Consider the following 144179-nt stretch of genomic DNA (forward strand, 5'->3'; position numbering starts at 1 on the left):
ACTACATTACATGCTTTACTCTAATTACATGAACATTTTAATTACACCAACATGACATAAAATGGATTAAAATACGAAATATCCTTTACTGTCATTCTATATGCAACATGTATTTTCAAATCAAAAATTATTTTACATATGATATAGACAGTAGGTTTTTTTAAACAAACACCCTAGATTTTAAGAAGCACATGCACTCCATTTCAACTGAAAAATAAAGTGTTCTACCAGTTCCAGCCTTTTTCCATTAAGATAAATTGTATTTGTAAATGCAAGCTGTATATGCACAACAAATACAGAATGTGGACCAGCTCCTTCTGGCATCTCAAGAATTTAAATGCCCAAATCATTTTAAATAGATGATACTCCTCATGATACTCCTGAACTAGGGAAAAAAGAATAACCAAAAAACCCCAAACAAACAAACAAACAAAAACCCAAACAAAAAACCCAGCACCACCACCAAAACAACCCACCACCCCACCCAGACCAGGAGGGATGCACGAAACACATTTTCAAGCACAACTATGATGTCCTGACAGGGACATGCCCTGCACATGCCTACCAGAAATTCTAGTGTTTTTTTTCATTGTATATGTGATGCTCCACTTCAGATGTTTTCTGGAACATTTTTCTCTTACAGAGCTGTTTTATTACAAAGTCCCCTAAGGATCACAAAATGAATTAAGCAAGGCAGTGCCGAGTATAAGTACTTCAGATGCAAGATGAGAACTTACATTTTTAAGTTGCAAGTTGGTTGAACATAACCAGTACCAAACATCTGAAAGGAAATCTCACACCCCAAAGAGCAATGAAGCTATAATGCCTATAACATCAGAAGCAAAGACAGTATAACCTGAATGTCCAAATGTATCCTTTAAACTTCCCATTTCCATATGCTTTTCATTTTGCAAATTTGAACTGTTTGAGATAAAACTTTTCCTGTGATGTGCTCTGCCCAAGCTCTTTGGGGGCAACACAGGGAAGCCCATTGTTTGCAGGTCTCAACACTATCTTCCTACTGATCAAACAGGTAGGAAGTTTTTAGGAAGACATTCATCTCCCTCTACTAGCAGCTCAGTGGAGGAGATAACACACATAACTTTCCATCAGTTTGCTGGGATGGTAGCAGATGACTGTGGATTTAAAGATCATAGCCCCTGCAACAACTTTTGTACATATATATATATATATTTGGGGGGCAGCAGTACGACGAACGGGTCTGTCTTGCCCTGTCGTTAAGGACATAACGAAGCAGTAACACTAAACCGTGCCAGAAGGGCTGCCAACAATTACGGCAGCACTGCAAATTGAACTCTGCAAACCTAATAGTAATTGAATGTCAGGTTCCCAATGGAACTTCGCCTCCTCTGTGCATAGGGCGGACTGTGCCCATGCTCCCTCACTTCCCGAGCCCCAGTTATCACAAGGAGGTCAGCTCACTCGTGCTGCATCCACCACTCCCCAGGCACCCAACCTGGGGCTCTCCAATGTCCACGTTATAAAAACATGAAGCAGACAGCAGCAGTGGAAACCAGTGACCACTTCCATCTATACAATGCCACACCAGAACATGACTATGCTTACTGAGGCAGAAGTGGCATAGACTTGGATTTGGGAGAAGGCAATTACCAGTGGGCTCTCTTCATTCAACTTCACGTAACACCATAGCTAGAGAGGGCTTTGAAAGCAGCTGAAGATTAAGTATGTAAACAGTGACTGTGTGGGTATGTGCCCCATGTCCAGAAAACTGGACTAAAATGAAGATAACTAGCCATGTGGTTTGCAGATTCCCTCAAACCACAAAAGCCTCTACCAGCCAGGATACAGCAAACACCACACTCACTTATCAAACTGACTTGAAAGAGTACCAGTACTGATCAACTCAGGAGGTGCTTAAAAGAAGGAGGTGAAATAAAAACCTTGAATATTGAAAACTAGGAACTGGGAAGGGGAGGATCAGTGTTAGTAACACATGAAATACAAGATACAGCTTTAGGGTTTGTCTTGTGGGTGATTCTTCCAGAGCACTGTGGACTGTGGTTTTAAAGTGGATATGTCAGAAGAAAGCCTACAAGCCAAGGTGAGGTTTCTTTCAAGATGCACAAAGTACTTTTGATATATCTGTGTAAAAGCAAATTAATGCACCTGTGGATCACACAGACAGCTGTAAAAATCTCTCTAGTGTGAGCCTGAGGAGCCTTACAGCGACATGCACCTTAAAGCTGCGAGCTGATCACACTGAAAGAAACAGTGCAGTCTTCCTATAGTCATCTGTCCTCCAGTTTTGAAACCATACAACATTTATCATCTATGGAAAATGATTTATTGTAAAGCATAATGAAGTGGGCGGGACAAAACTATCATTTGCAAAGACTGCAGAAGCTCAGAAGGAAGTGGAACTACTGAATTTCAGCTGGCCGAAACCTGAGAGAACGATCTTAACCACACTACTGACAGGCAATAAAACTGCCAAAATCTACATCTCAGTACTACTGAAGGTGATGCTATTGCATCTCAGTATACCCGAAATACAGGAATAAGCAAACATAATTTTTACAAAGATTTACAGGATGCCACAAAGACAAATGTATTATATATGAAATAAAATGTGTTGTCCTTATGCATATTCCCATTGTTCTTGCCACAGAATGAACAAGGCTTCCACTGTCCCTAAGTCATCTCTTTTACTACACCAGGAGTATTGGGAAGGCATTTTACCAATGCAGATATCATTCAGCTCGTGAGTCTAATACATAAAATTAGGAAAATACACAAAAATTGTGATACATACCTGATCTACTAATCCTGTCAATTCTGTCCATGCTAGAAGAAGAGATTTTAATACGAGGGCTACTCTGATTAGAGGATTCAGAGCCTCCATCAGCAAATGAGTCTTCAAATGCAAAAAGTATTTCTTTCACACATTTGTGACAGACATTGTGCTGGCAAGGAAGGATAAGTGGATGAGTAAATAACTCCTTGCATGCTGGACAGATGAGCTCCCTTTCAATACCCTTAATGGCAACCTTAATGAAAGAAAGAAGGAAAAACAAGCGTAAGCACAGAAAACATGAGCCAGCGAGACTTATTGCACAGCTGTATGTCACCAAACCCCACCTCTGTAGAATACTCTATTGCACACAGTGCTAGCTGGTTAGAGACACTCCTCTCCATAACACTGCAAACAAATCTCAATTAACATTTATGAAAGCACTGACAACATTCATTTCAGCTGAACTTAACACTGCCACTAGGCAAACTCAGTTCATCTTTAGGTCATGTCTGCATTGCAGGGGAGGAGAGGTGGGGAGTAGTCTTAATTCCACTTAAGGACCTAGTGAAATGAAAGCAACCATACTTGTCAACGATAGGAATCCATGCATTTAACTTCCATACGTTTAATTCACCTTGCTCTCTCGCTTTTCAAGAAGGGAGATTAAAATATTATTAATAATTTTAAAAAAAAATATATATATATAAAGAAATTAAGTGTCAGGCTGTTTAAACAACAGGCTTTCGAGCTGTGTAATTCACATTTAGGGACTGAAGCTGCCTTGACTTCATTACCCTAACAGTTCGAGTCAGGAACATTATTTATTTATCTGTTTGTTTGCTACACAAAGAGCAGCCCGTGGATCCATGCAGCCCTTGAGTAATTTAATGACTCCACAGCCATCTGGCACCGCGCTCCGAAGCCGGACTACGGGCCGGGCCAGCCTTCCGCAAGCGAAACCCCAGCGTAGCATCAAGTTGCGAGCGCAGACACCGGCTGCCCAGCGCCCGCGCGTTCCCTTCGGGGTTTGCAGCGTTCAGCTCGCCACGGGATCACACCCTCCCCGTTCATGCGCCTCCAGGACCGTCTCCCCAGGGGCATCGAGCCCCGTCTACGGGTCAAGCCTCATCTACGGATCAAGCCCCGTGCGAGCCCTGCCCACCGTGCCAGCACCGCAGCGCTGCCGCCGGTGCCGCTCCCAGCCCGGCAGCGACGAGGCTGCCCGCATGTACCGGGCGGGGCCAGAGCAGACACCCCGAACCCAGCCGTGTCCCCCGCAGCACAAGGCGCAACAGCGGAGCGAACGGCAAACCCCGACCCGGCGGTGCGTCCCCCGGCTCCCCCCGCGCTCACCGGGGTCTCCAGCCGATCGCCCTCCATCCCCGCGGCCCCTCCACCCGCAGGCTCCGCGGGAGCAGCTGCCAGCCCGGCGTGGCGACCCGGAGCCGGCGGGGCGGGAGTGCGGCATAACCGCATTGTGCCGCACGATGGCGAACGGGCGCGGCACCGGGCTCCGCCCCTCGGGCGGGACCATCCCAGCGCCAGGGGCGGCCGCTGCGGTCCGCACGGGAAATCGGCGTTTTTAAAAAATGTGGGGGTTTTTGTTTGGTTATTTTTCTTTCTTTTTTTTTTTTTTCCTTTCGCCAAGCGGCACTGCGTATGTCGCCCATTCCAGTGACGGAGGGTATCTAGTACTTCCCCACTCAAGGCCCTTCCTTTAATAGCCTCCTCTGGGAACGGAGATGTCACACAGGTGTGTGTCTGTCCGTGGGGACAAAAACATGACGATACGCCGGGCGTGGGAAGGCGAGCAGGGCCGGGACATTCTAAGGGCGCAGCAGGCAAGTGCCAGGCTGCTTTCGTGGCAGCTAGGATGAAAAAAGAAGTGGTGGAGTGGTTATGCTTGTCTGCATCTCCTACCCTCCCCTTACAGCATGTTTCCATTGGAAAAGGTGCAGCAAATACCCTTTCACCACCAGCTTCTTCATTTTTTGGCAAGGGTGCAGATATAGCCATTGCAGATGCATTAGGCTAAAGGAGAAAAATCAGTCTTTAAGAAACTCAGAGTAAAAAACACACAATGTCCTTACACTACACAATGGAAGGAGGTTTGGTTAATTGAAACAGATGGAGCCTGGACTATGTGAGAGATGAAATGCTGGCAGTTCAACAAACCCTAAATTTGAACTACTTGCATATTTAAAAACCTAGTATCAGGACAAGGAGATCTTTTTTCCCCTCAGAATCACCCTTTACATGAGTCAGTAAAACAAACATGCTTGAAATGTCTTATTTGAGTTTTGGTCTTTATTTACATCTGGGCTTCCAGTGGCCTACACATTAATGGAAAATTACACTCAGAATTCATGAAGGCAGAGGTTATGTTTTTGCATGTCTGGGATTACAAAGAAGAACTTTGTAGAAAAGAGGTTTAAAGATGTTATTTTGCATTTACTTTAGAAACCACTCTCATAGAAATACACACTGCTGTGCTTGAAATGCCAGCAATGCACAGTATGTATATTCCAACTGAAACATTTCACTTAGAGCTGAAGGGAGAACGGGTTGGTAAGAACACGAGACTTCCAACTATGTTTTGAGTAATGATTTGCAAACTTCTGAATAACTATATTATCCCTTAACCACCTCTACTACCCCCAAATTTCCTAATGTCACAGGCAGGCTTTAAATGATGTAGCTCTTAAGAAGCCCTTGTCTACAATAGCACATTACCCGTTGCTGGCAGTGAATGTGGCTCATTTGGGGCCAAATGTACAATCAGCCATAGACAAAAACCAAGCCCCTTTGGCTATGCTGCCACCTTTAAAACAGTGTGAAGAAATTTCATCTTCAAAAGTACAGCAAGGCAAACGATTCTGCTCTTTGTGCCAGACGTGTAGGTGCCAGCGGAGGTGGATGTTGCTAGCATGGACAAACCTGGCGCATGTATTTTTGTCCTGTCCTCCCACAGCCTTCAGATGCAACAGAGTGCCAACTACTGTTATGGCCGGGACTTGTGGGTGACTCTTTGTTCAATCCCTTAATAGATCATTAAAGTATTAGCTTGTTTGTGTGTCTGTTTGCTCTGGCTTCAAGGTACTTTAGAGCAGGATTTTCATTACTACCTCCTCCTCCTCCACCACATGAAGATGTTACATGGATGACAAGGTCCTCAAAGATCTCCAAAAGGCAAAACTCTACTCATACTCTTTTACTAGCTCTTTGTTCCATCCTCAGCCCAGGACAACTGCATTTGTGTTGCCAGAATCCACAGTAGCTTTAAGGTACTGGGACAAAAAAAAAAAAAATGCAACAGTTAGGAATCACTGGTGCACTAAAAAGATAAGTGTGCAAACCACTGTTAGAAGCAGCTGATGATGTAAGCTTCTGCAGAAGGGGTCCGTAAAAACAGTGTGGCCACAGAAGTCAGAACAACTACTGTTCTGCTTCATTTGCAGACACACGCATTCATCAATTGGACACCTTTTCTGTTAATGAGGGACTCCTTTTACATCAAGTAATGCCTGGAAAGTGTCAAGATAGTTCAACACATCCTTCGTAATTCAGTCCTGCCCCCTCAGCAGGAGGGGTCTGTTGGGGCTTGACTGGCATGCCTTGCATTCCCAAAACAGCAGCACAAGACAGAAACTGGGGAGGCAGATGGGGATTTGTCATCCTATTTTACCTCCTACCTCAGGTTAGATGTGCTTGTTAATTTAATCAGTGGTATGCAGCAGTCTCTCGGGTGCTCATTTGCATTAAGTATCACTACAATTCAAAGAAGGATGCAGCACTGATTTTCAACAAGCCATAAACATCCTACACTTGGTTTTCAGAGTGATTGGGTTCCCACTGCATGAAGCAACACAGCCCTGCCCCAAAATGCCCAGGGCAGTCTGGCAACACCTGCCCTGCCTTCATGAATCAAATCCTCAGACCAAAGCTTTCTGAGACATTTTTTTTAATGCTGTTTTGGCAGCCGTGGCTTGATCCTGAGCCAGTTCCCACTCATCCGCACTCCACTGTCTGAACTGCTGCTACCTGCCCTGCACTGGGCTTGTGTCAGAGCAGAGCCAATGCAGAGATGTGGAGCATGAAGAGTGAGATTTGCTCCTCTGCTGACGTGACAGTCCTGGGCATGAGTTCCTAGAGAGATACTTTGCTCCCTGTGCAACTGAAGTATTTTCTATCAGGATGGATCCAGTGGGCTTTTAGCCTGCATCGCACTCTCTGTAAATTGTCAATGATACAATCTGCTTCTCTATTTAGTCCTTAAAATCTGAACCTTGAGGATCACTGTTTTCCCCAGGATTTTATCAGTCATGCAGGCTGAAAGTTCTGTCATTCACTTAGCAGTCAGGTAGGAATTTATGCTGCTTGAGAGAAATGTGCCTGTTTTGGTTCAGGAATACAGGCTCACCTTTGTTTTCTTGATGGTGACACTTCAGTTGGGTTACACTAAATAGCAGCAAGGGCCTATAGACTTTGGGTGTTTCAGAATGAAAATAACAGTGACTTGAGGATTTTTTGACATAAAACAAAAATATCAAGCCCTAATCTTGTTAATCTGGTTGTTTATCTGCTATGCAGAGATGTGCTCCAGGCCCATAACCCCCACAGCTGGATGGGTTTCCTAACAGATCCCATAACCTGATCAGCTGAACCCAACAAGTTTCGAACATCACACAAGCCACTGGTATGCACAGGAGCCAATAAAACCATGCTAATCGAACTGCCATATCAGCTTTGGGTAGGATTTATAGCTAGCACATCTCAAAGTGTGTTAAGTTGGCTCAGTATATCTTTATTTTTCCACTTACTGGCATGTGGACAGTACTCTTCTTCATGCCAGGACACTTGGAAAGCAGCAGTTGCAGGAGATCCAAAGAGCAGCTACAGACACACGAGCAAGAAATATGTAAAGCTTTATCTTCTGAAATATGAGAAGCAGAACTGCAGTTCAGCTGAGTCAGGCAGCCCAGAGCAATGCACCAGCCTCTAAAGCCACTAGTAAACTTTGAGCTATTTCCAGTTCCTCATGCAAATGGTTTTTTGTATCCCTATGCAGCTCTATCCCTTACCCTCACCTGGCGAAAAGCTGAACCTCCGTCACTATATGAAAGCAGGCAGAAGAGAGGGAAAGAAATCAGTGTCACCTGCAGGCTCCAGGTAGAGAGCATGCAGAATTTAAAATGCTCTTAAAATTATTTCTATTAATTTCTCATATTCACATCCTGTGGAGTTTGGGGCTTGATTTTAGTCAAATCTATTTCTCTAAATCTATTTCTGCTTTTTTTTTTTTTGCCTTTTTTTTTTTTTTTCAGGAGAAATGCTTGTCCAGCTGTTCCTTATGAATCACAAACTGTCAGTTTCTGCAAACCATGTGAAGGGTAGGAATAGATAGTAAAACAAGGCAAATGAGTGAGGGAAAACATAGAGAGGACTAAGGATTTGATTAAAAAAAATGAAGTATGCCAAGATCCATATTTCAACAAAATCAACAGTTAGTGCAGAAGGACAGTGTCGGTGTTGCTAGCCTTTCTCTGAAATTCACACTGGTTTATATTGCTTTATTGATTTTATTCACTTACAGGAAAATGCGCAAAAAGGTTCTACAAAATGGATTATAAGTATTGGTATCAGTTACCCCAACAGACACAAATATTTCTTAAGAGAATTTTCTAAAAATTCTTTGAAGCTAGTACTACAAGAGAAGCAGATGCATTCCAATGAAGAAAACATAGATATATGCAAGTAAAACAACTTTTGAATAGAGTGAGCGTGAATAATTGTAGTGATATTCATGTGTTTGACACCGCAAAAGGAAACCTACAGACAGTGAAGAAGAGAGAGGGAAAAAAAAAATGCCCAAAACCATTTCTGGAATATTATGTCATTTTGACACAGTTGAGTGTCTGTCTTTGCTGTGATTTTAACTGGAATTTCAGGGTCCTGAAAGAAGTTTGTACAATTCCCTTCTGACTCAGTGCCTCTGCCACAAAATGCAGTTAATTGTTGATCTGTATCACAGGGATATTTTGGAGTGCTCAGATGCTGCCGTGATGCTTGTGACAGGTGCTTCAGAGGCCCAGAATATCTCAGAGTATTGTAGTGAGCCTAAACAGATGTTATGGATATATGGATTACACAAGGGCTGTCTTACTGGGCCTAAAAGCGTTACATGCCTCTTTCTGCTGCAGGTACAATGTGCAAGTTGTGTGTCTGAAACAGAGTCACAGGGGAATAATTAATACAAATCATTAAAAGAGATAACGGGTTTTTGAAGTGACATTCCCTCAGGGAAAAGCAATATATAATGATTTGCCCTGTTTGTGAGGCCTGGCAGAGACTGCAAACTAAGTGGATTAACAGCATGAGTGCCAAAAGAGGCCACGTGCCCAGGGTCTAAGAGCTGATGTATCGTACCTGTTGGGACCCCACACAGCGGAGAGGTGAGTATGCAACTCTGAAGTATTGTTATTAGGTCCTGTTGCTCTAATAGTTCTTTGTTCGGTGAAAGCTAGATGCTTAGCAGTTAATTCAGAGCATGTTAATGCTCTCAGGCTCTGTTGCAAAAGCTTTATTGATGGGGGAGAGCAGGAGAGGGAAAACTGGAGTGCTGGGACCTCTAAGCACTAATACCCTGCCCTTGAGCAAATACAGTTTACCATGCAGAAGAGTCCTTCTGCTGGCATGATTTATGTCACCCGAGAAAGCAGCTTAATTATCCCAGCGGGATGCCTCCAAGCTCCTGGATAACATCAATAAATTACAAAGGGTCTGCAACCTAAAGTCCCTGTGCAGAGGTAAAGAAATGCAAAAGGAAAATGTGGAGAATGAGCGGTCTCAGGGCTGGCCCTTGGAGAGCTTCAAGCAGTGACTGTCCCTATGGAAAGTCTATGAACATCACACAACTGCTACTGCTCCTCTTTAGGTGCATCAAGTATCTCTGAAGGTGGGATTTGGCAGTGTGATGCTCTGTGTGTAAAGAACAGCACTGTTTGTCATAAACATGCATATTTCACACTAAAGTGCTAGCTCAGCTGTCTGCCACAGCATATGCTCTTCCAGAGGCTGTCTGGTTGAAGCTACCAGCACAGACTGTGACAGAAGGGGTAGCCATATCACCCTCTTACAGGGAAATCACAGGCAAAAGGAGTTTCTTGCCTGAAACCCTTTCTGAATTTGTGCATTGTGTAAGATGGACAGGAACAAGGCTTGGCCAACTGAATTTTCCTCTGGAGCCCCAGATGTGGTTACTCCTGTCTGAGCTGAAGCAGAAAATCACCCAGAAAACTCCTTTTTCCCACACTCTGAAAGGTTATCCACAACATTTAGAAGAAGGACTGGGAGAGAGGGAGGTGGAGGAAGCGTGGGCACAAAAAACAAGATGCCAAGGCAGCTTCTGGAGATGAACTTCAAGGTCTTCATGATGCATTTGGAATAAACAGCCTTTCAAATAAGCCCTTCGTTTACCATACTTATTTTTATGTTTAAAAATACAGGGACTACTTCATTTTTTTGTTAAACTGGACACAGCAGAGCTTGTGGGGGGGGAGAGAAGAAGTGCTCCCTGTTTTTTTTTTACGTAAATCAGCAGCTCACCAATACAAGAAGACTGATTCCTCCCCACCTCTGCCTGTTTAGACGAAAGGCACATGCTAGTTTCCCTCAAAGTATTTGCAAACTCTGAATCATTTCCTGGCGGTGACACTTCTCACTCCAGTATTGCCCGCAGCCGGTTCAGCTACGGAAAACAGAAAAAGCCCCTGGTACCAGCCTGCCATGGGCGCAGCCTGTGTTAGGGCACCGCATCCATCGACTAGCAGAAGGGCAAACTGCTACGCACAGAGCAGAAGGCTGCAAAAAGGCCAGATGCCCAGCTCTGCCTAACCGGGCTGAGTGACACTTCGCATGTAATTTTTAACTTTTTCATCCGACAGCCTGGGAGGTGTGCGGCAAAGACCAGGCGAGCCTCTCGAGCACACCAGCTCTAAAGACGAGCCAAGTTCCGCCCTCACCAAAATTCGGTGAGGGAACCGACCCTCCCCTCGAGGCGCCGCCCCGGCGGCCGCTGCCGTCCGGAGCTGCGCGGGGGGTGCCTGAGCGCATCCCACCGACACGCTGCTGCCGGGGACCCCCGCCGGCCACCCCTGCGTCCCCACACGGGCTGGTCCACGGCCGCGCCGCCCCTACCTTGTCCCGCTTCAGCAGGTCCAAGAGGTAGCCGAAGCGGCTGCAGGTCGAGGTCAGCGCCATGGCCCCGCTCCGCCGCTCTCGCAGCCCCGGAGCCTGCGGTGATCTCCTCTGGGCGCCTCTGATCTCCTCGCCTCCGCTCCCGCCCCCGCGGAGGGTGCTCGCGAGAGCGTGGACGCCCGTGGAAACCTCCCACCCAGCAGCACTGACGAACCGTCAGGGCATGTTGAGATGCTCAGAAATACCATCTCTTCTACTCAGATGCTGCAGCCACGAGACCCAGGTTAAAGCTGACGAGGCTGTACCCACCTGTGGTCTCACCAGATCTGAGTCTCACTGTATAAAGTACTGCGGGTCCTTGCTGAGCCCGTGGCACGGGGCTGATGCCGTGCCCAGGTCTGCCCAGGGCAGCACTCAAGGTAGGGTATGGCTCTTCTCAAAGACACTTAAAAGCACAGCTTGAAGCGGGATGCGTGCTGAGGCATAGCATGATGCATTTGTCCCCAGGCTCCATCTGGTTTTCTTAAATTCCAAACTTTTATTTAGATGAAAAATTGTATCTAAAAATATCTACAGTGAAGAGCACCTTCTAATGTAATGTACATAATTGTGTGCACGGTCTGTTTCATGTGTTTGTATGTGGCCAGTGGCATGCCTGTGCGGTAACTCAGGAAGAAAACTTTTCTTATCTGTTTTTCTGCAGCCTACGCCTGATGCTGCCACTCAAGATGAGGCAGATACAATATGCCTGTATACAACTGTGGCAGAAAAACTGGTAACAGCAATTCAAGTACCCTGTGCTGCTTGAGGAACCCTGGCAACCCTCAGGGCCCACCAAAACGTTCGCACCAGAAAAGAGGTCCAGGTACCAGGAGAGAGCCTGCAAAACTCCACTCAGAAACAGTGGGCAGTGAGGCTGGGGAATGGTGTCCGAAATGTTACGGACATCGCCCCCCTGCTCTGTGCCTGTCTCCACACCACCGCAACAGCTTCTGCTGGAGGTACCACGAGTCACTTCAGCCAGCAGCGGGTTCATTTCTTCCTCCTCTGGTCTCAGGTTGCCCCAAAGCCAAAGGTCCCAGCCACCCCTAGGACTGGGGGAGTGGGAGAGGTTAGTGGCCAATCGACTGCCCTCTTACCATCTCCCTCCCAAACTGAGGGGTGGAAGGGGACAAGCTACCCTTCCGCTGCAGCTATCAGGTAGCCCATGGAGCACATCACCCCTGTGTGGTGAAAACATATCAAAGGGTGTTTTATGACAGTATAGTGTGTCCCCTCAGAGGCTGTATTTCCTAAGCATACTGATACAGTAGTAATGTTATCCCAGTTTCTCTCCGCAGGTTACTCACCGAAACAATATACCATTTCTTTCTCAGGAAATGGAACTCATGAATAGCTACCAGACTTTTCTGTTACTAAATACTGTACAATTATATATATCAGATGACTCATTAATCAAATAGCTTGTTATTGGGATATAGACAGGCTTTCAGTGTTCCACATATTGCTTTAAGGCAAACAATGGGCAGTGGCACAGAGGACAGTCAGCTGTCATTACTCACGCATCTGAGAGGTTCTTGATACATAATTTAACTCAATGTGAGATGTTTTGCTTCTCTGATCTAATCCCAGCTCACCAAATGGCACTCATGAAGGAAATACTTGCTACTGTCATTTCTTTGGGTTAGTATTGAGTGCTGTCAGAGAGCAGGGCTGGCCAAGGCTGGCACAAGGGACAGCCTGAAGGAGCTCCTTGGTTCTCCCAAGCTGCTCAAGTCCAGTAGTCAACTGTAGGACATGGTGCTGGTGGTGGCCTCAGCAACAGCAGTGCTCCCATGTCAAGGAAGCTCATACCACAATATCACTGTGAATCTCCAAATGAATAACCAGTGCCAAGCAGCAAACATATGTTTGACCTTACTGCTCAGTAATGACAGGCTGTGTGAAAAGCCAAGGAACTTAAAACCCTTTCTGTTCCACAGCGTAAGAAGACAACATGCAGTGGTTTACTTCACTAGCACCCTTTCAGCTGGAGGCATGTCTGTACTTGAATCCCACTGCATTTTGTTACGTTCATGTTAAATGGCCTCCAACAACTATCTCCCACAGCCTGTGAGACAAGGGTCTCCTCTGGTCCATGCACCATGTGCCTGCTCTGAAGAGGCACTTTTATCTTGCATTCTTTGGCCATGAGACCCACCGGTATTTTGAACTGCATGCTCTGAATTTCTGGCTGCCATCTTATGAATTTTTGCTGCACCGATGTGATTTTGTATTTCCATTTCTGCTACATGCTGTAGGTTATGGCCAGCCTGGGCTGAAATTTGAGGACTTGGGACAGAAAGGATGATTCTTGATTCCACTCCCTTAATCTCCTCATGTCCTGCTTCCATAAATTGACTGACACCCCAGTCACAGCTGACTTGCGTTGTCCGCCAGAGGAGGGAGTGCTGTTGTTCTCATTAGGGTGCTCTGTTTATGTAAAGAAATGTAAATGTAGCTCAAGTCAGGAAGTCAGCCAGGGCAAGAAGGATAACGGAGAAGACAGAAGAAGCTCATGGTTCTTTCATGCTCTTTTCTCAGAGCAGACTTGTTTCAGCTTTAGCTCTGTTAGCACTCCAGGTTTGGGCGGCTGCCAGTGACAGGCAAGCAGGATGATGCCACAAAACATTTTCACATTGATTTCACAGCTTCAGCAATGGCATCCTCCCAGGCAGCTCTTGCTGGGATGATCCTGGCCCCTGTATGCCAGTGCTGTCTGGGATCAGCCCTGCAGAACAGTTTATTTCTGCAGAGTCCTGCAAGGCTGGGCAGAGCGTTGCAGATGGTTCAGTATCACTAACACGAGCTGTCTCCGTGATCCAGACTAGCCAGGAATTTGGGACTATTCTCTGCAGTGTGTATCGATTCCTGTAGCCATTCTGAGGGATCCTGTTGACATTTCCGTGCATGGAAGAAAGTTTGTGCTAGCCTTTGTCTTGAGTGGCTGCAGGCTGACAGGGGAATGTGCACTTGGAAGGCCAGAGACAGATGGAGAAGCTTCGTGTTGCAGCTGGTGGCCCAGGGACTTTGACCCTTCGCGGTAGCCCATTGCTGTGTTTTACACAACCTTTACCGAGGTAGGCTGCATCTCACAAATAGCTGGGAGCTCCTCACCTGTTCCACATCAGTCGCAGATATGAATTTGCTTTTCATGTTTTTCATCATTTTGTCTTTCAGGTTGGTTCCTTTCTTTGGAACTGGGATGTCTCAAAATGAATTAAAACCTTCAGTTGTTATGAAATTATCAGTATCAGAGCATGTCATATTATGTTAAAATGTATCATGAGAAGGATTTAATTTGCTTTTTATAACTTCAAGTACACCTTCAAAAATGCAAGGATCCTGGGTTAGATTATCCACTGATATAAACTCACTTATATAATTTTATACCAGTGGAAAATCTGGCCCTGTATTGCAAATCTTGAAATGTCACACAACACAGGGCTCTGTCTTGGCACATCACTATAGAAATTAAAATATACACAAAATTCATGTTTCCTGACCTGTGAATTATGTTGATTCTCCCAGGACAGCAGTGACAGCTCTAGATTTTCTGGTTGATCTCCTTCTCTGCCTTAGTTTCTACTTCTGAACTAAATCTGAGCAGTGGAGCCTTCTCAGATGTTCTTTTTTTTCTGGTCCCCTAGGATGGTAAGGTGTTTTCCCATTTCCATTACACAGGGAATCCACTCAGGCATGCACCCTTGGCAGCTCTTTAGCATCCTGAGTGCAGCTCCCCTGTCTTTTCCCAGTGTGCACCTGTATACCATGCTTGAATGTGTTGGTCATCGCTACCTGACGAAGTCCACTTAAAGAGTGTTTGAAACCAGCTGCAGGTGGCATACAGGAAGGGCTAGCACAAATAATTCAGCGCGGAGGAGAGAAGGTGTGCTTCCATTTTACAGTATGCATGGGGAAATGGATCTTGTGTACTGTGTACTTCCATCTCAGAGGACTCCGATGTCACTAACAACTGCAATGCCAGAGCAATGGCGATGGCAAGAAAGGTGGTGGAAAACTGTGCCAGTATTCAGTACAAACTCCTTTATTGTTAAATTGTACATTTGAACAAATGCTTGAAACCATGAAAAAACCTGCCACTTGAATGCACACCCATGGGTGCATGCCTCTGGTAAGGACTGTGACCTGCTTTTATTCTTCTAGCAGTGTTCAGAGGCCTGCATCCAATTTAAGCAATTCTAAAGAGAATTCGTGTAAATAGTTTATGAATTTTATATAAACTGCTTCTTTCTGCTGGGAGTGATGTAAATTGGAACTGTCACTAGCAGAAAAACAAAGATTACCGTGAAATAGATGAGACCTTCTGATGCCTGTAAAGGTTTTACAACCAGGACAAATGATACCAAACCATATTTCAAAGCTCACAGTAGCTGCAAGGCAGATCTAAACCTCTCCTTGCAATAAACCCCATTCCTTCTAGTTCTTTAGGCACCATAGGGAGATTTAATTTTTTTTTAATTTCCCAGTCCCATCGGTGCAGCTCTGGGGAAGAAAATGGAGCACAACTATCTGGAGTCTTTTGGTGAGTGGTCAGGGAACCCTATGCTTCTGTGTCTATTCCACGTTCAGCTGAGATTCCACCAAGACCATCTCAAGCAGACAAACTTCCACACCTCCTCCCTGACACTTGTGTTAATAAATCCCACTCAGGATTCAGATTTAGCCTGTGATTCCCTGGGATCCCCAGATGTCCTTCAGTAATGCAGCTGCCAATTCACATCCTCACTTTCTTTTGGAGAATTTGATTTTTACTTCCTAGATGTCTCTAGTCTTCCTTGGAGACAAAATTTTTATGCCCCGTCACCACAGACTGAAGCAGGTTTTATTTATTTTTTTAATACTTTGTTCTAATAAATACTGGCAAAACCAAAAAGGTCACTAAACCTGTAACACTAAATATGGCAAACAGCCAGCAATCCACACGAGATACTGAAGCATTTGTGCCGCTGCTTTGTAGCTAAGTCAACATCATCCACTGGTGATGTCCAGAAGAAAGAGTCCCACCCGTAGCCTGTACCTCACATTTCCTTTATTCCTGGCTCTAGGCCCTTGGGCAAAGGCAAATGTAGTAAAATTAAAAGGGGAATTTCAATGCTACTATATTTTGGAGCCACGCTTTTGTACTAGTATGTGCAGACCTTTTTGACACGAGAGATACCTACCTCTATGCTTTTCGTCTTGCTTCATTTAAAGACATCTGTCCAAATACTGTAAACATATCCATGCAGTATTTGGGAGGCACAAGCACACAAAATAAACTACAGAGTGAAAACTGCAACTGTGCTGTGTAAAACATTCTTTATGTATGATTTCCTGCTATCCTGTCCCATGTGATATTAATACAATATCACATGCCCCTGGGAACAAGCTCATTTAAGAAATATGGGTTAAGTAGGTAGACTACTATAAATATTTAATATATTGAGTATGTTATTAGATATTTATAAGGAATCAGCTAAAGTACATAATGATGCATATCATTAATATATAATGTAATTGCCATTTTTTGCTACAATTACAGTTAATCAAGTTTGACAATATAAAGAGAAATTTGGGTGTCCAGAGTTGTAACAAATATTAATTGAGCAAAACACAGCAGGCTTGAGTCTCTTAATTTACTGATTAAATTCATTTGCTTAAAAGAATGTGTCTAATGAAGAAATCAGAGACATGCAAATGAGGGAAAGATAAGGGAAAGCTGAGTGCTACTGAGATCTGCATGCAACTGCAGTGATGCATGTTTTAGTGATTTTGTGTGTTTTGCAGATGAGCTATGTCTGTGACAGTGAGGACTCTGAAGAAGATGGCATAGACCTGAAAGCTTTTCAGGCTCAGCTGGCCTTCCAAGAGTATTATGCCTCTCTACAAAGCTTGTCTAATTTAGGTCTTCAAGGTTTAAATGCATCAGCTGGGCTCCTGCACTTTTCTTTCAGCTTAACCACACCAGGATTAGGTTTGAGTTAACTTTCCTTTTTCAAAATGGCATGCCCCATGGTCCTGCAGTGCAATTCTTCCCTGGCATTTACCCACGGGTTAATACAGTTCTTAATCCCCACTGAAAGTGGATTAAGCTCCCTGCAGATTGAGTTTGCAGAGAGCGGAGGTCTCTGCGCGAGCCGGGCCGCTGTCGCTCCCCTGGCCTCACACCGCACCAGGGTGAGCCTGCCCTGTCCCTGTGCTCCCTCTGGCTGCCTGAGACTCTCCAGACCCCAACACCAGGGACCTGCCTCTCACACCAGCGTCTGGTTGGGATCAGCACATAGGCAGGGGTCGCGCTGTTGGGGTACTGGCAGCACCGGGTTGATGATGGGGGGGCTCCTGTGTCGCCTTCCCTCCCTGAAGGCTGACAAAGGTGCTGGTGACCCCTCACAGAACCAGTGGCTTAAACAAAGTTGGCTTATGTAGATAAAGGGATGTGCAGTGCAGAGCAAAAGGCCAAAAATGTCACTTAGGTGAGCTTATTTGAAGTCATAATAAAGCTAATTGCTACTTGTACTGTTAAAAAGCTGAAGTATGGTGACACTCATGCTCCTGATCCCATTGTGTGGAACATGGATAGGACCTGGGACAGCAATTTGTCCTGGATATCAGATAGATGCCAAGGTTTGCCAGGGATCTGGGGAGGAGCGAGAGCACTGTTTGGGGCCACCCCCTCAAATCATGGTTCTGGCTGGTTCCTCGAATCTGTTGCAATGCCAAGTGAAGCTGAGCACTACAAGGTGCAGTCAGCCGCAGGGTGATCTGTAAGAGACCTGCATCCCCGAGTGCTTGGCTGTTGCTCTGGGAGACGTTCCTGTCCCACACATGCTGCAGTGCAGAGTGAGCTCATACAAACCTTGCTGCATGAACCTGGTCACTTTTATCACACAGCGGATATGCAGAAGCACGTTCCCTGATGATGGGAGTCCAGGACTTAACATGGGCAGACAAGCACTTATGCACTGTTGTGGAGTTTCTAGGAAAGGAAATCTTCCTTGTTTTCCATGCAAGTTTCTTTTCCTTCCTTTGACTTCTACAGGTCTCTTGGGAGCTTCAGCAGTTCTCCTCAGCACTTAGAACAGGCTGCCTGATGCAGCAGTCTGAGTGGAATGCATTTCCCTCTGATTCAGCTATAACACACCAGCTTCATGGATGCATGCTTGCTCTGCCCTGCTGGGAAGGAGGGGAAAGTCAAACGCATGCTGGTCTGTCAATGGTGGCTCCTCCCACAGTCCTCCCCAAATAACTTGCTAGCCAAGGGTTTCAAGCTGGTTAAAGACAAGACAAACCTTCCCCCTACTATGTAGGAATATTGCATTATTTATTACCTTTTTATTGTTTTCATGTAGAGCTGGGGTGGCTGAAATAAACTATATTGGCAAAACAACATTTTAGCCTGGTTTGATTTTATTTATTTATTTTAAAGCAATCAAGAACAACCTGTTCCTGACTGACACTAGCAGATGACTAGAAGTGTGCAGGCTAGAGCTGTCTGAGACCACAAGGCAAAGCACATCTGAAGTGTCTGACTCTTCCGTTGTCAGGGTTTGTAGTGCACAGACCTTCACTGCAGTGACTGATATCCAAGCACTTATTTTTGAAAGGCCAAAAAAAAAAGACTTTCTTCAACATTCTTTTCTGTTCCAAATCTCACTAGCATCAACAAGCACCAGAAGGCTCAGCTTATTCTGATGGCAGAAGTTGTCTATGTGTAGCTGGAATAGCCTGGGCAGCCAGCAAGGGGTTGGGAGGGAGATCCAGTCCAGACTGGCTATCAGATCAACAGCTGCTGCAGACTTTAACTGCCTTTTATAGAAGGGAGATCGTGGGAACTGATCTTCATAGCCTGTGGAGTCCTCAGCTTAAAAAACTGCCCTCGCTGCGGGTCAGACACTGCGTAACATCTCAAATGCTGGCCTGCACATTTGCTCAGGTTTCTGCTGCTGCCAAAGGCAGTGTGGTCGCCTTTGCCTTGTGCAGGGACCTGTGAAGCCTCCCTGTTCTGTGGCTCCTGGACCATGACTTGGAGTCACGGGAGATGAGAAAGCCTGCAGCAGCCGAGAGGGATTATGGGTGGGTGGTAAGAGAGATGCAGAGTTAGGGGCACCTGGGAACAGGAGGAGAACTGTGTTTGGAAGCTACCTCCTGCTATGCACGGGGCTCTGCAAGGCCCACCTGGATCCTGTGCCAAGGGCCACTGAGCACAGGAGCGCCCTGCAGCTGCTACAGCAGCTTTCCCACCCATTCCCCACCATTCCCAAGTTGTTCTCAGAGCCAGGAACACTCCTCAGTGGGAAGGGGTGTGGATCTCAGGCAGAGCAGGATACAACACAGGCCTCTGCTGTTCCCTTGTATCTGGGTTTAATAAAAAGGAGGGTAAGCCTGGGGCAGCAGAGGGGAAGGGGACAGGCTTTGGCATGTGGCTGGGGAAGCTCAAATCACTACCACAGCTTACACCTTTTCTTTAGAAGTCCACCATTGCAGTCCTCACTCGTACCAGCTGCTCCTCATTTTGCAAGAAGAAGTTGCTTGAAGCTGGAGTTTATTTACCCTGAGAACAAATGTTAGAGGCAAGGAGCCATCAGAGAAGTTTGGAGGTAGTAGCTGTTTCCATGGTCTGTGTTGGAAGCTATCTATAGCAACTGGGAAGCCACAGAGGGCACATGTTATCACCACTCTGCAGAACACACTCTGTCTGGCCATATATAGGGAGTTATATATAGAACCATATACAAAAATACCAAAGAGCCCTGTGGCTGTATGGGAAAGTCTCATCCAGACACATCTCTAGCAGAATTCTGTCCTTGGCCCCATCAGAGAACTGTGTATTTCAGAAGGGTGCTGGGCAGCCAGCACTGCCTTCCCTGCGGTAGCTGATCTATAAAGTATGAGCATACAGGCCAGAGTGCAAATATGTCCAATCCTTCTAGGATTTCTGATTTCCTCTAGCATACTTGTGTTCTAGAGACATCCCAACCTCCTCACCATTCCCATTTATGTACCTTGCAGATCAGCACTACGTTAAAACAGTCCTGCCAACAGAACTCTCCTTAATTTAAGAATTTACAGGCTTTGGGGGAGATTAAAAAAAATTAGAATTTTAAAGTAGAACTGAAGAACTGTAAAAAATAGTCCAAGAGGGTCCTTAAGAGCCCATCAAACTGCCCCAAGGCAGGATAGGCAGGATCGACTGCCCCCACATCATTGCCGACACACACACACACACAAAACCCACTGCCATCTATCTGATCAGTCTAGACTTCATCAGTCTCACCTGCTGTGAAAGAAGACGTCTGACTAAAGCTCCACAGACAACAGGTTTACACAGATGCCTTTTGGTGTGATGCTCCTCTGTGGGTCCAAAGTTAAAGGAGACTTTAATGGTCTAAGCAGCTGAGAAAACTTTTAATGGTACAAACAGTACAAAGGCTGGGTCCAAGATTAAAATATAATTTTGTAAAGTGAGCCTATTTAAGTAAGACATAGTCGTAATTTAAAGGAAGTTGCTAAATGAAAACTCCTGGACAGCATAACAGCAAATAACTATAGCTCTGTGCTTAGGGAAAACCTTAAAATTATCCAAAGGCAGCATGCAATTTCAGCAGCAGCCCTACATATTTAGCTTTCTAGGAAGCATAAGCACCACTCCTTTGCCACAAACACTCAGGAAGGGTGAATAACAGAAAGCTGCGCCTTGACTTCTCTTCTGTTGTTTGCACATCATATTGTTCTTTTGCAGATCTCCTATAAAAGGATAAGGTGGAACCTCCCTCACACGGTGAGGCAGGGCGTCTGTTCCTTGTGCTGTAGCAAAGGGGACATGGTACGGTTCTTGCAGAAATATCTGCATGAGGGGCTCCATACTCTCTGAGTGTAAACATGTGAAGGGGCAGGCTTAACTGGTGCACAGGGTGTCTCCTGGTCCTCGTACCACAGCTGGGCTATCATCACTGTTACGAGTTAACACAGAAGCTACCTCCACATGCACACATGACTAAAACTGTCTAAACACAGGCTTACACACACACACTTTCCTCCTTTCATTTTCGTAACAACCTAATCTGGCAAGTTGAAAGCTCTTTCCTTACCACAATTATTTCCCCTCCCAAGGACATTTTTAAGTTCTCGAAGTGAGAGGCTGCAGGTTGTTCTCACACAGATTCTCTCCTTCTCTGTGACATTGCCCTTTTTATTCAGGTGGGACTGTTTCCTTACTCAGGATCCTGCTCATTCTCCAGTGGTAACAGACACTTCTGTCCAGTCCATTCCCAAGGACAGAGCCTGGAGCTACAGGTGGACATCTTCAAGGATGTTCTCACACTGCAGTTATCAAACAAGGCACTGAGAGGACGCTGTATGGGCAGTTCTTCACCCAGAACATCTGACTGGCTTGCAAAAATACCCACCTCATGAGAGCTACAGCTCACAAGGAACAGCAGATTTCTCTCTGCTTCCCAAAGCAACAGTTAATTGACTTTCATTAAGTTCAGAAATTAATCGGGCAAACAGAGACCAGGAAGACAAAAGCTTTCAAATGGTGGGCTGAAAGGGTAAATCTGTCACATACTGTAACCACTCCGTGGAGTAATTTAATAGTCATTTAGTATAAAGATGATGAAATCATCTTCTCTTTCACCCAGTCCTTGTATAAAGTGAGGAAAACCTAATAAGTGGTTGCAACTTGCAATTACAAAACAAGAGCTTTTCAGAACAACCACAGTATCTAACATCAACCTAAACAGACCAATATTCTCACGCAACTGATGAATGTCAGAACCATTTCACATTGTCGTTGCAGCAATAGGATCTGCTTACCTGGGGGCATCTCCCTCCTGCTTATGTCCTGATAACATGTCTTCAGCCTTGCAGGGGTGCCAGCAGCAGGGTTCTTCCAAAATGCAAGATGGGCTGTCTACAAAGGCTCCAACTTTGGAAATCATTGCTCCTTCCCCACTATAGAAAGTAACACCAAATTGAATGGCTGAGGACTTGCTACAAAGGTGACAGGTACTGGTCTGGGAACACTATTGTTTCTAAGGGATGTTCCATTTTTGATACTGGCTTGCATGGAGAACAGTACATTTGATGCAGCTGAAGAAGCTCCTCTTAGATTGTCTTTGACTTTGTTATGGGGCATCTGAGCATGGAGCAAGGTAGACTTGATATGTGCTTCAACAGACATATTTCACATATTCATCCAATGCCCAATTTACTTGTTTGTTTGTTTTTTCCAGAGCTGATGATTGCTCCATTTAGAACAAAATTTCTCAATAAGTTCACAAATACAAACCTATGTAGCAACAGTCTTCCAAAATGCTGTTACCATATCTGCCAGCAGCTATGTACAAAGCAAGTTGCTGTGAACGCCCTAAAGACAACGTCTAAAACCTCAGTCCTCAGACCCTATTGAAAGGATACGTTTAAGTTCCCTTGTTCAGCAAGCCAGTTTAAAGCTGTTTTTCTGGAAAAGGAGGCAGAACCACAGACAGTTTGTGAGCCTTTCAGATAAGGCAGGGGCATCGAGCTGGCATGCATTTGTCAGCCCAAGCCAACATCAGCAAGCTCTGAGTGCTGCTGAGGACTACGTCAGGCATTAATTTTATAAATACATTCTTGATAAACAGAAAGAACAAAGGAGGGGGTCTGTTGTACACCAACATTGCTGGAACACCAAAAGGTTGTGGCAAAGTAGCTGTTCTGCATAGTACAAGCTCATAGCCAAGATGTTTCTGACGTCCTCAAGCAGATGGTAAAGTCATTTAATTTAATTTCTTTTTTAGGTTCAGCCTCAGCAATGTAAAGCTGTGGTTAACAAAAAATTTTTACAGGTGGATAGCGATGGCATAGTTTGCTTTCTCTAGCTATATTTAAGCTTCACAGTTCACATTTACATTTTAGCTGCATTTGGACGTCTCTGTTTTAAAAGAGATTTTAGGTTATGGACTTCTTATCTATGAAATTGTTGTCCATCAATTTATGATCTAAAATTTTTCTAGTCAGAAGACATGTAACCACAAAAATGGGAGAAGCACCGCAATCTAGCATTAACTACACGGTCAAAATCAAAATGTCTGCTACACAACAATATTCGATGTTCACCATTTGTTTGCTTGACATCAGTTGTGATGTTAAGAATGGCAAATCATCCATACAGAGTTGGTTATTAGCACAGATTTTTGTCAACCTAAAAAGATTAAAGATTTCAAATCAATTAAAGTAATTACATTCTCAGTGTGGGTGAAGGCCTACACATTTTGCCAGCTCCAGAAGAAACCATAGTAATTAATGAGAAACAAATACACCTCCAGCAACCTTTAGAAAAGGATACCTTTGCTGACAACATTCATCCTGAAAAGATACTGTTATTTAGCCAGAGGTGGGGGCAAGCTGTAGAATAACTGGGGCCCAAAGTGATGTGAAACGTAAAATCTGTATAAACAACCCAAGGTAGCTTACAGATACAGAAAACAAAGCAAGAAATATCAGATGCCTTTTGAAGCAGAACATTGTTAAATTACTTGCCGTGAGAAATTAACTAGCTATTCACAGAATATGATTTTTCACTGTTGTCCCTTTACTTCTGCTTCTCTACTGTGATGTCTCTCACAGAAGAGAATTTGGTCACAGGGAAACTTATGAGCCATAGGTTAGGATTTTCCAAGTACAGAGTTGCCCCAAGATAATTAAATACATCATTGCTCATGAAGCCAAGTAAGCAAGTATCAATATTTGGGCTGTTCCAAACAGAGACTCAGAGTACCTTATTAAACTCTTCTGAAATTCAAAGCTACTTACTCGAAAAGGGAATATACTGAACACTAAAAAACTGGTAGATAGTTCTCCAGCAAGGCAGACAGGCACAAGCAGAGATGGGTAGCTACAATTACATCACATTTTCATTGCAACTTCACCACGTTCCAAAAATCCACCCCACTCTACCATGGGTCAATTTCTGGCCACCATCCAAGAGCAAATACTGTGCTATTTTGAATGACTTCTACCCCAAGGTTTTGTTTTCAATGGGTTCTCAGCTAGGTAGATCCCCATGACCTGACAGTCTTCTGTTCAGGGAAGCTGGCCAATATCCCATTAAGCCTCTCTATGAAAATGGACTCCTACGGGAACTGCTGTTATACAGCCCCAGCCTGGAAGATCTTCTCTTTTATGGATCTCTACTATTTCTTTTATTTGCAGCCGAATTTCACATAATCTCAGGATGTGGCAACTAAAATTCCCAAGCCCTATCCTCCTTACTTCATTCCCTCATATTCATACCTCCCTCTTGCTCTTGCCCCCCCATCTACGTACTTACCCAAAGCAGCTCAGATCCTTTCCACCATTTTAGTTCCACTCCTACTCCATACTCCCTTTCCTATCTTTACCTTGCCTCCACCCTCTGTATCTCTGAGTTTTCATATTCTCTTACTTTGTACCAGTACTACTCAGGCACCTCATTCTTCCTCCCCAATTCTAGCCCTACAGTCCTCTTGCTTCCACCACTCCAGACTTGTGCAGTTCTTCCAGCTATGTAGCCTCTCCTCCTGCAAGGAAACTATCTACTGGGACATGCCTAGATCATGTCTTACTTCCAGGTCCTGCCCCATGCTCCTTCTCTGATTTTTCAAGCAGACCACCACCACCACTGGTGATATTCCTAATAATGCCAGGGAAATTAATCTGCTTATAGAAATAAAAACAATTTCTTTAAGCAGGAAGGCTGCTACAGGTTTGGACACCAGGATTGTCCTGGTAGCCAGAAGATGCCCATTGGATCTCTCTGATGTGAGATAGGGGTACAACTACTCTGCCCTTTCCACTTGCACTGCATTGCAAAATCAGAACCACGGTTACTCCCAAAGCTCTTTTTGCTGACTGAAAAGGTCTACATCCTGTCTCTTCGGGCTCAGTGGTGCCAAATGGTGTCCTTAATCTAGCTTGAGAGATCTTCATTGATCTGTGTTTGGAAATCCTTTAGAAAAAAAGAATGTGCCTTAGTGACTGGCAAATAGGAAGACATTCTGGTGTCTACCGCATGCCCGAAATGCAAAAAGTGACCTGTCACAAACACCAACAGCTGCAAAGTTATTTCCTTTCTGAGCAGCATTTTAAGCACAGGAAGTAAGCACAACTACTAAATAAGCTGAGAATGTACATCATTGCTCTAACAATGAAACTCTGCTACTTAAACTCCAATGTTTCATTCTTTACACAGAATGGCTAAAAATCTCAAAATTATTTCACACTAAAAGGAAAGCGTATAAAAATTAATCAGAGTGAAGTTGTACAATTTTAATGTACTGCAATGTCTAGACTTCGAAAATAGGTTCTAATGCTACTCTCACACAGAGCTATTCTTCAAGAAGACTGTGTTGAATATCTCCTATTGACACACATCAATATGCGACACTCTCATTGAATTCCACACAAACAGAATATTTCTGATGAAAACGCTTTGTCTGGGTAATGATCCAATGCATCTGTGTAGAAGCAACACATAAGAATTATGAAATCCATTTAGTAAGGTCACACAACTTTAGAAATCAAATATATTGAATAAAATAATTTTATTTGTATTTACTTCCTTTTTTTTTTTTAACAAAGCTTATGGAACCTGAAAGTAGACGATAAAAGGTAACTTTTAACTGAGACTTACTAAAATATGTCAAACATTAAGATCATAAAGAACTCCAAGGATCTGTGCTATACTGTATGATATGTAAACAGACTTTGAAAGTATTTCCCCATTATATATTTTGACACAGTATGCACAAATTTTAAAATATAAAATAAAAATGAAGTTTATATGCCTCAAGGGATTTTGTAGAAGTAAAGCCATTTGAAGAGCCATTTACAGTCTGTGGTGACAAGCTTCTATATAATCAAAATATTTCCCCATTTCACAATGCAGAATAAACTGCTGAAGGCAACTCCTATCAAAGTGAAGCCAGCAACACAGATCTGATTGTATGACTCCAGCACTTAAAAGAGCACATTGGTTACACATGGCTTTTAACCTTGGGCTACAATTATGCTACCAGAACTAAAATCAAGTCTAAATCAGTCATGTAGAGAGGTGTGTGTCTTCTGAACACTATTTAGAGTCCTTGTTTTCCAGATCTGATGAAGGTGGTGAAGGCGCTCTGAGGTTCTTGTGCTTACATTCAAGGCAGGATGAACTTTGCAAATACCAGATTCTCCAATTAATGACAAACCACAGATCCCAAAGTAGGCATGTAGAGCATCTGAAAGAAGGACGGAAAAGGAAAAAGAAAATTATGTCAGGCTGTAACAGCCAAATGTTTCTGGTTTCTAACCTCCCTGAATTATTAAAGCCAAGGGAAACAAACAGGTGTTACATTTTAAACTTGAATTCTGATCAGAAAAAATCAATTTCTACCCAAAGCCACCAGTGTGAACTGACAGTCTGCAGTCTCTAAAACTAGAGTCTGGTTTTGTTTTATAACGAATCTTGCCAACTACTTTATTCCTTCCGAATGCTCAGGTCAAAGAACAAAGGAGATTGAAGAGATGGAAATAATTTCTGTCCACAAAGCAGATTTTTTTCCAAAGCATGAAAGAATTTTTAGTTAATTACTTGATGAACAGATGATTACTGAAACCAAAATTAGTGCCAATAACTGCCAAACAGCAAGATTTAGAAGTATGAAAAAAATCATTACCTAGCTTCTCCCCCTCCTGAGGGAATACCCTAAGTATAGGAATTCATGAGTTGGCTTCATCAGCCATAACAGATGACTGCCACCAAAAAGGGATGCTCTGATTCCCCTGTCCCACACTACTCCTGCTGCACACCTTATACCAGCACTACAGCTCGCTGAACACCCTTTAGCAGTGTGGGACAGGGTGACATCATGCTCAGTATTATAAGCAAGGGGAAAGCTGGCTGGTGGCTGCTGCTCAGAAACTGGCTGGGCACCAGTGGGAGGTGAGCAATTGCATTGGGCATCACTTAATTTGTCTTTATCTCAATCCACAACTTTCACTTTTTTCCCCATTCTCTCCCCAATCCCACTGTGGAGGCAAGTGAGCAAACTGCTGTGTGGTGTTCAGGTACTTGCTGGGTTAAACAACAACAGTGCTTTTTGGTGCCCAATGTGGGGCACAAAGGGTTGAGATAATGACAGATCTGACCAGAGCGTGGTAAAGCAAATTTGTGATAAGCATTCATTACAGTAATTTGATAGTTGCTGGTCACAATGTCGATTTATTTGTTCTCAGAGCTGTTGTGCTCGTTCTCAGAGTTGTGGTATGTAACACCTTACTGGCTGCATACGTTCCCTGTTGCACTGTTTACCACCTCTGGGAGCTGGACCAAGGTTATAATTCTGTTGTGTCAGGTAACACTGGATTATGAGGGGGTTGTGAGACCAACCTGGCATTTGTACTCAGCATTGCCATCACCTCTCTACTTCAGGAGTAATCTCTTGGAAACTATTAATAATTACACTCTCTACCTTTTCTCCTTGGAGAGTCAGTCTATGGAGAAGACAAAAGGGGAACACTTTCCCTTGCTCCTTCACCTTCCCCTTCTCCTCCAGGCGAGTTACAACAGGTCTTGAGAATTTTGAATACCCTTGGGATGTTCAAACTAGGATCTTCCTATTGCTAAATCTCCTGAATGTGTTTCAAGTCTTGTTTAAAGTTAAACAACCAATTAAGAATACCACCCAGAGATCTGCCCCGAAGCTGGATAGTTATGAGTGGCATGGTGTGTGAGATAGCATGGGCAAATGCCTAGGATAGTGCACACCACCAGTGTTTTGGAACTTCATCACTGTACAATTGCAGAATCCTGAAAAACTAGTGAAAAATTGGGAAGAAGTATGCTGTCATCCTGGCAGTTCTGAGAAGACACAAATCACTGCAACATGCAGGGGCTTGCTGCATGGCTACTGAGACCTGTTTAGAAGTGACAGCTTGGGCTTTAGAAGTGATTGGAACTGGAGCACAGCTCCTCCTGGCACCCTGACTGCCGGTGCCCTTAAGGGGAAGAGATGGCCTCTGGTCTGATGACAAAGTGACAGGTACTGCAGGTACTGTAGCCCCTGTGACAGGCAACGCAGCTGAACTAGAGAACCCACCTGTTGCACTATCAGTTGCCCCTATACACAAAAAGGAAATATTAGAAGCAAAAGTCAGCACACTTAGTAAGGGATTTCAGGGGTGAAGAACCAGGGTCATCATGAGGAGGAGGACTAGGAACTCATTAATGAGATGGTAACCACCTGGTCCCTATCCTTGAGCGAGCTGCAAGAAACACAAAAAGATTTCAGCTGTCATTTGGGCAAGCACATTCAAAGAATCACAGAATGGCTGGGAGTGCAAGAGACCTCTGGAGATCGTCTACTCCAGGGAAATCAAATGCTATTTTAACCGGGGGCCCCATCAGGCTCGCGGTTGCCTTCAAAGAGCCAACTGTAATTTTAGGACTGCATAAACGTAGAAGTAGTTACCTTTATACAGTCCTAAAATTACAGTCGGCCCTTTGAAGGCAACCTCCAGTAATTCCTTGTCCTTTAACTGAGGAGCCCAGAATTGGACACAGTACTTCAGATGCAGCCTCACCAGGGCAGAGTGGAAGGGGAGAACCTCCCTCGACCTGCTGGGCACACTCTTCCTAATGCACCCCAGGATACCGTTCGCTGCCTTGGCCACAAGGACACATGGTTGACTCATGGTCAACTTGTCATTCACCAGAACTCCCAAGTCCTTCTCTGCAATACTGCTTTCCAGTAGGTCCACCCCTAACCTGTACTGGTGCCTGGGGTTATTCCTCCCCAGGTGCAGGACCCTACACTTGCCCTTGTTGAACTTCATCAGGTTCTTCTCTGCCCAGTCCTCCAGCCTGTCCAGATCTGGCTGCTGGATCTTGCTGGCTGCTCCAACACTGGGCTAGCAGGGCCAGTAGCCTGGAATTAGAGGGTAAGGAAGCCAAGCAGCTGGGATGCCTGTCTAGGGAAAGAAGCACTGACAAAGTAATTGGAAAGGGGCACAAGTCCTCAGTCCCTGGAGGCAACTCCTATTAGATGTGAAGAAAAGATGTCCCTTCAAGGAAGATGTTACATGTCACCGAGGCAAGTAGACCACCATTGAAAAAGCTAACCAGTACCTGAGGGAATCAGCCATGCTGGAGGTGATTTATGATGACTTGGACAACAAGCAGTTATCCAAAGATCCAGATGAAGTCAAGTGTACATGGCCTATGTGGCAGAAGTTTCTATAGTGTGCACCATTGTCGTACACCGACTCATTGGCAGTAACGTCCTGGAAAGACGGAGAGGGATCAGCAGTGTGTAGATGAATCGGCTGTCCAACTCTGGCAATACAAAGAAAGTTTCTCTTCCTCCTTCATCTCAGCTGTGGAGAAACTGTCCTGGGAAGTCCACCAACTCAAAGAAGATATGTCCCACTTCCCACCTGTCTGAAGCATTATCTCAGTAATTAGCAGTAAGCATCACTCTGCTCAAAGAGATGATATAGAGGGTACACATCACAGGCCACCCTGTGGTTTTACCTGTGTGACTACAGAGAGGACATGAGGAAGGGGTCCTAAGCAACAACAAAGCTTTGAACAAATTAAAAAGGCTTTTGGAGTTGGGGATACAGAGGATCTGAGGCCCACTATACTCCAATTGAAAAAGAGATACTAGCAGCATACGAAGGGTTTTGAGATGCTTCAGAAGTGACTGGAACTGAAGCACAGCTCCTCCTGGCACCTTGACTGCCAGTGCTGGGCTGGATGTTCAAAGGGAGGGTCCCCTCTATGCATGATGCAACTTATGCTACGTGCAGTAAGCAGGTCGCACTGATGACACCATGAGCTTGACTGGGAAACCCCAGTCGCTCAGGGATCTTTGAAGTGACCACGGGCTGGCCAGAAGGCAAAGATTTCAGAACATCACCAGAACAGAAAGTGACATGGGCTGAAGAGACCTCACTGTATAATAAACAATCGGAAAATGAGAAGGAACATGGCCTGTTCACTGATGGATCCTGTCGTATTGTGTGAAAGCATCAGAGGTGGAAAGCTGCTATATGGAGTCTTATATGACAAGTCACAGAAACTGCTGAAGGAGAAGGTGAAATTGAGTCAGTGACAGAGGTGAAAGATATCTAGCTGTCTTTAGACATTGCTGAATAAGAAAAATGGCTGTTGCTTTATCTCTACAATGACTCATGGATGGTGGCAAACGCCCTGTGGGGGTAGTGACAGCAATGGAACCTCCTGGGGCATGCAGCAGTACATCCACTTGATTTAAAACAAAATTTTGTTTAAATCTAGTCACGACTTATGGACAAGCCTGAACAAAAAAAACCCAATAGCTTAGATATGTATTCAACAAAACGTGGAATAACCCTGACAGAGAGCTAAGCACTGCACAGCTGTTAACTCACTTGCCCCCCCTACCCCTAATGCGAGAAGAAGGAAGAGAAAAAGCAAGAAAACTCGTAGCTCACAATAATGACACTTTATAGGAAAAGCAAAAGCCACTGGCAGAAGCAAAGCAAAATAAGAAATTCATTAATTATGTCCCAACGGGAGACAAGCGTTTAGCTACTTCAGGAAAGCAGGGCTTTATCACACATAGTAGTTAGTTGGGAAGACAAACGCTGTAACTCCAAAAGTCCTTCCCTTCCTCCTTCTTCCCCATCTTTTACTGCTGAGCACAATGACATGTGGTCTGGGGTACCCCTGTGGTCAGTGGGGTCAGCTGCCCTGGCTGTGCCCGTCCCAACCTCCTGCGAACCCTTAGTGTGCTTGCTAGCAGGGCAGCATGAGAAACCCAAAAGGCCTTAACAGTGTATAAACACCGCTCCACAACAGCTGAAACATGCCTGCGTTATCAACACTGTTTTGGTAATGAGTCCAAAACACAGCACCACGAGGGCTGCTAGGGAAAAAAACTGAACTCCATTAAACCGTAACAGTGTGGTTTAATGTTTGTAACAAGTAGTACTAACACAAAGTAGCAGATCAAACTGCTCAACATGAAAGTCTTGGGGAAAAAAACCAACAAACTATCAGTCACTTGTAACCAAAGAACAGAACAATCAGAGTAGGAGTTCAGTTCTGTTTTCAAGTATGAATCTCCCTACTAAGCTGCTGTCCATGCCTGCTTTATGAAACAGTAATATTACTACTATGGTATTTAGAAGATTTTTCAGAGGAAAACCCACAGACCACACTGTATATCACTATAAACAAAACAACAGTCATGTCCTGAATCACTTCGTTATGCTCATGTTTCCAGAGGATACTAGCACTTGAAGAGTCTTTTGACTTTTTACATTTCTTTTCAAAGGCAAGTAGGTTTTCAAGTTCATTACTCAATAAGCACACTGGTCTAAACACTACTTTAAATCAAGAATAATTGTTAAATAATGCTACTGGCCTCCAGAACCAACAATGTATTGATGTCTTAGCATTGGAACAATAGGACTACAAAATAATATTTCCCTGAATCACCAGTTGTGAAAAGATGCTTGCAACTTTAGAATTCCATGTAATATACAGATTATCACAAGCAGTTGACTGTTTTCTGAAATTTCTTTTAGTCTTCTTCCTAAAAACATCACTGCACATCAAAGACAGGTTTACTATTCAAATTTAAATAGTTTTTATGAAGTAGGAGCTAAAGAAATTCAAATTCTGAGTCTATCTTAGAAAGCATATTTGAAAAAATTGCATATTCTTACTTTGCAAACTTTCCCTAGAATATTCTGTCACATCTGAGCTTTTCATCAAAATCAAATTCTTATCAGCTTTACAAATGCTAAATGCTCAAGGAATAATTTCTGTCCATATTGAGCCCCAATAGAACAATTAACTCATTTGCAAGGTGATCTACAGCATTCTTATTACCTTCACATTTTGCATTTACACTGAAGTCAGAAGACTCTACATTTAACCAAAAGCAGGCTTTTGAGAACAGTCGAGCTGCACAGATGCTTTATGTTAGTAAAGTGTGAAATCTTCATTGTGGAGACATACAACGATCAAAAGACAGCTTGCCTTTCCGATACCAGATTGAGTTTGTAGTAAGCTCAGCTGTGTATGTACAGCAATGAAATCTCAGTTCTACAGCAACAATCTTTGCAATGCTTCATTTATAGTCATTCTTCACGTTTGAACTGCATTAACTTTTTCCTCCAAAATATGAACACAGACTTATGTCACAAACTGCCTGAGGAAAGTGCCGCAACAAGCCCATCTACCACAAGAAACCAAAAGAGACAGTAAAAAGCTTGCTTTATAGGAACCACTAGGGCTCAGACTGGAACACCACACAAATCAAAGTAAAATAGCCTTATTATAAGCCTCGCTTTTCTCAATTTTTATCTCAAACACTCACAGCTATGCTAAAGGACACATTAAGGAACTTCACATGATTGGAGTTTTAAACAGATTTTTTCATTTCCAGCTCACTAAGTAAATAATTCATAAAGATATATAAGGAATATTTCCTCCAAGTGATACTGACTGATCTACATGAAGTACAGTAAATACAGCTAAGTCCTCAAGAATCCTAAGCTGGTTTTCAGGGAAACAGGGAGAGCACATCTACCACAAGCACTGTGTTTTCGGTGTGGGTCTGCCTTGAAAAACTCTCATTTGTTGTTCAAAATGAAGGGATGAAATATCAGGGCAGAGATTCTGAAGAGACTCTTCTTTTATTATGACTAAATTTTATCTTATTTTGTCAGTTTACAGACTGTTTATCTTTTCTGTAAAAAAATGCCACTGTGCAATGCTAATGGCACGAGGCTTATTGTTCTAAGTTTCCTATATTTTCATTGAATTCTACCATACTTCAAAATTATTTCAAATTAAAGTTTTTAGCATATTTTCAATTTTTTCACTACTTTAAATTATCCATTTCTGAATGGATAATAATTAACTTATATACTACATATAATTGCTATGTATAACTACAATCTATAAATAATACGTAACTATGTAAACTTTGGATGTTTTTAAATACATAAATGATTTCTAAATAAGCTTAAAGAATTCCTTTAAAGAAAGAAATGTTTTGAAATATTTTACTCAGGCCATTTACAAAGATGCCCACTGGACAATATTCCCTTTAATGAGAGCACTTAAACACACAGAAAAGCTTACCCAGCTCTAAACAGACAGTGATTTTCTTTCAGTGATAGTTTAAACAATAGCTCATTTACACTATGGCTATAAAAGCGAAAACTATATTGTATTCCTCATCTTTCCTTTTAAATTATGAAAACCTCATTGGATTTCATGGGTTTTTCACATTTTTTGAGGAAGATAGAGGAAAATCTTCCTTTACTTCTCTCAGATGTCTAACTGCTGGAATGCATTTCTAGCTTAGAACACACTCACCATAATTTTGAAAAGTAAATCTACCTGGATGGCTATCTGGCCACTTGGCAAATCCACCAACAAGACGATCTTGAGTTGACAGGATATAATTGCGGTTTTTCTCAAAATCTGTATATTGGAATATGTTCAAGAGCTGAAAAGAAAACAGACTGTTACAGTTATATACTAAATATTATGACACTGTTAATACTAAAATATAATAACCTATTTATGAGATAAGTAGTGATAGCAGAGATAGCACTAATCTGGCAAACCTACATATCCTGCATTTTTGCAAGATGAAAGACCTCCATAATGATCTGTGCATATTCAGGCACTTGTGCCAAATATGTAACTGTTCCAAACAAAGAAAAGATATGATGCTTAAAGAAATCAAACAAGTCAGGAACTATCCTGTAGCTGTTCTGTACACTACCTTCAATGTTGCTCCCACCCAAAAGGAGTAGCAAGTGTCTACAGGTTTGTTGGGTCGTCCATGGTAGCCATTCTGTTGTCTCATTATACACCACCTTCTTATTCTGTTCAATTCTTTTTCTGAAAAAACTTCCTCCAGTTTACCCATCAAACACAGCGATGCAATGCCACAGAATGTAGAGCCACCTGTGAAGAGACAGTCGTTCTTGCGATGTTTTGATATCCAGTTTTTCACTGAAGCACATATGATCTCAATTAGGCCTTCTAACTAAGGTAGTAACAATTAAATAACACTTCCATACTGTTAAAAATCCATTTAAGTCCAAAAGCCAGATAAATAAGCCCACTATAGTTTAGCATGTATGTCAAAGGCAGAAAAAACCCAACCAAACTCTTGCACAAATAAATCTTAACTCATTTTCTTAAAGCTGGATTGCCTCTCAATGCTGTACAATTTACATTACAGAGTAGTCCAGAAATAAGTAAATTCCAGTGCAACGGAAAACATTTCTTCTCATGTAACTTTAAAAAGAAAACTATTGGGATGCCAGCAATCAAACTGAGGCAGAGATACCAAAGACAGTCTCAGACACAGTTCCCCAGAGGTTATAAATAACCAGAAGTGAAAAAAGTAGCAGACAGTACCAAAAAAAAAAAAAAAAAAAAAAAAAAAGACATGGTTAATACTATGAAAATATTGGTGGATTCTCACAGTTGTAATAAACACAAATTACACTTCTACACGTCTAAGGATTTTTTTTGTTGTCAAGGAAGCTACAAACTACAAATAAAATTTGGAATCAGAAGAACTCATGCTCTTTGTTTATCATGGCCATCACTTTTTAAAGCCCATCAAAACTCATTCTGAGACTATCACCTGATACGATAAAATTAAAGCCTGGGAAAGACTAAGCCAGCTTGATCAAAGACGTGGGGCCCAAACTCCCTTACGCTATCCTGGTGCTAGAAGACCGCAGAAACTCTGAGGTTGTTTTCATTCTGATGCCGAAATGCAGAAGGATGCTGAAGTAATGCTATCTGTTATCACTAGTAATCTACTGTAACTTATTTGATTTTTAAAATACGTAATGGTATAAATTTAAGTTTTTCAACTTTATCCATCCTGCAGGAAGAAAAATGATGGAATACTATCAAAGCTCAATACTAAGGATAGAGCTAGCAAACATTTGATAGGCGTAGTATCAGCCACACAGAAGTCAACAGGTTCTCCCTCATGAGCAGACCACTACTTCATGGCACAGGAAAATATTTGGCTTAAAAATATCAGTCCCCTGGGAATTCCTATCTTCACTACTACCAACTGTTTACAAAAATTAACTGCTGCTTCAAGATTTGAGCCCCAGTGGATGCTGGGGAATGTTTCTATGGAATCAGAGGAAATGTTTCTACGTTTTCCTACTAGTTGCTGAAACTGGAGATTATCAGGTGCATCACACAAAATCTCTTGCAGATAAATCCAGAGTAGCAATGCTACATGTGGAAAAGTTTGCTCTGTCAGCAAGAGATGAGAACAACTGCCAACACCTTTCAATAAAACATTCATAAGGTAAGATTAATGGCGTTAATATATTAAGAGCCCATTTGGTCTGAGATTAAAGCTGGAACTCAGGGAAGAAGGCAGATAATATTCTGAGGCATGTTCTGCATTTGCTTCTTATCCCACTTCCTTAAAATCAGAAAAGAAGGAAAGGCATGACATAGACAGCATCTCTTCCAGCATTTCCAATCCCAATCTTAAAAAAAGGCATAGAACATTTTAACATCCTTACCATGAGATTCGAGTCCAGGTCCTTGCGCTAGGCCGTTATCATAAGACTGAAGAAAAAAACCCCATAAATCAGTTACTTTAGAACAAAGTCATTTCCATAGATATTGCAATTCCTCAGTCTACTAGCAAAATTACCATCAGACCATAATCACCATTTAACCTGATTAAATTCTGAACCTAAACCTCAAAAAGCTCTTGGCACAAAACAGTTAACAAATCAGCCTTGTTCCAATGCAGGCAGCTTTTATGACTTACACGGAGTTCATTTTAGTTGTGGCATATATTAAAAGTCTGAAAATGCATAAATATGTCTCTGCCAAAAAGGGAAAGCATGTGATACAGATAACCACTACAGGAAAAAAAAAAAAAAAGTATTTAAAAGAGAGAGCAAATGGATACAAAACTCTGAACAAAATTAAATGGATAAACTAAATCTGTCTCTAACACGAAAGCCGGTTAACACACATAAAGGCAAAATGCAAGTACTACTGTGTGTATAATACCCAAGTACACAAAATGCTTTAGTAAGGAGCAAGAAAGTTAGGCTTAAAAAAAATGAAGATTGGGCCTGGGGTGGGGAGGGGGAGAACTGGGGAAACACATGAACCAGAAGTGACAACATAATAAAGCATGCTATTGGGCTAAGCTTAACTTGCCCTATAAAATGCTACTATTAAAAATATCTTAACAATGCAGAAAAATTACTTCCTTAAGTAAGAGAAAAAGGAGAAACTTGAGCCTGATGAATAAAGCACCAAGAATATTACAGTACAGGTCTGTTATAGGCAGTCTAGGAGGAGGTGATAGAGCAGGTGATATTGTATATGTAATAACAACAATCTTTCTTCCATAAAAAATTATTAAATGATTTTGTATGATCAGAAACAAGAGAACAGAGTAAGTTATTCACAAAATGGAAAACATTTATTTTACAAGAGTTCATAGAACACTTACTTAGTTATCACTGGACAAATATCAACCTGTTTAGTAGGAACAAAAAATGACTCAACCTTTTAACTTTCAAAGTTAAATTGCAGACACTTATCTCTCTACATCAGCTGCTCAATTAAGTATTGGTTCAATATCTGGTCAGACAGTTAGAAAGCAATTTACCCTTCCCCTCCACCAGGTGCTGACTATGAATTTCTCATGTTTTCTACAAAACACTTAACAGTGGTTAGTAGATGAAAGACAACTTGACAGACTACTCATGACTCCCATAGTTCTAACCAAAGAATTACTACAAGAGCTAGCATGTCTTTAGGAATAACCTACGGATTATTTTTTAGATCTGTTTTTAAAGCTGACATTGAGAACAAAAAAGGGAAACAGAAGCAGATACAGAAGCTACATTTAGACTGTATTTCCCAGTTTTTGAGTTGTTTCTGCAAGTTGGAGCAACTAAACCCAGTAACATCTTTTACACTTCATGCTGCAGCTTGACCTTCTGAATTTTGAACCAGTCAATTTTAAGTAATTCCTATGAACATCTGAATATTAAAATCACACACTGTAAACTCTGTGTACTGCGTTTTGAGAATGCAATCCAAATGTGGTACCACACTCCACAGGCCCATTAATTGCTAAGCAAAGCAAAGCTGATTAGCAAAGCTATGCTGGCAAAGCTAATTAACTCTACAAACAGAAACTGTAAGAGGAGGTGGTTTGCTTTATGTATGACAAAATAATTAGCTCTGGAGAAAGGCTATTAAGTGTGCATCCCAGACAGTGTACTATGCTGGGCTGTACAATTAGCTTGAAACTTAAATAGACAATAGCTGACCTTTGGCTGACTGATGCCTATTTATTAACACACAGCAGCTGCTCTTTGGAGACCTGTGTGCATTAAAAAACTGGGGAAATATTTTATTTTCTTTGTCCTTTTGAAAAGGCCTAGGAAATTATATGGGAAAGAGGCTCTAGGCTACTGCAACATGAAAACTGCATACTTAAATATTGTCCTCAGAAATGTGTAAATCCATCTGGGATTTAAAAGTTGCATAACCAGCTTAATTATATCAACAGGCTCATATGGCTGCATTTCAAGAGGACTCCATGATACAAGAATAAACAGATGCGATACTTAAAACTTCTAGGAATATTTCTACCTAAAAATCAAGTTTGCAGTAAAAAAAGCAATGTTGCAAGAAGTAGTACTTTGGAGTCTGTCTTTGCTTAAGTCATTCCAAATTTCATAATCTTAGTGTCTGTTGCTTTTGATTAGTGATGCATTTGACTTTTAAATGAGAAAACCAAAAATCAGCCCAGGCTGATAAAAACTGTGTGATTGGAACCTGACTATCCTACTGACAATAAATCTGATCCAGAACTATTTTTGTGATCAGTGGCGTATAAACACTTTTTAGTCAAGTGGTGAATGGCCAACTAACTAGTCTTTATGAAGATTAAATTATTTTTAACACAGCTACTTGTTTGCATAAAGCAACACCATTGTTTCATGTTCCAAACTTCTGCTGTTGTTAACAAGCCTAACTACATAAACCCCTTCCCAACTTCAGCTGTACTGAATTATATCTGCAACAATTCTGATACTGCACCATTACAGAGAACAAATTCCAAAGAATATGCTTAAAATCCAGGAGCTTATTACAGAGATTACTGTTTTTAACCACTTATGTTACTCTTCATCCAGGTTAGTTGCAGTTCTCATGTATGCTGATTTGAGTAACTGAACAAGAAAGTTTGTTACCTCTCACTCACTTCATCTATGGGCAAATGAGGACTTATGGTAGTCAAGCAAAACCACATCTTTCTGTCACAGATGTTTACTATTTGTAACAATCTGTTTTGTTTTATAATTAATGGAAGGACTAGAATGAGGTAACATTGTAGCAAAACAGAAATAAGCATTTGCAAGAAAGTCTATAGCAATATTCATTGTATAGTTAGTTATACAAGGAGTAACAAATGAAATAATCTAAAAGAGAATTTACTTTGAACATAATATACATGTTATTTTTAGCACCATCTACAAAATCTTAACAAGAGAAACCAAGCTAATATTCTTGGATACCACATTTCACATTAATTGCATTTGTTTAAGAAATACACATTAATACTTGGTTCTTATGACAGGTAACTGAACTGGAATACATCTCAAGGATAGTCATGGAAAGAGACAAATGAGAGGAAGGAACAACCACCACTCTCAAATTATTTTCACAACGGGCTTCTCTCTAAGCGTTTGAAACTTCTCCAAACACATCTTCAACAATACAATGTGACCCAGCAGGATTCATGTATTTGCCTAGAAGTACCAGACACCTTGCAAGTGAGTGACCACACTGAAATGCTGGTCTGGCCAAGCAGTGCACACACAGAAAATCTGGACACAACTAGTGTATCAGTGTGTACCAACTCTGCAGGGCATTCATTCACAGCAAACCAACACTTTCCAGGAAGATGTCCTACTTAACACAGTGTGTAGTCATTCTACAAATTCACAGTAAACGTGCACAAAAATATAGTATTTCTTGTTACACCTTAGCATGTCCTAAGGAGACTGCTGTCTACAGAACACTGCTTACAGGATCTCTGTGAGTTACTGTCTGAGCTAGCTGAGAAAAGACCCAGTCTTTGTGATAAGTCACAGTACCTTCTGGATTCTGACCGTGTCCAGACTCCAGTATCATTTCACTGGTCAGCTGAAGTATTACTACGGGCTCTTCCAAGAGGTCTTGCTCTGTTCAGGCTTCATTTTTTTTTTTCAGTGGTGTCAATTTTCACAGTAGGAACATAACATTTGGAATTTGCAGGTACAAGGACTAATGCTAAGGCTTTAGAAGCAAACTATGAATTAGGTTCAATATCACTGTAGACAGTAAACCTCCAGTGCCATTTCAAAGCTCCAAACATTCAAAAAAAAAAAAAAAATCCACTTGCCTGCGCTATCAATGTCCTCATATGATGCTCTCTAGTTCCTGTTCTAGAGAGAAACAATTGTTTCATGCTCACTTCACCTTTTCAGTGCTACTTACTACCTTACTTACTTACTACTTACTACTTTACCTCTGTCACACTCTGCTTAACCATCTCATTGCCAGTATGAAGAGCCCTACTATATTAAATACTCCATTTACACAAGGGGTCTGAGTACCAACTGGAGTAAGATGACGAAGCTCATGGGCCCGTAGGCTGACCTCCCAGAAATGGGGGAGACATGGGCTCTAGGGGACAGCTGTTAGATGGACTATCAGCAAAAAGCACAGCATCAAGGCTTTCTCTTTTCTTCCACTTCACCACCCCTCAGCAAGAAGGCTGGGGGTCAAGAAGAGGCTGGGAGGGGACACTGTCAGAATAACTGAACCTAACTGGCCAAAGGGATATTCCATATGTTTTAACCTCATGCTCAGCAATAAAACTGGGATAGCAGAAGAAGGGGTGGGGAGGAGCAAGGTATCTTCTAAGGCAGCTGATGCTTGGAGACTGGCTGGGCATTGGTGTGACTGTGGGAGGTGGTGAAAGCCTGATGGCCTTTTCATCACTTGTTTTTAAGTCTTTTGTTCACTTAGCTAACTGTCTTTACCTTGATCCATGAGTTCTCTTGCTTTTGCTCTTCCTACTCTCTCCCTTGTCTTGCTGAGGGGTGTTGGGGGAATAAGCAGAGAAGAAACATATTAAAAGGCATTAAAAGCAATGTAGGTGTGATAGTATAAAGTTTTGTTCATACTCTGAATTCCAGGCTGCAGGCTAATGTAATGAATGTGCCAACTATGAATTAGATTATTTTAATTTTTTTTGAAAAGAACATGAATAAAATTATGTGCCTAATCAGTCTATTGCACTGTGCTAGAAAGCTTCTTGTGATGTACCTACCTACCTCCTTAAGAAATAAACAAAAAATAACCCCCATTTTGGTCTGAAGCAGGAGATTAAGTCTTTTTTACTTGTTTCTCACTTGAATTTTACAATCTCACTGTTGGCAGCAACTACTAAAATGTGCTGGTTTACATGAGAAGTTGTATGTCATCATAAATTTGGTTCTTTTTTGTGGATCTGAAGAGTTTACTATGTATGTTTGCTTCATTCAGGAAACTGTAGTTTTCAAGCTTACTCAGCTTCTCTGAAAAACATTTTTTTTAATATTGGAAAATGAAACAACTAAATTAACGAAAACATCATGAAAAAAACCTGAAAACTCTTTTCTTCAACCAAATATGAAGACAACTTGGCACAGACACAGAGAAAAACGTGTACATACTAATATCTTCCTTCATTCCAAATACCTAATTAATAAATAATGAAGTGTATGACTGGAAACATTTAATCAGCTTGAGCTGATGTCAATAATTATTTTTTTCTTTGTTTCTGTATCTAATTTAAAAATCAGAACTACAGTTCATTGACATGTGAGGATTTTATTGATGTGGTGCTTTATGTATACACTTTTTCTAAGTTATAGGAATATCAGGCTCCAGTTTGCAAGAACTTGCTCTCAATTTTGAGTTTTAATAGAAAAAAACCTCAAATTTAACATATACGCCAAATAAAATTACCTTCCTAGTACACACATTACAATGAAAATACAAATACAAAAGACAATGTACTTTTTCATTTCAACTTGCTAAAGGAGGAACAGAAAAGAGATTACTACAATACTTCAATTTGGATGGAGGCCTTTTAGTTATAGTTAAGAAATAAAGCTAGTAACTTTAAAATTGAGCAGGAAATGCCACTTTGTGAGTACTTACCATACTTCTTCTAATGTAGTCTATCGCTTTTTTCATATCCATGCCTGACCAGTTATCGAGCATGTAGCAGATGCAGGAAGCACAATACACAAACCTCATGTCATTCTCACTTCCTTCCAGCACCGCACAGAAACTGAAAGAAACATTTCTGTTATTATGCACGGTATAGCCTATTATATCAGAAAATATGAAAAACAGTTTGAGGACTGTGTAATTTTTCCTTCAAAAATTAGTTACTTCTATTTACAGTATTCACATAAATATAACCTAAAGCAACACTAGATTTTCTTTTTAGATGATGTGATTCTAACTAAGTCGAGCAAAATGAATAGAACTATTAACATTTAGGAGCCTGAATGACTTTATTCCCAGCAATGTAATGACACCGATATTTATTTGTTCAAAGATGTTAACGCGTAAATTCACCGATCACAGTATACACTGATGGATGAATTATTATTTTAAGATTTACTGTTTGGGGCAGAATTCTTTGCCTTTCTAGAAATCTTAATAGCTCACAAGGCCTTCTTTCCTGGCTGCGACTCCAAGATCAGTTTCTCGTATATGCATAAATATAATTATTATTATTACCTTTTCTAATACAAATGGTAAAAATTATCCTCAATCCAGTTTTTGATTTCCTATGGCTATATTCTTTCCAAACTCTACCAAGATTTGAAACTTGTTGTAGCTAGGTTAGGTAGATACAATCCTGTGCTCTTTCAGAGACCCTTAAAATGAAGACTTGATTTGCTGCCTGACAAGCCTCCACTTGGTTCAAAAAGCTACTCAGTATATTCTGATCACTCAACTATTTGCAAAAAGCCAGCACAACAGAACATTGATAAGTCCTCCTGACAGATCTCTTCTAAAAGAAGAAAAATAGGTACTTCTGACTTTAAAGAGAGTCTTTTAAGCATGACTATCATCAACACGATGCTTCCTCCCTGACCCTGTAATTCAAGTATGTAACCCATTATCTTCCTGCATAGCAAAGCCCTCAACATTCACTGGGAGATATTTTCACCTCCCCTAACTGCAAAGGTGCCAGGCCTTGCTCTCTGCAGCGCAGATAGGGATGAATTCCATTGCTCTCTGGACATGGCACAGGACATTCTGTGAAACCAAGACACTTCTTAAGATGTGTGAGTACTGTGGTTTACAATCTTGCCCCATTCTCAGGTGACAACTGCTCTGTTATTCAAACGCTTCAAATCACATTCAGCTAAAATAAGGTAGAAATTGAAATACACACATTTATTCGTAATGAAAAAAGACATAATACAATTTCAATTTCTTTTCCTCGTTTCTTTTTATTCACACCTGTCCTTTATTAACTAGAAACCAGCATACTTATACAAGGGTGACACCAGAAAAATGTCTCTTTCCTTCAGTGAGCGTATCCATCTGGCCAAGATGTTAGCTCAAGCTCTGGCCTTCAAATGTCCTATCCCTTTGGGACAGTAAAAGCGGTTTTCCTAGGTATAAAAATGTCTGTCACACTAGAAATTGACTTCTGCCCAAGTAACAATTCTATACCAGAGACATACAAAGCACTCCCCTGTAGGGGCTAGCTGGCACTCTTCAACAGAGAATACAAAACTTGGGATCACCCATAAGAATTCTCAGTCTGTACACTAAAACCACACTTGATACAAACATGTAGAAGAGGTTAATTGCATGTAACTTATTAGTGTAATCAGGTAAGGTGGCAAGTAACCATTTGAAGATGCTAGTGGCTAGGAAGCAACTCCTCCCTTTCCGATATACTTTAAAAACAAAAATAGCCCAACATATAATAGAAATGCTTTAAGCCATGGAACAGGCACCTCCATGTGCTTGAAGAAACAGCAAACTACAGAAGATCAACAATACATGTATATATATCTGTATACATACTTCAGGAGCTGGCCCATTAAGCACACTCTGCTGTTATTTATAACAAAAAGCTACATATCATACAGTTCATATTCACCACTTACATTCTGGAGTTTGTGTTTGGTTTTGTTTTTTTTTTTCTTTCTAAAAACACACCCAACACTGCATTTTAACAGTTGTGTTGCTCCCGCAAAAAAAAGTTTTAATTATAGAACATGTCTAAGTGACACAAAGCCATTCGACCAAAACAAAACCTTGCTTAACTCACAAAGGGTGACAGCAATTTCATTGTGAACTGAAAGATAATTCCTTCAGAAACAATATTTGGATAATTCTGCATTTCTTAAAGTACTATTTAAAAAATGGCAGTCAGTAAAACTTAACAACACAGACAGATCATGAGCCCTAGTAGAAGTTCTCATTAGCTACCAGTTTCAGCCTGCTTTAAAACAAGCAAACAAACCCACCAACAGAAGTAGATCGAGGAGTATATACCATCTATAAAAAATGTACACAAAAAGGACAGATCTCACAATGAAGTTGAGTAATATTATCTCCTATTTCAAAAAATGTACAAGGTAATTCATCCTGTATATTGTTATTCTGGATCACTCAAAACTAAATAAAGCCCATCCTCCCACAAAGCAGAACAAATATCGTTACAGTGTTCCGGGGCACTGCAAAAAATGGAGAATATGAACACAGAAAACCACACTTATCTGAAGGACAGAGCAGAAAAACTACTATCCCCAGGACAAAAACCAATCAATTAACTTTCCAGTAGTAAGTATCTAATCTTGCAAGCAAGTATCCTCATTCTCCAAAAGCAAAAGCAAATCTATACACAAAGTGCACTGGGTCCTTTAAACTGGCACATGTTCTACGACTGGTATTGATTACCCACCAAAGAATTTTCTAATAGAAAGAAAAGATTATATAGCTACTTTGTAAAAAACATGTTTCTTATGTTTCATTCCATATATGGGTTTTCTATTAACCTTCCAGAGTTACAGAATACAAAATTGTCTCTTACCTTCCATCCTCCAGCTGCAGAGCTCTCAGTCCTGCCAATATGGCATCTTTATTTATTCGACTTAAATCATCTCCAAGAATAACCAGACATGACAGACCTGTGTAAGTCATTGCTATGTGCCCACTATCATAGGGATGCGACATACCTGGGCCCTAGAAAAAAAAGAGGGAAAAGACAAAAATACTGAAACATCGTAAGACCTTATATTACAGTCAAGCATTCATTAAAAAACAAACAAACCCCACTAAGAGGTAAATGAAGTTCTGTTCCTTTCACTCATTATGGTTAAACTGAAGGCATCTAACCCAACTTTTATAATCAAATAGGCTACTGCACAGCTCTGCTGCTCTTGTAAACAGTTGGTCAGTTGGAAAAAATCTTTGCCAGGAGTAATATTTATGTAAGAGTTCAGCAAAAAGATGGAATGTGCTTAACTGTACCTAAGTTTATCCTGATGCATCACCAGGCATCAGCTTCCTGGCAGCTGGCTAAGCACTGTTAAACTGCCAAATCTCTGGAGGTCCTTTGCACAAAGACTTTACAAACTAATGATTGACAAGTAGAAAGCAGTGTGAGGGATGACTAGCAATCTGTGAATTGAAGCAATATCAAATTAGCTTCTCATCTACTTTAATCTCTACTCTAAAATAATCAGAATTTAAACACAGTATTTACACAGTAAATGATGTCAGCTGAGAAGCTAAAATGAGAGTAAAATACTGACTAGTCACGTGACACAAATTACAATAATGGGCAGGGATTGATACAGCTGTACTAAATTATTATTTTTCCTTTTAATATTTTATAGGTACATCCTGGACTCTACCATTTAATGAAAACAGAAGCCACATGCAACAAGATAACTTCAGATACTTGAGACAGAGCAACTGGAAGACAACGATTTAAAACAGGATAAAAGCTATTTCAATACTGAGCAACACAGACAACTAAGTTTTAAAATCACATTTTACTAGCATTATTGCCTAGTCGCCATTTTATTTTGCAATTCATGGTAAAAACATATGCAAAAAACAAATTAAGTAAGACTATGCTATGTGTAATTGGTATTTTTCAGCCAACTTACGCTTCTTTTCAAAGCCAAAAAGCTTTGCTTCTAATAAGAAACTGCAATAAAAAATACTTATTACCCACTAGACAGCAAGAGACTATTCTCACCCTAGGGAATCAAACACAGTTGGGAAAGAGAGGCAGAAAACAAGGTGAAAGTGGCTGCAGAAGCATTGAAAAAACTCTAGCTATGCAACAGAAAAAGGGAAAAAGGAAGTGAGTGCTGAGAGCTGCAACTCCTCTGCTCCATTTCCAGCCCTGGACTCCCTGTTGAGAAGAGGGCTCAAATCTCAACAGCTCCCAGACCTACCCCTGAGCTGCCAGTGCCCCCATCTGTCTCTTGCTCTCCACATCTCCCAGTCACACACAAACGTAGAGAGGCAAGGGCTGGCAGAGACCTCTGGATGTCATCTGGTCCAACCTCCTGCTCAAGCAGGGTCACCTAGATTTGGGTGCCGAGGACCAAGTCCAGATGGCTTTTGAGTATCTCCAAGGATGGAGACTACACCATCTCCCGTGCCAGTGCTTGGCCACCCTCACAGTGAAAAAGTGTTCCCTGATGTTCAGAGGGAATCTCCTGTGTATCAAGCCTGTTCTCACTGCCTCTGGTCCTGTCACTGGGTATCACCTGAAAGAGCCTGGTTCTGCCATCTTTGCACCCCCCCTGCAGTTTATGTATTTATGTTGATGAGATCCTCCTGAACCTTCTCCAGGATGAACAGTCCCAGCTCACCTAGCCTTTCCTCATGCGAGAGATGTTCCAGTCCTAGAGGCTGACTTCCCCATGGAGCACACCACAGATGAAGGACAGCTGTGCCCTCAAACAGCTTAGAAAAAGCTACTGCAGTCATGAAACATGTTCTAATTTGAGTGGATGACAGGGTTTAATCCCAGAAAGAATAACATGGCCTATTATACCAGTTATAGGCATTTTAAATCTAGCAGAACCAAAGATATTCTTCTCAGAATACCTTTCCCTTAAAAGTTTTATTATCAACAACTTAACTCTTCTGACTCATCGATTTATTTCAAATATAAAATCCTGCTCCAAAAATCCAGACATATAGGGTGATACAAATCTGCCTTGACACAAAGAAGCATTCAGTTTAAAATAACTGATCAATTTATTTTACAATTTACTTACAGCAGGTCTCTATTCTAGAAGGCGAAAACTGAACCAGTTCTTGCCCTAAAAGGATTCTCAATGTCCAAGACACAATGAAAAATGCCAATGAAAAATATCTGGAAATGTTCTCTGATATTAGGACCAACTGTTTACAAAATGTCCCAGCAGTTACAAGGAGCAACAACAAAGAAAATTAGGCTTCCAAACATCCATGTAATTGAAGTTAAACTGGAATGAGAGGAACACTTAATTTCTCCCTACCTGGCATAAACTAGAGGCAGAAGTTGCCCCTGCTCATTTCACACAAATACACTGAAAATGCCGCAGTCTGTGAGTTCACCACTGCTCTGTTTACACACTTCTATAGGCAGTCCATCTCCAAATTAATGCTGTCATCAGGAATACTGAACAGTAATAGATATAGTGAAATGGTTCATCTTTACTTTCCAAAGTATTTCCAGAGGAAGACTACATACACTAAGCAAAGAAGGTTTACTCTAAGGATATTCAGATTTGCTTTTTAAAACCATTTTAATGAAAATCCAAACGTTTTAACTGCTACAAACATACCTGGATATTCAGGAAATTTTCTAAGACATCTATAATTCTTCAAGTGACAATTTCTCACACAGTGTCAACATAAAGTAACTGAAAACTCCTGCTTTACAAGATTCTTTTAAATTGTAATTTTCTATACCCATGCTAATTCCACACTGCCCGTAAAGCTTTGGTAGCCTACAAACATGTCTAAATAACTGGGCCCTTATTTTTAGTGAATACAGGTCTTTGTTACACCATCACTCTCTGCAGTAGAAACATGCTGCAGACAAAGTGTTTTAAGCAGATATACTCTATGTTTATGAAACTAAATAACACCATCCTTATCAAACAAATATTATCACTCACTACAGTACCTGGACAATGTATAAATTCTATCTGTACTTCTTTTTCTATGCAGAAATTTCAACAAGTAGCAGGAGCACACTGCTTGTTCAAACGCAGGGTTTCAGCAACACTAGAGCTGTATAAAATTTTGCAAGTTGATAGCTTTAGTAAAGAGCACAAACTATACTTGTATGATGCATATAAACCAAACAGTTGTGTCTGCTGCCTTTACATACAACCATGAAGTTCATAGCTAAATTAGCACTGCCATCTACTTCTGTCCTTGAACATCAAACAAATATTTAGGTACAAGTAATGCAGAAAAGACTGTTAGCATACATGGTTTTGAAACATCATTATGTGGGGACCTGGGGAGATGGTCTCAGCATTCAAAAACAGCTGCTTGTAGGTCACACAACTACCTTTACTACTAATAGTTTTCTTTCACCACAGGGTTATCGTGTGGCAAGTAATTAAATTCTTTTATGATAAGCTGATATACTGCTAGACATCTTGATATGTAATTATTAAAAAGCCAGTAAAAGCAAGAGAGGGTCCAACATACTGGTATGCAGCCAATATCCTGATAACATTTGATTTAGAGCCAAAAATCCCAACAGATACAGCCAATATTTCAATAAAACTAAATTAAACACAGAAGTATCAGAATCAAACACGAGATCATACAGGAATTACTACAAAGTTTACTCACAAAGGCCAAAATTATGTTTCATATAGGTAATTACTGTGGGATTTTGGAAGCTTTTGAGAGCCTAACAGATCTTTGTTCATCACATGTGACTTAAAAAAGAATAAAGAAAATAGATATTCACCAGAAAATACAAGAATAATATATTCTGTACGCTAATCATAATTGTTCAAATCTGAAGTGTACTAGAATTAACTTTATCTTCTAAGCTCCACGTAAGTATTTCAAGCTAACTGTGATAGTACTTAACAAAATTTACACACACTAATATATACTACATAGACTAATGGAATAAAACACCTGAACCCAAGTAACAGGATTTCTTTGAGGGGACAACAATCAGAATAACTGGACACTTCAGATAAAACAAAACAAACACAAACCACAAATGAAAACGAAACAATTAAAACAAACAAAACCCCACCCAACACCCACAGAAACAATACTTTTTTTGCAGAAAATTGAGAATTAATGACATTTGTAAAAAATGGTCATGTGGTAATTTCATATCACAAAGCAGGACTGGAATGGCTTCTCCAAAGGCAAAAAATTACAGCACGTCTCAGAAGTTTCATGAGATAATTGCTAATATGTCTAAAATTTGCATGGCTGGAGGAAGTGTGGCTCGACTGCCTCTGTCTTGAAGGACAAAGTAAGTCAGTCATCGTGTAGAAGTCTATCCCAAATTTATCAAAGACACTGTAGTCAAAGCACCTGGTTTTTAACTGGCAACCTCAGGCTTGGTAAAAAGAAACTACTTTTAAAGTTCTGTATTATGAACAAAGCCTACTTTTAGTGAAATAAAACTGTTTCTGCCTCACAGACGCTGCAGACTAAAGCAACAGCAGCAACTAAGGAAACTGTCAGTTTAAGCACAAAAAACCCACTATTGCCATCACCTCAAACTGTAAGCTTCATGTGCAAAGGACACAAAGATTAACAGAATGAAGTTATTTTGAGAATGGCAGGAGTTCCATTTCAAAAGCTAGCGACATGAAAGCTGTTAAACTATGGATGGATTGTTAAACACTTAAGACTAAACAATCAGAAGAAATACACTTAATCCTGTAAAGCTGTCTCCATAAAGGAGTAAGGCAAAAGGAGAGGGTCTGGAGGAAAGAACAGTGGGTCCTGCAGAACCAGTGCCACACTGGTGCATTTCACAATTTGTGCAAGCTGCAGTGTGGCCCCATGGACTAATGGCCCAATAATGCGGAAGTTCATTCAGAGTGCAACTTCTGGTTCAATTTCATTCAAAAGGAGTCCAGTCTGTATGCCACGCTCTTTTGGAGCAAGCACATTACTGGCCTGAACTAATACAGTGGTACAGACATACCCTGAGAAGACAACAGTGGGGATACGGCCAGGTCCTGTTCTCTCTACACACTTCACCTTTTGTGAAACAGAAAACAGATTCACTTGGCTCTCAGCAATGGAGTAAAACACTTCTGCTCTATGGCTGCTACCATCATTGTATGGACCATCTGAGACTTCCTTAGAAGAATTAACACTTGAAGATGAAAGGTGAGGGGAAGCTTTCAAACATTAAAACCTGGTTCAGTGACACGATAATGTTCCCTATCACATTATCCAGAACAGCTACTTAAACATAACTCATGGTCACTGACAACTCCTCCTGATGACTGCAGAGAGGGCTGAGAACTCTCTGCTGGAAAGCACAGGCAATATCTCTTGAACATTAATAAAGAATGCTACTAAACATACTCCTACGAAGGCAGGCAAGAGTCCCACTTTCAAAAAAATCTTCTCACATCTGACCAGTGTTACAAACATGGATTGTCTCAGTCTTGAGAAGGTACAATATTGTGTCAGGAAGACAAAACAGATCCTTTTTTAACCAAGTGAAAGCATATGTTATTTACCTCTATCTTACATTAAAGTTCCAGGTATTGGCTTGTTAAATCTAGCACCTAAAACTGATACGTAACACTTTCAAGGGGTTTAAAAGACCTAGGTTAATCTGAAATTCTAAGGAGACTGTTCACCCTAATTTAAAAGGCTAATTTAAACTCAAATAACACCAAACCAGAGAGACTGAAGAAGCTTGAGCCATTTACAAAAAATAATTATATAATTTTAAATGTTCACGTTTAAATGCAGTGATAGAAGCAGCACTCTTAGCCTTTGCTTATGGTTAAGACTGTTGAGGCTTGTTAAGGCTCCGTGTGGTGAGCTGGTCAAGTGGAAAGGGTTTTGCTTCACTTTTGCTACAGGCCCAAGTGCTGCACAGACACTACCATCAAACACTGGAAGGGTTAACAGCTAAGAAAACCAAACCCCAAACCAAAAACAAATGGGCTATCCTGATAACATTTAGTAAAGTTGGAAATTAACATATCACTTGCTTTATTCTATTATTTTGAAGGGTCCCTAGTGACAGAAGAGATTTGGCTACTTCCAGTATTGCACTTTCTTGGAGTTCAACAATGAAATAATCGTATTGTCATGTAATAAATAGTAACTGTCAAAGCAAATCCAAAACATTTACAAGCTTTTTCAAAAGTTATCAAGACATACATTTAGTAGAACAATATAAAACGATGAATAAAGAAAACTGGAAAGAACTTACACATAATTCAAAGTCATCGCAGTGGATTTCCAGTCTTTTTTTCTGAGTTATTTCAGAACAGTTTAGGGCAATAGTGCTGGAAATACTTTAAACCTTTGTATGCCAATTAAACAAGCCGACCTGATCCCTCTAATGCAGATGCGCTGAAAAAAGTACTGCAATGCTTGAATGGAAAGCACATCCATGTGCAAACAGTTTTCTACAGAAAATGATCTGTAACTGATTTACACAGGTTACATGATTCCACTCCTTCGCCCTTTCTGCAGATTGGCTAACACATTATGAGGCCAAGATGAGCCACAACACATTTCCTGAAAAGAGAATTTTAAGTATGAAGCATGCACTATTGGAATTTGAAAGTTAAATTAAAACACTAGCAAGGACTATGAAGGAACAATGATGCTTTGCCAATCTTAACAGACTTCTTTTCTTTAGGGGCCTTTACAAGATTTCAGAACTATATCCAGAACTCATTCATCATGCTTTGTACACTGGGAAGGATTTGAAAAAGGTTCTAAAAAGTATGCGCTAATTTAATGTACTATACCACATGGCAGTGACCCAAGCCTGTCAGGAAACACAACTGCTGCATTTTTACTATCTTAATTTGGTAAAATTAATGTCTTCATTCATTTTATAATACTGTCAATGCCACAATAACAGCATGACAACCTCAACCACTTTAGGTGACTTAGCAAAGACAACCATCTTCCTTATGAGTAAAACCAACCTTTGCCTATACAACTGTACTGAAATTATTGTATACTGTTTTGTTTTAAAACATTATTTTTAACAAACTATCCCAGTAATTCACCACTAGATATCCCAAATTGTTTTAGGTTTTAAGCGAAGTTTTCCTTTTTTCCTTCATGCTCAGCGGGTGGTTGGATTGCCACTGAGGTTAATTCCAATTAAAACAGCTGATGAATTCATCTTGCTACTACAGTTCAAGCTCTCTGCAGACACCATCTGTAGCGTGAAACAGAATACCAAAAAAGCCAAGAGACAAATTACCTTTCCTGTCACATGCTGCTGTAGCACCCTGTGCAGAGATATAAAAAAACCCTCTTCACTGTTATTTTTCACTTGTTAGAAAGTGCAACCTCTGAATACTACTGCTATGAGTACTTGGTTGACTTGCTATGCAAAAGGCTTATGCAGTTATTACTCCAATGTAGATTAACATTCCCACAAGTTATTCAGAAGCATGAAGTTAAGCTGTTAAGAGTAAACAAAACTAAGCACAAATTAGGCTGCTGTACTCTCCTTGTACTCAAGTTAGTTCAAGCATTTTTACACTCAACTACAGTCATGATTGTTTCAGATGTCCCTCCTTGCTTTCAGTTTCGGACTCCAAGATTAATTAATTCATTTATATTTAAAAACTTGTTTATCTGTCCACTACAAAAATCAAATACTTGGTGATGATTTAGAGCTCCTCTGGATTTTTCACCCATCAAACATAGAACTACTGTACCTCTTTCACAGTCCTTCCTGCAACCTGGTCTCTGCTTCCCTCTTCCAACCACATCAATCCTTCCATACCATCTTTAGAAGCCTCTGCGAACCTCCCGTCTCTCTTGTACTATGGACACTCTATTTTTGTATACAGATATAACTCTCTTGAACATCAGTTTCATGGGCTTCAAAGCATCCTCTGTTATGGTCATGACTGGTGGGGGTGAGTAGAGTCTTGCCTTTGTTTGCGTGGGTACCAAATGCAACCAAATACACATTTCATCACAGGAAGAGGAATACTGAAGAAGAGCATGTTCTGCACCACTTAATACAGAGCTACTCCAACCTTCTCTACCAGGTTACAGTTCTTGTGTTAGAGAAATTTACCTACTTCAGTTACATCAGGGAAGTGGGAGAGTGTACTGAGACAAGCCACAATTTGTATGGCAATTTCTTCACTGCCCTGGAAACCCAGGCAATACCATTTTAGCAAGTTTCTTACATGTTTCTAGAAGTTCCGCAAAGGTTTCAGTCTACTAGCAGTGCAAAAATCTTTGTTTTTCAGACATTCCATAATTATGCAGTTAATATTATACAAAAGACACAAGATCCTTTATTGCCTAATTGCAAATATTTCCCCCTCACACACACACAGTTAACTGACCTTGGAGGGATTGAATGGCATCCCTAAATATGAAGAGCCTCTGAAGCCACAGCGATTCAAGTTTGATCCTGGAAAGATAAAAAAAAATAAAGACTCAACTAACTTGCTTTGCTGAAACACGCATTATAAACCATAATTCTCTAGTCCAGATCAAGACTTGCTAGTTCAACAGTATTACTAGAGTTTGCATGTGTCTTTCACTATGTTCCTAACCTCAGTTTCTAATCAATCTGATTATTAAAAAAAAAAAAAAAAAGCACATGCAAACTTGATCCTGCAGTAATAACAAAGCAACAGATTTTTGTTATTTGGTGGAAATACAATGTTCACATCGGCACAGAATTGTCTTCCATGCTTAGCAAAACAAAAAAAACAAAACCAAAAAAAAGATTGCTCCCCTGAAAAAGTGCCTAGAGTTAACAGATTTTTTTCCTCTCTGGATTCCTGCCTGGGAATGCCGTCTGCTCCCAAGCAGAATTGTTTTAAGACACTTTGCAACATGTACAAGGACAAACAAACTGTCTGCAATTTTAAGCTAGCACCAGTCTAACTCAATACTGTCAGAGTGAAATAGCTGAAATGGAGTGAAAGGTAAAGTTTTAATTTGAGACATTTTTCTCTCACTCAAAACAGAGGTACATGAACATCATAGCTATCAAACATTTCTGTTAGAGATTCAGTATTATATGTGTCACCGTGCCTCAGCACACAGCACACAGACGTGTGCACCAGACACTGTCTAGAGCTCAGTACAGGTCTGCAGCGCTCACATCTGCTTCTGCAGGTCAAAAACTCAATTACTTCACTCAGTCTCTGAAAGTGAATGGCCTAATGAGCGCTGAGTACCACCCTGAACTTAAACAGCACTTGAGTGTTCTTAAATTCTTTTTTTTTTTTTAATTTTTAAACTCTTCAGCCTTCAATCTAAAAATCTTTGTGAGATTAGGGAAAATTACACCAGACTAGCCAAAGAAGAATAGCTATAAAACTGAAAGTCCTAAAAAAACCCACTTTGCAATGTGGTCTACCAGGTCTGGTGTCATTTATCAGCACATTAGCTTGTAATTTTAAATACACTCTGCATGTATGCAACATTGAAACTAGAAGCTTTCATCAGTCTTAAGTACTTCAATGTGCTTAAAGTATGCAAGTTTCTCTAACAGACAAGTCTTTGGATTTAATTTACGCAGAATGAATTATTTAACAGAAAAAAATCTGCAATTCTCAACTTCCTCCATCTACCAATCAGAAATACTTTTTGATAATACTGCAAATGTAATGAAGTTCATTTCAACCTGCACTAAAAACTACTATGTATAGTCATATTCACAAGGAGGAAACAGAAAAAGCATGTGGATTTGTAGACAAAAAAGTGCATAACTTATTTTTTTTTATAATATAAATCTCAGCGGAGAACACTAGCTCCTGGAGTCAAAGACTTGTATTTCATGTTGCAACACGTTCTGGAAAGCACAACAAATATTAGTCTTATGGACTAATCTAAAGTCCTGAAGGACACTGCCCAAAAAGCATCATGATTTGAAAAATGACACAATGTGAACAAATCAGTACAAGGAGGAACAGATTTCCTAAGTGACATTGTGGAAAAATCATCATTCACTTGGCCCATTTTCAGTAAAAATGAATCTGTGTTTTAAAGTGCTCAAGTGAACTAAAAAATTCACTTTGAAATGGCACTAAGGTGGAAAACCTTCATCCAGAAAACATTTGCTAGCCTACTAGCACACAACTGTTCTGGCTGGCTGCAAATGAAAAAGTGACACAATAAGGACAGCTCTGCAGTCAAACAGAACTCATCTGCTAGTTGCTAGATGGAGATATTGATCCCAGAAAGACTGATCCTCATCACAGCCTTTTAGACTGCAGTTTATAATTCATTACCAAGGTAGAAATAACAGTATGAAACCCAAGTGCAGTGTGCTCTTAGGCGGTCACTTCAACTGGCTTCTGAGTTGACAGCTACTATTAAAAAGAAAGATTTAAAATAAAGTACATGAATAAAATCAGGACTGATTATTCCCTTTAGCTGTTCAATTTTCATGTAATATTTTTAAACTTTTCTTGTACTATTAAACTGCTACCAAATAAAAACAAATTAATAATTTTAAAATGTTGGTTTTTTAACTGTATTGCTATCAGTGACTCAAAATTTATTTTGATGCTTTATGTCAGTGACTTTCCTAGACTTTACGCAGAGGCTCCTAGGAAAAACAGAAGAACAGCACAGCTCCTCAATGTCCTTACTACTGCAAAATCGTTGAAGATAATTTTATTCCCTCCTCCAAACAAAAAAACTGTGTCATTAATGTGCATATAACAGATGCTTCCTAGACCTGCAGTACTACAAGTGAAATGCTAAATTTCTAGTTACAGTTCTTGAACTGAAAAACAGACTGCTGAGCTGATAGAGGAAGTGTTAAAACAGGAAGTGAAAACAGCTCATTTCTAATCAGATGGCTGGCACACTGACGTCATGTCTCAATTTTTTTTTTAGCTTCTTGTGAACATACAACTTCAAAACTAAATGGGAATTAAAGGGGAATTGGAAAAAAACAACACTGTTTTTCAGTTTATGCACATCACCTCACCTTCTGTGAAGTTGGTTTTACTATTTTGTTGCAAAGTATTCATGCTTGTCTTACATAATAGCTTAGGAGAGATAATCAAACTCTTGCCTACTTTCCTGAACCACAAACAGCACACAGAATCAAAAACAGAATTAAAAATTAAACCCACCCTAATTAAAACGCTATGATCATAGTTTATACCCCTTGTAAAAAACGGCTGGAGTGACCAGTTCAGCTCCAGCAAAGTCCCTTGAAGCACGAAGTACAACTGCAGCTATGAAATGGTACCACCTAGTGTTCACTTTCATAGTTCAGTATATTAAACACTTTCTCAAAGACCTTAAGACAGAGCAAAACCAAATAAATGTTTCATCAATCGCTGCGTGACCATTACAACCTGAACAAAACACACCCCGAAAAGCTTTTCACAAGTTTTCAAAACTCTGACAACAGAAGTTGGTGAAGGGTTTGGAGGGGAAGCTGTAAGAGGCTAATGTGACTGGGTTTGTTCAGCTTGGAGGAGACTGAGGGGCGCAGTCTACAGCTTCCTCACAAGGGGAGGAGGAGGGGCAGGCACTGATCTCTCTTTAGTGACCAAAGACAGAACCTGAGGGAATGGCAGGAAGTGCCAGGGGAGGTTCAGGTTGGACATCAGGAAAAGGTTCTTCCCCCAGAGGGTGGAGGAGCACTGGAACAGGCTCCCCAGGGAGGTATCACAGCCCCAAGCCTGACAGTGTTCAAGAACAGACTGGACAAGCACTCAGACACACGGTGTGAACTGTGGGGTTGTCATATGCAGGGACAGGAGTTGGACTTGATGGTCTTTGTGGGTCCCTCCCAACTAACGACATTCTATGATAAAGAAAACTGACCCTTTCCCCAAACAAAAAGACTCCACACTTAAGAGCTTAGAGTTTCCTGTGAAGAAAACCATGTTACTTACTTGTACGTAAGCCAGAAAGTCCCTAAGACATGTAACAGAGCTCCAAGCGATGACCACAGACGGCTCATCCTTGGAGCTCATTTATTACAAACAGACATGCTTATTATTTATCTTGACTTCCATGGGATGACTGATAACTTTTACAACTAATTCTTCCCATTCAGGTTTTCCTATGCATTCCTCTGGTTCCCAGGCTTTTCTCATTTTGCCAAGTACAAAAGGAAGTTTACATATAGCATTAAAATTCTACTACAAAAAAAAAAAAAATCACAGCTTTAACATAGGCTGACACAGCCAATACATCTAGAAAAAGTAAGCATAAGCAATTCTTACTGAACTAGTGCTAAAAAATAATACTTATAAATCAAAGCATTAGAATATGTCATAAAATGCAAAGTTGCATTCTCTAAAACAGAAGTCCTTTATACATCCAGATAAATACATCAAAATTAGCCATTAAAGAAGGTCATGTTGGAGAAAAATTTGTATTTCTGCTGAAGAAACTTGTGATCAGGAAGCTCACATGTAACCATGACCTCAAAACAGTCAATCACGTTTTATGCTTTTTTTTTCAGTACTGATACACAAGTAAAGAAGAAAGAAGCATTACTACAAATCTAAGCTTAGACTTTGACAGAAGAAAGTTTTAGGTCCCTGATGTAGTACAATGATATTCAGCCTGCTATGCACAGGCCCTTTAAGTTCAGACCCACAAATGAAATCTGTCTCAGCTCTCCTTTTGTTGACATTTCTTAATACAGCAAAGCCAGTGAGGCATCCCCCTGTCAGTAAGTACAACCTTCTTCCCTCTCCCTTGCCGGGATGGCACCAGTGCTCCCAGCCAGAACAATTCACCCACGCAACACAAAGCTAACGTTAGATAAACAGATGTGTGCTTTAAATGAATGCATGCTTTTCTGCCACTTAAACAAGCTAAACCAACTCTCAAGCAGGGTCAAATAAGTGCCAGAGTTGCTACAGGGGCAGATGGTGAATGAATATGGCCAAGGACGAATATGGCCAAGAAGTGTGCCTGTGCTGTTTGTAATTAGCATTACTTGTGTACAGAGCTCTGGATTCACTGTCTTTCAAAAGCACTGAACTGTTTCTAAACATCAGCTGCAAGAAACTGAGATACATCTTTCTCACATTACTAAGAGCTGCACTTTACAACAGTTGAAATAAACTTGAAATTCCGTCTAGGAGCTAGTTTATTAGAGGAAAAACTGCAAAGCTTTAACATGGCAAGAATCATAAGAGCAAGCAGTTAAAACAGGGTCTTCTGTCAACCTTTTTCCAGTTTCACTGACACTTTAAAAAGCAGGTCTCAGCCTAAATACATACAGTTTCTGATACGGCTTCTAAAAGAGCAATATTCTCCTCAAAATAAAAAAAAGGTTTTTCTTTTCAAGATTTCAACTTTTTTCTAAAGGAAATCAGCAAGGTCTTTCTGCAGTGAACACACAAACAAAACAGATGTATTAGTCACGCACCTAAGCAGAGTATTTACTAGAAGTGAAGGAAAAGTAATAATGGCTAAAATCAATGGAATATAAAGCCACACTATTGAGTTAAGAGAATACAGGGGCCCTCCAAAAAAGCAGAATACAGCAAGATGTATGTGAGGGTCAGCAAGTGAGGGTCAGCTTGCAGTGCGTGAGACGCCATTCCCTAATTAGAATTCGTGTGCAATCAGTCTCTAAAACACTTGAGCTGTAATTATGGTACTTAAAGGACATTATTTGAATCACAACTACAATAAACCCACAGAAGAACACAGCCTGTCCTGACAGATCTTAATCTTTAGTTTCCTTCAGTGCATTTCAATTTGACTCACAGAGTATATATTGGCTTTCTTGCTCAGCAAGATCAAAATATCACTGCTTTGCATTCATGAGCTTTCTTTAGTTTCGCACAAAAACGTCACAGGTCACAAACCTCTGAATTGAAGCTTTGATTAGCCATCAGACATGTTACATACCAGTAAATACAAACACGTTACCTAAAACTATCCTAATATACTGTAAGATTCTAAGAAGAATTCTAAACCATTACATTCTCAATTTTCTACCAAGTTCTGTAACATCCTGCTGAGGTGGGCTCACCCCGACCAGCAGCTATGTAGCCACACAGCCACCCATTCACTTCCCGCTTCTGTGGGAAGGTGAGAAGACTCATGGATCGAGACAGCAACAGTTTGATAGGAGAAGCAAAAGCTGCAGGCACAAGCAAAGCGAGGCACGAATTTGAATTCATTCACTTTGAATTCATTCACTACTTCCCACTGGCCAGGCAGGTGGTATTCAGCCATGTCCCAGAAAGCATGCCTAAGGGTTACTCAGGAAGACAAATGCCACTGCCATAAATATCATCCCCTTTCTCCTACTTTCCTCAAGCTTTTACTGATGAACATGGTGTCAGATGGTATGGAGCATCCCGAGTCAGCTGTCCTGGCTGCATCTGCAGAAGAAGAAAGGGTGCACAGGGGTAAAAAGAGACACCCCTGATGTTGCGCAGGCACAGCTAAAACGCTGGTGGGTTACCAACACTGTTTTAGTCATGAACCCAAAACACAGCAGCATATGAGCTATTAGAGAAAAAAAAAATTCTGTCCCAGACAGTACCTCTCTATTAACAGTTATTGATAAAAATAAACAGATATTAACATTGACTGTTCTGTCTCCCATCTACTGGAAAAAAAAAAAAAATTACTGTAAAGTAGTAGTAGTTCTCAAAATAATTTGAATTTGCCATCTTAAAAAAAAAGTCTTTATATAAAAATCAAATTAAATGCTATAGATATGGAAGCTTTGGAGGGACAAAAATGAACAGCAGAGGAACTTACTTTTCTGATAAGAATTCAACCAGTGATGCAATCAAAAACAAAGAACCAAGATTCTGTAACATTATATTCCAATTTAAAATATAAGCTTTAAATAGATTTTCAGTCCCAGAGCCAAAAGTAATGAAGACTTATATCAAGTACAATACAGTTACTTAGGGCAAGATTATAGGAATTCAACATTCCAGAACCTACATAATAAAACAGTGTTATAATATAAAAGTTTGAAAATAAATTTTCCCTGGAAATAGTAGTTTATCAGAAGCATGTCAAAGAAGTTGCAATGGAATGCTTCTTTGAAAGCAGAGTAAAGACAGACAGACAGATAGATAGATAAACAGATAGATAATTTTTTAACATGGAAAGATTCTGATGCATCAAGCTATCAATCTTTTAACTAGAGATCCACAAACATTTTGAAACTAAAAGCTTCACTGCTACAGCCTACCAGAGTTCAGCTACTTCTTCAAACAGGCCAAAAGAGGGAGTCAGAGCTCTACTGCTCGGAGGCTGTCCATTAACAAATACTACACACGCTCAGGATTGAAAAGCCACAAAGTCATAAAACCATTTCAGTTGGAAGAGACCCTCAGGATCATCGAGTCCAACCATAACCTAGGTCTAGCACTAAACCATGTCCCTAAGAACCTCATCTAAATGCCTTTTGAACACCTCCAGGGATGGTGACTACACCACTTCCCTGGGCAGCCTTTTCCAATGCCTGACAACCCTTTCCGTGATACCAAATCTAAACCTCCCTTTCCTAATATCCAATCTAAACCTTCCCTGGTGCAGCTTGAGGCCATTTCCTCTTGTCCTATTACTTGCTACTTGGAAGAAGAGACCAACCCCCTCCATGCTACAACCTCCTTTCAGGTAGTTGTAGACAGCGATAAGGTCTCCCCTCAGCCTCCTTTTCTCCAGGCTAAACAGCCCCAGTTCCCTCAGCTGCTGCTCATCAGACTTGTGCTCCAGGCCCCTCACCAGCTTTGTCACCTCCTCTGCACTCTCTCTAGTACCTCAATGTCTTTCTTATGATGAGGGGCCCAACACTGAACACAGTACTCGAGGTGCAGCCTCACCAGCGCCAAGTACAGTGGCACAATCACTTATTTAGTCCTGCTAGCCACACTATTTCTGATACATGACAGGATGCTGTTGGCCTTTTTGGCCACCTGGGCACACTGCTGACTCATATTCACCCAGCTGTCAATCAACACCCCCAGATCTTTTCCCACCAGGCAGCTTTCCAGCCACTCTTTCCCTAGCCTGTAGCACTGCCTGGGGTTTTATTGCAAGTAGACATTACTGAGACGTATATATTCCCTTCTGAACATTTAGTTATCCAGTATTCAACTTGCTGCTGTTGCTATAATTTACATCTTGCATTATCTGCTGTCCATTAGATGAAGTAAAAATGGAATAAAAATAATGCTGAAGTTTTAGAGGTTAAATGACCAGACAGCATAGTGTTATTACCAAAAGCAAGACAACTTAGGATGAACAGAGTTTTTACAATGCAATACAATAATACAGTATTGGATGGAAGTTTGTTCTTTTGGTAAAAAGGAGAAATTTATTATTTAAAAGCACAGAATACACTGCCAAAAGTACCCTCTGCAAAACTATTGTCCTGTAATCTTCTGATGGAATGATAGCTAGATAAGAAGCAGCACATCTGAGCTGTGCTCTGTTCTGTTAGCCTCCACATCTGGATAGTGAGATTTACAAAGCCCTCCCTAGGAGGCTTGTGACAATGGGACTCTTCCAAACACTGGATAGGTATAAAAAAAATCTCACTGAGAATGAGTGCATACTATCAAAGAAACAAAAAAATGTCTATTGTAATCTCTCTTCTTGCAAATTTCACTTTTACGGCAAACATCAAGCATCAACAATCTTGACTTTCATATATTTATTTCATAAAACTGCTTTTATTTCCCTAATACTGTTTGTAGGGAAGAGACTTAAGTTGTAGTACATAATAGACTAGACATTACGAGGAAATGCACAATTTTCTGTCTACAATTATCTAGCATACAAAGGATATGTTAGTGATTTTATGGATGGGTACCTGGAACTACCTCTTCTCTAGAGACCAGTCTAGAGCTATCCCCACACACATGCACTTAACACGCCAGCACCTCCTGTCACAAAACAGCAGTGCCTTGCCCACATGTCCCTCCCTTCCATCCCCCCCACTGCTATTAGCCATTCACCTGCCCTGCCACAGAAAAAAATAGCCAATTCCACCTAGCCCACAGAAACTGCACCTCCCTGACGTCTGCAAAGTCACCAGGAAAGGGACACTTGTGTGCTCCCTCCCCAGGCTGGATCTGCTATGTACCTTCCCATCTTACGGCAGCTAGGATGCAGTAACTGTTTCTAAAAATCTCATGCAAATTCAACCTTCACGGATCCAAGGAAAGATCTTTCATTGTAAAGCAGGAACTGTGTTTATCCCTTTTTCATCTTACACTCACACCTCCCATCTTCCAAAAGCATGAAATTTATCTACTTGTGCTCAGAGCTCCTGGCAAAGCTACAATTAGTGGAAGTCAAGATGATCACTATCAGACTTTTAACACTTATGTAACATATGCATTTATTTTAGAACCAGGTGACACATTCCTCTGAAATGCTTGAAGGTACAACTTCATTACTATTCTATATGGTCTTCAAATTAATCTCATGGCTTCAACCTGTATGCACAAAAAGGCAAACTAATCAGTTTTTCTAGCTTTATTACTTTAGAAGGATCTATTTCTACAATTTGCATTATATTACTACTTGAAATTATCAGGACAGCACTTTAGGAAGGTCAACTTTGTATTTTATAAAAACCAAGAGCCATCCCAGTACTCCCCAGGTGAAAAGCAAAAGTAAAGATGTTAATATCAATTAAAAAAAAAACTAAAAACTCACTCACTGTCTTCTGTGGGAAGGACCTGCAGGGAATAAATCCATTCTATTATATCATCTTTGTTCACCACATCTAAGGAATCCAACATATCCAGACCAGAGAGCGCGAAAAATGCAATTGTCAACCTAAAAGAAAAAGATAAGACTTACACTTCCCACCGTAAATATCATGGGGAAATTAACAAACTGTTGCAGAAACAGAAATATCTACGAATTCTCAGGCTTTGACAGTGGTGCAACACATAGAGCCTAACTCAGAAAGCATGAAATTTATCTACTGGACATAATTATGTTCTTTGTACTGTAAACACTTCTCTTTCTCAACAAGTCTTTTCATATAAGCCACACCTCCTTTTATATAGGAATGATATGTTGATTCAGATGTTAACCTAAGGGCCTGCTTGTCTGAAAAAAACAAACACACACCACTATAAGCTAGGTTATTAACATACGGAACACAAGTTCTCTGTGATGAACTCTTATATGAACAATTCCCTAAATATGCACTACGTGCAAGGTAACTGTGAACTGCAGTAAACTGTCTCTCATTGTCTCCCAAACCCAGTCTCAGACGCTTAGTAGTTAGGTGTTGAACAGCAAGGCTTCCTTTGTAACCAATCCATGTATAAATAGTTACACAGGATTAATTATCTTCTAGACGTACTTATTTCTTGTCCTTTGGTATAAAGGAGCCTAGATGACTAACTCAGTTAAACATCTAAAATTCATCATGTCAAATCCAAGTATCGAATACAGGAGTAGAGTAGCTAGCATGCGGAATGTCTTTCTTGCCCAAAGCTCGTTTCCTTCCATAAACGTGTGCTACTATACCTGTTAACCAACACCTTCTTTGAGGGTTATTTGTTACCCCAATCCACAAAAAGGGCTGCAAAGCTGACCCTGGCAACTGCAGGCCTGTCAGCCTGACCTCGGTGCCTGGCAGGGTTATGGAGCAGATCATCCTGAATGAAATCACACAGCACCTTCAGGACGGACAAGGGATCAGATCCAGCAGCATGGGTTTAGGAGGGGCAGGTCCTGTCTGACCAACCTGATCTCCTTTTATGATCAGGTGACCCACCTAGTGGATGAGGGGAAAGCTCTAGATGTGGTCTATCTAGACTTCAGCAAAACCTTTGACACTGTCTCCCATAATATACTCCTGCAAAAGCTGGTAGCCCATAGCTTGGACAAGTGCACTCTCTGCTGGATTAAGAACTGTCTGGAGGACTGGGCCCAGAGAGTGCTGGTGAATGGGGCTGCATCCAGCTAGCGGCCAGTCACTAGTGGTGTCCCCAGGGGTCAGTGCTGGGTCCAGTCCTGTTTAACACCTTTACTGATTATTTAGATGAGGGGACTGAGAGCATCATCAGCAAATTTGCAGATGATACCAAGTTGGGAGGGAGTGTTGACCTGCTGGAAGGCAGGAGGGCTCTGCAGAGGGATCTGGATAGACTGGAAAAATTGGCTGATTCCAATGGGATGAAGCTCAACAAGGCCAAGTGCGGGATGCTGCACTTTGGTCACAACAACCCGCTGCAGCGCTACAAGTTGGGCACAGAGTGGCTGGAGAGCAGTGAGACAGAAAGGGACCTGGGGGTATTAATTGACAGGAAGCTCAACATGAGCCATCAGTGTGCCCAGGTGGCCAAGAAGGCCAATGGAATCCTGTCCTGTATCAAAAATAGCGTGGTCAGCAGGACAAGGGAAGTGATCCTTCCCCTGTACTCTGCATTGGTGAGGCCACACCTGGAGTACTGTGTTCCGTTCTGGGCCCCTCAGTTCAGGAAAGACATTGAAGTGCTGGAGCGGGTCCAGAGAAGAGCAACATGACTGGTGAAGGGAGTTGAGCACAAGACCCATGGGGAGAGGCTGAGGGAGCTGGGGTTGTTTAGTCTGGAGAAGAGGAGGCTTAGAGGTGACCTCGTCACTCTCTATAACTACCTTGAAGGGAAGTTATAGCCAGGTGGGGATTGGTCTCTTCTCCCAGGCAGTCAGCAATAGGACATGGGGCCATGGGCTTAAACTCCTCCAGGGGAAATTTAGGCTGGATATTAGAAATTCTTTACAAAGAGAGTGGTCAGGCATTAGAATGGCCTGCCCAGGGAGGTGGTGGACTCACCATCCCTGGAGGTTTTTAATCTGAGATTGGACGTGGCACTTAGTGCCATGATCGAGTAAATGGACTGGAGTTGGACCAAGGGTTGGACTTGATGATCTCTGAGGTCTTTTCCAATGCAGTCGATTCTGTGGTTTTGTTTTCACCTCAAACCATTGCAGTCACCTAGTTACAGCATGGCTCTTCCAACAGTTGCATTACTTGCTCTGACAGAGCATGAAAGCAACAGCACTGGGTTAGGAATTTGAGATAGCTTGCTATGAGACAAAATATTCATTTAATGGGACTTTGGAAGTTCTGACTCATATCAAAATTAGCTGGATGTATATTTTGCCACCCACATTTGCACCTGCCTATCCTTATTGTGGAAATTCCTGCTCTCCTTTCACCAGATAAAATGACGGATTGTGAAACAGCCACTACACAGGCAGGAAGTAGTTCAGAATGGTAAGGAGAACCAAAAGTTAATGCCAGCCTTCCTTAGCAGACTAAGTTATAATTTGGAGTTGCCTCACAACCTAGTAAGCCAACTTGGCCATCAGTAGTAGGTACCTCTGACGATGAGACAGATGTGGACAGAAGCCTCTACAGCTACTTAACTTCTGCATGTGGTTCTGCATCAAGCCACAAACAGTAAGACCAAAGGAAAAATGGTAATATGAGTCACCTCCAAAAGAATTCTAATTAAAACGTGACACTCAAGTGATGATGCAGCAAACACTTATCTCAATCAAACGGCACAACTTCAAAGGATGACATTCCTACCAGTGGGCTGACCAGCTCCTAGAGTCATCATGTGGCCATTCACAGAATTTAAGTCAACAACTTCTGCTTCAAAACTGTTATCATCTAGGATTACATAGCACAACTGGTGGCCACAATTTAGTTGAATAGTGCAGACTTGTTAAGCTGAGGCTACTTGATTTTACACTATCTTTTACTCTGACCCTCAGCTTTTACATTGCTTTTCATACCCCTCTTACAAATAAAAGGTTTTCATCTATAATCTTCTTGGATATCGAACATGAACATTCCCTCTTCAAAAAATCCCTCCATGCAACCCTAGGGTCCTCACATAAACAAACCAAAACAAAAAATCAAGTACAGAATAGCATACAGCTCCATTATGGCAAGTATTCATGGCACAAAAGAAAATGTATATTTAGTCTATAATAATTTGATTCTAAAATATGTCTCTTTATTATTGTTATTACACAAAAGTTTTTGACTACAGAGGAACAAAAAAAGTATGTTTCAATAAAAGTTATTTCTATGTGGAACAAGAGTGTCTTTTAAGTAATTTAAAGCCATTTAATGACTAAACAAACGTGTTTCAAAGTGCAAAATTAACACTTCAAGACCTATGTCAACTCTTGCCATTAATCAGATCTGTGTAACTCAAAATATGACTCTGAATAATAATAACCCACTATTTCAAGCAAAACCACTACTTTCATAACGAAACAAGGAATTTAATGTTCTGTTACAGTAAATTATTTCTTTGAAATCTTGCATATATTTTCTGATTATCACAAATACTAAGTCTGACAGTCTTTTACTAAAACTACTTAAAGGCATTTTCACACTCTGCTACCCAGATAAGCTACTTCCAATGAGGCAAAAAAAAATCCCAACTTCAGTACTAGAAACTACTGCAAACTAGGTCCAAAACCACAAGGCTGTACTCAAAAGACAGACAATAAATATCATCTATACTTAAAAATATATATATCAGATAAACGAATGTAGAAAGTGGTTTTACATAGTTAAGTTTCAGTTTACTTATTGAGAGCTAATTGTCTGTGTTAATATTATCAGCATGACTAAGGAACAGTCCATACAGTGTGCTAGAATTCATATATGATAGGCAAGAACATCTGGTACCACTGGACATAGATAGGTCACACAAAATCACAGAATGTTAGGGATTGGAAGGGACCTCGAAAGATCATCTAGTCCAATCCCCCTGCCAGAGCAGGAACACCCAGATGAGGTTACACAGGAATGTGTCCAGGCAGGTTTTCAATGTCCCCAGAAAAGGAGACTCCACAACCTCCCTGGGCAGCCTGTTCCAGTGTTCTGTCATCCCCACTGAGAAGTTTCTTCTCAAATTTAAGTGGAACCTCTCGTGTTCCAGTTTATACCCATTGCCCCTTGTCTTATCATTGGTTGTCACTGAGAAGAGCCTGGCTCCATCCTCATGACACTCACTCTTTATATATTTACTGCTCCAACCTCATGACACTCACCCTTTATATATTTATTAACACTCATGAGGACACCCCTCAGTCTCCTCCATGCTAAAGAGACCCAGCTCCCTCAGCCTTTCCTCATAAGGGAGATACTCCACTCTGTTCATCATCTTTGTGGCTCTGCACTGGACTCTCTCCAGCAGTTCCCTGTCCTTCTTGAACTGAGGGGCCCAGAACTGGACACAATATTCCAGATGTGGTCTCACCAGGGCAGAGTAGAGGGGAAGGAGAACCTCTCTCGACTTACTAACCACCTCCTTTCTAATACACCCCAGGATGCCATTGGCCTTCCTGGCCACAAGGGCACAGTGCTGGCTCATGGTCATCCTGCTGTTCACCAGGACCTCCAGGTCCCTTTCCCCTACACTGCTCTCCAACAGGTCATTCCCCAACTCATACTGGAACCTGGGGTCCAGATGCCACCATCTAGATACTGCATCCTTACTCCATATGCTATCCTGTCTCACAGACACATGTGAAGACTAGCAAAGACAATTCTTAGTAGGACCTTAGCTGACACACAGCATGAAGTGTAAAAACTTTATATACAGCGATTTCCACTGAGGGTAGCCCTTTATAAGACAACCCCCAAATCTGGCATCTTTTCTTCATGCCTTCTACAACTTCAGTTACTGTATGCGTATTAATTTATTAAGTCAAGCATCAAAGCTTGACAGCTGAATTTGTTAACTGTCCTACTGAAAGCTTACAAAACAGGTATCAGTAATCTTAAGTTCCCCTCCAAGACATGTCAGTAAAGACACTGCTGATAACAGATTCAGAGCTTTTTATCTTCAGACATGGACAAAGACTACAGTATCTCAGCAGAATTCAGAATGCACTTCTAAAGCGAATGATGTGAGAAACTGAATACACATGCTACAAAGAGCACCATAAAGTACCACAACCTGAAAGACTTTTCCTGCAAAACCTCACAGTACTGACTGATCATGTAGAAACGCTATCAACCAGATTAATTAAAAACTACTGTTGCTGATGTTGCATGTAATAATCACAGATACAAATAATTATGAAGGCTTTGAGCCATTAAGTAAAGAATGTGAAATCAAATTTATCATTGTATGTAGTTTCTTAGTACTTGACAAACTACAGCTTAAGTTAGAATGAAGGACCACTGTGTGGAAAATTTAATCTTCTACCACCCTGCCTGATGACAACAAATGCAGTTGCTTCTGCTGCAGTGCAGTGAAACAAAACCAACTCACTGAAAATGGATTTTCTTTTTCCTTTTTTTACAAGCCTCTTTTTAATTCGAGTTTCCCCATCTAATTCACCATGGAACCAAAAAACTGTAAGAAAAAGGTAGGTAAAAATAAAAGGGTTACAGCATCTCTTTCTGCAGCAGTACTAGCTCAGGAGGCTTGCTGGACTCAGTGACCTTGAACATGTCAAAAAGGCAAATTAAGTACCCTCAAGGGCAAACTCGGGAAGATGCATTTATGGTTCAGTCCCCCACTCAGAATTTATTAACAAACACGTATGTATATCTGCAGAACACTGATCTAAATATCAGTATAATTCTACCAGAGAAGTGGAAAGCTTCCGGCTGAGTCAAAACTTTGCAGCTTCGAAACAACACATGAATTTAGACGACCACAATTTCTGTTCTAATTGGAGGCTGAGACTGTGCTCATTAGTCAAAAACTAAGACATCCTGAAATAATTTCAAATTGACAGTTCCAATTTTCAAAAAATGAGTGTTTTTTCAGTGTTGCACAGCCATTATGTACAAAGAACTGGGCACTGGTTATTTAATGTATTGTAGCTACTGTAACCACACATTAAATTTCGGACAGCTCATTAATTTCTCAAGAGCTCTCAAGCCAATTAGCATTATTATTAGTAGGGCTATTCAGTGATATCAAGGCAGTCCCCATGTAAACTAGAGCCTATTTCAGCTCAATGGCAAACTGCGACAGCTTGGCAATGTAATCAGAACATCCAGGTTTCCAAGGGCCTCTGGAGACCACTAGTCCCACCTTCTGCACAACTCTGAGCCTTATGGGAGATGACCCAGCACCCTGACGAGCCAAGTCTTCAAGGGAGACTCCAGCACTTCCCTGGGCAACCTCTTGCTGGTTAACTGCTCTAATGGTGAACATTTTTCCTACATTCAGACCATTTTCCCTGATGTAACTCATTCCCATACCCCTCTGCCCCATCATGCTGTTCCCCTGTGAATAGTGCACCTCTGTCTTTCTCTGTAACTAGTTTCTGAGTAAGAGAAGACTGTGATCAGATACTCCCTCCTCTAGACAGAACAAACTCCATTGCTTCAGCCTTTCTCTGTATGTCAATGTGACTAAGGTTAGCCCTTTGCATTACAATTCTAATGCGTCTGCGTGTTATTGTAACTTTAATGCCTAGAAAGATGGAGAAACACAGCATGTCTAGACTTCCTTTTGCTGTAATTTAAAATAACTGACAAAGTACAGTGAAACATCAGGTAATTCATAATGAATAAATGATTTACATCTCTGAAATCAACATTTTCAACTTTCCTTTTCAATATAAAGTTCTGTGTTATTTCAAATACTGTTCAGCACTACCCATACTAGCCCTCACATGTGTACTCTCAACTTAAATAATACTTGGTTTAGCAGAAAGACTTGATCTAAGTCATTAAGCATTCTTCACAATGTGCCCTGCAAAAAATCACAAAGCGAAAACTATCTGATGATCTTATTGGTTGAATAAGATATCAAACCCTCTACCTGCCTCCAAGCTTTTATCAACTGCAGCTTGACAATCATGTTATGTGTGCCTCTTGTGCCTCAGGTGTAACTAACTTACATGAAGACTTTAAGAATCTGAACTAAATGTGTTCTGAACCATTAAAGAGACTAGTGTCCCTCTAATTCAAGGTGAGAAACATATTTCACTACTATTTTAACTTTCATACTAGCTAACAGAGGTTTAAATTATTTCTGTTACATAAATAAGAGGGTGCTGCATGCTGACTTTGAGCTGTGAAAGGCTTAAGTCATTTATTTTAAAATCGGCTTCCAGGGTGGATTAAAACAGAGAAGCACAGGGCTGAAAATAGATTAGTCGGATCAACAAATCGTCCTTCATGTATACCAGGGAGTTTACGTGACGGAATTAACCCCTATACCAACTCCTGTTTTCTGGCGGCCGTCTGCTGGCGGGAGGGCTCTGGGAGCGCTTGCCTTCCGCCTGCCGCGGCGCCCGGCCCTTCAGGTGGCCAGGGCGGTGCAGCATCCTGCCCGCGGCCGCGGGAGCCGGCCCGTGCGGGCAGCTGTCCCGGAGAGACTCCCCACCACGCCACTGCCCGACGGAGAGGGACGCGCCGCCGCCTCCCCGACAAGGGCGGGCGGCGCCGGGAAAAAGGGTCAGACCCGCCTACGCACCGCGCGGCCCCAGGTACGGGGACGCGCCAAGACCTCGGCCACCAGCCCGAGCGCCGGGCCCCGAAGGCCGGGCATGGGGCGCCCGCCCGCCCACAGGCCCTCCGCGGGCGGAGGAGCCCGGCGCACCACCTGCTGGTCTCCAGGGACGAGTAGCGCTCGGGCAGGATCTGCAGGCAGCGCTGGAAGAAGCGCACATGCCGCTCCCGCAGGAAGTCCAGCCGCTCCACCTCCCCCGGGCCCGCTGCCGCCATCTTGCCGCCGCCCGCGCCCGGCGCGCACGGACTGCGTCACGCACAATGGGAACTCCACCCCTCCGCGTGACGTCACGGCAGCGCGGCACCGGCGAGGGGGCGGTGGCTGCGGCCCGTGCCGCTGCGGCGGGTGGCAGCCGGCCGGCAAACGCGGCTTTAGCGCAAACGCAGGTCTACGTCATCACGCAAAGCCTGACAGCCTTACAGGTGGTGTTTAAAACCCACCACTCACAAAGGTAACACACGTCACTGTGTCAAGCAGATTTTGTGACAACTCCCGAGGACTGCTGGCCGCTTCGTAAGCTTCATCATCCCGCGACAGACACGGGCAGGTGCTCATCTACAACTCCTCTTGTCTCCAGGCGGGGGTGGCTCCTAAAACAAGGCAAAACAGGGTATCTGTCATTCCTATCTACATGGGGTCTGTAACAGTGTTTCTGAAGCTGTTGGTGCAGCCTTTCATGTGGTCCTCCCTGCCGTTGGTAGGTCTGCACAGCACGGACCAGTCTCTGCTTACCCGTGCTTAGCTGAATGTCCACCCCAGAGTGAAACAAACAAACAAATTGGTCTTTTCATTGATCACAGAATAAGTTACATGCCTGCACTAGGCCACCCTCATAGGGACAGATGCACAGTAAACAGTACACAGCTGGCTACACAGAAAGAGACTTTTCCCTCCTCATTGTCACAGGAAATGGCAGAAACAGGAAATCAGTAACAGGGGCAGCAACTGCTTGCTCTCATTTATGTTTTAGTAATTTAAAAGGTTAAACTAAAAAACAAACAAACAGGCAATGTTCCCAAAACTCTTCTGGAAACCAGCCTACTTCTTTAACTAATGGTAGAAAACCATTCCAAAAATAAAAAACACCACCCACATTGCAGCTCATTTATATGAGCTATAGGCTTTACTCAGAACAAATATTGCCAGGAGAGAAGTACATTCTCTCTTGCTTTTTAAAAAAAAAAAAAAAAATTAAACACAAAACCAACTATGCCTGCTGCATTTTTGTCTCCTGATAACAAGCATGACTCAGTATGTATTTTTTTTTCCTTTATCAACCATTTAGGTAAGTAAAAATTCCTTTTTACATCAATGAGGAAAAAGGTTGTTGAAACAAGCTGCACACACCTCAAATTAAAACAAAAAAATGATGAGTTACTTCCTCTCTTAACTTTGCCAACCTTTTTTCTTTTTCATGTTTCTCTACTTCTTTAGCTTGTTTTCGTAAAATACTTTGCTCCAGTTTATGTAGATCCTGAAACATAAAACAAATCAAAAAGCAAACAAATTATATGAAAAAATATATGCAGCTTTTTCACAGTTTGTTTTGTTTTGTTTTGAAATTAGAATAGAATAGTACAGAATAAAGTTATACTAGGTAGCTACTTGCTATAGCTTGTCCTGCACAAACAAATTATATTTACACAGTTTTGAGAAAAAATGGATTGTAGTAGTTTAATCTCTGTTTAGAAAAATGAACACTGGCATAAATGGTGACAAAAATATCAGTTCTCCAGTAACCAGATTTACATTGATATGGGCTCTAACTTGACCTTACAGCAACAGAAACCTCCAGGACATTCAAAAACCTCTTTTTTATTTCATATCTGCATACAATAATCAGGTCTTATGAAGTTTTCTATGGCATGGCAAGCAATGCAGCCCAAGTGTTTTTCCCCAAACACTCTCACATTGAAGTAAATAAAACTACTTCTATTTGTAGAATGAAATACAGGCTTGAAGAATCCTGTAGAACTTAAATATTGAGGAAAATGAACATCTTTGTCTAAAATAAAGTTTCATCCTGTTTCTTGTATGTAACAAATACTGTTATTCATAGTGAATAAAAAATAAATTTAAAGGAATGAAACTTAGATTTTTAAAAAGTGTTTAACAGATTATATTGTAGAAGGAAATAGGTGAATTTAAAACAACAAATTGTATAAATGGACTGTAATTACGTACATGCTCTTGAAACTTTGTAATTTCTTCTGCAGTTCTCTTCCTTTCCTGCTTTTCAGCTTCCTCTCTCTTCTCAAGATTTTCAAGTTCTTCCTTTTTTATCTTCTGCAAGGCATAGGTTTCTGACAGTAACTTCATGTGGTGCTGACATTCTTTTTGTTGCTTTTCTCTTCTGCTAGCTTTAGCTGTGATGCTTGTTCCATTGCAAATGCTAATGCTTGCTTTTCTTTTTTTCCATGCTTCAATCACTGCTTTGCTTCAGAGCTTCTTCACACTGTTGCTGTTCTTCCTTGACCATTTTTTCTGATTTCTCTTTTTCCTACAAGTTTCCTTCTTTTTCTTGCTGCTGCTTTTATTCCCACTTCTTAATTGGCTGCTAGAGCACATCAGGAAAAAAAAAAAAAGTAACGTTTCCATGAAAATTTTGCACATTCCCATTGACTTGGTGTGAGGAAAACATACGCTCCAAGGATACGAACTGCATATAGGAATTAAAAGTCTGCTAAAGTCGAAATTTAAGGCAAAGAAGACCCCTGTCTGTTCTCACAGGTTTTTGTTTTCAATGCTATGGATCAGAAAGGCAAGTTTAATATGTGTCTGCTAAAATTATTTAAGTTACAGGATTCATATTAATTTTGGCTAGTTACAATGACGTGTGGAATAAACCTCTACAACTCGAGATGAGTTATAAAGCAGGTATGTTTATTCTGGCACCAGCAGGCATAGGAATCTTTTCCAAAGCATGCTACATTTCATAAGGTATCCATTTTTATGTTAACATGTCATACATATTCAGAATAGGGGTTGGTTTAGTACAATTAGTCCCAGGAATAGGAGTGGCTATTATAATCACAGGGCTCCTCCTCTTGGTGCATGCACGCTGCCAGCTGGTGGTCGTGGGCTGGGGTATTTTGGATCAAGGTTTGCAGTCTTCCTCGTAGTGCACTTTTTACCTTTGGTCTGGTATGCTGAGCTGGCCGAAGCCCAAACTGCTGAGTTGGTTATAACTGGATCGTCCTCCTCCTCCATGCTGAAGATTCCCATTATCTCGTCCACCAAGGATGCAACTGGGCCCTTATCTTTGTTAGTTAGGTTGTTAAATCCTTACACTACACAATACATTGCTGGCTATAAAGTAATTTGCTGACTATACAGCATATCAACAAATGTTGGCATAATATGGTTTTTTTTTAAGTGCAAATGTACCTCAGGTCTTAAATTTTTTAATTCGAATTAATAATTCCACCTTCTATTTTATATTTCATTTTTTTATGTTAGATGGATAGTTCTTGAAGGAATCATAGTTCTGTATGTTTGTATGGCATAGGTATATTGCCTATACAGTGGGACAGACCTTCTTAGCAACAGATGTAAGAAGAACTTCAATTTCAGATGGGATCACTTACTGCTCTGGAATTGGCATCTAACTTGGTGGACCCCTGCCATGAAAACCATTTATAATATAATTTGGCAATACACAGCCCACTTCAATATGTTGTTAAGTCTACACTTAGTGCTAATTCTTTAAGACAAATATTTTTGGCAAGTTGAGGATGCTAAAGACTTTAGTTACATAGCATCAGCTATAACAGAAATCTACCTAGCATTACCACCAGAGAGGCAAATACAAAAGTAAGAAATGCATGCATTTTAGAAGTACTTACATTTTCTTAAAGCTACAAAAGCCCTAGAGGGGTTGTTTTACCTGTTTCTTCTACATAAGATCAGAAATTCTTGATACCATTTGTCATGCTGTTCAATATCTTCCTTTGTTCTTCCACAGAGATACTGAAGGACTTCATCCAAGTAGGACTACCTTCCTTTGTGTTTTGTCCATATTCTCAGACAATTTTGATGATCATAATCATCCCAGCCTCCTTGCTGCCCTCCTGTTCACTGTAGAACCCTTTCAAACTCTAGTACTTCTTCAGGTAGATGATTTTCTATTCTTTTATCACCTGAGACTTTGGCTGATGGTAATTTCAAAACTTTCTCTGTTGTTGAGCTGCCTAATGCCCACAGATCCACTTTTCTCTCAAAGACACTGAGCTCATTAATAGCAGTTCTTTCCTCCTTCAAAAGCTGTTCATATCTAAAAAAAAAGAACAAACATTGAGATGTAAGAGAAAAAATCCAATATTCAATTGTTCATTCACCAAAAACTAATTTTGGAATTGTTCAATGACACACAAAAGCTATGCTTCAAAGATTAAGAACTGAAATGGTAACATAGATGACAGCACTTTGTAACGATCTTATAATAAAGCACTACATATCAGAAATAAGTTACTTGTTTTGTGAAAGCACACATTTATGGTACTCAAACAACAAACTCAATCCCCTCCTGACACCAGTTAAAAACCCAGCCGCTTCTTCTGCAGCCTTTCTTTGAAAAGGCTTTTCATAGGCAAAACATTGTCACTGGATCAGTGCAGAAGCTATATAAACAGCCTCTCTAAAAGGGTATTTATCACAACGCTAATGTTGATAGCTTGAGTTTGGTTTACATATCACAGGAATCACTAGCTAAAGAGTAAATCAAAAGAATAGTTTACTCTATTAATGCAAAGTTTTCATTGTGTCTTATGGAAGAACTTTTTCTTATAGCTGAAGTATGTATAGACACACATTTGCCTCTGTTCCTCTTTAAAAGCATTGATTGCATTTTCAACTTCTTCCATAATTTCCTTGAGCTTGTCAATAACTAAAAAGGAAAAGGAGAAAAAAGCACATCACTTAAGAAATCTACAGTATTTATCAGTAATTCAGCACTATTCAGAAATGCAGGCACTTGCAGAGAATTCGGGGACACATTTATTTCAGTGTACCAAAAAGCATGCATTTCTATCTTAAACAGTCTTAAAAGATAAACTCTCATGTATTCAAAAGGTGTGATTTCACAGTGATTTAGTCAACTGGATGCAAATCCCATTATAATTAACAAGTCTCATTTTGAGTAACCTTCAATTGAATCAGCGTAAGACAAGCCTTATACTAAAAAATATCCACTTTTTTTTTTTGTAACAATGCAGTTAGTGACTTAAGATGCACACTGAAATCTTTGGTTTATACCAGACTGTAGCAATCCTATTTAACCCACAGCTCACTACTTCTACAAAGCTGACAACAAAACATAGAAGTTAGATTTTGTATCCTGTACTGTCAGCTTGCTGTAGTCCTGATATGGAGAAAGACAGTAACTGACAGCTGTCTAGAGAATTTCTATTTTCCAATGGTAGAAAAAAGTTTCAAATCAGTTTTAAAATAGCACAACATCTCTATAGACACTAATTGAACACATAGCTTAACTAACTTGACTATAAAAAGAATAATTTAATTGGCACAGTTACATCATCTAACACTCTTAGTTCAGCTTTCATGACTTGTTATTTCTTGGCATCTTTGCTGACAGCTTAAGAAAATAATGCCTTTTTTTTATAGAAGAAACACTGAATAAATGAGATGAGATGCATGTTATCTAGCATCGGAAAGCCCTCAGCTAGTAGGAGGGCTTTAATCTGTGCTCTACACAAAGTAAAAAACCCAGCCACTGGGTATCACAGGAGAGTGGTTCTTTCAGTGTGTATTTCCAAAGTTCCAAATCATCCAAACTGAATGAGTTGTTCCAGAATTTTCCACAGAATATTCCAACTTGCACCTCAAGCCATGCAGATGGCTAGAAATGAGTTTCCTGATGAAAGGGAGCTGAATCTAAACAGCACTAGAATAATAACTTTATTTTAAATAAGGCAAAGAGTTACACATAGAAAGCACATAGCTTTCAACAGCCTAAAGAAACAAACTCATACCAATTCTAAGACCCAAGTTTCTCTGTTTCCACACAGAGCTGCATGATATGTCACCATTTCTTACATTTCTGCATTTTTTCCTTCTGAGATTTCTGAAAAAGCAGACAGACTGGAGAAGGAGTATCTTAAGTCTGCAGAAGAATCACAAGCCCATGCAAGAAACCTGACTGTAGAGGAATATGTTTTTAAATCCGTCATCACAACTTACATTCTGGTGTAGGCTTCACATCTTTTAATTGTTGCTGAAGTCTTTTCACATTATTTTGTATTTTTGTTAGCTGCTGCAGGATTTTACTTTCTGTTAAACAAAATAAGGGGCTGATAGGTCTAACAGTTTCTTTGCACATTATATTCAACACAAAAACAAGAACAATGAAGTGTCCAAAATAAACTGAGAATTTAATTCAAGCAGGGACATAAATTCTGTTCCATCGTAAGAAACTACCAGAATACTAAGCATTTTAACATGACTGCAACTTCATGTAGGTGACTGTACAGGCCATTATCTCTCCCCACACAGTGACAACAGATTTTAAAACTAGTAGCTCCTATTTGTAAAAGGGTCAGTTGAATAGTCATATCTAGATTTTTTTATATTTTTTTTTTGCAAACCTCTTATCAGGTAACTGAAGTTTGGAGAACGTTGCCTATGCAGATGACTCCTTCTGTGGAATTTTGAGGGAGAATCTGACCTAGGCCTCGAAACACAGCAATGAAAGCAAACTTGGAAAGCATATGTGAATGTGCTACTTAGGTGAGATTTATTTATTTATTTATTTGCTGTGTTAACTAAAGTAAAATCACTGTTTTTGCGTACTCCACTTATTTGCTTTGTTACCACTTGAATCCTTACGCGTCCATAAATACAATACTGATGAGGATGAAGTTCTGGACACATCTTAGGTAATAAGGAGGTGTATCTTCTATCCTAAAAGATTTGGTTCAAGGAAAGGATAACAGAGTTCAAGACATAAACATAAGAAAATGTACTTAAGACATGACTACTAGTTCCTGCTGAGCCCACATGAAGTGTAAAAGCACATAGATCATGCTGAAAGACCTGAACGCAGCAGAATTGCAAGCCTGGGGGTTCTAGTACACACCCTAAAAGATCATACTCTTAACACTCCTTCACACTTCATAGGTAGGTCCTTACACCTCTCATCTTTGTCCTCTTTATTATCTCACAACAGTATCTCCATCTATACTTCCATGCTCCCTTCTTACCCCTGAACAATTTTCGGAACTTTCTAGCTTAGTCATTCCTTGGAACTATTTACATTTCTTAAGCATTGCAAGATGTAAAGGATGTAAGTTTCCTTAATTAAAAGATGCACATTAAAACACATGCAAATTTGTAAGGTAAGTGTATTTTTAGTTGTCTCTACGTGTCACTTTCATTATTCATCCTATTCTGTTTTTTTCTGTATCAGAAGGCACAACATGATTTGATTACTTCTGAAAGAATCTGGGTACTGTGACCAGGGAGTCAGGTTTTTTTCTGAAGCATTTAATTGATCTGTTAAGTGGAACAGATATTCTGGGACAGATTGTGTACTACCTCACACCACTATTGAGACTATGAATATTCAATATCCACAAAATCGAAAAAGACAGACACAGAACTGTTTAAAAGTATAGAGGCAGAAATCATGTGAAAACCTGCAGTAAGTATGTATTTATTGTACCTCAACTAGACTACATTAGATTTTGCACTATGCGCACAAAATTGATTCCGGTTTCTGAAACAGTAACTTTCCACTGAAGTTGTTGTAGGTGCTATCTGCTACATTCAAGATTAAAAGGTAACAATAACACAGAAGGCCCAAACTGTTTATGCCTCTAAATTGCAAGGGAATTATGGAAGTCTTCTTTGTAGGCAGTACACATGGCAAAATACCACACATTTATCAGCATCTACCTTCCAGTTGAACTAATCTCACTGTACTACCAGTTACTAAACCTTTTAACCAAACAAAATTAGAGTAAATCTCCCCCTCCCCCTACCAGAACATACACAAACCCAAAAAAACCCACACACAACAACCCCACTTACTTTCAGTTTTCCTGCTGACAGTCATGCTACGTTCCAGTTCCTCTAGTATGCTATATTCTACCCTGAAATCACTCCTCCTATTGTAAAGATGTCCATTTTTGTCTTTTTCTATATTTGCAAGCCTGGAAAAAAAGGTGGCCACACTGAGCAAGACACAAATACTTCACAAAGCCCCAAGATTTCCAAGGTTAGTATCCAGCTGAGGCTGTATCAACAGGACTGTCTTAGATTTTATACAAATCACTGGTTTGTTGCTAGAGCTGTTTTCAAGGAACATCTTTTTGCAGTTATAAGACTATACGCCAAAGTAACCCAAGAAGTTGAACAAGAGAAAGAAGTTAACCAGGAAATTACCACACTGACAGGCAGTGGTTCACATACTGAAATGGCCTGAAATTGTATCTGTATACTCACTAACAGGGAGCCTTATGAGAATTTTCATTGGAAAGCAAAGGGACACAGACAGACTGTATTAATGCAGTTGCACACATAGATGGAGCCGCAGCATAGACAAAAGAAGTACACTCCCTTAGCCTTAACACTACTGATAGTACTACTGCAACTGAAGATTCAAGTTCATTAGCATTTAAATAACTTACTAAAGCTGCTACTTTACTTACTGACTGTGCTTTATGCATAATACAGAGAGCTGTACGTGACTTTTGCTTTCTTCCTACAGTCAGAAGCTTTACAGTACAACTCAGAGTGGGATGTGCTTTGCCTTAATACAACCAGGCAGTATAAGTACACTGGGGTTTGACCTTCAGAACGGTGGGTGTAAAAGGACTGCAGATACTGCAGTCCTGAGCACATCTGTGAAGTTTGCTGCCACCACATTAGAGATCAGAACAGCAGGACACTGGTGCCACACACTACAGAGACATCCTTATGAAACATTTATTCATGGAAAGAGTTGTGAAGCATTGGAACAGGCTACCCAGGGACGTGGTTGAGTCACCATCCCCAGAGGAGTTAAAACACATACACATGAGGCTCACAGGGACATGGTTTAGTACAAGATTTAGGTTACAGTTGCACTTGATGATCCTGAGGGTCTCTTCCAATCAAAATGATTCTATAATCTGGTGGGATTCCCAATGTTAAGCAACACCAGCAACAACCCAAGAAACTCTTGTTTCTCATTAGCAACTTGGTTCTTCAGCAGACTATTGCCGTTATGTAGTTCAAATCCCTATAGGGTGCAGTTTATGTTTCACAATTTAAATGGTTTGCTGTCTACTGAAATTCACAAACCAGACCCAAGTACCCAATCTGCACATACATCGCCTAAAAAGCCTTCAGCGCACAAGTACAGAAGGACAATGTGCTGCAGTTAAATGGCATGCCTTGTTTGAAGCTGCTTGGGAAGTCTGTTTTACCCAGCAGTAACTTTTTGAGCCATAACCTAGCATCAAGAACAACCAAGGAGGAGCTGTTCAGACAGTGTAAAACACTCCTGTGAGACTTCAGTGTCACTGTTCAGGATTCACAACTACAAACCTCTCCTTCAGCTAGGTGGTTATGTCAGTTCTTCCTCATAAAGCTTATCCATGCAAGAAGAAACCTCCCTGTTCTTTCAGCTGCCAGTGTAGCTGTTACAGCACTTACTCAAGATGTGCGGAAACAGATTTAAGTAACTTCCATGCCAAGGTGCCTTGGATGCCCATTTTCCAAAGCAGTGGCCTAGATATTCTACATGAAGTGCTTTCAGTCTGGTCTGAGGAAGCTGTTGAAATGTTGCTGCAATTCTCCTTTTGTTGGTGTGTCTTAAGGACTTTAGGTACTTAGAAAAGCACAGCTGAGTAGGAAAACTGAGAACTCAATTATGCACCAGGCTCTTTTTTTTCTGCATTTAGTGCAGCAATAGCTTACCAAAGAAGATGACTGACCAAAGTACAAATGCTAATTAGAACAGGGCATTTTAGAGCTCATGAGCCTGAACTACTGTAAGAGCAACATTAATCTGCCTGAGCCCCTAAAAAAGAATTCTTAGCCTAAAGGTTTCTTCACCATAAATTCTTAATTTGATCCTCAAGTTTTGTTACCTCCAGAACAGCATGAAAATATATTTATGATGAAGTGTTTAACTTACTGAGCTTTTAGCCTTTCTGCAGTTCTTATGAATTCAACTTTCTTAGCTTTTTCAGCTTTCATCTTCTGGTTCTGAAATAGTTGACCAGCACCTGCAGTACTGGAACAGCTGTCATTCTGTACATAACAAAATCAAATATTATTCAAAACCAGGATTTATTTTTTAAATGCTCATTCGTTATTTTTAAGCAGGCAATACCACAGTGCAGAGTAACAGCATAATTTCAGTTTTATACTGGGACAATTCAACTAATCTTAAATCCCACAAGTATAAAACTGGAGCAATGAGTGATGGCAAGCTCACAACCGTATACAAAACCAGAAAGACTGCAACATCAGCTTGCTTTAACAGAGGCTGCTCGCCACGCTACATCACTAAATCAAGACAAGTACCATGCGTCTCATGGCAGTTTCTGACAAGTCAGAGCAACTGCCTACCGGAGTGCAAGCATGGGATTTACACCAGGCAGATCACCTGCATTACACCTTATTCAAGAAAGGAACTGGCTTAACTTCTGAAATCTGGTTAATATTCCTCGCAAATTGCCAACTCTCATCCACAGTAACTCTGAACATCCTTCCCATAACCACTGTTAGGAATGCAGATTACAGAACCTTCCCATAACCACTGTTAGGTATGCGGATTACAGAACCTTCCCATAACCACTGTTAGGAATGCGGATTACAAAACCACCAGCTCAGGTTACAGAGCTACCATTTAGAGGCCAGCCCGGCAAATCCGCGCTGCCTCCTACACGTCTCAACGTCTATCCCAACGCCTTGCACCGGGCTGGAGCCCCTCAACGGCCAGCAGAGAGCGGCTCCCGGGCCGGCGGCAAAGGCAGCGGGCAGGGCCGGTGCGGCCTTTACCTGTTGCTGCCGAGCGGCCGCCGCAGCCACGGCCGTTGTCAGAGCAGCCATGTCGGCGCCGCCCCGCCCCGCCCCGCCGGCGGCGCTGAGGGAGGGCCCGCCCCGCGTCGCGCCCGCCTTATCGGCGGTTCGAGCCCTCCAAAATCCCAGGATTTCGGCAGAAACAAGGCGGGGTTTCTGCGCAGAGGTTCTGGTGCCAGTGTTCTGAACCGAGTGGTGCCCGTGTGGGGTGTGTCGGCCACGTGGAGGGGGAAGGTGCCACCCAGAGTACCGCAGCGGGCCCGCTCCCAGGGACGGAGCGGCTGGAAGGGACAGCGGCCCCGAGCGGCCCCGAGCTGCGGTGCTGTCCGAGGTGGCCTGAGGAGCTAGGGCTGTCGTCTGGGTGTCGCAAGCAGGTGTCCCGTCAGAGCGACGTGCTGCAGACCCGGTAGGCAGCCCTGTCCTGACCTGTGGGCTCTTCGGGAGTCCTCGGTCTGGAGATCCATGAAGTGCGTGGCTGCAAGTGGTGCTTGCAGCAGGGTGTCTCTGTGTCCCTCCCTTTCCTCAGGGGCTGCGGTTAGTGGGGGAAACCCATGTATGGCTGTAATTTGGCCATGACTGATTAACTCTTTTGCATATATAACACTTCAATTTTTATTTATTTTGCTTTCCCAACTCATGGAGTCTGCTTGTTACTGGATCTGGTTTCATTTAGGTCAGAATGTAAGGTTTTGTGTTGATAGCTTCCTTCAGGAAGACCAGAGTGTATCCTGACTGAAAATAAAAGTTTCCTATTACTAAGTAAATTTTGGGGACTCTAAAGATCTTGTTTTTCACTCACATACACCAGTCATACTTTCAATGAGTTGCCAATTAACATTTCTGCAGAAAAGAAATAATCTATTCATGCAGTAGCTTTGCTAGCTAAAGAGATTTTTACAAACTGGTGTTTTCCCAGCTGCAGAACACAAAAGTGTTCACAGATGCTAACCAAATGGCCTAAGCTGAAGACATTTTATTGCCTAATTGATGTTTTCAAGAGTGCTGTCGTGATATATTTTCCTCTTTTTATTTCATGACTGCAGTTACATTTGATTTCTTTGTATTTGCTGAATAGGAATTTAACTAGTAAAGGAGAACATTTCAAAACCTGAAAATAGTTACCAGCATAAATCAAGGAGGATTGTTCTCACACATTGCTACCTGAAATGGCTTGTAAAAGTATTCTCTCCACAGCAGTGTTTCAAAGTCTTCATCCTTCAATATTGGATGTAAGAGAAAGAAGTGTGTCTTCTGGAACTTGTTTGTATTTGCTTTCCTTTGGTGACTGTGAGCCTGTCCAAGGTTTCTGTATCAGGACAAGCAAATTGATAGCTCTCCAGGAACTGCTCCGCAGCAAGCACCTGTTTTCAGCAAGCTGGTCACAGCGTAATTCAGAGACTGTTTGGTATTTCACCAATTTCTCGATGGTCAACCTATGTTATTGCTTGCCACGCACTTTACTCATGAATTACTCAAAATCCAGAGAACTGTATAAAGGTGCTCTGGAAAGTATGTGCACAAGTATTTCAGGTATTTGGGCAGAGCTAGGCTTAGCTAGATCTGGCTCTAAGCACCCAGAACTCAGGCATCAAGTTGTGATGCTGGTATATAAAGATGAACTCTGGCTTTTGGCTGTGCCAAGACGTGACTTTATTAGCTCTATGGAGCCGAACCGATGTAAGCCAAGATACACGTGTGGCGGGTTGGCCTTAGCTGAACACCAGGTGCTCACCAAGCTTCTCTGTCCCTCCCCCTCCTCAGCAGGGCAGGGAGCAAATATAAGATGAAAAACTCATGGACTGAGATAAAGGCAGTTTAATTAATAAAAGGAAAGGCCAGACTTGGAAGCAAAGGAAAGCAAAAAGATTTATTCTTCCCATCAGTATGTGATGTCCAGACACAAACATAGCTGCAAACATAAGCACAGCTCTACGTGGCCTACAGTGGGGAATATCAGCTCTGTCCCAGCCAGACCAAATACAATACCACAGCTCTTGGGTGGCCTCTGTGTACTTTTTGTAAACAGGTAATCCAGATCCAGAAGAAACAAGCTAGGTAATTCCACAGGGTAATTACATTCTGACCTTTCCCACACTCTCTCAGTTTCATGTTTGAATTTGGCAAGTTCCTGATTTCTGTGTGTTTTGCTTCATAAAAGCTTTCAAGGTTTTGCACAAATGTAAAGCATGGGAATATATGGAGAAAAAATAAAGCTGTTAAAATTTAAAGGAACTGTGTACACATAGAACAAAAAAGCCCTTATAACAGAAAAAAACTGCTAATCTGGAAGATACAATGCTACCAAAGAATTGGTCACAGCCACTTTATGGAAAAGGCATCATCTGTCACAGTGTTGGTTCAGTGAAATTTTACTGAAATCCTTCAAGCCGAATAGAGAAAAAGGACTGGATGTCAATGTTGTATTCACATCCATGAGATCCTTGAAGAAACCACCCCTCTTACCAGGAGGCATAAGCATCCACTCAGTGGACGCAGATCCCCAGAAGAAAGACTTCTCTAAGTTCTTGTTTCTTTTCAGGTGAACTCAGAGTGGGATTTTTTTATTGGTGCCGTATCTCTGGGAAGTCAAAAAGAATGCATTAAGGCAGTTGTAAAGTGTCAAGCAGAAAAGACAGCCAGTGTTAGACGTGCAAACTGGAAATTGTTTAAAAGAGAAAGTGTAAATTAATGATCAGAAGAAATCAAAGTGTTTAACCCTATGTGTTCAACTATCCACTTGCGAAGACATTTGTAAAATTGTCTGGCTATCTTAGACTATAAAAGCACACATTTGCTCCTAACAACATGGGCTTTTCTTGTATTTTAATTTCTGAAAACAATGTCTCTAATCTAGCCTCAAGATCACAAGTCAGAGTTAAACGAACTCTGCCAGAGTATGGAATAGAAAAAAAAATTGAAGCAGGTCCACAAAAAAGCTGTTACAGGTTGATGGATGCATCACAAGAATACACTCTGGGAGGGGATAAGCAGAGAAGGGAGGGCACACACCCCCCAGCAAGTGCAGCAGTGCAGATGCAGCATGAATGGAACTGTTCCATGTTGTGAAGGCAGGATGCTTTCATCTCTTTGTTTTTGTCCACCAGGTGTCATCTGAGAAGCACCTGATGGCTATTAATATTAAAGAAGTAGCTTTTGCATTTTTTCTTCCAGGAAACCAACAGCAACTTCTGCTGTCTATAGGTCACATAACCTGCATTCAGTCCTTTGGCTGTCCCCGTTCCTCTTCACAGGATGACCTGACCTGGCCCCTTACTGGCACCGTCAGCTCCCCTTCTTTTGACAAGAGCAGTCATCCTTTCTCCCTGTGAGACCTGTCATGGAGTGCCAGCAGATCTGACAGCCTGGACACACAAAGGTTTGTTGCTCTGCAGACAGAAATCAGTGTCAGTGTCCCCCAGTACCTTGTCCTGCCAGTGCTTAACTTACCCCAGAAATCAAGGAGCTCCAGGCTAGACAGTGGAAGTACAGGAGGTCCCTTTTCTGTTCCCCACTGTCCCTAACTCGTTTTTGCATAAAGCAGTGCTTTAGATGGAAGAGACCTTGCATGGTGGCATGATGGTGAGTAACAGTGGCTTGGCTTCCATGTTTTCTTCCGTGTAGAAGGTGTCTCCAAAGAAACTGAAAGCGCAAGGTATAGAAAGAGGCCAGCAGTCTGTAGCTTCATTGTAGTAAATGTTTGCAGGAGAATGTAGATGGTAGGAATAAAAGAAATCTGTGTTCATAATGTCCACAGAAATATCTGCTCATCTAAAATACCATTTTCTTTCTTTCCCTTTCTGTAAAACACAGCTTATATATTTCAATAAAATAAACCTTTATCTGAACCCTGATTGAACCCCAGATTTCACACTAGAAGTGAAGTGGAAGACCAAAAGGGAAATTAAAAAAGCTGAACAAATCCATGTGACAAATCCAAGGGACCAAAATGAACAGGAGCATGTCATCTTGGCGTTCTTTACTCTCCTGATATATAACTGTGCAAACAACAAATGAATCTGATCTCTTAATAATTCATCCTGTTCCTTCCTTTTTTTCCTCCAATTCTTTCCTCCTTCTTCTTTTTTTTTTTTTTTTTTTTTTTTTTAATTCTCTAAAATGTATTCATATATTTTCAGGTTCTTTTGTAATTCTCTCCTTGTTCACCTCTGTTTCCTGTTATAAAAGGAAAAAGAATGTGTATCCCTCAACTGTACTTGAAATAAACAAAAAAAGATAGCAGGCATGCCAGTAAAACACAAACATTTCCTAACGTGTCACTTAGGCCTTAAAGGTTTTCTTAAAATAATTTTGAATGTGATGAAGGTGGTAGTCCTCAGTTCAAGTACCAGTCTTCCAAAATACCTCCCTTCTTAGACCCGGTAAGCAGAGGACAGAAATGTGCTCTGGCAAAATTACAGAAAGTTTTAGGGCTGGCCAAACTTCAACACAGCAAAAAGTTGGATGCTTTCCCTGGTACACATTTGTATATTCGATCAACAACCTTAGCAGCTGCTTGTGTTTGAAACTGGCACACTGCATAGGTCACAGTGCTGACTGCATCAGTCATGCTGGGGCTTAAAGACCTTACTCAGCAGCTGTCTCTGCCGCTTCTTTGTCATCGTGAGTTTTTAATTTATCAAGTCCTATGCTACTTTTCTGTAACTGTTTTTAAATGCAGTCAAGTGTGATGAACTTTCTTATGCCTTCTCTTTCTTTGGCCTTTTCTGTGACTTCTGTGAAAAACTGGCTGCCTGCTTCGGGGTGTCAGGAGCTTTTCCTCCTTCTGTAACATACGGACCAAGAGCCTAGTAACTCAAGCCATGCTCAGCAGCCCTCCAAAAACCTCAAATAAATCAGAGGCAGACAAATAAGAATGCACTACCAATATAATGAAGATTCAGTAGGGAATTGTGTCCTACGGAAAAGAGAGGGTATGAGGAAAATGGTCGGCTGGCAAAGCTGACCTGTACTAGGGGCAAGTGCAAGGATATTTGTGAAGGAAAGCAAAACTGCCATACACAGATAAAGAAAATCACTTAGTCTGTCACAGCTGCATGTCCTGGCATTGATACAGATGGAAATGTTTCAGAGTTTTGACACTGATTTAATAATGGGTACATTAAAGCTCTAAGGTTTTGTGATTACATTTATTTTTCTCAGTTCTAGTCCCTACAGCATGCTGTGGTAGCTATGAGAGTTGAGTGGTTAAATTAGTAATCAGGATTAATTTTTTAATCAGAATTAAAAAGCTACATTTTTTAATGTTGTACTTATAAATTTTTTATTTATAGTTACTATAGGTCCTTGTGTATAAGCAGCTAACTGAGTATGTGTGTGACTTGGGACTGTAACTGCATAAGCCAGAAGAGCAACACACATATGCCAATCACAGTCACAGTTTTCACCTCCATTATTCTGGATATATGACTGAAAGATGCAAGACACACTCACTGCTAGTTAACATGGGAGAGCATCTTTGGTCATAGGCTGGTGAAGAGGGCTTTAAAGCTGCTGGGGGACGGGAACCTTAGTCCGTCCTACTCCTACCAGTTTGATGCCAGTGCCAGCAATAGATGCCCAGAGCCTAGAGGAGGGTCACAGATCAGCAGTAGAGCACCTGTAGAACAGCATAAAGGAATTCCAGCCACTCCATCCAGCAAGTCAGCTTCCTCATGGGCCCAGCTGAAATGCCTCTGTGCAAACACATGTTGCATGGGGAATAAACAAGGGGAGTTAGAGACATGCACACACCTGCAGGGCTGTGTTATTGACATCAGGGAGATGTGGTGGGGTGGCCTCTATGACTGGCGTGTTGGAATGGAAGAATGCAGGGCCTTTAGGAAGGACAGACAGGGGAGATAAGGAGGGGGTATCGCTCTCTGTGTCCTTGATGAGTTGGACTGCGTGGAGCTCCACCTGAGGATGGATGAGGAGCCAACCAAGAGCTTATGTGTAAGGATTAAAGGGAGGGCTGGGACAGGTGACTGTTGTGGGGGTCTGCTGCAGGTCACCCAACCAGGAAGACCAGGTCGATGAGGCCCTCTAGAGACAGACAGGAGCAGCCTCATAGTCACAAACTCTGGTCCTCATGTGCGACTTCAGCCACCCCAGTATCTGTTGGAGGGATAACACAGCAGGGCAGAATGGGCTATCAAGATGTATAAAACATGGCCATGTGCATGTAGGTGCAGAATTTTTTCATACGCATAATGTGATATCAAATGCGTAATGCGCTGGGGATGGCAGGAGTGGAATAGCTCATTCTGGAGGCATGGCAATGCAGTGGGCCTGGGACGGTGACAGGGATTCAGAGGATGTCACTGCTGCCTGCAGCACAGCCACTCCAGGGACCTGAGGCAAGTCACAAAGGCACCACCCATCCCAACACTGGGACACATGCTGCGGTGTGTAGTGCTTGGAGAACTTGGGTGGATGGCGCTGTGGCATTGCCACGCACTGCTGGAATGATGGTGTGGGAACTGTATGTCAGCATTTGGTTAACCATTCACTTTGTGGAACACAAGATCAAATAAATAGTCACATCTGCATTTGTCCTTGTCCTGCTTTTAGCCTTTAAAATAATACCCGATTTAGGAAAAATCACATGCAAACACGTAGTGTGTGTGTATAGTATCCTGTCCTTGGTAGGAAGTACCAACTGCAACTCTTCAGGTCACAACAACCCTTAGATAATCCACAGAAATAGGTTTGGCTGAAAAAATCCAGCATTGTGGGGCACAACAGAGAGAGTGAGATATTCTTGCTTTGCCTTCACAAACAAGCTCTTATACCAGGCTGAGCCATGCTTCAGACAATTGTAAAGGAAATGCAGGCAGCCATAAAATGAGGTTTTCCCCTTAGTGAAATGTGTAAGTAAGGGTAATGCTGCTGATTACACCTGGGAGAGAAGATAGCCAGCTATACATACTTGTGGAAGATGAGGGCTTTGAGGAAAGTGAGAGTCCTGGCTAAATGTTCCAGACCTCTCTGGCAGGTTGGGGGAAAATATGCAATATATTGCATAGCTTCAGAATAATACAAGCAGATAGGACTGTTAGTAGGGGAATTTGCAAGGATAATTCATGAGCTCACAGGCCAGGATAATTAGATGGTTTTAGCTGCGTCGGAGCATGGACCACATTCTAAAAGTCAGGGTGAGATTGCAAGTGGTTTACATACTTGTGAGAACAGTATGTTCACAAAACCAGCTGCCAAATAGGTGTGTGATGGTGTTGGCTACTCTGTAGCACTGCTGATTATAATATCCACAGCTTTACACTTTTTCCTGTGGTTTCTATTGGTACTAGTCACTGGCACCATCTGCTTCACACATAAATATTCACAGAACAACACTCACATGGGTAATCCCCAGATCAGAGTCAACACAAAAGATTGCTTAAAGCCACTTTTGCACCTACCACTTTTCTCCTTGCCTTCTGGCTGAGTGGCAGCTTCAGGACACACAGGATGGGTGACACACAAGGAGCTGTCTGACACCAGGGCTTTTCTCTTGTCTAAAGGCACTGGTCTGTGAAGTGATGAACACGCAATTTCAGTGCCCTGTAAATAAACAGATGGGAATTACTATCCAAGCAAAACAAAATACAGATTGGCATCCTTTACAGATATTTAGCTGAATCTGTGCTGAGAGAGTTATTAAACCCCTGGATGTACAATAGTCCATTTGGTAGTATATTCTAGATTCATACATGATAAAGCTGGAAAAAATCCCTCAAGCTCAGCATTCTCCTTGGAAACAATTTCTCTGCACAACCACACAATTAAGCAAACTGTTATATGCTCAGGCAGACCTTCTCAGACAATTTTCTCCATGTATAAGGTAAATTCATATTTTTTTCCCCAGTGTAATTTTTTGTTCTATTGGAAAACTCCAGTAGAACTGATATGCTCTTTCTCTTCCATCCTTCCCCTTCTGACACCTGTCAAGAGCTATTCCCATTAATGATATTTACTTTTAGGGAGAGCAGTTCTGGATTCTGACCATTCCTGCAAGTCAGATTACACTTATCAGGGTGTGCCACACTGTTGAGAACCTTTAATATCCTAATTGTATCCTGCAGCACTGAGAAGAATTGACATTTATGATAGGGTACTATGAGTTGTCTGACTGCTACAGTACATAAGAGGAATTTTTTGGCTTTTGTTTGTTAGTTTGCTTGTGATTTTCTATGACAGGAATGCACTGAGCACTGAAATGAGTGCACCGTGTGCTGGGATCCAGGGATAACTCATGTGGCAAATGAGCATGTGATTAGGCACACTGACTCTCTGACAATGCTCATGTAAGGAGATTTTGAGAGTTCCACCACTTGGAGAACTCCACTGCAGGGAGATGCATGGCTTTAACATGATCTTTGTGCTGAAGGCATCTGTTAACACATCAGTCTATACATACTAGCATTTCAGTACCTATTCAAAACAAAAGTAATCCTTCTAGTCCTACTTTTGTGCCCGTGGCATTAGATCCTGTCATGCACTAAGATCACTTTGTGTCTTCTCCTGAAGCCATCTAAAATGACCCAGAAGGATTTTCCCAATGCACCCATGTCCCAGGAAGCAATGAGCTGACATCGTGTCTCTTCTGTTACCCAGCTATGAGGTCAGGGCACATGGCTGGAGGAGAAGGTTGTTTGGAAGTGTAAGAGGCCTCATAGCTAGAAATAGCTGGGTTTGATGTGTATCAGGCTTGATGAATTACCCCCATGGGGAGCATGGTTTACCTTCAGATCAGCATCTGTGGTTCTCCTTCCTGCCCTCAGTCTCTTTTTGGTGCAGTCAATGTGATGTGAGCATCTGACTGCCAGGTTATTTTCCACATCATGATTGCTCCTGTCATGTTTGCACTAATTCAAGTTCCTGCAAGGGTATAGAGGCAGATGCAGTGGTATGTGCGCAGCCATGAAGCCAAAAGGGAACACTGCGCCTTTCAAATCTGGCTTCAAATATCATGTCATAGCTTAGTCTCAGAAATATCTGAAGGAGAAGTGACCAAAATGTATTTTAACCTTTTAATTTCATACAGCTTTTATATAGCTTTGCAGATGCTGAGAGGGCCCTAACACTGCTGCTGGGACAGCTGTGGGAATAGGAGCTGCTTGATGGCCCTGGAGACACCCATTCAGATTAAGCCTGTGCCTATCTGCTGTGTCATGTTATGTGCAGTCGCCACCAGAATTAAATCCTAGTCCAAGTTCCAAATCTCTTAACCAGGTACATGCTTAGATAACTTGACATGGTTGAGTAGGTCCCTCAAGAAAGAAATATTTGTGGGCTCAGATTCCAAAGTACTGAGGTATATGTTACACAGTCCCAGTCCCAGAACTGGCTACCAGCCTCAAGACACATTCTTGTGATACATACTGGTATATACACATGTTCTGGTTTTAAACATTATTGAAAATAAGCTTAGCTATCGTTCCTTATCTAACAGCTCTACCTTATCTCTCTTCATTGTACAATATCAAGGTACTTTCCTAGGTCTGGTGTGCCAGAAAGATTGAAATCCTCTCTGCAAAAGTCCCACAGGAGAAAGCGGGGAAAAAGAAAGATAACTGCTTGGGTCACGATCAGCAATTAGAGGAAGGAACAGACATAAGGTAATCTACAGATGCTTGTATAACCCCAGTGCAGCTCCTGAGACTTAATGCACAGGAATTAATCTTAATCCAAAGCACAAGCACCAAGTTCTTAAAATTCTTTTTATTCATAAGATGAAAATGTTGAAGGTTTCAATCATAACATGCTTTAGTGTGCTTATTGATGAATCAGGCCACACGTCCCAATGTGTACTTCTGAGTTAGCCTCCAGCTGTCCGAGAAGATGCTGTGTAAAATACGGTGTCTGCAAGTAAATGTAATATCACATTGTACTGAATGGCCAGACCCTAGACCTATGTTGTAGCTACCTTACATGACATGTGCAGGACAGAGTGGTCTTAGTGGTCTCTTCATGTGTGGAAAGGTTTCTGTGGGAAGGACCTGAGATGGCAGCTGCTGTCTGAGCTCACTCAAAAGCATCAAACCCACCTTTTTGTGTTAGTAGATGACGTTTTCTCTCATGCCTAGTCCCTGAGGACACTGTCATTCTGACTGCCTGCCCACAGGTATGCTATCTTCCAAGTATTGACTGGGAGGCAGGAACACTGTCTTGGCGGTTCCTCCAGGCTGTCCTGGCTCGGGGCAACCCTTCACACCGCTGGTACAGCAATGTGACAGCTGACTGCCCAGAGATGGATACCCTGAATATTCAGACATATTTCCTGTTCCAGATTGTAAAACTAGGCACAAAGAACTCAAAAAAAAAAAAAAAAAAAAATGAACAGAATTTAAGCTTCCCTATTCATCAAGTGATTGCACTGAACTCTCGACATTTGCCTAGAGTTTTAGAATGTGTTCTTCCTCACTGTATCTAGGCATGCACCTATATAATGGAAGTAACATCAGTCTTTACAAACCTGTGTGTATGTTATGTACAATTCAGTGTGTTACATTGTTCTATAGAGCTAGCCTGCTACTGAAAGTAAGACCTAATTAAATTCAAATACCTTTTATTATAGTGATTAAGAGATATTGGGAAGTAAAATTTTGGACTTCAGAAAGAAGTAGTCACTGTTTACTTGCAAAATAGAGGCAACACACACTGATTCTCAGATATGCCATTCCATGCTAAGAACATATGAGGATCAAAATACTTGGACAATTAATATCTGTATCGAGTACAGAAATAGAGTTTTTAATTGGGTTTGGGCACATTGTTGCGCACAAATCTTCTGAAAGACTACATTAATCTGGGACTAAATCCTAGGTGTCATTTCTGCCCAAACCTGCATTGTGGAGGGTACAACCAGCTTAGGCTCTTTTGTTTCATAGCAGATTTATCCCCATTTAAACTAAAATAGATGCTCTCCTGGTTATAAAGGCTAGTAATAGCAATACTGATATATTTCCCTACCTCCACACCACTACTCTTAGTAGACATTATTAAAAAGCTGGTTTAAAGTGGTTAATGTTAGCTTTTCATTTTAAATGACTGAGCAAAAGCCAGTTGTCTAAACACCAGAGATGGATCGGTATTACAGATTTTATGCATTGCTTGCAGAACTGCTCCAGAAAACTGTGCACTCCAAAAATACTAATGACATAGCCATAAAGCAGATAGTAAACACTTTTAGTGCATATGAAATTAGGGGCCTTAACTGCTGTTATCTTCATAATTGCCTAAATTATTAGCAGACCAGAGCACAACAGTATTTATGTTTTGAATAAAATACAACCCAACATAAAATTAACATAAAAAAAATTAAAGCTTTTAGCTCTCTTTTGGAAAATAAACATAAGAAGTAATGTAATATGATAGAGAAATTAATAAAATAATCTAATATCGAATTGGACCAATAGATTATATTTTCATTTTATGAAGGTTCTGTTCACAAGCCAGAAATGTACAGGCCTCTAAGTCTTGCCAAAATCAGTGAAAGTCTGATTTCTAAACACATTTTGAAGCTCTGTCTGTATACAAGTAAGAATGTAAAACCTGGAGGAGTATGACGTGAATCAGGAAGAGAAAAATTAAATTCTGCTGTCCCCGGCATCTGCTTCATTATTCTTGAGGGCATTATTATTGTCTTGGATTTTGTCAGTATATTAAATGTCTCCCAGAAACTTTTCTTAAAGAAGAACATTACCACACTTGATTGTTCTTTCATGATATCTAGACAAAACCAATGTGGTGCTATAGTGTCTGCTATAAAATACATCGAACATTGCCCTGCTTGATCAGCAGTTCAGGTTATCTAAATATATACATGGACCTCTGTAGTCTACTTTTTATTTACTTTTTCTGTTGCAGTTTAAAATACACTAAAATAAATATAAATATGCACTAAATCATTAAATGCATTAAATGAGTCAACAAGAGAAGTTATTCTCCCAGCAGGATAATGACATTAGAGTCACGTGAGGCAGTTTGTAGGAGAAGACTTGCATTCTGCTCTTGCATATGGCAGAACCCTTAGTGGTAATGAATGAGCTGAAAGGGAAATAGAAAAGGGAAAGGTAAAACACAGGCAGAGCTCACAGGGGAATGACCACCGAGCAGCAGGGTGCCCACCATCGCCTGGAAGCTCACACCAGCAAAAATCCAGAAATTGCCCCCAGAGGCTGCTGAAGGGCTGCAGTAAAGCCATTTTGGTGGGGATCTGTCTTGGAATGGTGACCACCTGTAGACACATGGCCGCCCCCCTGCAAGGCCCAAAATAGCTGCCAAAGCTGACGAATGGACTACAGACATCCTAAGTACATGTGCTTGCCAGGTATCCCCTTACAGGCCAATGCATCTAACAGATGTTTGCAGAACAGCACTCCATTGTTGCCCTCTGCATTGTGTGATTTCTGCTATGAATGGCATCTTTTTAATTTAGCTTGTTGATCTCTTTAACAGAAAAAAGATCTAGCTTTTATTTTAACATCTTGTGTTTTTAAGCTTTGTTCTTCTGGGAAATACTGTTCTCCAAATGGGTAAACCTGTCAATGCCCTCATATACTTCCAATACTTTATTTTGTGGGCACAAAATAATAAAAACAGTAAAAAATGTAGTTGTATAGGAATTTTTCTTTAAATTAGACCCTGTTCAACTTATCCTTGATTGTTTGAAGGATTTTTGCTGGTAGGACATTGTCAGATTTCTTCATCTCGACAAACAGAGAGAAATAAATGCCAGTAGTTTTAGCTCCATGCTCTTCGTCTTGCTTTTGTCTGTACTGCAGCAGTGAGCAGAGATGCAGACAAAGATAGAGTCCCTATTTATTAGAGCTGGTCCATACTGCAAGTCTTACCTGGAAGAGGATGCTTTTTCTGACTTGGGCTTGTAGACCAGCAAACATTTGGATGGTAGAATTTCTTGAGGGAGACAAGGCACAGGTATTGGACAAGTGAAAGCCTTAAAAACTTAGATCATGAAATAACCTAAAATTTACTTCTGAAAAGGGTATGAGGGCTGTCCCAAGTGCTGTCTGTGGGAAACCAAGGGAGACATTCAGGCTGTCCTCACCCAACTCCAGCCCAGGTGCCTGGATCCTATGTGTCTTCTAATGTTAGTAGTAAATTTTGAAACTTCAATTGGGGTTGGACTGAGTTTGTAGATAAAGTATACAGGTTTGTTAATCTGCCAAAGTGACAATTTCACCAAGGGAAACCGGAGCTCTGAAGTTTTAAAAATAACAAATCTACTCAGAGCAAACCCTTTGCACTTTGAAGAGTGTTTCTTTCACCAGTGCTTCTGTGGGAAAAGATTGTGACAAAAAAATTAATTTTTTACTCCATTCCAAACAATAAATATTTTTTAACTCTTGCTTTCTACGAGGACTTGGCTAACTGGCTAACAAGTGACTTGTAGCACCACCGCAGTAACAAAAGGCTTGATGCATTTAAAACTGTTGTAAGGGAAGCAAGAAGAATTCTTGTTTTTCTTGTTCCTATGCAATTTTGAGCATTGCCAGAGGAACTGTGAAAGCCAGAATTTGTAAATACTGAGGATTTTCAAACATCTGGAAGAAAAGGGAAAAAGTGGGCAGGTTTTCTGCTTTGTTTCTCAGAAACAGCAAAAAAAGAAACTAAATCAAGAGACAATTCAATTTCTGAAAAGAAGTGGCAGGGAGAAATGGATTCCTGTATCAAGAGGAGCTCATAGACAGCAAGTCTGTCTGTCCTCTGCTAGTGGCAACAGCCCAGGTTGTCTCTTTAAGCTCAGAGCCTGAGTGCCAGCAGAGTAAAAAGTTAAGGGCCAAACCTGATTTTCCAAAGTAAAATATAAATTGCTTATGGCAAATAAAAAAAAAAAAAAGGGCATTAGGTTCATATGGATTATTTTTATTCCCTTGGATTGAGTGCAGTTCACAGCAGACATAATTATTTACTCCCGCTCAATTTTTATACTGGCCTACCAAGCTGCAGATGTGCTGAGTATCTTCCTCCAGCTTGACCAGCCAGTATCAGTTTTAATTGCTGGGTATACATTCCACTTCTCTGGTCTCCCAGCCTTTCCTGCACACAGGGGGCTAATTCTAATTTAATCAACAGCTTTTTTGGCTGTTATTCTCCTGTTGACTTCTACACAGTTGGTCTGGTAGCAACCAGCTAGCAACAATACAATTAAGGGCTCTGCTCCCTACAGCAGCACAACTGCAGCAGGATGCATCCCCAGCAAGCAGAAATCTTCCAGAAACCCTACTTAAAGACTGAGCTGCTGAATTCTGAGGTGTTACACTAATTAATTTCTGTCTGCCTAGTTTAGAGCTAGTTTAATGTTAGCTGGGAAATCAACAGACTGCAGCCATGAAGAGAGCTGATGATTATATAGGCAGATGCAGTGTCAATGACACACACACATGCAGAAAAAGAGCCAGGGCTACTCAAATGCTGCTTTAAATGTTGTGGTGCAGGAGAACATATCAGGAAGGCCTGATCCAGCATGCTCTGGACTCGGTGACGGTTATTTCATGGCTTTCCTGCAACAGATCCTTAGATACAAGTAATAGCTGGAAGGTGTTTGAGAAACATTACTTTGACAATAATAATAATAATCCATTCCTTTTCACAGCAGGCTTCTCCTGATACAGTTGTGATTTCAGTGCTGTCTAAAAACATATGTGATTTTGCATATCCTATGAAGTTCATGGAATCTTATTGGAAATATGTACATGAGCTTTAGACATGCTCATACAAAGACTAAGTCTGAACAAAAGCTGGGATTTGTAAAGCAGTTTGAAATGAAATACATTTGCCAATGCACATGTATATTGTTATGATAGTTTCTTTCCTGATTTTGCATATTACTTTTTCTCATCAGATTTCACTTTCTTCTTTACAAGAAGTCTGATAAGACAGAATAAAAACAAATGAAGTTTTCCTTCAGACATCTAGACCTAAATGCAAAGCAACATAGTGTTCTATACTGTTTCTAATGCAAAGACAGTTCAAAATGATTTTGAAAATACTTGCGAGTTAATTTCCAATTGCTAAGAGTGAGATGGATCATGAACTGGCTGGATGGCAGAACTCAGGGGGTTGTAATCAATGGTGCAGGGTCTGGTTGGAGGCCTGTAGTCAGTGGGGTCCCCCAGGGATCAGTACAGAGTCCAGTCTTGTTTAACCTGTTCATCAGTGACCTGAATGAACAGACTGAGTGCGCCCTCAGCATGTCTGCTTGTGATACTAAACTGACACACCAGAAGTCTGTGCTGCCACTCAGCAAGACCTGGACAGGCTGGAGGACTGGGCAGAGAAGAACCTGATGAAGTTCAACAAGTGCAAGTGTTGGTCCTGCACCTGGGGAGGAATAACCCCAGGCACCAGTACAGGCTAGGGGTGGACCTGCTGGAAAGCAGCATTGCAGAGAAGGACTTGGGAGTTCTTTTCGACGACAGGTTGACCATGAGTCAGCACTGTGCCCTTGTGGCCAAGAGGGCAAACAGTATCCTGGGGTGCATTAGAAAGAGTGTGGCCAGCAGGTCAGTGGAGGTTCTCCTGCCCCTCAAGAGGATGGGACCAGACTCCTTTCAGCCATGCCCAACAATAGGGTGAGGGGCAAGGGGCACAGACCGAAGCACAGGAGGTTCCATCTGAATATAAGGAGAGATTTCATTACTTTGAGGGTGTCAGAGCCCTGGAACAGGCTGCCCAGAGAGGTTGTGGAGACTCTCTGGAGACATTCAAAGCCCACCTGGATGCATTCCTGTGCAACCTACTCTAGGTGAACCTGCTTTAGCAGGTGGATCGGACTAAATGATCTCCAGAGGTCCCTTCCAACCCCAACCATTCTGTGACTCTGATAACTGCATTGGCACTTCAGTCTTATGACATTTCTAAGGGTTGAATGTTGAAATCTCTTGAGAAAGATATTTTCATTATTTACCTTTAAAATGGCACACAGCTTACCTCTGGGAGCCCCATGGATGGACCCCATGAGGTGGGTAGGTACAGCTCTGCAGTCTGGCCTGTCCTTTTTCTGAAGAGGCTTACAGCTCCATAAATAACATTTCATGGGTCTACCCATATTACTACATATTTACTCATCAGTAGATGTTTTATTTCTTATTGAAAAATGAACAAATTAAAAACTAATTTTCCAGCAAAAGAAACATCCTCAGCTAATGGGGAAAACATGAGGATTTGCCACAAGAGAAAATCCGAAGCACGTTTAGTGTTTTCAGTATGTATTTTCCGGCATTTCCATCCAGAAAAGGACTTCTCTAAAATAGCGTAGAAGTTATTTATGTGGCATTACTATCATTACATGGTATTGTTATTAATGTGGTATCATTACAACTATGATGGTATTGTTATTATTATTGGGTAAACCATTGACACTTTTATGGTGTAAGACGGACACATACGCAGCTAATCTTTCCCAGAAATAGGCTCCAGAGTAATCTGAACTGCTGGTGTGTTCCCTGCAGACCTGCTACTCTAAGTTTCCCACTCCAAAGTCAAAACAGGGATCACCATTTGCTCCAAATGAACATGCTTGTGGCCTAATTCCTGATTTTGCTTACATCACATACGCATTCCTTATTTATGCATATAAAGGCAGGACAGCCTGTGAGGTGGGAGAATGAAGTATCATTAGGCTATGAAGCTCAGATTTGCAGAAAATGGGCTTCACAGAAGTACAAATACATGTTTATCAGAGAGAATGTGCATTGAACAGTGCCACTGCCCAATTTACCTTGCTTTGATCATATCACATCATTTGCCAAGCTTATGTAAGTGAGTGAAGCAAATGGTTGACATAAACTGTTGCCTGAGCAGTAAATGAACTTTGGTTAAGTATCAGGGAACACAAGCAATGCACTGGACTTGTTCATATCAGCTTAAAGTAAAATAAATTTTATAGCTTTTATTTCTTCTGTGGCAACCTGTTGCAGACCACATCAAACTGACATTAAGAAGTAGGATTTTTTTAAACCCACAAACCATTGCAAACATGAAGATGAATCAAGAAAAAATGTAAACTTCAGAAACACATACTGCGGTGACTAAGTGATCTAGATTATGCCTTTTCTATATTTGCAAATTCAACAAAGGTGGCTGTTGGAAAGAAGTGTGAATGAAATAGGCTTCTGTGGGGATTTTTGAGCAGTCTAAAGTTACAGGTCAGTTTGACTCAGAATCAGCAAAAGTGCTATCTTACTGCACTTGATTCAATTGATTTACTTGGCTTTGATTTACTTGTCAGCTGTTCTCCCATTTGTAGAAGTCAATATATGACTTGGGTGATGCATTACAACACATTAAAACAGGTAATTTTTTTTTTATTTTATTTTTTTTTAGTTTAGCTCATTTGTGAGTGTTTGCTTGCTCTATTTTATTCTGAGAGACTTAAAAGTCATCAGAAGAGGGGCTGAAAACCACTCAGACTTCTCCAGGTTTGGGGTGATATTCAGCCAGAACCCTACACGGATTAGAGAGGAGCCCCAGCTGCTTACATGCCACAGCAGTGGAGATTTAGGCAGTCATTATCCTGACTTTCCCAAGGTCATGGAGCTCCTGGGTTTACTGTCCTCTCGCAAGAAAGCCTTAAGGTTTGATATCTGGGATACCTGCTACAAAACTCAGAGACCAATATTGTGCTGGACAAATTTTGCTTTCTTTTCACTGTAGGTTATGTCTCACCCCATCAAAATGCAGATCAGATTCAAGGTCTCTGTGCATTATGGCTGGTAGTAGGGCCATCCTGGGACAGTTTCGGCATCTTGAAGATCTCCGGGAAAAGAGTGGCTTGGTTCTGGCCCCTGTGTGTGAAATGGTCTCTGCAGGGAGCAAGAACGGTGTGGCAAAGGTAATATTGGGGCTTTCTGCAGATGAGGCGCCACATTGCTGCTCTGAGCTGGGGTGACAGTGCTGAACCAGGGTGGAGCAGTTAGCTGACAGCACAGAGTGGTGCCCTGCATGTATTTACATTTTTCATGCCAGATTTCTTACTGTGCATGAATCACTTGTCAATGATTTGGCCACATCCTGTTGAAAAAACAAAGGTTCTCATTTACTCCAGGATAGGGTGCCTCTTGACATTAGTATTGCTATCATAGACTCCTGTTTGGTTTATATGACAAGCTGTTTCCTTGAATATTCAGAGGATGGAAAGTCTGGTAGATTCAAGAAGACCCCAGCAAAAAAAACCTGCTTCCTTGTTCCTCAGTGTATACTCAAGAAATAAATAAGACACAGAGCTGGGAAGAGAACTGAAGTTACAGCCACCTGGCTTCTTTGGTGAGTCCACCTCCATTCTCAGCAGTCCAGGCTAGTGCAGTTTGCACCCCCGAGCAGATTCCTTCTGAAGCATTGCATTTCACTCTGTCATCAGTCCTGTGAACATAAACAGATTATCTGCCTCTCTCTCGTTTCATTTAACACTAGGTTTGTGCAAATGGAAACTGATGACTCATAAAGATTGTTCTGGGACTGGCTCATTAGACTCTGAAGAAAATATCACAATGGCTTTTCCAGAGAAGGCAAACGTGGTTCCCTGAATAAACATGCTGTACTAACTGGTAAGCCTCCCTGGCATGGCTGTGCTTTTTTGCTCTGTGTACATATCTTTCTGGCTGCCTCTGAACCAAGTTTATTTATGTAAAGGCCACTTGTGCAAATGAAAATGCTGTTATTCCAAAGAACACGTGCCAAGCAGTCAAAAACTGTATTGAGTTTCTAGCTGACATAAAGCCAAGGCCTCAGTGCTTTGCACAAGGAGTTCCCACCTCATGAGTAGCATGTACAATATGATGAAAAGTAGTGGTAGAGTCTGGCATCAAAAAGGTTTTGCATAGTTTGGAATCTCTGTTACAAGAAACCTCCAAAGTTGTGTGTACATAATCTTAGAATTATGAATTTCTAATATCAATACTGTAAATAATTAACATTTGAAAACAAAAGTAAAAAGGACTAGCGCAGCAATGATAAACAGCAAAGATGTGCCCTAAAGTGTCACGAGGTAACAAAGTGGGAAACATAAGCAATGAAACTTCTACAATGCTTGAAAACACCATATATTTATTTTCCAAGAACTCTTAACTGTGCCACTTTACTGTGCAGAGACCTGTGCAAGCCACCCTCCTGAGAGGGAACTGGAGGTGATGATCCTGCCTTCAAACAGACTTCCCAATGCAGGAACCCTCTCTAAATGCAAGACTGTATTCTTCTATTACAGCAGGTGTTATTACCCTTGTTAGTACTACTTCTGCTGTGTAACTGATAAAAATAAAGTTTGCAAGCCTCCTTATGAAGGGATTCCTAATGAATTTTCTAGGATATCGCTACACTGTGAGCCTTGGAGTAGTAATACCCCTAGATGCCTTTTGGAAACAAGAAGCCTGCCCTAGTGGCTGGTAGGTCCCTCCCAGCCCACCTTCCTACACTGTGTGCAAGAACATACTGGCAATCCAGCTAGGAAGCTTTGTCATGGCCTTTTGCTATGATGGCTTGATTCACGGTGGCCTTTGCCCCATTAGGCAGATGTTGCTGTTGCAAAGTGGCTCCAAATCTGCCAGATGGCATCCCAGGGAATATCTCTGAGTGGCATAAGGGACAAGCAAGTCTCAGCAGTGGACTCCCAGTGAAAACACTGACACCAAGCACCAACCATCACTGATGTGAGGAAGGAGATAAGACATACCTCAGCACTTCAGTGGAATCCTGTGTCACCTGTAAGGGCATTTTGCTTTCCCTATTCAGTGACCAGAGCAGAGCCTTGGCATCCCACAGCTCATGCACATTCCCCTCCCTCTGAAGAAAGGTGGAAATGCAAAGAGGTGGAGAGAAAGTTTAGTGCATCTGAACATGCAGTTGGAAGAGAAAACAAAAGTGTTCAGGGAACAGCACCAAATATTCAGTGCCTTGGCAGGATTTGAAAGTAAACATTCTGCTATATTCTGCCTAAAATTCGCTTTACAGTTTCTCTCAGACGAGGTTTAAATACCAAATTCATCACATTAATTTAGAGACTGAACTGAGGCTGTTAAATTAAGAATTGTGCCTCCACTTTTTTTTGGCAACAGGAAAAGGAAAGGGCTTGTAGAAGTTGAGGTGCATCCAGTGAAAACATCAATTCAGTTCTCAGCAATGGTCAGAAAAGTGAAGGAAGATCCTAGTTGTTCAGAAGATGTTAAAAGACTAAACAGGGAATGTCATTATGCCACTGTATGTCTATCTATGATATATCTGCATCTTGTACACTGCATTTGGTCTGAAAAACCTCAGAAAAAGTTAAAGAAAGGAGAAGTTACAGAGACGAATGGCAAGATTTGTGAAGCTAGGGAACAACTTTCCTACAATAAAAAAAAATAAAACAATTTATAACACTTCATTCTGGAAAGGCAGAAATCAAGGGTCTGTAAAATCTTGAGTGACTTGAAGGAGGTGACTGTTTTTCATGGGCTCTTCTGACAAAAAAAAAACCTCAGGGATATTGACCAAAATAAACAGGTAGGTTCCAGACAAGGACAAGGAGGTGACTCTTCAAAAAGCACACAATGAAGTTGCATCACTCCTTGCTGCAAGGCATTGTAAATGATAAAAGTTGTTTGGGTTTTTAGAGTAACCAAACAAATTAATGGGAAAAATCCATCTAGGTTTACCAAACACAAAGAAATCACCACATAAAGATGGAAGAACTCTTTGGAAAGTAGTCAACAGATTTTTCTAGGTCTTCACTGCTCAGAGAAAACAAGTCTCACTAAAGGTTTTCTGGTGAAATTTTATAAGACTGTTTAAACCAGCTTTGTTGTTATTATTATCATATAACTTGATCCATTTATATCTGTCCATTTTGGGGAAAATATTGATGACCTGCAAAAGACTTAGAAAGTGCTAGGCAAATATTCAGAGATTGAATATTACACAAGTGAACAGAAAGAGTGAGTTTGTGAACTGATTCATAAGATTATTAAGTCAATCTGCACACCGAAGTGTAGCTTTGAGGATGTAGCTTCTGATTTGTATCACACAATCATGGTTGCACAAGAGCTTATGAAAACTGGTTTGAAAATGCATTGGACCGGCCTTTAGTCCAAACAACGCACATCATCTAATTCATTATATTTTGAGCTGTCTGCCAGTCAGGTGGATGCCAAAAGCAAGAACAACTGCAGCTTCAGAATGGTGAAGGAAAGAGAATATTCTCATGCAAGTCTTACCTGCTTAGAAAATCAAGAGAGAGCACCACTGAGAAGCCTATGCAGATGATAATTGTCCTGCTTACCTGTCCACTCCTACCTGACCCTGTCTAGGAGGTTTCTGCTTGGGGTTACACCTACAGTCTGGTGTCTTAACAATTTCTAAGGATTTTTCATTTATATTCCCAGTGCTGTAATGGAACAGAAAATGTACGTGTGTCTGAACTGTGGCATGAAATCACTAGTATCCAAGGAAACAGAGAACACACACATGGGCAACTCATCTTGTAAAAAGCTAAACCAAATTATCCATATAGTTTTACTTGTCCAAGGGACTTATTTTCTCACTCAGATAAGCTACTGTAAGAATATTTAAAATGTCAAAACGGAACCCACACTGCAAAATATAGAACCTTGTCTCGAGCACCCTAGTTCTTCACAGGGTTTTCATCTGTAGGTGTAATTTTGGCCTCTTAAAATCACAAGGATGAATCACAGACCCATTATTTGTCTCCAAAAACCTGGATCATATCTCAAGATGAGATATTGATTGCAAACAGCTTGAGGTTGGACATATTTTCTTGCAGGTTGCTAGTTCCTGCCTACTAGTAATAAGAAGGAAATTGTAATTAGGTGTTTAGGCAAAAAATGAGCGGTCCTGGAGTGAAAATACTGAAATAGTAAGAAGTAATCTCAAATGAACCAAAAAAGGAAAATGTCCTTGTGCATTTTCACTACAGTATACCTGTTGCCACCCAGAAATGAGAACTGCTGAAGTGCTAGGAAAAAATGTTTCTGTTTGGACCTTTCCATTGCAGCAGGATGCTTGCATTATGAGTAAGAATGGGAAGAAACGTTTAGGCAAATGGTATGGATAACTGGCTCCTTTGGTCCGTTTTGTTTAACCAAGCAAAGATTGTTTAAAGCTTTTTGTTCTGTTGCTCGCTTTGCATATATTGATGCATATTTATGCATAAATAGAGATATAGATATATATATATATATATATATATATAATCCAGCATTGTTTTTTCAATCAATAACGAAGTGCAGAGAAACCCTTAGGCATAGTGAGAAGGGGAAAAAAATGGGGCTAAGAAGCTGTGTATTAGTCTCCATGGTTTATTTTTAGAATTAGGAAAATAAAGGAAACAAGAACAAGTGCAAAATCTTAATGATAATCAGTGTAAGAGAGAGGTGTATTCCTTGTTTAAAAGTGTTGTGCCTTGGTATTGCCCACAGGATGTACTCACTGTACATGTGGGAATGCATGCACATACTCGTGAGCACTGTGGGTGCCTGACTTTGACCTGGATGGTTCACATTTGCCATAGATATATTTTCAGTCCCAGACAATTACTTGCTAGACCTCCCCAGTGCGAGATAAACCTAGGCATTTGCTAAGATGTGGGAATTTACAAGGAGATAGAATACACCTTTGCAACTGTAATTAGAGTGAATCCCATTATTCTGGGAGGCAGATATGTCTAACTGGTGATTTTTGCTTCTCTGGGCTATGTTCTACTAGATTTGCAGAAGAATAAAACAGAGGTTCACACTGCAAAGCCAGGACTTCCTTGGTCAGTACTCACTCCAGTGACAAGCTCCAGCAGCTGGGGTGGACACTGACATCTAAGAGCTGCACTAAAATGTGAAATTATCAAAAAATGATTAATAGTTGCCCAAGGAAATTTGCTTGTCTTAGCACTGCATCACTTAAGACTCACAAAATGACCTATTGTGGAGATCCACTTTAACAGCCTGTGCTGGGACCAATTCTGCTCCTGGGAGTGTAGTGCTCAGTGACAGAAGCTGCCAAGCTCTGCTTTTTAAACAATAGTACCTAAGGAATAGCATGACCAAGAAAATCCTGTTAATGTTCACTGCGTTGCAGAGAAGATATTCTTGATTTCTGAGAAGAGCACCAGCTTCAGCTGGAGATGGCTGACAAGAGTGTATTTGACATCAGACCACTCTGGCACTCCTCTGCAGGTGAGCAGTTTCAGGACCTGGGGGATGGCTTTTGTGTCCCAGAACACTTTCAATAGATACAGCAGGAGGCCTGATGTCTATTGAAGATGATTTCCCTCATTTTCAGGGTGTTTCCAACTATTTCTTGTCATTGTTCAGTGCTTTCTCTTACTTTTGCAGCCAGGAGAAAGGAAAAATGGCCTTGAATTAAAGGGTGGTCTCAACTGTTTCATCATTTATTGATTTCTACAGTCCACTACATCTGACAGCACGGTTCGAGGTGTGTGGTGAGACCTTGGTGTGAAGCGCAACCCAACATTCCCTGAAGGACTTCACTTGTCTGTCAGTGATTCACCATAGAATCCCACAAGAAAACTAGGCAGAAATGCTTCTGAGGATGCTGGCAGGAACCGCGGCATCTTTCCAGTGTGAAAAGACACAACATTGGTACTGCTTCAAGGCACTGTTCCTGCGGCATCAGGAGAGATGAAGCCAGGGAGCCAATACTCTTTCTGTGTCATCCTTCTTGTCACATCTCTCCACAGCTGGTGACCCAAAAGGTGCAAGCAGAGCTAGAAGCTGCATGTGAACTGGTTTGCCTCACTTTCTGCTCTCACATGAGCATCTTCTCAGAAGCTGACCCCTGAGCAAAGCTCGAAGGAGGGGGATGAGTGGTAGTGTAGCCCTGTGACTAGTGCAAATGAGCCCTGCTGATACCAGATGTTTAAAAATCGCAGGACCTAGCAGAATAATACAATTAGCTAGAAAAAATATCAAGAGATTAAAATAAAGGTTGGGCTCTTTGTGGTTGCTGTCTCATTTTTTGACCTTTAGAGCAACATTCAAGTTGTATTTTTTAGTTTTTCTTCACATCTATGATGAGTAGAAATATAGGGTTTTTTTTCAAAAAGAGAAAGAAAATGACACTGACATGTAATCCCTTGCCTTGTCATGAATAAGGTGAGATTCAGGACTGAATTCTAAGAGAGGTAGGAAACACCCTTCTTGCTTGTCATGTCTGCCAGGTCACCTTTGCAGCAGAGCACTGTCACTTGTGCTCTCAAACCCTTCTTACAGTTCCTCAACTTTCCAACTAAAAACCCAAGCACCTGTACTGTGGTATCATGAACTGACAGGCTATACACATAATGGAAGAGAAACATGGTCCATCTTGTCTTTTCTGATGCAGATGTATTTATTCCTTTGTTTCTCCCATCTCCTCACTAACCATACCTTTCACAGTCTGCAGCAACCACCTGGGCTTTCACAGCTGGAAAGAAGTGTGGGCTGCAGACAAAACCACCATGCTGTCCAAAACAACTTTACTGTTTCTCGCACAAATAATGCATTGATTTTGTTTCAAAGGTTTCTTTCTAATAAAATAACTGTCGATAACTGTAAACACTCTGACAGAATGCGACATACTCAGCATCATAGGAGCCAAGCTCAATTAAGCAAGAGGGAGACTGTTTTGCTTTTATTTGAGAACAGCAGGAAGAGAACAGGAGGTGGAAATCTGTAACATGCTCCTGTTTGGGGATGAACAGTGCACAGCATGGGGAAGAGGGAAGCTCAAGGACTGGTATTATGATGTGTGAATATTCTGAGCCATGCAGCTATTCACTGACCTTTTTCACTAAAGTTTCGCTGTGATTAAAGGACACCCAATTAAGATGTGTAGTGAGGCAAATTTATTCTCAGACTCAGAAGAGGACTGTACTTGCGTATGAGTATCATTCCTATGTGCTGCTTGATATATTTAAAGAGTTGTGATTAAAGCCACCAAAAATAAAGCTACCACACGTTCCACTGTGTGATGTTATCTACCCTCAAGTTGGGGTCCATACTGAGACATTTCAGACACACCAGAAATTGTATACATAGGGAAGTCCTATAGGATTTCACTGAAATTTGTGTTTTCTTAGGCTTTTGAACCACACTGTAGAATGTAGTAGGGACCCTCCTCTGCAGAGTGGGGCAGTGGAGAAGGCACTGATGTGACATGCTGCAGCTGTCCCAGGGACAGAAGTGCTGGCTTCACTGGCATTATGGGCATTGTAGGTTGGCATTACTGAGTCTGACAGAGATGTTTCTGCACCCAAGAAAAATGTATGTGTCCTCTTCCTGCTTGACAGCATGCTGTGCTGAAAGTTTCAGGGCAGCAATGATTGTGAAAAAAATGGTCACAGAATGGGATTTACAAAGATGCTCAACCAGACGCAGGGTTTGCTGCAGATGGGAGCTAGCTAAGCAAGATGGGCTCCCAAAGCTGCAGGAATAGCTATTTTCAGATGATAAGAAAACTTGTCAAGGCATTTTCAGCAAGAAAGGATTTACAGGATGGAGGATGTCTCATCACTGCTGAAGACTAGGCTGTACCTGTGTTGAGGGCAGGAGGAGGATGTATTCAGCATGATGGAAAGAAAAATGAACAGGCCATTGCTAAACATGCTCATTTTGTCCTAGGCTGGCATTCCAACTGAGCAGCGCTGGGCTCTGGCTTGGCTGGCAGCCTGCAGAGCGGGGCAGAGCTTCGGGGGGTGCACCAGAGACCCTCCATGAGGTGGAGAATGCACTACCTTCAGGTCCAAGCCCAGAGGCCAGACCAGCCCTGCCTGAGTGTTGCAAAGAAGGCAGTGCAGCTTTTTAATTGTAGCAGGATTTTGAGTACGCACAGAAAAAACTTTACTTTTTCTTTGGCTTTGGAAAGCAGGCTGCCCATGTGGAAGGAGAGTGGGCCTGGGGTCTTGCTTAGGTTCCCTCCTACAAGCTCACAGCACTGCCAGGGCACAGGTATTCCCGAGTACATGAGCTGTTGTCCCAAAACCCAGGGTTTTCTACCCAGTGTGCAAGCAGACGAATATGCACACAGAGATATCATCTTATTAGGAGACTGAGCAATGTCAGGTGCTAGGTGATAAAACCACAAAGGTAGCACACCTTTTTCACACTACTTACATTTATATAGATTAGTAATTGCTGACAGGATGCATATTGCCTACACATCCTTAGGTTAGTAATTGCTGACAGAACTCATTCCTTCAGTTGGTAGTGACTACAGTACTGGGGAAAGGAGGTCACAGTGGGCAGCAACCAGAGTGATCGTGAAGGCAAATAATTCTTATTTTGTTTCAAGAGGATGTTTCTTTTCAGCCACCTTACTCCCATTCAGTGAAACAGCCTGCATTACCCTATTGCGTGTAAACAATATTTGGTACACAGTGGCCTTTAAAGCCATTGTACTGAACTTGTTATCATTTTGTAAAGAGTGTGAAAGAGAAGTACTGCATAAAGCTTAAATCCACTCCTCAAAGTGCAGCAGATGCTATAGGTCTGTACTACCAAGCCATGGGTGGTCCTTTGTTTTTACCATATGCCTAGTGAAAATAAGTCCTATTACTTGCACAGGACTGTGGGAAAATGAAGAAAGTGTAACAATTAAATGGCCAGCTCCTGATCCTGCAGCTCGCCCTTCAAACATTCAGAAAATTCATTCTCAGTGGAAAAACAAGTAGCCAAAGAGGCAGCAACCCAGGGACACAGTCCTGATCTCCTTTATTGAACTGAGTGCTTTTTGCCCAGGCAAATAAACATCCCTGGAGTCAGCATGACACCTCGCAAGAATAAACTTTACCCTCATACAGGACAAGGCTGGCAGGTAAAGTTAAATTTTGAATTATCTTTTGCTATCTCTCATTTAATAAAACAATTTTTGTAGTCTTGAGAGGGAGATGAGCGTGCTTATGAAATGTACAGAACAGGCTCCCGTTTATTATATGAAATTGCAGTAATTTATTACACTGAATGGCTTCGAAAAAACTTTAAAGGATTAAAAACTTTGTGACAGCTGCTGCTATCAGTAACAGCTGAGTCAGCCAATAGTAGTGTGTGGTGCTTTTGGGGGAAGAAAACTTTAACCTGCACTGAAAAACAAATCTCCAGAAGGTAGAGGGGAAAAAAGCCCTATTCACTTTTGACTCTGCCACAGCATGTGAAAAACTTTCTTGAAAAAAATTAACAGATGCAGTTTGAAAGAGCTCATACCTGCTGCAGAAAGAGAAATTGATACCCAGTGCCCAGCTTATCCAAAGTGCTGAGTGGGTTTAACTCATTAATAATTACCACTCTGCACCAAGGAAATAATTGCCCCTCTTAGCACATGGTTTAGGAGACTTTTCATTTAGGAGACTTTACAGCAAAGGGTATGATGTGAAAATTACTTTTTTAGGCAGAGGTTTGATAAGGCGTTGGGAGAGCCCAGAAGCAACCCCAGAATAACAGGAGGGCTAGAAGAAGGCTGGAGGACAGGGGAGGGAGCAGGGCATTTTCAGACCCACAACAGCTCTCCAGCAATGTGTTTTGCTCCAGTTCAGAATTATGCACAGCACTGAAATTTTGTCACCCACCGCTTTTGCACTCCCCATCACATACTGCATACCAATTACCTGTTGTGGTGACAGCCAGAAATAATTTACTGTCACTTAAAAAAAAAATTAAAAAGCCATCAGAAAAAGGCTGTCGGAGTGAAAAAGGAAAGGGAATTTGAAGCCTGGGTGTTTCTGTTATGTCTGTTTATTCCTCCCCCCATCACTTTCTAGACATATATACACATATTTGAAACTACACACATTTTTTCTGTCTGTTATCAGACATTTCAACAACACTGTTAACAATATCAGCCCTGCAAGGCTAAATTGGATGAGACAGTGAGGCAACTGGTCTGCTGGTACAAACTGGTGCAGGTCTGTTGAAATCAATGTGCCTGTCTCCGTTCACACCTGCTGAGCCTTTTTTCCCCCTGGAACTGACGCTCTCATTTTGTACCTCCCACAGTGAGTGAAAGGGAGCAGAGGTTTTCTGGCCTGCCCTGGGAGACCCTGAAAGCAGAGGCACAATGAAAGAGACAGATGTCACTGTTAACTATTAACCAGGGTCATCATCGCTTTTAGTGTTGGTGTCACTGCCTGCTTGTACAGTGAGTGCTGTTCTCCAGTGCGGGCACCCAGGCTGTTGCTCCTGTGGGGCTCATGCAGCTTAATGACTTCATGTTTGCATCTTGGCAGTGGTAACAAACCTTATGCCAAGAGGGCTCAGTCCCCTAGACACTGCAGAAGTACTGTAGTGGGGCTCAGGCTGCAGAATGCCTCCTTTACCTCCTTGTCGTACCCACAGCTCTGCAAAAAATTATCATCACTGACAAGCAATCCTTTTAGCTGTCAAACTTTGCATCACATGTTCAGCAGACAAAATTAAAAATCTTAAATAAGACTTGTATTTTAGGAAGTTAAATGTGCTCTAGAGATGAGAAAAGCTGTTTTCACCTATCTAATTAGTCACACTTGATAGTAACAATACCATTACTTGGGTTATGCTATGTTATTACTATTATGCAAAATACTAGATATCAGTTGTGATATTAGATTTTCTTTTTTACCGCTAGACCAAAATTTCACCAAACAGTAATTTGTCACATAAACTTTTTCTTTTCTTTTTTAATTTTATCTCTCTTATGTAGAGGCATAAATGCACACATGACTAAAGGTGCAGGAAGGAGCAGAAAACTTGGCAGGAATCGAGACACCAGGTATGGGCCCCACACTGGCTGGAGAATAACAGAGCATGACAACTGGTGTTTTCTCAAAAATGTTAATTTGCAAGTACCAGTGCTGACCCCCACAAAAATAGTAGTGCATGCACTAGCTGTCACCTTTATTATTAAGGACTCAGCAGTCTGTTCTGCTGCCAAGAGTGGGGCCATGGTGCGCGGGGGCCCTGCTGTGCTGGGAGAAGGCTGCCAGCCGTCACAGCTGGTGGCTACTGGGACACACCGGATTCCTCAACGTGCCCAACCCATGGCGCTGCTGCACTGTGATGGACATGCCAGAGACGCCAGCAAGTCCTTGAGCAGGCTGAGCGCCAGCATCCTTCGTGGAAAGGCAGAGCAGCTGTCAGGAGCCATCACACAAGCAGAGGTTTTAGTCCTTGCCTGTTGAAATGCTCCCTTTTTTTGGGGGCAAGTTGGAAGCCCTCAGTGCAGGACCTATGTAATGGGGAGAAGGACATGGAGACAAACTCTGGTTTGGCACCTGCTGCTCAGGCAGAAGGATGTCCCGTGCCTTGGGAGAAGGTGCCTGCCCCAGGCAGGGGTCGCCCCAATCCTGTGGGCACCCACCAGGGCTGGTGCCAGGGGCTGCATGTGCAAACATCTGAATGGGAGCCGAGGACATTTCCTCTGGTCCTTGGACTCTATACTTTGAAACACCAGATCATATCAGCCCTCTGTGTCACACCACAGCACCTATGTGCCAGCGCTGTCTGGGGAGCTTCTGCCAGATTTAATAGTAGTGGACACTGATTTTCAAGGTGTTCTGTTTAGCATTCATCACCCTGTTCTGCAAAATATATCTCCCTTCTTTCTCAGAAATTATATTTGTTAATTTAAATAGACATTTATGCCTTTGACCAAAGATTGTTATATTTTTCTCCTTACTGAGGCAGCCATCCTCCTGGCAAAGATACATTTTCCCCACTTAGTGGGGTGAATCCCATCTCTCTCAAGCAGATAGTGATCTCCAAACAGGGTCCCATGGTCTGAAACCAAACCCTGTTGCTGGAACCACCCCCCCAGCAGTTGTTGACAGACAGTACCAGTGCTCTCCTCTTCCTCACACCCTCTACCCTCTCTGACAGGACTGAGAGTACCACCTGGTCCCCATGCCCCTGACTGTCACCCCCAGAGCTCTGTAGTTACCTTTGATACTCCCCATGCTGCCCCAGCAGTATCATTGGTGCCCGCAAGTAAGAACATCATGGGGTACTAGTCAGAGTGTTGAACAAGGCTCAGTGATCTCCCCACAGCATCCCAGATCTGGGCCCCCAGCAAGCAGCAAACTTCTGTAGACAACAGGTCAGGTCAGCAGGTGAGTGCCTTTGACCCCTGCAGCAGGGAATCACCTCACCACTGTCACTCACTGCTTCCTCAGGGTGACTTTGCATGGGTCAGTGTCAGCTGGCCCAGATGATTCACTTGAAATTACAATTGGTTTCTTCAGCTCTGAGGGCAGTGAACCTGTGTTGTAGTTACAGTCCTTGGGTAGAGCAGGAGCTTTCCTCTTGGTGCCAGAAGTCATCACCTTCCATCCTTTGTTTTTCCCAGAGGCAGCACTTGTTCTTCTGCCAGGGACACTCTGCCTACATCTCAGCTTCTAGGGTCTGGGCTCTTGAAACTGTTGCGTGTCTGAGAAGATCCTGCCTATCTGTCTCAGTTCTGCTACATATTATTATTATAGAGTTGTGGGGTTTGGGTTTGTTTGGTTTTTGTTTGTTTGGTTTTGGTTTGTTTGGTTGTTTGGTGGTTGTTTTTGTTGTTGTTGTTGTTTTTATATGTGGGAGATGTTCTTGTCTTCTGTTGTGAATTCTTTACTGCGAAGAGAGTGATGAGGAAATTTCCCTGGGTTCCTGCATAGTAGGATACTGCATAATCAGAAATTCCTTATTCAACATAATCTTATATCAACCTGAGCAAAAGCCATTGGAGGCATATTGGAATGAAGTTGTCTTTGTCTAGCCAGCATGAGGTTTTAGGGGAAAATTTATTTGCCCACAGAAAAACAAAAGGTCAACATAGCACTTAAAGTTGTTTGAAACCATGATTAAGCTCAAGATAGGGCTGGTAGTTTCAATGGAAAAAATGATTCTAAAGAAAGCATATTTATAAGACAAATCCCATTTGGCTTAAGCATTCCTTTGGTGTGAAGCAGAGGAAAGGGAAGTGAGAGGTAGTACATGATAGGAGATGCAGTTTTACTAGGAATTTGTAAACAAAGGAAGAATGGGAGGATGGAGGACACAACACACATTTTCTGCAAGGTATTTGGGAGTACTCCTAATGTGAAATACTCAATTTTCTGCCAAAAAAAAAAAGTTATTTAATTGATTGTTGAAGCCAAATATCTTCTGACCAACATTAATAATAACCAATCCTGTACTGTCTGCAGAACGTGTACCTCAAACATGCACAGGCAACTCTCCCTGGCTCCCTTGCCATGGCTGAAAGACAGACCTTGAGAATTTGTGCCTCACTGTGGCTCACAGAGAGCATGCAAGCAAAGCATGGTTGTATGTTCTTTACATGACAACACAGGGACCCAATTAGCAAATCAGGACATGAAATTATAGTTTGGACAGGGTGAATGGGGCACAAGGACACACGTTCAGGAGCAGAGTTGTTGGATCCAGTATCTGTGTTGCTCCAAGTGGGCAAAGTATGTTGGGTACGTTTGTCAGCTGCACAAAAAGGTCATAGCTTTGCTGCTTTTCAAAAGATGCAGGATGACTGCAAGAGCTGACGTACTTAATTCTGTGGGACTGACCCTGCTACCTGAAAAAGTTCAACCTGAGAATTAATTGAACAAAATCAGATGAACTGGAAAGCATGCAAGTGCTTTATAGCAAAGGGAGAAAAGTATCTGGACTGACCTGATTATCATCTCAGGCACCACATACTCAGATATACATTACGAGCTATCTGCTTGGCAAGGTAGCCTCAAATAACCCTGCAGGGCATGCCAGCCCATGGCTGGAAGGGAGCTCAACCTGGCTTAAAGATCTGTAGGGTCCTGTTGTGTCAGGTTTCACCCAGGTGGCTAATGAAGTTCTGCACATCGTGCGGCTGTGAACACACAGGACTCCTGCATGGCCTCACCCCTGCTGCAGTGCAACTGGGGAACAGAACATCTGTGTCTGCACTGCCTTGTTGGCAGTATGATTCTGGCTTTATTCAGAGTTATTTGTAGGTGCTATTTGATGTCTGTGTGACCTGATGTGTTATATGCAGTATGAGTGGTCTTTGAGGAGTGAAGCTGGAAGCTCTGCATCATTCCGATCCACTGAGAAAAAAGACCTTGTGGTACTCCTGCAGTACATGCAGTTTTCATGTGTTTCTGCTGGACGATGAGAATGGACCGTCATACCTGAACACTAGTGCAAGGCGTGCAATACTTTCAACACCTAAAATGTTTCCTTTCATCATGTTCAGACTTAACTCTGTCAGTAAGCCTATCCATGTCTCAATTCCAGCCAGCAGTATGCATGTAAAGATTTACCATCTCCTTAGTAGTGTTGCACAACAGTCTTGAGCCAGTGTGGTGGACTAGTTTGGAGCAACAAGGGATGAAACCACAGCACATATTTTCCCCATGGCACTGCTGGAGTTTCACTGCAGACCCGACACATCTGCCTTGGGATGCCTTGCTTGTGCAACATGGGCTTTGGGCAGTGGTTTGAGTTGGAGCTCCCTTGTTTTGGGGATGGAACTGGAGAACTACATGGTTAAAAGAATATCTGCTGAGACTATAACATCAAGTGATCACAAAAGGCTATATACAGAAAGATGTTGCCTGTGTCCTCCACAGCCTAATCCCAAGGCCGCATCACAGACTACAGAAGCCCTTTCATTTTCCTCTCTGTTCTCAGCAGAGTGCTCAGAGGTATATGGTGACAACTTTACCTGGAATTAACACCAAGATAGACTATAAAAGAAGTATTTTGAAGACTTTACTTGCATAAGGTGCCAAGAAAGCCTGGCAGAAATAGTGAGACCAACATAACTTCTCTCTCCACCTTGGCAAGGACTGTAGAAGAACCTTAGCACCAGTTTTGTCCACCCAAAATTTGTGTGCCATCTAAAAATCACATATACTTGTGAAGACATCATGCTGTCTGTAAGAAAAATAAGGTCTGCTCAAGGAAAAAATGTCTCTGAGCTCTGTTCTACAGCCTCCCAGGACTCAGTCACAACTGAGAATGAAAAAAATAATCAATTACAAAAAGTAATATAGCAATCCTCTCATCCCTGGAACTCCTATTACTCTACATTTCCACAATTTGATCTTCCAGTGTCAACATGCTGCCACCTATCACCTTGTTACTACATCAGTATGGGCTGTGCCTGCTTTGCAAAGCTGGCACAAAGGGCTCAAGGTTGGTACCCATCCATCCTGACATCTAAGTTCTCCGTTTTGCCTGACTGGCACAGCAAGCACCCACTGCCATCCCACCGACAGGTACAATCACCTAAACTTTTATCACTTCAGGAAGACAGAACTGCTCATCTCAAAAAAAGCAGTTTGCAGCAAGCTGCTCTGGCAGCCACTGCAACGAGTGACGTGCCTTGGAGGTCAGAAATGTGTCAGGCTCCTGCAAACATACACCTGTCATGGTGTTATCTCTGTTTGTTGTCATCGATCCACTACTATTGCTTCTGGCTTGGATGGCTGGAAATTTGATCTCCTGTTATTTTTAATACAGGTTCTCTTGCTCTTCTACTAGAGAGTCAAATGAGGTCATGAAATTAGCTTGTCTCCTAATAAACTGGTGCCAGCTCAGGTAACAACTTGGAAATATAACACTTCCTTTCAGCTCTGTGTGGGTATGTTTTTGTCCACAACAGTTACCTTACAGAAGCACAAGTCATTGAGTGGGTTAATTTTATTTTGCTCAACAGTATGTCTCTTGCTTTATTAAAATTACAGGATACATCCTCTGCTCCTCTTCTATTTGAAATGCCATGATGTAACATTTTCTATTATCGTCCTAGCAACTAAAATACTGGGTAATCCCTTGCCACTGCTGGGAGCAGAGGAGAAAGGCAGGTGGCATTGGCTGGTGCTTTCACAGCACATGCTTGCCTCTTCAAAGCACTGGAATACACCAATGTCAAATATCAAAATGCTCATAAGACTAACATTTTGTTGCCTGACTTCTGAAGGTTTTGAGTCCCTACAACATCAGTAGGATATGGAGGTTCTTTGAAACTTAGTCACAGATAATGTTGTTAAATTTTATTTTAAAAGCAACATGCTTCTAATAAGAGCTGGGATTATCGTGATAATTGTACTTTCATATAGGCCCTTCAAATTTGTTAAACATGACTTTTAAATAGATCTGTGGAAAACTCTGAGTGGTGACTATCTGTATGGATAGTCTCATTTGGTATGTGTCAACCATAGTCAGGACTGTGTTTGCATTGTTAAAGATTTGTGCTTTAAAAACAGTTCTGCAGGCATGACAAGTGTATTTCCCTCCCATCCAGTCCTGGCTCTGCATCCACCATGTAAGTCTGTAGCATGGGTTTTCATGTGAGAGGTGGTGTGGGAGTTGCTGACCACGTCACTATCCCTTGAGACTTTCCATGAAGACAAAGAGTGAACCATCACTTTCATCTGTCATTCCCGACTGAAAGATTATATTCAGCCTGTCTAAATGCTGTCTTCCACGGTTTTAATTAAGTATGATTTCTCTCCCTCTGTCCCAGTAGTTAGGGCAGGTTTACTGTCCACAGAGAGGCACTTGCAGCATTTCAGACAAGAGGCGATCGTGGGTACTGTGGCAGGCACAGCAGTTCTTCTGAGGTCCTGGCTTGCACACACGTATGCTCCCTGCTGACTTAGGTGTATAGCATCACACTACACTTGTGTGCTTACAGAGGCAGAACTTCAGCTCTGTTCTGGTGGTGAGCTTCTGGTGCAGATGAGTAATATATATGCCTAGTTGAATTCTGAAGGCTGTCTTTTATTCTAGTCAGATCTCATAAAACTACCATGATTTCAGCTCTGGCATCACAAGACCATCTGTTTTCCTGGGCCGTCAATATGATGGCCTTTGTATTTGTGTTCCAGATATTGTAATTAAGACACCTATTGTCACACACAGGCTGTACTTGGCATCTTGCAACTCCCAGCTCCTAAGAGCTATTTCCTTTATGGTAGCATGGCTTTTTCTGAGGTTATGTTGCTTCTTAGCTAGGCAATTAACTTGAGGCTGTCTAAAATTGTACTGGTATTAAGACAGTCTGTTTCCGACTTTGAACATTTTCAGACACACTTTTTAACCTACTTGCAAGCGTAGTGGTTGCTTTCCCCACAATACTATGAGGAACGTGGTTTTTTGGGAGCTGGAGAACAGCAAAGTCTGGTACGAGGAGGCTCTAAGGGTGTTGACATTTTTGCCAAATGCAGCTTGCTGTTGGGATGATACAAGTGGGATTTTATTTATAAGATACTTCAATTTTAGTGTTTCACTTATGGCACAAAGAGTAGTGGTTTCAGGCAACTATTTACTACATCAGAAACTAAGTGGATTAAACCAACACCTTACATCAACAAAGGACTAGCTTTCCTTACCCTGAAGAATTTAATTCTCATGCATTTGCTTTTTAGTATTTACCATTGGAAGCTCACAAAAGCTCTTTTCTGCCAAAAGAGGGAGGATAACTCTCTTATGAAGTGACTGCACTTCATTATTTCGTTGAGGGTATTCGTTGAATAACAGACCTCCTGTTATTCAAATGAAAAGTACTCATCAATAATCAGAGTTTATTTTTTCTCTGAATATACTTACTGGTGCTGGCAGAAAGCCAGTCTCCTCTAAGACAACTTGAAGTCAGCTCCTTCACATGAAGAAGTGACACTTACTGTGTGACTAATTAATTTCCTAATTAGCAGCTGGCAATCTATTATTATTTTTAATTAACTGATCCACCTAGCCTCATTCTAAAACAAGCAACTGTTTAGCATTAATGTAAAAGTTAGATCCTGATCTTCACACATATAAGCCCAGCTAATATAAGAGGTGAGCCCTACAGGAGCTGTATGAAACCTGTGCACGACTGATTCTCTATGTTTGCATGCGTTTGTGTGCAAATGCCTCACACTGATATAACCCCAACTTGCACACATCCCTGATTACTGCATGGATTTTTCAGTATGGCTTTCAGCTATGTTGGTATAAATCAAGCTATGGGCGCAGTTTTGCCCAGGAATGCCTGGGCATGATCTCCTTATCTGTTTATTAAATGTGGTACACTGTAAGGTAAGTTTTGCTTCATGGCACAAGAACAACAGTCTGTGTAAACAAGTACAGTCTGATTGGAAAGCAGACTGAGGAGCTTGGTTGAATTCAATCAGTTGATCCCAACAGACTCTGTTTATGCAGCTGGGTTTTTTTACAAACTTGCTGCGTCATAGAAGTACCATATAAATATAACTTACTGAGAAGTACAAGGGGCCATAAGTCTTGGAGCAACTGAAGATATATTAATAGAAAAGTGGTCTACAGCAGCCCAAGATATATTAGACCAGGTCTGTGCCTGCCTGAAGCCTGGCAAGTGGAAAGTCTCTGGGACATTTATTCCAATGTGGGAAAGCATGGTGGGAGGAGGGGCAGGACTGAGTCTCTTATCAGAAGCAAAACAAATTCTTGAGAAGCAGCCATAGGAGGCGGAAAGCTGGACCCACACACCAGCCCTGTCCACCGTTTACTTTTGTTTCTGCTGGCCTTCCACAGTGCGGATGCTTCCCAAGGCAGGGGGGACTCAACCCGTACCACCATGGGACAGAAGTGCCATCACCTGCAAAGCACCCAGCAGGGCTGGGGGACCTGGGGATCTCCTCCAGAGCCAAGACTCTGGCCAGAGGAGAGGCGTGGCAGGTGACAATTGGAGACATCTCCTTCTTTGCTAACCTCTGCCCTCCTGCCCACCCTTATCCTTCCCCCACCTCCTTGCCCCACTGGTGCACAGACCACAGTCCACTGGCCAGGCAGTGTGCCACCACTTATTCATCTGGGTCCTGGAAAGGCCTGGGACGACCCAGTGCGAGCAGGGTGTAAAGCAGCAGCAACAACCTAGAAAAGCAGCTACGGCTGGCTTGGGGAGTGGGAAGCAGGGGTAATTGTAATTCTTATGGGCTAAAACTTGCAGTTTTTACGCAGCTTTTTGTCTTGAGAAGTCACCCTGAGCAAGGTCTGGTTAAGAAGGTCACCATGAGCAGTGGTTTGAGCCCACCACACATGGACCTAACTCCAAGTAGAACCATAGAGATGATCTGCCCTAAACCTCTGTATGCTTTCCATCTGCACCAGACCGGTAGTGTGCTGGGCAATGCCAGGGCACGGTGGTCCAGAACAAAGAGGTCCGAATTAAGTAACACCAGGCTGAGCTTTCTGTCAGGACAGCTTCACAGGAGGAAATCCTTGGCGGTACCAGTGGTCTCCTACCAGCTTACAGCACAGGAGTAAGGCCACTCCAGGGGCCTGGGCCTCTGTCCACATGGTTCCCGTGTTAGGGAAAAAGCTTTTCTTGCTCCTCCTGCCTCTCCAGGAAATCCTGCGTAAGGGGTTTCACATCTACCCAAAACACTTTGTGAGATATGAGCAGCTCATTATCTCTAATGGCTCTGACATCACTGCCAAAAGGATAATGGGCTGTTGTTTGCCACTGCCTTTAGCGCTAACTCCATGACGCATCCAGACCCAGTCACGTAATGCAAGCGCTTGCATGGCCTCCCTCTTCACCTTGAGGCTGCAGTCCCTTTTTTTAAACCATCCACTGCTTTAGTGTCTGGAACTTGTACTGGAAACATCACTTGCTTTCCAAGCATCTTCTTCTTAGGGGTTGTTATGGAAATACCAGATTCTTTAGTGGCTCAGAAAAGAGGAGAATTTTCTTCTTTTTCATATCAGAAGTAACAGAAGACAAAGAAATTTTCAGTGGATCAGTAGATGCAAGAATATTTTTTGTTGTTTTTTGTTTGTTTATTTTTAAACTAATGTTCCTCATCTTCCAGACTAAACCAATTTACAATCTATTCAATTTTTTTATTATTAATAATAAAACAAAATATTCCCCAGTCTATTTACTGTAATCAAAATCAGAATACATATTGGCATTTGGCTGGTACTTTTAATCTGTTTTTCTCCTTATATACTGACACAAATCTCTGTTCAATTAGGTGACTCATCATACACTTCATCAGCAGTATGCTCTGAAAAACAGAGCAAAATGCATTCCTAACAATTAAATGGTTCTTTAAAAAGTTGTAATAAAACAAGATTGATAGAAAGAAACAAGGTTAGGCCCCATTTATGTCATTTAAAATGATAGCGTGGTCTATTTCACCGCAGCGCTCATTTTAAAAATGGCAGCACAGTTGGTGATTCATACTTATACCCCCTGTCACATAATCACATGTTTAATTCCATTTAGCCACCTACATACATCAGCTTGCTTTTTACCTTTGTTGTTTGCTCTTTCATGTTTCACCCAGGCTAATGTGGTCCCAGAGCTCTTCTAAAGTAGCAACAAAGACATGCTTGATTTATTTATTTGTTTACTTATAAGCTGCATTTATAGACTGACTGTTGTTTTTGAAATTTAGTGTACTGTTAGCCTGCTAATATGTTCCCAGAAAAATCTAACTCTGCCAAAAGCACAGCAAACATGTCTAAGAGGAAGGATGTGTTGCACAGAAGCTGCACGAGAAGTAACAGAGAGAGGAGATTTGGATGCACTCAGGTTTCAGTCCTGTCCCAGGGGACAGGGTCCTGTAGCCACAGGCAGGTCACACACGTGGCATATCCCAAGACTGCAAGTCCATCTCACAACCAGCCAAGTAACCATCAGACTGCTCAGTTAGACTGGCTCTTCTGTGGGACTCAGAAGCTGGTTTATGGAATTATTCTTCCATGAAAGAATAAGGCACCAGGATAGGTTGTTATCCAAACCCAGGGGACTAGACATAACGGTTGTCAATTTCAGCCCCTCCAACACCTGAAGCCAAATTATTTGGGCCTTGGAAATCTAGACTGGCTTTAAACAGCATGAGGAAACAAAGCACTAGGCTGATACTCCCATGTTGCTCCCAACAGCTGAGATTGGAGGTTGCCACCACAGTTCACCATCCAGTGACCATGGGTTCATTTCCAGGTGTGGAGCATTGCAAGCATCAAGCCCATAGGACACAAAAGCATGGACCTTTGTGTCACAGTTGTGTACCTAGTGGGAAGGCAGCCAGCTTTTAGTTTGCTGTAACATGAAAAGAAGTGCTTCTGCAACTTTGAGATTTAAGTATCCACAATGTGTAAGGAACTGAGAAGGAAAATGTGTGATGTCATTTAGAGACTTGAGAAAGGTGGGATAAAAGTCAGATCCAGCCATAAGGATTTGATCTACAAGATGAAAAACATTACAGAACTGTGACAAATTCAGCAGGTATTTCCTGGTTATGAGTAAGATATTTACTTAATATAATAGCTCAACCTTATTTTTAAGCAGCTGATGAAGAAACAACCATTCAATACTACCAAGAATTCAGAGGACGAATAATGTTAGGGTTTACACCATATCCCACAGCATTCTCCTGGAGAAACTGTCAGCTCATGGCCTGGATGGGTGTTCTCTGCGATGGATAAAGAACTGGCTGGATGGCTGGGCCCAAAGAGCTTTGGTGAACTGAGCCAAATCCAGTTGGTGGCTGGTCACAAGTGGTGTTCCCCAGGCTCAGTATTGGGGCCAGTTCTGTTTAATCTCTTTATCAATGATCTGGATCAGGAAATTGAGTGCACCCTTAGTAAGCTTGCAGATGACACCAAATTGGGTGGGAGTGTTGATCTGCTGGGGGGTGGGAAGGCCATACAGAGAGAGGGATGTGGACTGGTTGGATGGTTGGGCTGCGGCCAATTGCCTGAGGTTCAACAAGGCCAAGTGCCGGGTTCTGCACTTGGGTCACAACAACCCCAGGCAGCACTACAGGCTCAGGGAAGAGTGGCTGGAAAGCTGTCTGGAGGAAAGGGTTCTGGGGGTGTTGACTGGCCGCCAGCTGTGTATTAGCCAGCAGTGTGCCCAGGTGGCCAAAAAGGCCAACAGCATCCTGGCTTATATCAGGAATAGTGTGGCCAGCAGGACTAGAGAAATTATTGTATCACTGTTTTTGGCCCTGGTGAGGCCTCACCTTGAACACTGGGTTCACTTTTGGGCCCCTAATCTTAAGAAGGACATTGAGGTGTTAGAGAGAGTGGAGTGGTGGAAATGAAGCTGGTGAGGGGCCTGGAGCACATGTCTGATGAGCAGCAGCTGAGGGAACTGGGGCTGTTTACCCTGGAGAAAAAGAGGCTGAGGGGAGACTTTATTGCTGTCTACAACTACCTGAAAGGAGGTTGTAGCATGGAGGGGGTTGGTCTCTTCTCCCAAGTAGCAAGTGATAGGATGAGAGGAAATGGCCTCAAGTTGCACCAGGAGAGGTTTAGATTGGATATTAGGAAAAATTTCTTCACAGAAATGGTTGTCAGGCATTGGAATAGGTTGCCCAGGGAAGTGGTGGAGTCACCATCCCTGGAGGTGTTTAAAAGGCCTTTAGATGAGGTTCTTGAGGACATGGTTTAGTGCTAGAGTTAGGTTATGGCTGGACTCGATGATCCTGAGGGTCTCTTCCAACTGAAATGGTTCTATGATTCTAGGGTTAATCTTGTGTGGAGGAAGGTAACAAAATGTTAACAAATACAAAAATTACAGGTATCAAAGCAGCTCAGGAGATCTGCAGAACAGATTTAAGTAATCCTTTCCAAACTGCTATGACACAACAATGATGCTGAGATCTCTCCCCACTAATAGACCCTATTTGAGTGTCTTACTTGTTTATGCCTTGTCTAATGAATTTACATGTTATTCAGATTCAAAATGTAGGACTTAATGGTATTCTTCTCTGGGTGTATTTATTAAAGCTGATTAAACCCATAGGCTGCTTTTGAGTAGTGTCTTTGGTTTGTTGCTGTTCCTTTTCCCATGACGTTGCTTCCCCAAGGCTCACTGTGGATTGTGCTCAGGGACTTCCAGCTTGAAACCCACACAGCAGGGGAGGATGCATTGGCAGAGAGCTGACAGCACCAGTTGAGCATCACCCTGCAGGTGAACAACTGCACAAAGCTCCCAAACTTTCTCTGATGCACTAGTACTGGTATTTTGAAGAAAGGATTGTTGAACAGCAAATAATGGGGGTTTCAGTTAATGAAGCAAATAAACTCATCACATTTAGTGACAAAGCATCAGTGACTTACTGTGCTGTCACATCTTGGAGATTTGTGCAGCCATCTATTAATAAGGATTATTAGAGTCAAAGCTGAACCTCTAGTTATCATTCATACCCATATTCTCAGAGTAGAAATACCAGAGCACTAAAGTCCTGCCTAATCTCTGGAACTTTATTCTAATTAGTCAAATGTTAAACTTACCTCTAACTTATTTGCTTTTGGCTATTTTGTGTAATATAGATTAAACTTACTCAGTTAAAGCCTAAATGTGTCTTTTCCTGTGAATCACAGAAAGTTAGATCAAAACATTCAGTTTTAACATTCTTAACACTTATATTTTCCATAGTATGAAGAGAAATAATGTGAACCTCAGTAAGCACATGTGATAACTCAAACTCGTAGAGCTTCTTGGGAAGTAACTTTTAACAAACAAGAGTAGCTGACAAATTTTCCCCAAACTGGCCATAGGGGAGTTGATTCCTGTTAAAATACATCAAGCAAAACTGAACAAATCAGGCTGTTTGCTAGATTCGTGACTGATTGAAATGTTTTCTGTTCTTACCCGGAGTAATTCTGCAAATTTCACTATGAGTAAAACTAAATTGTGCATCAGTGGAGGCGTTAGAAAAGCTAAAGGTCAGTGTTTAAATTCAGCAGCTCCCTAATACGATGCATCTAGAAAACATCCCGCCTTGCAAAAGAAACGTGTCAGCAGTCAAAAGGAAACAAAACTGCTTGAAGCAGAACATCTGCATTAAGAGACCGCTTGAGAAGTACCCAGCGTGTGCATTGTAGCCACCTGAACCAGAACCTGACAGTATCTTTCCATGTGGAAGAACTCTTCACCTTTATTTCATCCCATTCCTTGCAAGTCGTCGTTGTGCTCAGGGGAGGCTCTGTGTAACAGGCAACTTCCAAATCTTCATGAATGCTTTTATATTAGTGTTGTTTGGATGAAACTCTGCACACTGGAGCAAACTGCGCAAAGTCAGTAAGGATTGCAATGTTTTGCTGAAGATACAAAGGGACATTTATGGGAGATGTTTACTCATTGGAGTTTCATTACAAAACTAGACCAAGGGAATAGCACAGGATGTTAGAGAGCACTGGCACGGTTTGTCATCAGGTGCAGTTTTGACCGTGAGAGTGGATGGTGGGACAGGAAGCATTACCTTTGAGAAAAAACTTCTTCTCAGTAAGGGTGACAGAGCACTGGAACAGGCTGCCCAGGGGGGTTGTGGAGTCTCCTTCTCTGGAGACATTCAAGACCCACCTGGACATGTTCCTGTGCAACCTCACTTAGGTGTTCCTGCTCCAGCAGGGGGATTGGACTAGATGATCTTTTGAGGTCCCTTCCAATCCAGAACATACTGTGATACTGTGATACTGTGATACCTCCTACTTTCTGCAGAGTATGCCTTCGGTGGTGCAGAAGGTAGTGAAATCACTGATCAGAAAAAGAGGGAGTAATGTTGAAGTTAACATAGACAGTAAGCAAAAATATTAGTGTAATGAATTAATTTGAAAAAAGAAACAAATACTTTGAAAGGAAAGAACTAAGACATTTCCATTGTATGAGTGTTAGGACAAGTTTTGATGCAACTGTGACAAGAGATCAATATAACAAGCTCAGTGCAATGAGATAAAGACAACAACAGCTATTTAAAATGCAAACAGTAAGTGTCACAACTGAGGAGAATGTGAGAGCTGGAAGAGCTTTCATTGCTGCACTGCCATGACTTGCAATGTTAACAACCAATGAACCAATGAGATTGAACAAGAATAGAGGTAAAATACCAAGAGTGAGAGAAAAGTGCTAGAGCTTCTGACGGAAGAAATCTCGAGGCAATGCTGTGTGGAGGACTCTGTAGTAGAGGAGCGCCGTGTCACAATAAACAAACAAACAAATAAATAAGCTATAATTAGAGGAACTGGGGAGAGTCAGAGAAGAATGAATCATAGAATAGGATATGTACTGGTCAGAGAAGCTGGCAAATAGCTGAGATAAATTAAGAATAAGTTTGAGCATTGCAATTCTAACAGCATGATATAGTTAAGAAAGGCCAAATATTTAAAAGAGAAATGGAAAAACACCATCCACAAGTGCCATGGTATAATTCCAGCCAGCAACAAAACACCATACAGCTGTTTGCTCACTCTCCCCTGGTGGGATGGTGGAAAGAATTGAAAGGGTAAAAGTGAGAAAATTAATGTGTTGAGATAAGAGAGTTTAACAGGTAAAGCAAAAGCTGCGCATGCAAGCAAAGCAAAACAAAGGATGCTTTCACTCCTTCCCATGGGCGGGCGGGTGTTCAGCCATCTCCAGAACAGCCGGGCTGCATCACATGTAATGGTTACTTGGGAAGTCAAACACCATCACTCTGAATGTTCCCCCATTCCTCCTTCTTCCCTCAGCTTCATATAATGAGTATGGTGCCGTATGGTATGGAATATCGCTTTGTTCAGTTGGGGTCAGCTGTCTCAGCTGTGTCCATTCCCAGGTTCTTCTGTACCCCCCAGCCTAACCACTGGTGGGGTTGTGTGAGGAGTAGAAAAGTCCTTGATTCTGTGTAAGCCCTGCTCAGCAATAACTAAAACGTCCTGGTGTTATTACCACTGTTTCCAGCACAAATCCAAGATACACCCCCATGTCAGCTACTGTGAAGAAGATTAACCTATCCCAGCCCAGACCAGCACAGTATGGAAACACCTTCATCTGCTCAGACATCTCCTGTGTTCAGCCAGGGCCCATTCAGGACACAGAGACACACCAGTGCTCTGGATGTCAAGAGACACATCATGACAAACCAGAGCAGCATATCTCATGTAAATTCACTGGTTGTCCCTCAGTTTTGGTGGACCACCACCTAGCGGGAGATTTTAGGTGGTCTATACGTGGTATTCCTGCTCATACCATGATGCTCAGCAAAATCTGTAGGTTTCTGCTCATTTATTATTTAACTCTGATGTTCTTGTCGTTACTGGATGCAGTACTAGTACCAGCTGGGTTTCAGGAGGTCTTGCATACCATCAGGAAAAGGCTTCACTGAAAAAAGAACCCCCACCTGTCAGATGAGCTTGACCTCTGCTACAGTGCTGCAGTAGAGTTAATCATATTAGAAAACTGCATAGCCTAGACACTGTGTGGCAGACATATTTTTATCTTACAAGGAAGTCTTTTTAAAGCACCCAGGGGGCAACCTGGCAAACAGCTGGAAATTGTCTCTACTTATGAAAGCATGTCATGGATGTGCCTGAACCTTTTGACTCTTGGAGTCCAAGGACTTGAAGCACTCTTCACCGTAAGAAAATATCTACAGAGACATCAGCTGTGAACTACTCCATGTATGTAACTAAGGTTCACATCTGTTTGGTACAAAACAAGGCAGGGTAACATCCTCTGGCAATCAGAGTAATTTATCTGCCTTCAGAACATGTCTGGCCTTGGCCTTCTTTGCTCTCTGGCAAAAGTGAGACTGTACAGCAGATCAAAGAAGCCCTAAGAAAATCTCCAAGAGGCATCTTTTCTGATTTCGCCTCATCATTAGAGTATGATCCACTGCTGAAGCAGATAAACGCCCAGCTCATCTAATTTTAGAGTACCACCTTGTCATCCTGCAGAAGCCTGTAAGCCACACAGTATTATTCCACCAACCAGGTGGAAGAGGAAGACAGAAGAAGACAACTTTTCAATGCAATTGCTGTAGTTGGTTTTCAGCTCCCTCCACAGAGGGAAGACTGACTGAAATAATTCTAAACCTCCTCTGAGCACTCTGACCTCCTAGAGCACAGAAAGTACAATGGGGCATTCACTTATTTATCTATTCAAGGAGAAGTGACTGAGAATACATTTAGGCAAATCTCTTTCTATTTTCCCCTCTGTAGTAACTTGTAGGAAGGTTTTTTCCTACTCTGTATTATTTCTGCAGTTTATGTTATCATTGCTAGATATATGGTGACCCAGTATTTACTTCAGTAAGTAGCTCTGAGACCTTTGTGGCTTTTAGAACTTCCCTGTAGGAATTTTATAGATCAAAACAGATTGTTCCAGCTCCAGTGGATTTCTGTTACATCAAAAGCCCATTGCATTCCTCCCTTGTGCCTGCAACCGCTAATTTGGTTAACCAGAAATTCTCAGCCATAAAATAGCCTGAAGAATAACATTATACTTTTGCAAAAGCAGGGACTCAATGCACTGTTTTATGTAAAATAACTTTGAAATCAACAGTTTTAGTGAAAAAAACCCCATAATTAACAGTTCCAGTTCTATCCTTCTGGAAAGAAAGTTTGTACATGCATATGTAAAATTCTTCCAAATTAGCTGATGACTCTTTGTACACCTTGTGTGATGGGTACATCTATCTGTCTGGCTAAGCAGTGTGTGGGAGCCTTAGCCTTTGTGCAGCCTCCAAGTTTACCACACCAGTGTGTGCTAGATATGCTGTATGCAAATAAGAAATACTGAACTCAGTGCAAGGGTGGCTGGGTGTAATTCCTGAGATACTCAGACATTGTATGGGGTGAAAAAACAGGTGCTTTGGCTTTGAGTTCTGGTGGACCTGTGTACTGGGCAGCAGACATGGATGGTGCTTCCACACAGGAACATTAGCTGGAGAGGTGTTGGTGGTGATCGGCAACTTTAGGAGCCCTACATATGTCACCTGTGGAATGTTCATACATTTTGTCTGATCCACAGGGAAAAATCAGTGTTTCTAAGATGGTGTGTAGGGATTACAAGCCAGCCCTTTTAGCACAGGGGGAGCCACAATCTTTAAAATAACTATTTTTAGTTGATATGCATAGGTTCTCAGCTTCTGCAGACATCTTTCCATGATGGCCAAAAAGGGCATGTTTTTCCAGCTACATTAGCTTTGTGAAGCTGCAGCAGAAGCAGTCCTAATCCCTATTAACAAGCTTGTTATGAAGGTTGGATACTTGACACCAAGTTAGCTGGCCACAAAGAGCCTAGGTTTCCCCATGTGCTTTACCATTGCAGTTTTAGATCTCTGTCGGACGAGGGTTCAATAACAAGATCATGTCGACAAAACCACAGTTTTGCTGCCTTCCTGTCCTGGAAGGGTAGGAGTAGGGCTTGAAATCAGAGCTTTCCTGTTCAAGATCATTGCTGGGGATAAAGGCACCAGTGGGTTTATGCCAGCATATAGATTCTGATGGAAAAGCATCCGAGCTGCAGGAAGGGGAGATGACCCAGCCACAGCCCCTGCTACAGTGGTGCTGGAATTCAGCCTTGGAAGTCAGCAGCCACGTACCCTGTTTGCCAAACCTGAACTGCAGCATGTGAAAACATGAAAAACACATCTCCACTGACACAGTTGAGTGTGAAAAGACTTGCGAGCAAAGGGCTTTTGATGCAGAAGATTTTAAGTTGTCATTAACTACAGATACATTTTTTCTGTCTCCATTATATCCAGAGCTCAAATTACAAGAGATAATTGCTTCTGAAGTACATTTAGGCTGTATAATTGTTATACTAAAAAGCAATGCACTCATAAAATGTTTATTCTGGGACTCTACATTAATGCCTTTTTGAAATAAGAAATTGGTCTGTGCTCGATGCTGATGTATATTTTTTTTTCAGAAAACCATTTAGTTTTTCAAAAACTGGTTCCCAAGGAGCTGTAATAATTTTCTTTGTTCTACTGTGACTTTTCTGCATTCCACCAGTTGAGTGTTCTCTCAACGGTGTGGCTATATTGTGTCCAAGCTGCACTGCAGGAAAAATATAAGTGGTTACTGTGGTTAACAAGAACAGAAATGCATGGGATTTTCTACTGACATAGAAGATTCACTTTATCATCTTTTTCCAGGGAAAAAAAAAGCTCCTCAGGAACATGACTCATATTGCAGGCAAGACGGAGTGGTTTATGGCCAGTAGCTCCCTGCCATTTACAGTGTTGTCCTTTGTGGAACGAAGTAGAAACACAGAATTATGGCTCCCGGTTTCTCAGAACAGTGAAAATGTTGCATTAGGTCGCAGTTGAGCCCTCAGTGGTACTTGAGCCTCAAATCCAGTTACACATACAGTAAATGTCACTTGATCTGGGAAAGCAGGAGAAGGAGGAGAAGAAGGAACTATTTGTGTAGCTGTTGAGGAATGTTACCATGACACAATTAATCAGATGTGCTTTTGCACTTCAGCAGGAGTATTTGAAAAAGAACTAAAAAATGCTGGAGAAGATATGTGGAGTAGGAAACGTTCTGCATATTTGACAAGAACAGGGAGTGTAGTCAACCTAAAAATCTATCCAATCTTTCATTTTCCCTGAAAAAGAACTAAAGCAAGCACTATCATTGCAATATTTTTTTTTTTTTAAACTCTTGCTGGCACTCAATAAGTCTTAAGACTGCGAAGTAACTATAAAACTGGCATCTCCTACAAGGAGTAACTTCCACGTGCCAGCACAGCCTGTCCTACCCCTCCTTTACCCAGTGCTGCTCCATGCTGACCCCAGCACGTGTTGTGCAAACCTTCCCTCTTATGCCAGAGCACAGCATGGCCTTGAGAAATCAGTACAGACCAGGTCTGAAAAAGGATTTTTCCGGGCAGGCTGACAATTAGCCCCAGCCGAACTGCCTAGGTTTGGAGGGTCCTGGCTCTCACAGTGCTGGGCAGGCCTTTGCACACCATCACCCCCAGTGCGCCCAGTGAGTGCACCGCACCCTCTGGCTCCTGCCCCCTTGCAGTGTCCTTGTCAGTTTGAGGGGCTGATGCTTTCTTGTGTCAACTGTGTTGGTGTTCCCAGACTGCCTAACAATGCCGCTGTTCCTTTGCCAGAGGTGAAATAACCTCAATCTCAGTTGATCCAAAAGTTTAACTGGAAACATCTCTACTCCAGCTCGGTCCTTGGTGGAGAACATGCGCAACAGGTAGCATTTCATAGGCACCCAATGTGAAGCTCCCTCAGAAATTACAGGTACTTTCTGGGATACATTGTAGAGTCTGCTCAGTGAGGAAACCAGTGCTAAATATAACAACAAATTGCTGTTTGATGAGTAAGACTTAATTTGGCAGAAAGGATTCCTCCACTGACTTAACTGGCATAAACACTCAAGGTGTGGGAAGTCTTGTAATGGAGAGGGTGAGGGTGGCAGGGTGGCAGGGTGGGGCTTGGGGAGGCGGACTGGAAGTAAATAGTCTTTATTTAGTGTCAAGCAGATCCTTCAGTATTTTCAGAACCTGAACCAGGTCGTGTATTTTTGCACAAGGACTGGAAAATGCTTAAGCCTGAGAGAGACAATGTGGCAAATGTAGCAGTATAAAATGTGTTTATTGCAAATGGTTCCTATAGGAAATAAATGCATTTCTATAGGAATAAAATTATACTGCAAATAATTGAATGGCATGATTTACTGAAAGAAAAAAAAATACAGATGAAGTTTCCAGAAGTATCTTCCAGCATTTGGAAAATAAATGCTAAAGGTACTAAAGATGAGACAAAACCACTCCTGGTGGTGTTCATGATGTGGTTGGCTAGTGGTTTGGAAATTCTCAAGCCTTGAATGTTAAAGCGGAACTGGAAGCCAAACCTTTCCTTCAGTGGGGAAGTCTGTGCAGTAAAGGTGAAGTAATGAGACTGTGCTGCCCCACAGTGCCTGATGTCCTCTCAGATACCCATCTCTGCTCTCTCAGGAAGTTTGCTCTGTCTGTTGGTACATGATACAAATTGGCAGCACTCTGGTGTGTTGCAGGCTGAAATAATAGTGTACAGGCCTGAAAAACAGGAAACCTAATTACTGAAACATTGCAATTAATATAATAGTGGGAATGAGAGTGCAACTGGTAAACAACTAGATAATAGGTCAATGAGAGGGATGTCTGGAGTCCATCAGATGACTACCTGAGGCCTTCACAAAACACCTGTGGTATTTTATGACAAAGACATCCAAATACAGTAATCAAAGTTATATGGCATGAACTGAACCTGTGGTGCTGCTAATGACAGGTACTGGAGTACATGTTTAGCATAAGGATAAAATAATTACCCAGTGAAATATGTGTGCTAAATGCATGATTGACAGTAACAACGAAAAGGCATGATGCAAAGCACAACAGATTGACTAAACGTAAGTCCCGGGGAGGTGGTGATGTGGACTGCCTCCACAGCTTTCACCTCATTTATCATCACCCAGGTGCCGCAGTGAGCTCGGACACTGCCTGCTGTCAGTGCATGTATAGCCAGCTGCTGGCATCTCTGGGAGGCAGGCATGAGCCCAACCAAAAAAACTCAGAAAAAATGCAACTTTGAGTGCAAAAAGTGCCTGGGGGTGGGGGAGCTGCCGTCCTGCCACTGAGCTGACACAGTTAGTCACAGCCAGGACAGCTCATGTCTGCTGGTGGGTGTGAGACAGAGAAAAGACCAGAGCTTGAGAGGAGGCAGAGGAGGAGCAGGCTGGGAAAACACATGAAGGCAGAGGTGTACACTGTCAGAAAGGGTTAATCCCTGTGGGGCTTACAGTTCTGCACCCACCCTGCACCTTCAGAAACTTCAGAAAACTCAGGTTGACTACGTAAATGCAGACGCACAATGAAGAGATATTTATACAGGCACAGCGGGAGGGAGTTTTTGCAATGACATGAGCACTGCCGTCAAAGTGGGACCTACCAGGGCATGGCCATGACACGTCCATGGGGGCTGCAGCCTGCCCACAGGGTTTTTGCTGAAAACACGGGCCCAGGATGCACTAACGTGGCAGGGCATTTTCTGCCAGGGAAGTAGCTTTGTCTTTTTTTTCTTTTTTTTTCTTTCTTTTTTTTTTTTTTTCCCCCCTTAATTTATTTAAAAAAAAAAAAAAAAAAAAGCTAGATTAAGATAGAGCTTGATTAAGCCCAGGGCTGCTCAGGTGAAGAAGCTTGCCGCAGATTCCATCAGACAGACCACTGGCCTCAGGAGCTGAAGGACCAGATTCTTCCTCTGAGTGTGTTCAGCTCTCATATTTTTTCCTCCTGGAGATGCTCCTCGCTGCACAGATGATTCAGTACCCACTGGAGGGCAGCTTGGCAGGCTGGGTAGACGGATGGCTCAGGGCATTCACCTGAAGCACGAGCATCAAGTTCAAACCTGTGTCCCAATTAACAGGTGCCAACAAAGAGTGAAACTGCTCTGCTGCAGAGGCTGAGGGTTAAGCTCAGGTCCCTCACCCTGCAGCTGGGGCAGAGGAGGACTCTGCACTGTGATCCTCTCACCCTTCCCTCCCTTTTCCCTTCTAAACGTCAACATTTTGATCACTTGTCCTGTGGAATGGCAAGATGACTGGGAAGCTGGAAGAAATATGCAGAATGTAAACAACATATATTTTAGAGGTTTTTTCTTCTAGTAGGGAAAAGTTAAATAAGATACAAGCCTCAGTAAATTGCATTTCATAGAAGGAAAATAGACACCTTCAAGTGCTTTCAGAATCAGTAAAAGTGAGTAAGAAGAAAGAAAGTGCTTAATTTTAAAACACAATGTATTATACTTAGTCTGTTACCAGTCTTTCTCACTGAAGGGTTAAAACACCTTTTATGAGAGTAGAAGGTTAACATAATTTTTATTAGAAATCATTATTATTATAGCAGAGAAACCAGGGCAAGTATTTTTATTCATACCCACGTTCTGGCAATGACAATTTATTTTTCTAATGCCTGTGGGACCCTGATGAAGAGCTGTAAATGGTATTATCAGTCATGCCTCAGCACACGGGTTCCACTTACGCACAAGTGGCACACTGGCAGGGCAACAGCACAAGGAGAGCCTGAGCAGGGTAGCAGAAAGAGCCACGTTACATCCTACAGCCCTGGGCATTGCTTTTCCACCTGTAGGGCAGTTGTCACTATGCTGAAGCTGATAGGGTCACATCAGGGATTAATTTAGCTGTTATCTGCAGAACTTTTCAATAGCTATGTTGTTGCTATCACTTTGTTGCCACTTGAAGACATTCATGGCATATGGAATGTACTGAACACATAAATCCTTCAGTTATTCACTAAGTATTGTGAAATTTGTGTGTGGCTTAGTACTTGAGCAAACAGTGCTTGCAGCTCTGGGTTACTAGCAGGATGCTGGGTACAAGCCCACAGTGTACTTGAGAAATTAATAGAGTGTATCGTGAGAGTTGAAACATTTCAGATTTTTCTATTAGCATATCACTAACAGATCTGAAAGTGTAAAGGCTCATTCTGAGCCTGTTTCCATTAACAAATCTTCAGCTCTTCAAGGCACAGCCCATCTCTTAGCATGAGCGTATACAGGTCCCAACCAAAACACACTCCTGACACATACGGGCTCCCAAAAGTCTAGCCATAGTAATGGACATATTTAATTAATTAAACCTGATGTTGTCTTGTCAGAGGAGGTTTTGTATAGAAATGTTAACCTCTGAATAAATAATATACTGTATTGATTAAAAATGTGTAAACAGAAGATTTCAAGCTGAGAGCTAACCTTTGGCAGGATATACTGTGTGATAGAGCCCACATCAAAGGATTATTCAGCAAGTCCTGCAGGGAAAAGAAATCATAAGAGTGTCATAAGAAAGCAAGGGGAATATCCTGCAATATAGGTTATGACAGCTGGGACTGAGTATGTTATTTCAGATCTACTTAAATTGGCTCAAGATAGCTTTACCTCAGACTGAACTAGAAAAATAAATTGGGAAGGACCTGCTTCCCCAGCTCTGAAGAGGGTGGGGAAAGCCAAGTGGTTTGGGATGTACAAAAGGTACTTTGGGAGTTATGGATTAAAAGAAGACAGAATTCTTGCTACTGTGTAATATTGCAGGGACAGTTGCCATAGCACCATTTGCTGCTAAGAATAGATTTCTATAGGCCAGCAGCAGGTCAAAATATTTATAAGAGTTAGGATTTTTTCAAGGACAATTCAAACAAAATGCAGGACCTTGTACACAACTGCTGAAAAGCACAAGATGTAACTCTCATGTCCCAGTCCTAAAGTAGAATAAGGTGGGGTAATTTGGACATCTGGTATTTGACATGAGCTTCCATGAAAATCAAAGTAGTCCGTGACATTTGGTCTGTCTCACCGGAACCTTGTATTGAGAGACAAAGAAACAGAGCTTGGATTGTGACACATCCCATTTTAAAGCAGTAGATTTTGTAATACAGGGGGATGGCTGAGATAGAACAATGATCTGAAATTATTTTTCCTCTCTTGCACTGATTCCTTCTTCATCAGGAACCTACCAGCTTTCTGCACTCCCTACAGTGCAGGAAAGAGATTTCTGAGTCTGAAGCAGGACTTTATCTTCTGCCGTTGTCTCAAAAATGTGGCTGGCAATCCAGCTGCCCTGGTCAGAAGCAGGTCAAAGGCACCATGACCCAGCTTCCCCTTTCAGGCACAGAAATAACTTGCCCCAAAGGAGAGGCTGGGAGGCTGTAGCTGGAAGTAGGTTGCCTAATTGAGCTTGCATTTTGCATTGGTGCAGCATGGAAACTGTTCTTGCTCCCTCAGTGATTATCATGGAGAGTTAGTGAAATGTTGGGCTGCACAAGACAGTTATCAACAGTGTGTTAAACCAAAACCTGATCAGGGAAACACACTGTTAATGTTTGACCCTCTGCAATGCAATGGATCTACCTTCTCTGTCTCACCTACATGTGGCTGCACACCTGGACCAGAACGTAAGGGCAAACTCTGCAGAAGCATCTCTCCTGATGTGCAGCAGGGTTGAAATGGGGCATTCAGACTATTCTTTGGGAAGAAAAATAGAAGTTGATGACAGTGTTCATAAAAATGACCTCTTTTTGTCACTTCTGACATAAGATAATATTCATTTATAAGAATAACAGTGTCACCCCTCATCACATATTTGATGAAATTCAAGAGACTAACTGCAGGGACAGAGAAGCTGTGGGCAGAGCATGTTGACTCCTTTTTAGCAGTTCTGGGCACTATTGTGCTTTATGCTTTTTATCAAAGAGTAGGAGAAAAGGGTGAGCAAGAAGCAAAAGGCAAACAGTAGAGCCTGTCATCTTTAGAGGATATCAATTAAGCACACTGACTCTCGAGAAATGGTAATGAACTCTCTGCGTCTGAGCACTGCTGCAGAACAAGTAGCTTGTTCTGTGCAGGGTATCTGCTAATTGCTTATCTACCACTATCACCAGAAAATCATCATTTTGAAACTTGGGTGTGTAAAATAAATGAGATGGAGAGGGGTTTAAAACTGATTTAAAAAGAAAAAGCCCAGGCAGTACTTAAAAGTCACCAATTCACTAATAACTTCCTCTTATTATTTTCTGATGTTCTTGAGCTACACAAAGAGCTTCCCACAGCATTAGCATTATCAAACTTTCTCGCCGTAACTTCCTTCACGTGTTTTCCCAACCTGCTCCTCCTCTACATCCTCTCAAGCTCTGTTCTTTTCTCCCTCTCACACCCACCTATACACACCCACTGCTCAGAAATGTGCAGAGTTAACAGCTCTGTCCCTGCCACTTGTCACTGTTACTTTTCCCAGTCTCCTGTCCCAGTTCCTGCATACACCTCACATTGAACTGGTGGTGAGGGGAGACACCAACCTTGGAGGCGGCAGTGGGAAAGCAATTGAATTTGCAGCCATTGCCTCGGGAGACCAGACCTGCGCAATGCGTGTTCTCAACACACTTCACTGCTGGCAGTCAGAGGAGAGAAAAGCACTTATTGTTTTCCTTTCATGCTGTAGGCTCTCACAGTGACATTCTCACTCACTGTTTTTTCTGCCTCAAATTATGCAAATCACAGGAAGCCTCCTCATACAAAAGATTATTGAGAAAATCACTGTTTACACAAATCAGCTGCAGGCTTAAAGATGTTACACACTGGAAGAAGCCAGCTGCATCTTCTTATCATACCCTGTTAGTTAAATTATATTAAGATGCTGGGAGAATGAGTTCTCATCATTTTCTGTTTAGCATCATTGGAACGTCCTTGGTGGACAGAAGACTTTTCCTGCAGTTTTATAAAAGTAGGATTATTATTTACAAAAAAAAAACCAAACACTTAGAACAACAAGCAAGCGTGGCCCGTGTGAAGAGTCGACAGTACTATTTTTCTGTACTGAGGCAAAAAGATAAAATGCTTAAGGCAAATGATTTTTGTGTGCTTGCTGTCCAGGTCAAACTCAACCTGAGTTAGCAAGCATAGTTCTCAAATCACACAAAGTAATGTTGGTTTTGCTCCTTTGCAAAAGGCACAGAAGGTCTGCCAGAGCAGAAATGTGCACCTCCTCAATTTTTCATTCTACGCGGCAGCCTTTTCTTCCTCCATAACACACAACCGACGGGCCATGATCCTAGGCTGGGCTGGCGTAGTTAGTACCTGCTTTTAACATTGAGAGACCTAAATATAAGGTTTGAGAGCTTCTCACTGGGCGGTGGGGTGGGGTGAGGGGGAAGACATATTAAAATAAGACAAAAATGCTTTGAATATAACGACTCCATTATAACTTCTAGAAATGCATATGTTAACAAGTAGGGGAGGATGGTACTTGTCTTAGAGTATTGCATAGCATGATTTTTGAAAGTACAAACAAGATGCCCTATGAAGGCCCAGTAGAAACAGCACAGACACTTGCTGGGTTCATGGTTTTGCTCGGCAGGACTGTAAAAGAAAGAAGATCCGTAGCTCTTTTCACAGTGTCCCTTGCCACAGGTGCCTGGATGAGAGCGCCCTGGCATCCTAGGCAGAAGTTCAGCTCTAAGAGCCCTGGGAGGCACCAACAGCGAAACCTGGGCAGCTCCATGGGCTGACATGGCTGTCACGTGCTGAACAGCTGCTCACACACAGCCTTGAGCATTACGGTCTCATTTACTGAAGCATCTTGAAGTCATCGTCTGTACTTACAAATGTACCTAGAATTTTGTATGTTTGTATTTAACTTTCCAGCTGGATGGCCATCGGCCTTTTCCATGTCATGTGTCACCCCAAGGACAGCACCACCAAGGATGCCACCAAGCCTTTTGAATGCATGATCCTACCATGCCAGAGAGCCTTGTCTGGAAGCTCCTAGCTACCCTTGATTTAGCTGGGGATGCTGGTAGAGGTAATGGCTATCACACCTGAATGAGTCCTCCCAGGACTTATCCTCTGGAGACCACAGGCAGTAGTCCCTTTGATGACTGCCCAGAGAGGAATAACAGTCCAGTGCATGCTTCTGCTTTGCAATGTAGCTGGGGAAGAACCATGGTTTTGGCTGTGGGGGTCCCCAGCACATCTATGGGCATGCTTGCCATAGATGGCAGCCATCACAGCAGTGCTGATTATAAACCTATTTGCAAGATGGGATTCAGCCCTGCTGAAGTGCAGATACTAAAGCTGCGGATGATCTCAGCTAAGGATTCACAGAAAGAAGGGCAGCCTTAATCTCCCTCAGGAACACAGCCAGAGTCATGCAGTTGGAAATAGCAGTGTGGATGCAGTAAACAAGTGCAGCTTTGGCCGCCTTCCCTCTATGTGCCAGCAGTACCTGCCCAGCAGAAGGGGCATCTCAGGCCCCTGACATCCAACCACACCAGCCCTAGGTGCTCAGCTTCCCTGCTAAGCACTGGTTTACTCTCTGTAAACACAAGTTCTGAAACACTGACCCAAGGGGAGAAGAGTGAGCAAACAAGAGCCCTGTGTGCTGCTGTCATGTCCTTGCTGTGTGCTTGCTGTGTGTCCATGAGAACATGATCTCTGCTGTCACAGGGAGTGAAAAGAGTTGTAGCAGCATATGCTCTATGTCAGCAGCGAGCAACTTGGGAAAGCTGAGATAATCTGCAGCCATCAGATACTGTCCCAGGGAGGAGAACACACTGTCCTGAATCTAACCAGGAGTTCAGCTAAGCTCTTAATGGCCACCACACTCTCACAGATGCTTTAATTACTTACTGAAATAACCATTACAACCTGTTCTTAGCACAGCAACTGAGTATCTTAGGAGAAGCAGTCTTTTTTGCTGGTTTTTGCAAGGTAAATTTGGGTTTAATGCTTTAAATTGCATTCAGAACGCCAAAGGAATTAGATTGTCAGCAGCTCAGGTGGAGGTTTGCTGCTGGCTGGGCTTTTGCACAGGCCACGTCAGACCAGACTTGCCCAGCCTGTCCTGTCCATGAGCTTTGCTTGTGAGAGGTTGGTGAAGGTCTACTTCTGGCCAGGAGCAAGTCAGCATCGACCCGAAGCAAAGCTGGTGCAAGCTGCCGGGGTGCCTTGTGTGACTTGGACAGGGGACCTCCACACATCAGGGTACTACATGCATCAGTAGAAGGAAGCTGCTGCACTAGGCACCAGTGGAGAAATGAACAAGTAAACTTATGCAACTAGAAACCATGCATTGTGTGCAGATACAGATGCACTACTGCTTAGGCCACTCTTCATCCTGAATCACAGAATGGTTCAGGTTGAAAGAGACCTTTAAAGATCATCTAGTACAACTGCTCTGGAATGGGCAGGGACATCTTTCACTAGATTAAGTTGCTCAAAGCCCTGTCCAACCTGACCTTGAACACTTCCAGGGATGGAGCATGCACAGCTTCTCTGGGCAATCTGTTCCAGGGTCTCACCACTCTCATCCTTATATCCAATCTAAACCTACTCTCTCTTAGTCTAAGACCATTGCCTCTTGTCCTGTTACTACAGGCCTTGGTAAAAAGTCTCTGTCTTTTTTTATAGGCTCCCTTAATATATGGAAAGGCTGCAATAAGGTCTCTCTAGAACCTTTTCATTTCTGGACTGAACAATCCCAACTCTCTCTGTCTTTCTTCACAGGAGAGGTGTTACAGACTTCTCATCATTTCTGTGGCCTTGCTCTTGAACTGCTCCAACAGGTTCATGTCTTTCTTGAACTGGGGACTCCAGAGCTAGATGCAGGACTCCAGGTGGAGACTCATGAGAGTGGAGTAGAGGGGCAGAATCACCTCTCTCGACCTGCTGGCCATGTTTCTTTTGATGCAGCCCAGGATACAGTTGGCTTTCTGGGCTGAAAGCATGTTGTTGCTAGCTCACATCCAATTTTTCATTCACCAGTACCCCCAAGTCCTTCTCCTTCTCTGCTCTCAAACCCTTTATCTCCCAGCCTGTACGGATACTAGGGATTGGCTCAATCCAAGCGCAGGATGTTGAACATGTTCTGATTGAAATTTATGAGGTTTGCATGTGTTCACTCCTCAATCCTGTCAAGGTCCCTCTGGATGATAGTTTCTTATAAAGATGGGTGTGAACAGGGAGCTAGTTCTGCATTTGGATTTTGCACTGGTGAGGTTTTAAACCCCAGCAGTTCACATGGCAGAAGAGACAGTCCTCAGAACCAGCTCAGCAAGCCTGACACCCCACACTGTCCCAGGATGCGTTGCCCTCTCTCCAGCTTCACAGACACTCTCTGGCACCCAGCTACCGGTGACAGCTCTGTGCAGAGGGTGGCAGGCTTCCAGGAAGGCAACAGAGCCACTTTTGTCTCCTCGCCTGTCTCCAGTGCGCTCTGGTGGATGCCACAGTTCCACGGAACTGGCTGCTGCTGTCCTACCACATCCATACCTGGAGGAGCTTGGCTGCCCCGACAGGTGCTGCGAGAGAGGTGACTGCTCAGAAGTGGCTTGGAGAAGCAATGCCAGGACCTTGCTGGAGCGGACCACAACCCCCTGCTCCCTTACAGGAGGGAAGGACGGGAGCAATAACACAGGAGGGTCTGCCCTTGCTCCTCCTGGCTGTGTGCTGAGCAGCGCTGATGGAGGAGGGCTTTGAGTCGGGGTTGGTTGTCTGCTGCTCAGTGACCAGCCTTCCTGCTCAGGTCACCAGACAGTGTGGCAGCTTGTGACATGAAATGCAAGTGCTCTGTTGGCGGTTAAATTGACCCTCAAATTATCACTCATTAGCATTAAAGTGATTTCACCGAAGTGCCTGGCTATACTTTGAAAGGCATAACTGATTAATGTTAATCATAGCAGGGCTTGGGTAGTGACACAGAGGTGGAAGTCATGGGCTGGCACTGCCTTCGTCCCCGTGTCCCCCACAGGTAACAGAGCCATTTCAAGGTTGTGCTTCTCACAGCTGTACTTTAATATCTGTTAGTCAAGATACATTACGTAATCCTAGGACAGCTGCAATGCAAATTATTCTTATTCAGATATGGAGTCTATTGCTGAAATTGTTCTGCATTTTGATTATTTAGATTTTTTATACTGGCTCAGCCAATTAAAGAAAAGAAGCATGTTTTATATTAGGTTAACAACACCAGTCTTTTTCATCCATCCTCCTACTATTCTGTTGCTTTTCCTCTACAACACAGGCGCAGTTCTCTTATTTCGAAGGCATTAATTTGTGAACAGAAATGGTACGTTTCATCAGTCATGCTGTGAGGTTTTTTTTATTGAAACCCTTTGCTGTTGCTTGCCATGAAAACCCTCTTGCTGTGCTGTTGTGCGAAACTACAGAACAAAATATGCACCTTTCTAGTGCTTTTTCTACTTTTTGTCTCATTGCCTACAAACCCCTTGGTAGGAAATAAATTTCTTCCTTGAGGTAAAATGCTCTGTGGAAGAGTTTCACAGCAGTGTAAACAACCCATCTCAGATGCAGTTCATAGCACAAAAGACATTACACACAAAAGTTCACTTTTAATACGTTCAGTGGCTTCTCTAAAGCTAAGGTGTTTTCTTTCGTATAGATAACATACTGCATGTACATATGCATGCGTATCTATCTGTCTAGACATGTTCTGTATTATACTGATATACACACAATACACGTGTACTACAGCTCAGATTTCCCATTCCACACATTTGAGATGATTGCTTTGTTCAGACTCAGAACAGTAAAAAAATCTGCATGCACCCATCACTTGGTATCCTGTTAATCACATACACAAAAGTGTTCTTGCTGTTCGAACACATCAGCTGTCCTCTGGCCAAATAATTCCTACCCCATGAAAAACTACTGAACACACGACCTATATTGGCTTCAGATGATGAGGGACCAGAGGGAAAAGGCAACCATAAAGCAACAACGGATACAAAAATGTACATCAATAGATACAGAAATGTAGCCAGGTCCTTGGCGGGAGGAGACGGTGCAGGGAGGAAGGAAAACACATTTCAGACTTGCATCTCCTTGATTCTAAAGTTGGAGTTTAAAAGGAATAAGAGGACTTTTAAAGGGCTTTCTCAGGCACAGGGTGTCACAGCAATGTCATTGACTGCGGCTTGAGAAAATTTAGATTCTCACAGAGGACCGAGACTCTCCTCTTCCAGGGGGTACCACTGCTGCTGTCACTGATGCTCTACAAGTGACAGCACATCACAGCAACCACACCACCTCCCTGGCCACAGCTCAGGGATTATGTCCCTTGGGAGGGCTCTCACTAGTAGTTGAGGCAGCATAACAGATATATGAAAACAGATTGCTTTGAAGGAGAAAGGCATGACATTTCCCCAGATGTTTTTTTTTTTAATCTCTGATTGGTTAGTTTAAAGCTGTTGTTTTTTAAGTTTCAACAGGCTCCTGAGAGAGGGAGTGGTGGTTAGAGGAAAACTAAGATAGTCAAAAGTGCATAACAAGTTCCTGCAGCACCCGCTGCAATAGCCCTTCTGTGCGGGTGCATCAACTATACTTGACCACCTCTCTGCAAGTGCATTCATGCTAGTCATGAAATGATACATGAAGCTCAATAGCAGATGTAAATCTATGTTCAGGAGCATTTTACATGCTAGATGGATCATTAATCGTAGCATGCTTCATTGTGCACACAGATGAGGAATGTCTTTTTTTTTTTTTTTCTTTAACTGAAGTGTAATCAAGTTCTATGTAGGAAAAAACGTATTTTTCCCCCTTTTCATTAAGAATAGCATTTTGGAGAAACATCTGATAAAGATGTTGGCATTCTATTTTGAGAAAGTTTCACTTGGGGTAAGAACTAGCCTGCTTGAAGCACCACCTCCGTTAAATTCCAACCCAAACTTAATCAAACCTAGATGTGCTGTTTGCAAAGTAATAGTGTAGCCATACTGTTTCAAGCACGGCAGTATAGGCATGATGAGGCAGAAAAATGCTAGTCACAAAAGCAAGCAATTAGCAATTTCAGTGGAGCTGAGAAGGGTGGTGCAAACAGCATTGCAGGGAGGCTTGGAAGAAAGTTGGTATGATTTTTGCAGTTTCTCATGCAAGTAGCTTAATTAGTGGCCATGTTAGAGGAGGTCTTACATAGACCACAACCTTCTGAAAACCGCTGAAATAAAATTATGGTCATTCCCATGAAAGGGACAGGTAAAATTCAAGGTTTTAACATCAAAAGTGTCAGCATGACTTTGTTTATTATTTAGAAGCAACTTCATTTGGGATGTCAAGTGGAGCACGCAAGAGGCCTATCCTGGGAGCTGCCACTATGTTTACTTTTCTTATGACTGTGAAGTATTGTTAAAGAGAGCAGAAGTAACTGTGCTGTGACATTGACTTGCACAAGCATAGCATTTGCAGAAGCTTAGGGAAGTATTTTTGCCCTTGGAAAGGTGCATGCATATTTAAGTCATTATTTCCAATATTAAAAATAATTTTTTCCTGTAAAAGTGCTTTGAAGTAATAGAAAGCAGATACGCTCGCTTACAGTCAAGCTTGGTTTCCACAAAGAAGCTGCAGCTGAAAGCACACTGCCTGACATCCCAAGAGACCCCAGGCTTCCTTCCTGCCTCTGCTAAAAGTTTTCTGTGTCATCTTGCCAGTGGACTATTTCTGTGTTCTCTGTTTCTTTGCCTACCAGTAAACTGACAGTGTGTCTAATTAAGAATGTTTTGTGACTTAAATTATTTGCTTTAAGGCCCTAGGATGAAAGACTCCATAAAAGTCCAGTTATAAATACAGCCAAGATTGCAATTTAATTAAAGTGCTCCAATTATTTATGGAAATAGGAAATGTAAACCAGAAGCTGCCAGACGTTCTTTCAATGCTTTTGAAATATCCTTGTCAATAACTTAGCAGGATTTTGTGCTTCTGGGAAGTTTTCTTCAGCTTTCAGTCTCTTCTTGCACCCCCTGTTGGAAAGAAATCCAGACCAGCAGTACTTGTCTTACCAGCTGTGTGAATAATTTTCTTCAGATCCATTAACTTGCACAGTAGATACTGACACAAACAAAATAAAAAAAAATAAAATTCTACTGATGTTTACTCTGGGATAGACATCACCATTAACTTGTTATTTAACACAAATCACATAGGAAGAAGTATTTACACCTCCTCCCTTAAAACGCATTCCAGTCATGGAGAAGAGTATGCATCCCAGGGACAGGAGGGACAATTTATTGAATCTAAGTTGGAAGCGTTAAAATAAATATCCTGGATAGCTCTACATTCTGTGTCATACATATTCTCCTAAATTGTTCTGTATGAGTTGCTATAGAATTATGACTCAGTAGACAGTGGTAAGGTGCAGCGCTGGTTGCAGTGCAGAGTAAAACTTTGCCTCCGCATCCGGTAACCTACAATATATATACAGCACAGCCTGGCACTTCTGTCAGGGCAAGGAGCTGGTTTTGGCTCATGTTAAACCCATGGGCACAATGACTTATCTGATGTTTATCAGGTTCGCCATTGTACTTGTTGACACACAGCTGAAAAATAAACAAAAGTGGGCCAAGACCAGAAGTTGTACCCCCAATGCTGACAAACAGGTTACACAGCCTGTACCGCTAACAACACCTGCCGTGTGCCAGCCGCCTGTTGCTCACGGTACATCCACCTCTAGAAATGCTGGTGTTTGAGATTAGGGGCGAATGACCAAAAGTACCTGTGGTGATCTCCCTTCAAAGACAGACCTACTGAGTTCTGGCTTACATAAAAAGAATGGTTGGTTATTTTCTCAGTAATAGACGTCTTTGAAGACAAGCAAGGGAGACAGACACATTTCACTTTGAGAGGTCTTGCTAGTTACCTTAGATGTTATAGATAATGACCATAAGGCTGGATGTAGATTGCTAAGGTGCATGCAAACATTTGATTATAAACCAATCCCTGGCTATTAATGATTGTTTAATTTATTTTGATAAGGCTCTTGTCTTTCTTTGGAAAGTCCTAAATAGTTACTACAGGCCACAGACTCCACAGTGCCCTGTGCAGTGTGTACTGCTGGTCTGAGGGTGCAAGGATACGTGCAGGGCAAAGACCCTACTTTAGTGAGAGGCAGGCCCCATCCATCCCAGAGCAGACCTGCTGCTTAAAAACCCTTCTTGATCATCCATGTCACCATGCTACTGCCCATTTTTCCTATCTCTATCTTGCATCAAGGATGTTTTTACAGCAGTCAACTTTCTGGCAGCTCCAGGACCCTGCTTATTCCAGGTGTCATGTGGGGAGACCCTCCCATCATTGTAAATGACCTCTGGTCTGCAGGCTCCCATCACCTACATATTTATTTCATAAAATGAATCAAGGTCCTGATCTGCAAGTCTCTCAGGGGGTTAAGACAGTTTACTACTAGAGGTCCAGCTTATCTCTTCACAGCAGCTCTTGCCAGCTCAGGTATTAAAAACCCACAGACACCAAAATGTCTGTTCTCAAACAGTTGGAAAAGAAACTCTACTGAGAACAGAACCCAAACTTTGGAATTCCTTCCAAGGAAGACCTATTTGTGTCCCAGTGTGTCGTCACATCAAAGTGAACTATGTGCCCCTTCAGTGAAGCCAACTTATACTCAGAAAAATCTACATATATTAATACATCCATGTATGTCTTACTAAGGGCAATCACATCAAAACCCCTTCAATTTCCTCATAGACTCTTCCTTCACAATTTCCAGTGGTACTTCAGCTGGAACAGATGGACACCTTGGAATGGGGCAGGGGGACAGCTCCTTTATTAAACCACATAAGGATAATTTCCCCTTGCCCTTTATTCAGCAGTTTTACCATCACACTTTTAATGGCAGACATAATCCTTCTGTGTATTGATTTGAAATTTCAGGCAGAGGATTTATTTACTGTTTCAGTTATGTCAGTTTCCAAACCTTTCCCCATTAATAGGCTTGCCCTAGAAGGGGACGGCTGAAGGTGACCCTCCACAGTCACAGCAGTTTCCTTTACTTTCCTTATTGCCTCATAACTCTTTACAATGAATTTCATTAGTATCTACTACCTCAATACGCGTGGTCTAAGTAGGTTGTTCTGAATTTAGTTGCTGCCCTCCTTTTGCATGAACCCAGCCTGTTATGTGGCTGCAGCTATGCTGAGCTGCACTTGCCAGGAGAGGACCACAGCAGGACCTAAACTCTCCACTTGAGATCACAAGGGCCTTAAAAGTCAACACAAACAGAAAGTGCAAGTACAAGAAAGGTGACCTTCATTGCACAAGCGTGAAAAGGAG

The 144179-nt window shown here is 41.8% G+C and overlaps 2 protein-coding genes across 3 annotated transcripts; both read right to left on the bottom strand.

Moving 5' to 3' along the window:
* Positions 1-25566: 25566 nt before the first annotated feature.
* PGGT1B (protein geranylgeranyltransferase type I subunit beta) lies at positions 25567-70041 on the bottom strand. 2 transcript variants are annotated; one of them, XM_080362963.1, is made up of 9 exons: positions 69908-70041; positions 62023-62141; positions 52721-52788; positions 44221-44372; positions 41310-41442; positions 35600-35645; positions 33811-33995; positions 33420-33528; positions 25567-26256 (listed from the first exon to the last, which is right to left on the bottom strand). In XM_080362963.1, the coding sequence occupies exons 1-9, from the start codon at positions 70027-70029 to the stop codon at positions 26072-26074; spliced, it is 1119 nt and encodes a 372-aa protein (XP_080219089.1). In that variant the 5' UTR covers positions 70030-70041; the 3' UTR covers positions 25567-26071. The 2 variants fall into 2 exon arrangements, with proteins under 2 accessions (XP_080219089.1, XP_080219090.1); XM_080362964.1 differs by lacking the exon at positions 62023-62141 and having other exon boundaries at positions 69908-70014.
* A 324-nt stretch (positions 70042-70365) lies between these two features.
* CCDC112 (coiled-coil domain containing 112) lies at positions 70366-80872 on the bottom strand (the record flags this gene model as incomplete). The annotated part of the gene is given in 16 exon segments (XM_080362515.1): positions 70366-70404; positions 71193-71288; positions 71999-72163; positions 72166-72239; positions 72242-72314; positions 72318-72347; positions 72351-72371; positions 73701-73709; positions 73715-73807; positions 73811-73888; positions 73892-74087; positions 74624-74699; positions 76013-76102; positions 77861-77982; positions 79953-80068; positions 80822-80872. Coding segments are annotated over 16 exon segments (1329 nt in total).
* Between the last annotated feature and the right edge of the window lie 63307 nt (positions 80873-144179).

Source organism: Nesoenas mayeri (assembly GCF_963082525.1).
Source record: "Nesoenas mayeri genome assembly, chromosome: Z".
Lineage (NCBI taxonomy): Eukaryota > Metazoa > Chordata > Aves > Columbiformes > Columbidae > Nesoenas > Nesoenas mayeri.

Bases quoted from the DNA above. Each gene is read 5' to 3' on its own strand.
- PGGT1B (XM_080362963.1), bottom strand. From the start codon at position 70,029: ATGGCGGCAGCGGGCCCGGGGGAGGTGGAGCGGCTGGACTTCCTGCGG. The intron at 62,142-69,907 runs GTGGTGCGCCGG...TTTTTCTTTTAG, and splicing joins TCGTCCCTGGAGACCAGCAG to GTTGACAATTGCATTTTTCG. The intron at 41,443-44,220 runs GTAAGAGACAAT...TGTTTCTTTCAG, and splicing joins CTGCAGCTGGAGGATGGAAG to TTTCTGTGCGGTGCTGGAAG.